The sequence below is a fragment of the Bombina bombina genome, chromosome 3 (assembly GCF_027579735.1).
Source record: "Bombina bombina isolate aBomBom1 chromosome 3, aBomBom1.pri, whole genome shotgun sequence".
Lineage (NCBI taxonomy): Eukaryota > Metazoa > Chordata > Amphibia > Anura > Bombinatoridae > Bombina > Bombina bombina.
This window is the reverse complement of record NC_069501.1, coordinates 24,406,827-24,551,005: the sequence shown is the minus strand read 5'-3', so window position 1 is coordinate 24,551,005 and position 144,179 is coordinate 24,406,827. Positions and strand designations below refer to the sequence as shown.

Sequence of the window (144,179 nt, the reverse complement as noted above, 5' to 3'; positions counted from 1 at the left end):
ATTTCAGATTCAGGGAACATTTCTCAACAAGCAGAACCTGATATTGTAACTTTTAAATTTAAATTTCAACATCTCCACGCACTACTTAAGGAGGTATTATCTACTCTGGATGATTGTGACAATTTGGTCATTCCAGAGAAATTAGGTAAGATGGACAAGTTCCTAGAGGTTCCGGTGCCCCCCGATGTTTTTCCTATACCCAAGCGGGTGGCGGACATAGTAAATAAGGAGTGGGAAAGGCCCGGCATACCCTTTGTCCTCCCCCTATATTTAAGAAATTAGTTCCTATAGTCGACCCCAGAAAGGACTTATAGCATACAGTCCCCAAGGTCGAGGGGGCGGTTTCTACTCTAAACAAACGCACTTCTATTCCTATAGAAGATAGTTGTGCTTTCAAGATCCTATGGATTAAAGGTTAGAGGGTTTGCTTAAAAAGATGTTTGTTCAGCAAGGTTACCTTCTACAACCAATTTCATGCATTGTTCCTGTCACTACAGCTGCGTGTTTCTGGTTCGAAGAACTAGAAAAGTCGCTTAATAAAGAATCTTCGTACGAGGAGGTTTTGGACAGAGTTCAAGCTCTTAAATTGGCTAACTCTTTTTTATTTTAGATGCCGCTTTGAAATTAGCTAGATTAGCGGCGAATAATTCAGGGTTTGCTATCGTGGCGCGCAGAGCGCTTTTGCTTAACATCCCTTTCAAGGGTAAAACACTGTTTGGCCCTGACTTGAAAGAGATTATTTCAGGCATCACTGGGGGAAAGGGCCACGCCCTTCCTCTGGATAGGTCTTTTAAGGCTAAAAAGAAGCCAAATTTTCGTCCCTTTCGCAGAAACGGACCAGCCTCAAATTCTACACCCTCTAAGCAAGAGGGTAATACTTCTCAAACCAAGCCAGCCTGGAGGCCGATGCAAGGCTGGAACAAGGGTAAGCAGGCCAAGTCACCTGCCACTGCTACCAAAACAGCATGAAGTGTTGGCCCCCGATCTGGGAAGGATCTGGTGGGGGGCAGACTTTCTCTCTTTGCTCAGGCTGGGGCAAGAGATGTTCAGGATCCTTGGGCGCTAGAAATAGTTTCTCAAGGTTATCTCCTGGAATTCAGGGAACTACTCCCAAGGGGAAGGTTCCACGGGTCTCAATTATCTTCGAACAGGCATTCTTACACTGTGTAGAAGACCTGTTAAGCATGGGAGTGATTCATCCTGTTCCATTAGGAGAACAAGGGATGGGTTTTTACTCCAACTGTTCATAATTCCCAAAAAAGAGGGAACATTCAGACCTATTTTAGATCTCAAGATTCTAAACAAGTTTCTAAGGGTTTCATCATTCAAAATGGAAACCATTCGAACGATCCTTCCTACCATCCAGGAAGGTCAATTCATGACCACGGTGGACTTAAAGGATGCGTACCTACGTATTCCTATCTACAAGGAACATTTTCGGTTCCTAAGGTTCGCCTTTCTGGACAAGCATTACCTGTGGCACTTCCATTCGGATTAGCCACTGCTCCAAGGATTTTCACAAGGGTACTAGGGTCCCTTCTAGCGGTGCTAAGACCAAGGGGCATTGCAGTAGTACCTTACTTGGACGACATCCTGATTCAAGTGTCGTCTCTGTCAAAAGCAAGGGCTCATACGGACATTGTCCTAGCCTTTCTCAGATCTCACAGGTGGAAAGTGAACATAGAAAAAAGTTCTCTGTCCCCGTCAACAAGAGTTCCCTTCTTGGGAACAATAATAGTTTCCTTAGAAATGAAGGTTTTTCTGACAGAGGCCAGAAAATCAAAACTTCTAAGCTCTTGTCAGGTACTTCATTCTGTTCTTCTTCCTTCCATAGCGCAGTCCATGGAAGTAATAGGGTTGATGGTTGCGGCAATGGACATAGTTCCTTTTGCACGAATTCATCTAAGACCATTGCACCTGGGCATGCTCAGACTGTGGAATGGGGATTATACAGACTTGTCTCCGACGATACAAGTAGATCAAATAACCAGAGATTCACTCCGTTGGTGGCTGACCCTGGACAACCTGTCACAGGGAATGAGCTTCCGCAGACCAGAATAGGTCATTGTCACAACCGACGCCAGTCTGGTGGGCTGGGGCGCGGTCTGGGAACCCCTGAAAACTCAGGGTCTATGGTTTCGGGAAGACTCTCTTCTCCCGATAAACATAATGGAACTGAGAGCGATATTCAATGCTCTCAAGGCTTGGCCTCGACTAGCAAAGGCCAAATTCATAAGGTTTCAATCAGTCATCATGACGACTGTTACATATATCAACCATCAGGGGGTAACAAGGAGTTCCCTGGCGATGGAGGAGCATCCGGGGGAGTGGGAACTCCATCTGGAAATCTTTGCCCAAATAACTCAATTATGGGGCATTCCAGACTTGGTTCTGATGGCCTCTCGTCAGAACTTCATGGTCCCTTGTTACGGGTCCAAATCCAGGGATCCCAAGGCGACTCTATTGGATACAATAGTAGCACCTTGGATCTTCAACCTAGCTTATGTATTCCCACCGTTTCCTCTCATTCCCAGGCTGGTAGCCAGGATCAATCTGGAGAGGGCTTCGGTGACCTTGATAGTTCCTGTGTGGCCACGCAGGACTTGGTATGCAGACCTGGTGAATGTGTCATCGGCTCCACCATGGAAGCTACCTTTGAGACAGGACCTTCTTATTCAGGGTCCATTCGAACATCCGAATCTGGTTTTCCTCCAACTGACTGCTTGGAGTTTGAACGCTTGATTTTATCAAAGCGTGGGTTTTCAGATTCTGTAATAGATACTCTTATTCAGGCTAGAAAGCCTGTAACTAGAAAAATTTACCATAATATATGGAAAAAATATATCTGTTGGTGTGAATCTAAAGGATTCCCATGGAACAAGATAAAAATTCCTAAGATTCTTTCTTTTCTACAAGAAGGTTTGGAGAAAGGATTTTCTGCGAGTTCTCTGAAGGGACAGATCTCTGCTTTATCTGTTTTACTTCACAAAAGGCTGGCAGCTGTGCCAGACGTTTAAGCGTTTGTTCAGGCTCTGGTTAGAATCAAGCCTGTTTACAGACCTTTGACTCTTCCCTGGAGTCTTAATCTAGTTCTTTCAGTTCTTCAAGGGGTTCCGTTTGAACCCTTACATTCCATAGATATTAAGTTATTATCTTGGAAAGTTTTGTTTTAGGTTGCAATTTCTTCTGCTAGAAGAGTTTCTGAGTTATCTGCTCTGCAGTGTTCTCCGCCCTATCTGGTCCATGCAGATAAGGTGGTTTTTGCGTACTGAGCCTGGTTTTCTTCCGAAGGTTGTTTCCAACAAAAATATTAACCAGGAGATAGTTGTACCTTCTTTGTGTCCGAATCCAGTTTCATAGAAGGAACGTTTGTTACACAATTTGGACGTTGTCCGTGCTCTAAAATTCTATTTAGATGCTACAAAGGATTTCAGACAAACATCTTCCTTGTTTGTTGTTTATTCTGGTAAAAGGAGAGGTCAAAAAGCAACTTCTACCTCTCTATCTTTTTGGCTTAAAAGCATCATCAGATTGGCTTATGAGACTGCCGGACGGCAGCCTCCTGAAAGAATCACAGCTCATTCCACTAGGGCCGTGGCTTCCACATGGGCCTTTAAGAACGAGGCTTCTGTTGATCAGATATGTAAGGCAGCGACTTGGTCTTCACTGCACACTTTTACCAAATTTTACAAATTTGATACTTTTGCTTCTTCTGAGGCTATTTTTGGGAGAAAGGTTTTGCAAACCGTGGTGCCTTCCATCTAGGTGACCTGATTTGCTCCCTCCCATCATCCGTGTCCTAAAGCTTTGGTATTGGTTCCCACAAGTAAGGATGACGCCGTGGACCGGACACACCTATGTTGGAGAAAACAGAATTTATGTTTACCTGATAAATTACTTTCTCCAACGGTGTGTCCGGTCCACGGCCCGCCCTGGTTTTTTAATCAGGTCTGATGATTTATTTTCTTTAACTACAGTCACCACGGTATCATATGATTTCTCCTATGCAAATATTCCTCCTTTACGTCGGTCGAATGACTGGGGAAGGCGGAGCCTAGGAGGGATCATGTGACCAGCTTTGCTGGGCTCTTTGCCATTTCCTGTTGGGGAAGAGAATATCCCACAAGTAAGGATGACGCCGTGGACCGGACACACCGTTGGAGAAAGTAATTTATCAGGTAAACATAAATTCTGTTTTTGGCCTCCCAGGCAAACTCGTAATACCGGCGTTATGAGAGTCCCATTGAAAAAGGACATTTTTTAAAGTGTGGTACTGACGTTGCATGACTGGCTAAATTTTGTGCGGTACACCTATACCGACAAGACTCGTAATAGCCATAACACTGCTTTTTCACTCATGACACCAAACTCATAATCTAGGTGTCTGTTATTTTTAAATGTTACCTTAAGCTATCCAAAGGACAAATTTATTGCATAATTTAACATAAATTGATTTAATTATATTTTGTGCCAGGTAATCGGTAAAATCAGCCAGGTATTGTGCCCAATAACTTGGTCCTGGGACCAACGATATCACTAGACATGTGCACGGCGGTATTTTTCGTTTTGTTTTGTTATTCATCCATTCATTGTGTTGTTTTTTTCGTTTCCTTTTTCCGCAAATTGTTTTCGGATCCAATCGTTATTTAAGGATCATTCGTTTTTCAGATTTATTCGTTATATGGATCCATTCGTTATTTGGATAATAATTTACAAAAAAAAAAGTTTTTACAGAAAGTAATTCCAATTTATTATTGCTATTGTACATACATTTGCATAATTTTTTCTTATATATGTATGCAGTCTAATTATTCTTATATTGTACATGAAAACATAATAAACATATACCTACAAACAAAACTGACAAATAATTATTCAAACATAAGAATTGCTTTAGACAGGGAAATGACTGTAATAAGAATTACATAATTTATCTCATACAGTTATTCACTGTATTAGTGCCGCTGAAGCCATCCAATCGTTATGTTGCCGATTTGGAAATTCGGATTGATCCGAATCAGCCAAAATTTGGACAAAACAAATTGCACGTCTAAATATCACAGTGCTAAGTATAACCATGTGATGGTTCATATGGTTTCATTCTGTGTAAATATTGAGAATATATTTTATGATATATTGGCTTAGTAACTGATATGTATTGATATGACACCACAGCATTAAGCACAATATGTTTCTCAGTATATTCTTGGTTTTTATTTATGAAACAGCAGCTGGTTATATTGTACAGTTTTCATCTGACACATAACCTTTTGATACTGGTAAACTCACATTTCCTATTGCAATGTTTTTTACCTCAGAAAAATGTATTTTATCAATTGTTTTCTAGAGCAGGTAAAGTGCATCTTGCATATATAAATATGCTGCAGTTTGTTTAGCCTGGTGACTGGTTATAGCAGTGCACAAGGCTGCTCTGAAATAACAAATGGAGCTAGTAATGCCAGTTTTAATTGTTTAAAAAAACATAACATTTTATGCAGTACTTAATTGCTGATAAATACTATAAAATGATAAAGATAGAATGTGCCTGATGAAACGGTGCTGGGACACCGAGAAACGCGTTGCTATCTGTTTTAATAAATGGTTTTCTTTCATGTAATTAACAAGAGTCCATGAGCTAGTGACGTATGGGATATACATTCCTACCAGGAGGGGCAAAGTTTCCCAAACCTTAAAATGCCTATAAATACACCCCTCACCACACCCACAAATCAGTTTTACAAACTTTGCCTCCAAGGGAGGTGGTGAAGTAAGTTTGTGCTAGATTCTACGTTGATATGCGCTCCGCAGCAAGTTGGAGCCCGGTTTTCCTCTCAGCGTGCAGTGAATGTCAGAGGGATGTGAAGAGAGTATTGCCTATTGAATGCAGTGATCTCCTTCTACGGGGTCTATTTCATAAGGTTCTCTGTTATCGGTCGTAGAGATTCATCTCTTACCTCCCTTTTCAGATCGACGATATACTCTTATATTTACCATTTCCTCTACTGATTCTCGTTTCAGTACTGGTTTGGCTTTCTACAAACATGTAGATGAGTGTCCTGGGGTAAGTAAGTCTTATTTTCTGTGACACTCTAAGCTATGGTTGGGCACTTTATTTATAAAGTTCTAAATATATGTATTCAAACATTTATTTGCCTTGACTCAGAATGTTCAACTTTCCTTATTTCCAGACAGTCAGTTTCATATTTGGGATTATGCATTGAATTATCATATTTTTTCTTACCTCAAAAATTTGACTTTTTTCCCTGTGGGCTGTTAGGCTCGCGGGGGCTGAAAATGCTTCATTTTATTGCGTCATTCTTGGCGCGGACTTTTTTGGCGCAAAAATTCTTTTCCGTTTCCGGCGTCATACGTGTCGCCGGAAGTTGCGTCATTTTTTGACGTTATTTTGCGCCAAAAATGTCGGCGTTCCGGATGTGGCGTCATTTTTGGCGCCAAAAGCATTTAGGCGCCAAATAATGTGGGCGTCTTATTTGGCGCTAAAAAATATGGGCGTCGCTTTTGTCTCCACATTATTTCAGTCTCATTTTTCATTTGCTTCTGGTTGCTAGAAGCTTGATGTTTGGCATTTTTTCCCATTCCTGAAACTGTCTTATAAGGAATTTGATCTATTTTGCTTTATATGTTGTTTTTTCTCTTACATATTGCAAGATGTCTCACGTTGCATCTGAGCCAGAAGATACTACAGGAAAACCACTGCCTGCTGGATCTACCAAAGCTAAGTGTATCTGCTGTAAACTTTTGGTAGCTATTCCTCCAGCTGTTGTTTGTAATAATTGTCATGACAAACTTGTTAAAGCAGATAATATTTCCTTTAGTGATGTACCATTGCCTGTTGCAGTTCCCTCAACATCTAAGGTGCAGAATGTTCCTGATAACATAAGAGATTTTGTTTCTGAATCCATAAAGAAGGCTTTGTCTGTTATTTCTCCTTCTAGTAAACGTAAAAAGTCTTTTAAATCTTCTCTCTCTACAGATGAATTTTTAAATGAACACCATCATTCTGATTCTTTGGACTCTTCTGGTTCAGAGGATTCTATCTCAGAGATTGATGCTGATAAATCTTCATATTTATTTAAGATGGAATTTATTCGCTCTTTACTTAAAGAAGTTCTAATTGCTTTAGAAATAGAGGATTCTAGTCCTCTTGATACTAATTCTATACGTTTGGATAAGGTTTTTAAAGCTCCTGCGGTTATTCCAGAAGTCTTTCCTGTTCCTAATGCTATTTCTGCTGTAATTTCCAAGGAATGGGATAAATTGGGTAATTCATTTACTCCTTCTAAACGTTTTAAGCAATTATATCCTGTTCCGCCTGACAGGTTAGAATTTTGGGACAAAATCCCTAAAGTTGATGGGGCTATTTCTACCCTTGCTAAACGTACTACCATTCCTACGTCAGATGGTACCTCGTTTAAGGATCCTTTAGATAGAAAAATTGAATCTTTTCTAAGAAAAGCTTATCTATGTTCAGGTAATCTTCTTAGACCTGCTATATCATTGGCTGATGTTGCTGCAGCTTCAACTTTTTGGTTGGAAACTCTAGCGCAACAAGTAACAAATCGTGATTCTCATGATATTATTATTCTTCTCCAGCATGCTAATAATTTCATCTGTGATGCCATTTTTGATATTATTAGAGTTGATGTTAGGTTTATGTCTCTGGCTATCTTAGCCAGAAGAGCTTTATGGCTTAAGACCTGGAATGCTGATATGGCTTCTAAATCAACTCTACTTTCCATTTCTTTCCAGGGAAACAAATTATTTGGTTCTCAGTTGGATTCTATTATTTCAACTGTTACTGGTGGGAAAGGAACTTTTTTACCACAGGATAAAAAGTCTAAAGGTAAAAACAGGGCTAACAATCGTTTTCGTTCCTTTCGTTTCAACAAAGAACAAAAGCCTGATCCTTCATCCTCAGGAGCAGTTTCAGTTTGGAAACCATCTCCAGTCTGGAATAAATCCAAGCCTGCTAGAAAGGCAAAGCCTGCTTCTAAGTTCACATGAAGGTACGGCCCTCATTCCAGTTCAGCTGGTAGGGGGCAGGTTACGTTTTTTCAAAGAAATTTGGATCAATTCTGTTCACAATCTTTGGATTCAGAACATTGTTTCAGAAGGGTACAGAATTGGTTTCAAGATGAGACCTCCTGCAAAGAGATTTTTTCTTTCCCATGTCCCAGTAAATCCAGTGAAAGCTCAAGCATTTCTGAATTGTGTTTCAGATCTAGAGTTGGCTGGAGTAATTATGCCAGTTCCAGTTCCGGAACAGGGGATGGGGTTTTATTCAAATCTCTTCATTGTACCAAAGAAGGAGAATTCCTTCAGACCAGTTCTGGATCTAAAATTATTGAATCGTTATGTAAGGATACCAACGTTCAAGATGGTAACTGTAAGGACTATATTGCCTTTTGTTCAGCAAGGGAATTATATGTCCACAATAGATTTACAGGATGCATATCTGCATATTCCGATTCATCCAGATCATTATCAGTTCCTGAGATTCTCTTTTCTAGACAAGCATTACCAATTTGTGGCTCTACCGTTTGGCCTTGCTACAGCTCCAAGAATTTTCACAAAGATTCTCGGTGCCCTTCTGTCTGTAATCAGAGAACAGGGTATTGTGGTATTTCCTTATTTGGACGATATCTTGGTACTTGCTCAGTCTTTACATTTAGCAGAGTCTCATACGAATCGACTTGTGTTGTTTCTTCAAGATCATGGTTGGAGGATCAATTTACCAAAAAGTTCTTTGATTCCTCAAACAAGGGTAACCTTTCTGGGTTTTCAGATAGATTCAGTGTCCATGACTCTGTCTTTAACAGACAAGAGACGTCTAAAATTGATTACAGCTTGTCGAAACCTTCAGTCTCAATCATTCCCTTCGGTAGCCTTATGCATGGAAATTCTAGGTCTTATGACTGCTGCATCGGACGCGATCCCCTTTGCTCGTTTTCACATGCGACCTCTTCAGCTCTGTATGCTGAACCAATGGTGCAGGGATTACACGAAGATATATCAATTAATATCTTTAAAACCGATTGTTCGACACTCTCTAACGTGGTGGACAGATCACCTTCGTTTAATTCAGGGGGCTTCTTTTGTTCTTCCGACCTGGACTGTAATTTCAACAGATGCAAGTCTCACAGGTTGGGGAGCTGTGTGGGGATCTCTGACGGCACAAGGAGTTTGGGAATCTCAGGAGGTGAGATTACCGATCAATATCTTGGAACTCCGTGCAGTTTTCAGAGCTCTTCAGTTTTGGCCTCTTCTGAAGAGAGAATCGTTCATTTGTTTTCAGACAGACAATGTCACAACTGTGGCATACATCAATCATCAAGGAGGGACTCACAGTCCTCTGGCTATGAAAGAAGTATCTCGAATTTTGGTTTGGGCGGAATCCAGCTCCTGTCTAATCTCTGCGGTTCATATCCCAGGTGTAGACAATTGGGAAGCGGATTATCTCAGTCGCCAAACGTTGCATCCGGGCGAATGGTCTCTTCACCCAGAGGTATTTCTTCAGATTGTTCAAATGTGGGGGCTCCCAGAGATAGATCTGATGGCCTCTCATCTAAACAAGAAACTTCCCAGGTATCTGTCCAGATCCCGGGATCCTCAGGCGGAGGCAGTGGATGCATTATCACTTCCTTGGAAGTATCATCCTGCCTATATCTTTCCGCCTCTAGTTCTTCTTCCAAGAGTAATCTCCAAGATTCTGAGGGAATGCTCGTTTGTTCTGCTAATAGCTCCGGCATGGCCTCACAGGTTTTGGTATGCGGATCTTGTCCGGATGGCATCTTGCCAACCATGGACTCTTCCGTTAAGACCAGACCTTCTGTCACAAGGTCCTTTTTTCCATCCGGATCTGAAATCCTTAAATTTAAAGGTATGGAGATTGAACGCTTGATTCTTGGTCAAAGAGGTTTCTCTGACTCCGTGATTAATACTATGTTACAGGCTCGTAAATCTGTATCTCGAGAGATATATTATAGAGTCTGGAAGACTTATATTTCTTGGTGTCTTTCTCATCATTTTTCTTGGCATTCTTTTAGAATACCGAGAATTTTACAGTTTCTTCAGGATGGTTTAGATAAGGGTTTGTCCGCAAGTTCTTTGAAAGGACAAATCTCCGCTCTTTCTGTTCTTTTTCACAGAAAGATTGCTATTCTTCCTGATATTCATTGTTTTGTACAAGCTTTGGTTCGTATAAAACCTGTCATTAAGTCAATTTCTCCTCCTTGGAGTTTGAATTTGGTTCTGGGAGCTCTTCAAGCTCCTCCGTTTGAACCTATGCATTCATTGGACATTAAATTACTTTCTTGGAAAGTTTTGTTCCTTTTGGCCATCTCTTCTGCTAGAAGAGTTTCTGAATTATCTGCTCTTTCTTGTGAGTCTCCTTTTCTGATTTTTCATCAGGATAAGGCGGTGTTGCGAACTTCTTTTGAATTTTTACCTAAAGTTGTGAATTCCAACAACATTAGTAGAGAAATTGTGGTTCCTTCATTATGTCCTAATCCTAAGAATTCTAAGGAGAAATCGTTGCATTCTTTGGATGTTGTTAGAGCTTTGAAATATTATGTTGAAGCTACGAAATCTTTCCGTAAGACTTCTAGTCTATTTGTTATCTTTTCCGGTTCTAGGAAAGGCCAGAAAGCTTCTGCCATTTCTTTGGCATCTTGGTTGAAATCTTTAATTCATCTTGCCTATGTTGAGTCGGGTAAAATTCCGCCTCAGAGAATTACAGCTCATTCTACTAGGTCAGTATCTACTTCCTGGGCGTTTAGGAATGAAGCTTCGGTTGACCAGATCTGCAAAGCAGCAACTTGGTCCTCTTTGCATACTTTTACTAAATTCTACCATTTTGATGTATTTTCTTCTTCTGAAGCAGTTTTTGGTAGAAAAGTTCTTCAGGCAGCGGTTTCAGTTTGAATCTTCTGCTTATGTTTTTTGTTAAACTTTATTTTGGGTGTGGATTATTTTCAGCAGGAATTGGCTGTCTTTATTTTATCCCTCCCTCTCTAGTGACTCTTGTGTGGAAAGATCCACATCTTGGGTAGTCATTATCCCATACGTCACTAGCTCATGGACTCTTGTTAATTACATGAAAGAAAACATAATTTATGTAAGAACTTACCTGATAAATTCATTTCTTTCATATTAACAAGAGTCCATGAGGCCCACCCTTTTTTGTGGTGGTTATGATTTTTTTGTATAAAGCACAATTATTCCAATTCCTTATTTTATATGCTTCGCACTTTTTTTCTTATCACCCCACTTCTTGGCTATTCGTTAAACTGATTTGTGGGTGTGGTGAGGGGTGTATTTATAGGCATTTTAAGGTTTGGGAAACTTTGCCCCTCCTGGTAGGAATGTATATCCCATACGTCACTAGCTCATGGACTCTTGTTAATATGAAAGAAATGAATTTATCAGGTAAGTTCTTACATAAATTATGTTTTTATTAAAACTCCTGCTGCTCATCACCTTACTCTCATGCAAGTGGATAGTGCCCTGCCTGCGCATCTTGAATATTGCGGTTAGCGGGTCCGTCCCTACTGGTATCCGGAAGTATTACCGGCGGGGTGTCGCTCCCCAAGGTGTACTGCGTACCTGTGCTGGAAGTGAGTCTGCCTGGCAACGCCGAGGATCTGGCCTGCCTGTTGTGCACTGTGGGATGCATTCCTGCATGCGAGTAGGATCATCTTCTGTTGCTCTGTTCACCACCTGTGTTCCGCTTGTCTATCCTATGAGGCGCGTTCTATCGTTTTAGTGTATCTGAAGTGTCTGGCCGAACATCATAGAAGAGCTGCCTCAGTGAGAATCTCTCTTTGCTTTGAAGATTTTCTTCCCACATCTCACTGTATTGTGAGTGAACCAGTGACTCTGACAGATGTGTTTGCATATTTTATTGATTTTATTTTGATTTACTTAAAATCTACAGCAGTAAAGACATAAAACATTTGAAACAAAGTAAAAGCCCCTGAACCAATGGGGGCACAGCAACCATAATATATATATGTAAGTCAGTCCCTTCGTCTTTCTTTACTGCTCCAGCAGAAAGGTGATGTGATTTATTAGCTCTATTTCTAATTGCAGTTTATCTTATTTATTCTGTGTTTTTCCTTTTCCATTCACTCATTCAATGAGAGTGGACTTGCTTTCTATCAATCTTTTCTTTCTTTCTACCTAAAATAATATGTTTAACTATTCTATTTGTTAACTTTCAACTTTTCACTTTAAACGTTTTTTTCCTAAACAGCGGTTTATCTTCCATTATCTACTCTTTCATATATTTCCGTTTGCTTCATATACTATACGGATTGTCTATTTGCAATTGAATTATTACTGTTTTTCAATCTGTTTGTTACCTCCATAATTTACATTGTGTAATTCCATGAGTAGCCATCTTTCCTTCTTCTTCTTCTACTATACGGCCGCCAAATTGGACCACGTGACGCAGCGCAACGTTTTTGCACAACGTCACATGATCGCAACCATTTTGTTTTGCATTTTTCACTCAAATACACCCGTTTTGCAATCCGTTGTAATCCTTCTCTATTTTATTGATTTTCTTTCAAAATCTATCTTATATATGTACTCAAAGTATTTATATTGTTCACTATTTTTAAGGATTTTGTGATTTTGTGTTTACTGCAGGTGGCATTCTTGTACATTTATTTGTTATATACGGATCTGCCTTTATACAAGGAAAATAACCACTGAAAAACGTATCCTTTATTATTTTATGACATTATTTCTATAGTGTTGTTTACATTGCGGTACACAAACGAGCTCTGCTGCAGGCTAATACAAATATAAATACATATATATATATATATATATATATATATATATTCTTACTGTTGGTAATCCTTAGCATCCATTACAGATTTATCATGTCTGATACAGAGCAATCCAAGGATATAAAGTCCTTGATTTCGGACTCAGTTGCTAAAGCCATATCATCGGCTATGGGGGACTTACCAGCCCTGGTTAAAAAGAGTATTTTCAAGATCAATTAGATACTGATCAGCCCAAAAAAAAACACACAATCTGGGGAGCAACCCCTCCTCCAGTGATAATTTACCGGCTTTGAACCCCACCCCTAGGGTAATAATAAAGGAGAATGAAACCTCTTCTGAGGAATTGTCAAAAAATCCACCCCCTATAGATAGTGTATTACCCAGAGGACTATTTGCCCGATGACTCAGACCACTACCCCGCTAATGACGCTATACCTATACCTGAGAACTCATAGGTTATAGAAAATGCTATCATGAACTCCCTGAGCCAACCCATGTTTGATCCAGATAATTTGAGACACCCTAGATCCTCTGAATTGGTCCCCTGCCCCACATATTACAACATTTTTACAATACTGGTTATGTAAACCCCTGTCTAATTCAGCCAGGAACAAATTACGGGCAGAATGCCCCCGCCCTGACCTCCCGGACAAAGAGGCTCATACCCCGGAATTTGATCCTAATATAGTCACTTTCATGACTAGAAGTGGTAGAGACCCTACAAAGGGCATTGATAAGTCATTAAATTCCACTCAGGATAAACTCCTGGACCTAGTGGGACCACTGACACAGATCCTTCAGTTAGCGGACAATTCAATAATATCCTCTCAATCATTAGATCCTATACAAATCAGAGAGTGGGCGCAAAGGACAATGTCTTCTGGGAAATACAAACGTGTCTTTATCTATAGAATGCCGCAGAGCGGCCCTATCTCGCCTCAACCCTAAATTGGCAGAAATGGCCCGCTCAGAAGGAGGTTCTGCAGCTTAAAGGGTTACTATTTGGCAAATCTTTTATTAAGGAACTGTGCATCGGCTTTCACGACTCTTGATAGGGCCCAATCCAACATCAGAAGGGTCCTAAATGCCCCACAAGGTGTTTTTGCAGGGCTGGCAGGTTCAGGAATCGCCTGTCCAGCCGCTCTAACTTCAGAGGTTCCTTCAGGCAAACCTACACAGTACCTCTCTTCCCCACCAGGTTTAGAAATTTTAAGAGTAGAGGTGCCACTTGAAAGCTACAAATGCCCCCAACAGGACCCGAACCAGGTAAGCACCTATAAAATTAAAAAAAAAGAATTTTTATTGTTTTAAAAGATAGATAATCCCTTTATTACCTATTCCCCAGTTTTGCATAACCAACACAGTTATATTTATATACTTTTTACCTCTGTGATTATCTTGTATCTAAGCCTCTGCAAACTGCCCCCTTATTTCAGTTCTTTTGACAGACTTGCAGTTTAGCCAGTCGGTTCTCCCAGATAACTTCACGTGCATGAGCACAGTGTTATCTATATGAAAAACATGAACTAACACCCTCTAGTGGTGAAAAGCTGTTAAAATGCATTCTGAAAAGAAGTGGCCTTCAAGGTCTAAGAAATTAGCATATGAACCTCCTAGGTTAAGCTTTCAACTAAGAACACCAAGAGAACAAAGCAAAATTGGTGATAAAAGTAAATTGGAAAATTGTTTAAAATTACATGCCCTATCTGAATCATGAAGGTTTATTTTGGACTAGACTGTCCCTTTAAGGTGTTAATTGTATTCCCTTTTCTTTATGAGGATGGCTAGAGAGTGGGACAACTATGTTAATTTTAACATTATTTGTTTACCAGTTATGGGTATTATGTTTTAGGGCTAAATACACCCTACGGATATTTCTTTTTAGTTATTCACTGGCCGGGAGCGCAGTGTAACTCATGCACTTTTCTTTATGTCGCATTTGGTTTTTTTGCTTGATGCAGTCACATGACCGATTTTCCTATTTGGCTATTTTCCTTCCAATCTGAGAGCAGAGGTCTTCTTGTCAGTCGACGGAGCAGTTAAATGTTTCTGAGGAGCATTTCTGACTTTTTTACTTTACGGCCATATCGTGTCTACAACTTCTTAGCCTACAGTGGGAATCACTCTGGTTTTTTGATGCGGTAATCCCTCATTGAAAGCTGAGGTTATAGCGGTGCAGTAGCTTAGTAAAAAGTTATTTTCCTTCTTAATACATTCATTACTTGTGGGAAATACAGAAACTGTCCACCAGGAGGAGGCAAAGACACCCCAGCCAAAGGCTTAAATACTCCTCCCACTTCCCTCATATCCCAGTCATTCTTTGCCTTTTGTTACAGGAGGTTGGCAGAGAAGTGTCAGAAGATTTGGAGTAGTTCCTTATGAAGGGTAAACTATCTACCCTTCGGAATGGGACTGGAGTTTTAAGTAGTCTTGTCAGTCTCTCAGTTAGAGCATTGATGAAAGTTGGGGTCTGGAGATGCAGGGAAAGTCTTTCTGCAAATCCATCCAGACTCAGATTAACAGCTCCTAAGCAATCAGTGTTGACGAGTTTCAGTGCCCGGTTCCATCACTCAAGTCCATGTCAGGAGCGATGCTACAAAACTGTCACACTTGAGAGGCCATGTTTCTGTTGCATGGTATAGATTCCGGTAAGATAGTTTAATTTTTTATACATATGATATCGCTAGAAGACAGGGTCACAGGGTGGCTCCTTTTCTCCTACATTGGTGTGTCCGGTCTACGGCTTCATCCTTACTTGTGGGATATTCTCATTCCCTACAGGAAGTGGCAAAGAGAACACACAGCAGAGCTGTCCATATAGCTCCCCCTCTGGCTCCGCCCCCCAGTCATTCTCTTTGCCGCTCTGAACAAGTAGCATCTCCACGGGGGTGGTAAAGAGTATGTGGTGTTAGTTGTAGTTTTTTATTTCTTCTATCAAGAGTTTGTTATTTTAAAATAGTGCCGGTTTGTACTATTTACTCTACAGCAGAAAGTGATGAAGATTTCTGTTGAGAGGAGTATGATTTTAGCACCAGTAACTAAAATCCATTGCTGTTCCCACGCAGGACTGTTGAAACCAGAGAACATCAGTTGGGGGGAACAGTTTGCAGGCTTAACTGCTTTCAGGTATGATCAGTCATTTTTCTAACAAGACCATGTAATGCTAGAAGACTGTCAGAAATTCCCTCTGGGATAGGTAAGCCATTTTTTCTTAGACTCTGTATAATATGATGGCTTATATTTAGGGCTCTATGCTGGTTGACACTATTGTGGGCTTTAAAATCGATTGCTTTTTAGCATGTTTTTCACTATAAATAAGGTGTTTTTGCAGACTTTAAAACACTTTTGGGGTTTAATTTCGGCCTGGCACTTATTTGGACACCTAAATCTAGTCAGAAAGGCCCCTCCACTCTGGAATGAAGAGGGAGGAGGCCTCATTTTCAGGCCTCAATTGCGCAGTTGTTTTTGCCTAGGCAGTCCATGCAGCTTCATGTGGGGCATCAGAAAGGACTCCAGAGAGGCTTATTTCCTACTAAAATAATCCCTAAGAAAGGTAAAGGCTACAGGGGAAGCTGGGGCTAGTACTGTAGTGTGTTAACCGGTTAATAACTGTTATTAGCTCCGGTTTGGGCATTAAGGGGTTAATTGGTCTGAAAATGTGTGTGCAATCTTTTCAAAGCATTAAGGCTCTGTGGTGAAAATTTCATTAAAATCGGATGTTTATTTCATGGTTTTTTGATGTTTCAGTAATAATGTGTGCTCTTTTATTATTTAAAGAGACAGTAACGTTTTTGTCAAAAATAATTTTTATTGCATTGTAGTTCTGTTTAAGCCTGTCAAACATGTCTGAATCTTCAGATAGACTATGTTCTGTATGTCCAAAGGCCAAGGTGGTTCCCCCATTAAATTTATGTGTGCAGTGTGCCATAGCGTCCAACCAGCTTAAGGACAGTACAATCACACTTAAAAATATAGCCCAAGATGATTCTTTAGCTGAAGGTAGTGAAGATAGCTTGCTTTCCTCTCCTTCTGTGTCAACACCAGCTATGCCCGCGCAGGCGATGCCCAGTACATCTAGCGCACCAATTGCGATTACTATGCAACGATTAGCATTTTTTATCCAAACTGCCAGCCTTTCCTAGGAAGCGTGATTGCTCAGTTGTAAACACAGACAATGAGCAAGCAGACGCAGAGGATAATTTATCTGTAGTGCCCTCACATCAAGCTGACTTGGCGGTGAGGGAGGGCCTGTCTGAGGGAGAAATTTCTGACAGGAAAAGTTTCTCAGCAGGCAGAGCCTGATACCATAACATTTAAATTTAAGCTAGAACACCTCCGCGCCCTACTTAAGGAGGTCCTAGCTGCACTTGATGATTGTGATCCTTTGGTGATCCCAGAAAAAATGTGTAAAATGGACAATTTCCTAGAGGTCCCAGTACACACTGATGCGTTTGCGATACCTAAGATGGCGGATATAGTGACTAAGGAGTGAGAGAAGCCAGGTGTTCCTTTTGTTCCCCCTCCTATATTTAAGAAAATGTTCCCCATTGTTGACCCCAGAAGGGACGCATGGCAGACGGTCCCTAAGGTAGAGGGGGCAGTTTCAACGTTAGCTAAGCGCACAACTATTCCAATAGAGGACAGTTGCGCTTTCAAAGATCCTATGGATAAAAAATTAGAAGGATTGCTTAATAAAATTTTTGTTCAGCAAGGTTTCCTTCTTCAACAAATTTCATGCATTATTCCTGTCACCACAGCGGCGTCTTTTTGGTTCGTTGAACTAGAAAATTCGCTCCAGAAGGAGACTCCATATGATGAAGTCATGGACAGAATTCACGCACTGAAGTTGGCTAATTACTTTATTTTAGATGCCGCTTTTCAATTAGCTAAATTAGCGGCGAAAAATTCAGGTTTTGCAATAGTGGCGCGCAGGGCGCTTTGGCTAAAATCTTGGTCGGCGGATGTGTCGTCCAAAACAAAATTGCTTACTATTCCTTTCAAGGGTAAGACCCTATTCGGGCCAGAATTGAAAGAGATTATTTCAGACATCACTGGGGGAAAGGGCCATGCCCTTCCACAAGATAGACCTTTCAAAGCAAAAAATAAGTCTAATTTTCGTTCCTTTCGCAATTTCAGGAACGGACCGGCTCCTAGCTCTACAGCCTCTAGACAAGAGGGTAACACTTCCCAGCCCAAACCAGCATGGAAACCATTGCAAGGCTGGAACAAGGGTAAACAGGCCAAAAAGCCTGCTGCTGCTACCAAATCAGCATGAAAGGATAGCCCCCGATCCGGGACCGGATCTGGTAGGGGGCAGACTCTCTCTCTTTGCTCAGGCTTGGGCAAGAGATGTCCTAGACCCCTGGGCTTTATAGATTGTCTCTCAGGGGTATCTCCTAGAATTCAAGGACCTTCCTCCAAAGGGAAGGTTTCACATGTCTCACTTGTCTTTAGACCAGACAAAGAGACGGGCATTCTTACATTGCGTAGAAGACCTTTTAAAAATGGGAGTGATACACCCAGTTCCAAAAGCAGAACAAGGACTGGGTTTTTACTCAAATCTGTTTGTAGTTCCCAAAAAGGAGGGAACGTTCAAGCCAATTCTGGACTTAAAGATCCTAAACAAATTCCTCAGAGTTCCATCATTCAAAATGGAAACAATTCGAACAATTTTACCAATGATCCAGGAGGGTCAATACATGACTACCGTGGACCTAAAGGATGCATACCTGCATATTCCGATCCACAAAGTTCACCATCAGTTCCTAAGGTTCGCCTTCCTGGACAAGCATTATCAGTTTGTGGCTCTTCCCTTCGGATTGGCCACTGCTCCAAGAATTTTTACAAAGGTGTTAGGATCCCTTCTAGCAGTGCTAAGGCCAAGGGGCATTGCGGTAGCACCTTACCTAGACGACATCTTAATTTAGGCGTTGTCCTTCCACAAAGCGAAGGCTCATACGGATATTGTTCTAGCCTTTCTAAGGTCTAACGGGTGGAAGGTGAACGTAGAAAAAAGTTCTCTGTCCCCGGTCACAAGGGTTCCCTTCCTGGGAACAATAATAGACTGGGTAGAAATGAAAATCTTTCTGACGGAGGTCAGGAAGTCAAAACTTTCAAATGCTTGTCGAGTTCTTCATGCCATTCCTCAGCCTTCTGTGGCTCAGTGCATGGAGGTAATCGGTCTAATGGTTGCGGCAATGGACATAGTCCCTTTTGCCAGAATTCATCTAAGACCATTGCAACTGTGCATGCTCAAGCAGTGGAATGGGGATTATGCAGATTTGTCTCCCCAGATACAAATGGACCAGAAAACCAGAGACTCGCTCCTCTGGTGGTTGTCTCAGGATCACCTGTCTCAGGGAATGAGTTTCCGCAGACCAGAGTGGATCATTGTCACGACCGACGCCAGTCTCTTAGGATGGGGCGCGGTCTGGGACTCCCTGAAAGCTCAGGGTCTATGGTCTCGGGAACAATCTCTTCTCCCGATAAACATTTTGGAACTGAGAGCGATATTCAATGCGCTCCTGGCTTGGCCTCAACCAGCGGAGGCCAAATTCATAAGATTTCAGTCTGACATCATGACGACTGTAGCCTACATCAATCATCAGGGAGGAACAAAGAGTTCCCTGGCGATGAGAGAAGTATCCAAGATCATCAAATGGGCGGAGGATCACTCCTGCCATCTATCTGCAATTCACATCCCAGGAGTAGACAACTGGGAGGCGGATTATCTGAGTCGTCAGACTTTCCATCCGGGGGAGTGGGAACTTCACCCGGAGGTTTTTGCCCAGTTAACTCATCTATGGGGCATTCCAGATCTGGATCTGATGGCGTCACGTCAGAACTCCAAGGTTCCACGCTACGGGTCCAGGTCCAGGGATCCCAAGGTGACATTGGTAGATGCCTTAGTGGCGCCTTGGTCGTTCAATCTATTCTCCTCCCCAGGCTAGTAGCCAGGATCAAACAGGAGAAGGCTTCGGTAATTCTAATAGCTCCTGCATGACCACGCAGGACTTGGTATGCAGACCTGGTGAATATGTCATCGGCTCCACCATGGAAGCTACCTTTGAGACAGGACCTTCTAGTACAAGGTCCATTCAAACATCCAAACCTGGTTTCTCTGCAACTGACTGCTTGGAGATTGAACGCTTGATTCTATCTAAGCGTGGGTTTTTGGAATCAGTTATAGATACTCTAGTTCAGGCTAGAAAGCCTGTAACCAGGAGAATTTACCATAAGATATGGCAGAAATATCTCTATTGGTGCGAATCCAAGGGTTACTCATGGAGTAAAATTAGGATTCCAAGGATTCTTTCCTTTCTCCAAGAGGGATTGGAGAACGGTCTGTTAGCTAGTTCTTTAAAAGGACAGATATCTGCTCTGTCTGTCTTGTTGCACAAACGTCTGGCAGCCGTGCCAGATGTTCAGGCGTTCGTACAGGCGTTAGTCAGAATCAAGCCTGTCTACAGACCTGTGACTCCTCCATGGAGTCTAATTTTAGTTCTTTCAGTTCTTCATGGGGTTCCGTTTGAACCTTTACTTTCCATAGATATTAAGTTACTATCTTGGAAAGTTTTGTTTTTGGTTGTTATTTCTTCTGCTAGAAGAGTTTCTGAATTGTCTGCTTTGCAGTGTAATTCACCCTATCTGGTGTTTCATACAGATAAGGTAGTTTTACGTAACAAGCCTGGTTTTCTTCCAATAGGAATATTAACCAGGAAATAGTTGTTCCTTCTCTGTGTCCTAATCCAGTTTCTAAAAAGGAACGTTTGTTACACAATCTAGATGTGGTTCGTGCTTTAAAATTCTATCTAGAAGCAACAAAGGATTTCAGACAGACATCTTCTTTGTTTGTCGTCTATTCTGGTAAGAGAAGAGGTCAGAAAGCTACTGCTACCTCCTCTTTCCTTCTGGCTAAAAAGCATCATCCGATTGGCTTATGAGACTGCTGGACGGCAGCCTCCTGAACGAATGGGCTTTCAAGAACGAGGCTTCTGTTGAACAGATCTGTAAGGCAGCGACTTGGTCTTCACTGCATACATTTGCAAAATTTTACAAATTCAATATTTTTGCTTCTTCGGAGGCTATTTTTGGGAGAAAGGTTTTCCAAGCAGTGGTGCCTTCCATTTAGGTTACCTGACTTGTTCCCTCCCTTCATCCGTGTCCTAAAGCTTTGGTATTGGTTCCCACAAGTAAGGATGAAGCCGTGGACCGGACACACCAATGTAGGAGAAAACAGAATTTCTTTCTCTTACGGTGTGTCCGGTCCACGGCCCGCCCTGGCATTTAGTCAGGTTTAAATATTTTTTTTTGTACACTACAGTCACCACTGCACCCTATGGTTCTCCTTTTTCTCCTAACCGTCGGTCGAATGACTGGGGGGCGGAGCTATATGGACAGCTCTGCTGTGTGTTCTCTTTGCCACTTCCTGTAGGGAATGAGAATATCCCACAAGTAAGGATGAAGCCGTGGACCGGACACACCGTAGGAGAAAGAAATGTATCAGGTAAACATAAATTCTGTTTTATCTGTTTGGAATCAAGGTTTAATATCTCCCGAGGGAGACTATTGAACAGTGGGAATTAAACTCAGATATGTATTTGATTTATGCTGCGTTATGTGTGGGATGTTTTTTGAGCTTATAGGCTGATGTTGGAACATACTGGTTTTGCTTTCACTTTTAAGAGCTGCGCAGCTTATTAGCTTGGCGCGCTTTTCCTCTGAGCAGAGGTGGTCCTTTATTGCACACCATGTGATGGGGTGTGGTCACGGTTTTATTTCCTATTCTGACCGAGCTGGTAAACGGAGAGGATCAATCTCACTGTTTTTGCCTGGATTATAGGAGGTGGTGAGTGCCCCAGCCATTGAGGGTATACAGATGCCTTTTTTTATTATATAATTAAAGACAGTTATTGCTCATAGTCCGCTGACATAGCGCAAGCTATGGAGGATTCTTATGTATTAGAGGGTAATACCTAAATCTAATGCCTGTTTATATTGTGAGGAGGCCGAGGTATTCCCGCCCTCTCAATTATGTTCCACATGCCTTGAAAAGGTAATTTTATCAAAGAAACTTAATATGTTTGATACCTCTGAGGAGTCTCTGTCCGGCGAGGTGCGTACCCTACATTCATCTCCTAATGCACATGCAGCTTCCCGTAGCACTCCTAACCCTCCATCTGGAGGGGGCCTTTTACCTCCAGACTTCACTGCGCAATTATAAATGACAGTGTCTGCGGCCATTAGTGCTTTGCCTTGCCATGCTAAGCGCAAGCAAAAGGCTAAATATTGCTATCCTTCCCAGCGGACATCATCCAGTTTATTAGCTTTGACTGATAAGAGGTTATCCGATGATGAAGTTCGATCTGATACTTCAGAGTATGAACTTTCTGGGTCGGAATCGGCTGCCTCTAAGCCTCCGGTTGCAGAGGAGGCAGACTTTAGATTTAGGATGGAGCATTGGCGCTTTATTTTAAAGGAAGTTTTGACTACATTATAGGTTCCAGAGGCTAAGCTACCTGACGAACCTTTAATTCCTAAATTAGACAAAGTTTATGAAGACAGGGTAGTACCACAAACGTTCCCTTTTCCTGTAAAGATGGCGAATATTATTAAGAACAAATGGGAAAGGATTGGAACTTCCTTTGCCCCCTCGTCCTCTTAAGAAATTGTTCCCAGTCCCGGACACTCAATTGGAGCTGTGGGGTTCCGTCCCCAAGGTGGATGAAGCTATCTCTGCGCTCACTAAATGCATTACTATCCTGCTTGAGGATAGCTCGTCGTTCAAAAAGCCCATGGATAAGAAGTTGGAAACTCTGTTAAGAAAGATGTTTCAACATTTGGGATATTTATTTCTACCGGCGGCTGTCACAGCGGTTGCCGGAGCGGCAACCTATTGGTGTGACTTATTATCGGAATTAATAGAGGTGGAGGGTCCCCTCAATGTTATTTAGTAGAGAATTAAGGTCCTGAGGGTCATTAATTCTTTTATTTGTGACTCGAATATGCAAATTATTTGCTTAAATGCTAAAACTGCTGGTTTTTCTGTACAGGCCCGTGGGACGCTCTCTGGCTGAAGTCTTGGTCTGCGGATATGACTTCTTTCCCTCCCATTCAAGGGAAAGATTTTATTTGGTCCAGGCCTGGATTCCATTATCTCCACAGTTACTTTGGGCAAGGGTGCCTTCCTACTGCAAGATTAAAAGAACAGATCTAAGGGACAAACTTCTCGTTTTCCCAGCGTCAGCAATCCTCCGCTAAGACAGAGCAACCCAAAAGTACTTGGAAGCCGTGTCAGTCTTGGAATAAGTCCAAGCAGAGCAAGAAGCCTGCTGAGACCAAATCGTCATGAAGGGGTCGCCCCCGGTCCTTCTCAGGATCATGTAGGGGGCAGACTTTTGCTCTTTTCAAATGCTTGGTTCAGGGATGTGCAGGATCCATGGGTCCTGTAGGCCATTGCTCAGGGTTACAAGATAGGTTTCAAGTCTCTTCCACCCAGGAGCAGATTCCTCATCTCAAGACCAGAAAAGAGGGAAACCTATCTGGGGTGTGTATGGGATATGTCCTCCTTAGGAGTCATTGTCCCGGTTCCTCTAGCAGAGAGGCTTGGGATACTACTCAAACCTTTTCGTGGTCCTAAAGAAGGAGGGAACTTTTCGCCCGATTCTGGACCTAAAGTGCTTAAACAAATTTCTGCATGTACCCTTGTTCAAGATGGAGACGTTAGGGTCCATCCTTCCCTTAGTTCAGGAGGGACAGTACATGACCACTACAGACCTGAAGGTTGCTTATCTTCATGTTCCAATCCAGAGGGAACACTTCCAGTTGCTAAGGTTTGCCTTTCTGGACCAGCACTTCCAGTTTATTGCTCTTCCGTTTGGCCTAGCTACTGCCCCGAGAATTTTCACAAAGGTCCTGGGAGCTCTTCTTGCCATGGCCAGAACTCAGGGTATAGCAGTAGCTCCTTATTTGGATGATATTCTGGTACAAGCACCATCTTTTCGTCTAGCGGAGGACCATTCAGAATCTGTCTTCTTTCTTCGATCCCATGGATGGAAGATAAATTTAGAGAAGATTTCTCTTATTCCAAGCACCAGGGTAGAATTCCTGGGCACTATAATAGACTCAATAGACATGAAGTTATTTCTAACAGACCAGAGACACTGCAAGCTGGCTTTGGCATGTCTTGCCCTCCGGACCTCCTTAAGGCCCTCTGTCGCGCAGTGCATGGACATAATCCCCTTTGCCAGGTTTCACCTCAGAACGTTACAACTGTGCATGCTAAGGCAGTGGAACGGTAATCATTCAGATCTGTTTCAACAGATTTCTCTGGACAACCGGTCGAGAGAATTGCTCTCTTGGTGGCTCTGTCCAGATATCCTGTCCAGAGGGACATCCTTTCTAAGACCATCCTGGGAGATTGTGACTACAGATGTGAGTCTCTCAGGATGAGGAGCTGTTTGGGGGTGTCAAGAATGCACATTGTTTTTGGTCTCAGGAAGAGAGCTCCCTCCCAATCAATATTCTGGATCTTCAGGCAATCTTAAATGCTCTGAAGGCTTGGCCCCATCTAGGTTCGTCCCAATTGATCAGATTCCAATCAGACAATATCACCTCGGTGGCCTACATCAACCACCAGGGGGGAACGAGAAGCTCCCTAGCCATGAGGGAACTATCTCAGATTCTATAGTGGGCGGAGGCCCACAGCTGTTCGCTGTCAGCGATCCACATTCCGGGTGTGGACAACTGAGAAGCGGATTTTCTCAGCAGACAATCCTTTCATCCGGGAGAATGGTCTCTTGACTCTGAGGTGTTTGCGGAGATATGCAACAGGTGGGGGACGCCGGAGATAGATCTCATGGCATCCCATATCAACTCCAAGCTACCCAGGTATGTGTCGAGATCCAGGGATCCTCAGGCGCATTAGCAGTGCCTTGGAGGTTCAGTCTTTATATACCTTTTTCCGCCGTTACCTCTCCTTCCTCGAGTAGTGGCTCGCATCAAGCAGGAGCAGGCGTCTGTGATACTGATTGCTCCATTGTGGCCGCGAAGGATGTGGTTCACGGATCTGGTGGGGATGTCTTCATCTCCTTCGTGGAAGTTACCTTGTCGCAGGGATCTGCTGGAACAGGGGCCCTTTGTTCATTAAAATCTAAATTCTCTGAGGCTGACTGCGTGGAGATTGAAGCTTAGTCTTAGCCAAGAGAGGGTTTTATGAGAGGTTTATTGATACTCTCATTCAAGCTCGTAAGCCAGTTACTCGTCGCATCTATCATAAGGTGTGGAGGACCTACTTATTCTGGTGTGAAGAGCGTGGTTTATCCTGGCACAAGGTCAAGGTTGCCAGGATCCTGTTTTTTCTCCAGGATGGACTGGAGAAGTGCCTTTCTGCTAGTTCCCTTAAGGGACAGATTTCGGCCCTATCTGTTTTACTACACAAGAAGCTCGCTGAGCCTCCAGATGTTCAGTCTTTTGTTCAGGCTCTGACTAGAATCAGACCTGTGTTTAGATCTGGCGATCCTCCTTGGAGTTTGAATCTTGTTCTTAAAGTTTTGCAAAAGGCTCCGTTTTAGCCTATGCATGAGGTTGACATTAAGTTGCTGTCTTGGAAAGTTATTTTCCTACTGGCTATTGCCTCTGCACGCAGATTGTCTGAGATTGCTGCCTTGCACTGTGAGCCTCCTTACCTTGTGTTCCATGCCGATAAGGCTGTCCTATGTACCAGGATTGGTTTTCTTCCTAAGACCGCAACATTATTCAGGAGATTGTGGTTCCTTCCTTATGTCCAAATCCTTCTTCCTCGAAGGAATGGTTACTTCATAATTTGGATGTGGTTTGTGCCTTGAAGTTCTATCTTCAGGCTACAAAGGAATTTAGACAGACATCTTCTTTGTTTGTTGTCTATTCTGGGAAGCATAAGGGCCAGAAGGCCTTTTCAGCTTCCTTATCTTTTTGGTTGAGGAGCATTATTCATTTAGCATATGAGACAGTGGGACATAAGCCTCCTCAGAGGATTATGGCTCATTCAACTAGAGCAGTGGCTTCCTCTTGGGCCTTCAAGAATAAGGCCTCTATGGATCAGATTTGTAATGCGGCTACCTGGTCCTCCTCCTTACATACTTATTCTATGTTTTACAAGTTTGACGTTTTTGCTTTGGCTGAAGCAGTTTTTTGGAGAAAGGTCTTACAGGCTGTGGTGCCCTCAGATTAGGGTCCTCCTCTCGTTTAGCCTCCCGTTATCATTCAGTTTCCTATAAAGCTTGGGTTTCGCACAAGTAATGAATGAAGCCTTGGACTCTCCTTATATTAGGAAGAAAAACTTAAATTATGCTTACCAGATAATTTCCTTTTCCATGTTCTCCGATGGGCGGACCTACTGTCGCTGTGACTCCTAAGAACCTTCTTCTGCAAAGGTATTCCCTGTTCCAGACCGTATGTCGGAAATTATAACACAGGAATGGGAAAAGCTGGGATTCCCTTTTCCCCATCTCCTGTTTTCAAAAAAATGTTTCCTGTGGCTGACTCTGTACGTGACTCGTAGTGCACTATACCTAAGGTAGAGGGCACTATCTTTACTCTATCTAAAATAACTACTATCCCTCTTGAGGATAGCTCTTCTTTCTTCTGTTATGTGTGATCAGTCCACGGGTCATCATTACTTCTGGGATATAACTCCTCCCCAACAGGAAATGCAAGAGGATTCACCCAGCAGAGCTGCATATAGCTCCTCCCCTCTACGTCAGTCCCAGTCATTCTCTTGCACCCAACGACTAGATAGGATGTGTGAGAGGACTATGGTGATTATACTTAGTTTTTATGACTTCAATCAAAAGTTTGTTATTTTAAAATAGCACCGGAGCGTGTTATTACTTCTCTGGCAGAGTTTGAGGAAGAATCTGACAGAGATTTTTTACTATGATTTTAACCGGAGTCGTTAAGATCATATTGCTGTTCTCGACCATCTGAGGGAGGTAAAGGCTTCAGATCAGGGGACAGCGGGCAGATGAATCTGCATTGAGGTATGTGGCAGTTTTTATTTTCTGAATGGAATTGATGAGAAAAGCCTGCCATACCGTTAAGATGACATGTATGTATACACTTCAGTATTCTGGGGATGGTATTTCACCGGAACTACTGTGTTAAGGTCACTAATCCTTTTAATAACTATTCTCATGTTAAACGTTTTTGCTGGAATGTAGAATCGTTTACATTGCTGAGGTACTGTGTGAATAAATGTTTGGGCATTATTTTCCACTTGGCAGTTTTTTGCTTTAATTGTGACAGTTTCGTTTCTCTTCACTGCTGTGTGGGAGAGGGAGGGGCCGTTTTTGGCGCTCTTTGCTACGCATCAAAAAATTCCAGTCAGCTACTTTTATATGTCCTGCATGATCCGGTTCATTTCTGACAGATCTCAGGGGTCTTCAAACTTCTTTAAAGGGAGGTAAATTCTCTCAGCAGAGCTGTGAGAATTCTTATAGTGACTGTGTATAAAAAACGTTGTTTTGTTTTCTTATGTACAAATTTAATTAGTGTTGTTTTTTTACTAATGGGAACAAACCTTTGCTAAAAGTTGTGTTGTTTTAAAATTTGATGCAATAACTGTTTTTCAGTTCATTATTTCAACTGTCATTTAATCGTTAGTACCTCTTTGAGGCACAGTACGTTTTTTGCTAAAAAAGATTATAACCAAGTTGTAAGTTTTTTGCTAGTGTGTTAAACATGTCTGACTCAGAGGAAGATATCTGTGTCATTTGTTCCAATGCCAAGGTGGAGCCCAATAGAAATTTATGTACTAACTGTATTGATGCTACTTTAAATAAAAGTCAATCTGTACAATGTGAACAAATTTCACCAAACAGCGAGGGGAGAGTTATGCCGACTAACTCGCCTCACGCGACAGTACCTGCATCTCCCGCCCGGGAGGTGCGTGATATTTTGGCGCCTAGTACATCTGGGCGGCCATTACAGATAACATTACAAGATATGGCTACTGTTATGACTGAAGTTTTGTCTAAATTACCTGAACTAAGAGGCAAGCGTGATCACTCTGGGGTGAGAACAGAGTGCGCTGACAATGCTAGGGCCATGTCTGATACTGCGTCACAGCTCGCAGAGCATGAGGACGGAGAGCTTCATTCTGTGGGTGACGGTTCTGATCCAAACAGATTGGACTCAGATATTTCAAATTTTAAATTTAAATTGGAGAACCTCCGTGTACTACTAGGGGAGGTCTTAGCAGCTCTCAACGATTGTAACACTGTTGCAATACCAGAGAAACTGTGTAGGTTGGATAAATACTTTGCGGTACCGGCGAGTACTGACGTTTTTCCTATACCTAAGAGACTAACTGAAATTGTTACTAAGGAGTGGGATAGACCCGGTGTGCCGTTCTCACCCCCTCCAATATTTAGAAAGATGTTTCCAATAGACGCCACCACTCGGGACTTATGGCAAACGGTCCCCAAGGTGGAGGGAGCAGTTTCTACTTTAGCTAAGCGTACCACTATCCCGGTGGAGGATAGCTGTGCTTTCTCAGATCCAATGGATAAAAAATTAGAGGGTTACCTTAAGAAAATGTTTGTTCAACAAGGTTTTATATTACAACCCCTTGCATGTATCGCGCCGATTACGGCTGCGGCAGCATTTTGGATTGAGTCGCTGGAAGAGAACCTTAGTTCCTCTACGCTAGACGACATTACGGACAGGCTTAGAGTCCTTAAACTAGCTAATTCTTTCATTTCGGAGGCCGTAGTACATTTAACCAAACTTACGGCTAAGAACTCAGGATTCGCCATACAGGCACGCAGGGCACTGTGGCTAAAATCCTGGTCAGCTGATGTTACTTCTAAGTCCAAATTACTTAATATACCTTTCAAGGGGCAGTCCTTATTCGGGCCCGGTTTGAAAGAAATTATCGCTGACATTACGGGAGGTAAGGGCCACGCCCTACCTCAAGACAAGGCCAAAGCTAAGGCTAGACAGTCTAATTTTCGTCCCTTTCGGAATTTCAAAACAGGAGCAGCATCAACCTCCACTGCACCAAAACAGGAAGGAGCTGTTGCTCGTTACAGGCAAGGCTGGAAGCCTAACCAGTCCTGGAACAAAAGCAAGCAGGCCAGGAAACCTGCTGCTGCCCCAAAGACAGCATGAACCGAGAGCCCCCGATCCGGGACCGGATCTAGTAGGGGGCAGACTCTCTCTCTTCGCCCAGGCCTGGGCAAGAGATGTTCAGGATCCCTGGGCACTAGAGATCATATCTCAGGGATACCTTCTAGACTTCAAATTATCTCCCCCAAGAGGGAGATTTCATCTGTCAAGGTTGTCAACAAACCAGATAAAGAAAGAAGCGTTTCTACGCTGCGTACAAGATCTGTTAACAATGGGAGTGATCCATCCGGTTCCGTGGTCGGAACAAGGACAAGGGTTCTACTCAAACCTGTTTGTGGTTCCCAAAAAAGAGGGAACTTTCAGGCCAATCTTATATTTAAAGACTCTAAACAAATTCCTAAGAGTTCCATCGTTCAAAATGGAAACTATTCGGACTATTTTACCCATGATCCAAGAGGGTCAGTTCATGACCACAGTGGATTTAAAGGATGCTTACCTTCACATACCGATCCACAAAGATCATCACCGGTATCTAAGGTTTGCCTTCTTAGACAGGCACTACCAGTTTGTAGCTCTTCCATTCGGATTGGCTACGGCTCCAAGAATCTTCACAAAGGTTCTGGGTGCCCTTCTAGCGGTACTAAGACCGCGAGGGATTTCGGTAGCTCCGTACCTAGACGACATTCTAATACAAGCTTCAAGCTTTCAAACTGCCAAGTCTCATACAGAGTTAGTTCTGGCATTTCTAAGGTCGCATGGATGGAAAGTGAACGAAAAGAAGAGTTCTCTCTTTCCTCTCACAAGAGTTCCATTCTTGGGGACTCTTATAGATTCTGTAGAAATGAAGATTTACCTGACAGAAGACAGGTTAACAAAACTTCAAAATGCATGCCGCGTCCTTCATTCCATTCAACACCCGTCAGTAGCTCAATGCATGGAGGTGATCGGCTTAATGGTAGCGGCAATGGACATAGTACCTTTTGCACGCCTACACCTCAGACCGCTGCAACTATGCATGCTAAGTCAGTGGAATGGGGATTACTCAGATTTGTCCCCTACTCTGAATCTGAATCAAGAGACCAGAAATTCTCTTCTATGGTGGCTTCATCGGCCACACCTGTCCAGGGGAATGCCATTCAGCAGGCCAGACTGGACAATTGTAACAACAGACGCCAGCCTACTAGGTTGGGGCGCTGTCTGGAATTCTCTGAAGGCTCAGGGACTATGGAATCAGGAGGAGAGTCTCCTTCCAATAAACATTCTGGAATTGAGAGCAGTTCTCAATGCCCTTCTGGCTTGGCCCCAGTTAATAACTCGGGGGTTCATCAGGTTTCAGTCGGACAACATCACGACTGTAGCTTACATCAACCATCAGGGAGGGACAAGAAGCTCCCTAGCAATGATGGAAGTATCAAAGATAATTCGCTGGGCAGAGTCTCACTCTTGCCACCTGTCAGCAATCCACATCCCGGGAGTGGAGAACTGGGAGGCGGATTTCTTGAGTCGCCAGACTCTTCATCCGGGGGAGTGGGAACTTCATCCGGAGGTCTTTGCCCAAATACTTCGACGTTGGGGCAAACCAGAGATAGATCTCATGGCGTCTCGCCAGAACGCCAAACTTCCTCGCTACGGGTCCAGATCCAGGGATCCGGGAGCAGTTCTGATAGATGCTTTGACAGCACCTTGGAACTTCAGGATGGCTTATGTGTTTCCACCCTTCCCGCTGCTTCCTCGATTGATTGCCAAAATCAAACAGGAGAGAGCATCAGTAATTCTAATAGCACCTGCTTGGCCACGCAGGACTTGGTATGCAGATCTAGTGGACATGTCATCCTGTCCGCCTTGGTCTCTACCTCTGAGACAGGACCTTCTGATACAGGGTCCATTCAAACATCAAAATCTAACTTCTCTGAAGCTGACTGCTTGGAAATTGAACGCTTGATTTTATCAAAACGTGGTTTTTCTGAGTCGGTTATTGATACCCTGATTCAGGCTAGGAAGCCTGTTACCAGAAGGATTTACCATAAAATATGGCGGAAATACCTATACTGGTGCGAATCCAAAGGTTACTCCTGGAGTAAGGTTAGGATCGCTAGGATATTGTCTTTTCTACAAGAAGGTTTAGAAAAGGGTTTATCAGCTAGTTCATTAAAGGGACAGATTTCAGCTCTGTCCATCTTGTTACACAGACGTCTGTCAGAAAATCCAGACGTCCAGTCCTTTTGTCAGGCTTTAGCTAGGATCAAGCCTGTGTTTAAAGCTGTTGCTCCACCATGGAGTTTAAACTTAGTTCTTAACGTTTTACAGGGTGTTCCGTTTGAACCCCTTCATTCCATTGATATAAAAATGTTATCTTGGAAAGTTCTGTTTTTAATGGCTATTTCCTCGGCTCGAAGAGTCTCTGAGTTATCAGCCTTACATTGTGATTCCCCTTATCTGATTTTTCACTCAGACAAGGTAGTTCTGCGTACTAAACCTGGGTTCTTACCTAAGGTAGTCACTAACAGGAACATCAATCAAGAGATTGTTGTCCCATCCTTGTGTCCAAATCCTTCTTCAAAGAAGGAACGTCTTTTACACAATCTGGATGTAGTTCGTGCCCTCAAGTTCTACTTGCAGGCAACTAAAGATTTTCGCCAAACTTCTTCCTTGTTTGTCGTTTACTCTGGACAGAGGAGAGGTCAAAAAGCTTCTGCTACCTCTCTCTCTTTTTGGCTTCGTAGCATAATACGTTTAGCCTATGAGACTGCTGGACAGCAGCCTCCTGAAAGAATTACAGCTCACTCCACTAGAGCTGTGGCTTCCACTTGGGCCTTTAAGAATGAGGCCTCTGTTGAACAGATTTGCAAGGCTGCAACTTGGTCTTCGCTTCATACTTTTTCCAAATTTTACAAATTTGACACTTTTGCTTCTTCGGAGGCTATTTTTGGGAGAAAGGTTCTTCAGGCAGTGGTTCCTTCTGTATAATGAGCCTGCCTATCCCTCCCGTCATCCGTGTACTTTTGCTTTGGTATTGGTATCCCAGAAGTAATGATGACCCGTGGACTGATCACACATAACAGAAGAAAACATAATTTATGCTTACCTGATAAATTCCTTTCTTCTGTTGTGTGATCAGTCCACGGCCCGCCCTGTTTTAAGGCAGGTATATATCTTTTAAATTATACTCCAGTCACCACTTCACCCTTGGTTACTCCTTTCTCGTTGTTTCTTGGTCGAATGACTGGGACTGACGTAGAGGGGAGGAGCTATATGCAGCTCTGCTGGGTGAATCCTCTTGCATTTCCTGTTGGGGAGGAGTTATATCCCAGAAGTAATGATGACCCGTGGACTGATCACACAACAGAAGAAAGGAATTTATCAGGTAAGCATAAATTATGTTTTTAAGGATCCCATGGATAAGAAGCCGGAAGCTTTCTTAAAGGGACACTAAACCCAAATTTTTTCTTTTGTGATTTAGATAGAGCATGAAATTTTAAGCAATTTTCTAATTTACTCCTATTATTAAAGTTTCTTTATTCTCTTCGTATCTTTATTTGAAATGCAATAATGTAAGTTTAGATGCCGGCCCATTTTTGGTGAACACACTGTGTTGTTCTTGCTGATTGGTGGATAAATTCACCCACCAATAAACAAGTGCTTTCCATGGTCCTGAACCAAAAATAGCTTAGATGCCTTCTTTTTCAAATTAAGAAATGAAGAGAACGAAGAAAAATTGATAATAGGAGTAAATTAGAAAGTTGCTTAAATTTGTATGCTCTATCTGAATCATGAAAGAAAAAAAATTGGGTTCAGTGTCCCTTTAAGAAAGATGTACATTGATCAGGGTTTACAATGGCAACCAGTTGCAAGTTTTGCTACGGTTGCCGGTGCAGCATCTTATTGGTGCGATTCCTTGTCCGACCTCATTTCTGAGGAGACTACTATAGAGGAGATCCAGGATAGGATCAAGGCTCTAAAGCTGGCTAATACTTTTATCTGTGATGCCAGTATGCAAGTTATTAGACTGGAAGCCAAGATTTCTAGCCTTGCATTTCTAGCTCGTAGAGCTCTGTGGTTAAAATCTTGGTCTGCAGATGTAACTTCCAAATCCAAACTTCTGTCTTTACCCTTTAAGGGCAAGACTTTATTTGGTCCCAGTCTGGCTGAGATAATTTCCAAAATTATTGGTGGAAAGGGATCTTTTCTACCTCAGGATAAGAAGGCTAGACCTAAGGGCCGCCAGAGTTCTAATTTTCGTTTTTTTCGTAACTTCAAGGGACAAAGGTCTTCCTCTTCCAAGCCAGAGCAATCCAGAACTTCATGGAGGTCCAGTCAGCCTTGGAATTAGGGGAAACAAACCAAGAAACCTTCCTCTGATTCTAAGTCAGCATGAAGGGGCCAGTGGGCAGGATTTCCTTTTTTTCGGCAGGCTTGGATCCGCAATGTCCCAGATCCTTGGGCAGTGGAAGTAGTATCCCAGGGATACAGTATAGGATTCAAGTCTTGCCCTCCCAGGGGCAGATTTATCCTGTCAAGGTTATCTGCAAACAAGTTGAAGAGAGAGGCCTTCTTAAACTGCTTAAAGGATTTATCTTCTCTAGGAGTGATTGTTCCAGTTCCCAGGGTCAAGGATTCTATTCAAACCTTTTTGTGGTTCCCAAGAAAGAAGGAACTTTCCGACCCATATTGGACATCAAGTGTCTCGACAAATTCTTCAAGGTTCCATCCTTCAAAATGGAGACTATACGTTCAATTCTTCCCTTGGTTCAGGACTTGGAGGGTCAGTACATGACTACCATAGACCTGAAGGACACATATCTTCATGTTCCCATTCACAGGGAACATCACCAATTCCTACGGTTTGTCTTTCTGGACAGACACTTCCAATTTGTTGCCCTTCCCTTTGGCCTTGCTACGGCTCCTCAAATCTTTACAAAGATTATAGGGGCCCTTTTAGCGGTGGTCAGATCTCAGGGAACAGCAGTGGCACCATACCTGGATGACAACTTGGTTCAGGCGCCATCTTTTCAGTTAGCATGCTCTCTTACAGAGATGTTGTTGTCTATTCTACGTTCCCACGGGTGGAAAGTGAATCTGGAGAAGAGTTCCCTAGTGCCAGACACCAGGGTGGGTTTCTTAGGAATTATTATAGATTCTCTGTCCATGAAGATTTTTCTGATGGATGTCAGAAAATACAAACTTCTTGCTTCTTACCTTTCACTTCAATCCTCTACCCGTCCATCTGTGGCTCAGTGTATGGAAGTAATTGGTCTGATGGTTGCTTCCATGGACATCATTCCTTTTGTTCAATTCCATCTGAGACCCCTACAGTTATGCAAGCTCAGACAATGGAACGGAGACCACTCTGACCTATCGCAGAAGATAGCTCTGGATCCCCTAAAAAGTGACTCTCTATCTTGGTGGATTTTGCAGGACCATCTGTCTCAGGGTACATTTTTCCTGAGACCATCCTCTGTGATTGTGACCATGGATGCCAGCCTTTCATGCTGGGGAGCAGTTTGGGATTCCTTAAAGGCTCAGGGTCTTTGGACTCGAGAGGAGTCTTCTCTTCTCATAAACATCCTAGAGTTGAGAGCAATTTACAATGCCTTAACAGCCTGGCCATAACTAGCTTTGGTCCAGTTTATCAGATTTCAATCAGACAACATCACCTCTGTGTCATACATCAACCACCAGGGAGGAACTCGCAGTTCATTAACCATGAAGGATGTGACTGGCATTCTCCAGTGGGCGGAGTCTCACGATTGTATCCTCTCTGCCATACACATCCCAAGGGTGGACAACTGGGAAGTGGATTTTCTGCACTGGCAGACTTTTCATCCCAGGGAGTAGGCTCTCCACCCAGAGATTTTCACAATGAAAAATGATTCTGGAGTTGGATCTGATGGCGTCACATCTAAATGCCAAACTTCCAAAGTACAGTTCAAGATCAAGAGATCCAAAAGCCGCTCTGATTGACGCTCTGGCGGTGCCTTGGAACTTCAGTCTGGCGTACCTGTTCCCACCGTTTGCCATCCTTCCGAGTCATTGCTCGTATCAAGCAGGAGAGGGCGTCTGTGATTCTGATAGCTCCTGTCTGGCCTCGCAGGATCTGGTTCGTGGATCTGGTGAAGATGTCATCTCTTCCCCCTTGGAGGTTGCCTCTGAGGAAGGACCTTCTACATAAGGGTCCCTACCTTCACCCAAATCTAGATTCTCTGAAGCTGACTGCTTGGAGATTGAACGCCTAGTCTTGGCTAGGCGTGGTTTTTCTGACAAGGTCGATCTTTTGTTCAGGCCTTGGTCAGAATCAGACCTGTGTTTAAACCTGTTTCTTCTCGCTGGAGCCTTAACCTTGTTCTTAAAGTTTTGCAGCAGGCTCCGATTCAGCCTATGCATTCGGTTGATATTAAGTTGTTAACGTGGAAAGCTTTGTTTCTACTTGCTATTTTGTCTTCTCGCAGAGTTTCATAGCTTTCTGCACTGTAATTCCCCTTACCTTATTTCTTTCATATAGGTGGCAAGAGTCCATGAGCTAGTGATGTATGGTATATACTTTCCTACCTGGAGGGCAAAGTTTCCCAAACCTCAAAATGCCTATAAATACACCTCCCACCTCACTCATACTTCAGTTTTACAAACTTTGCCTTCATTGGAGAATGGTGAAGCAAGTCATGCTTGATTTCTTCTGTGAAAGGCGCTTTAAAGCATTTTGAAGCCCAGTTCCTCTCAAAGTACAGTGTTTGTCTGAGGGATGTGAAGGGAGTATTTGCCTAATGATGCCATGTTTTCACCTATGGGAAATCTATTCTAAGGCTCTCTGTAAATTCGGTCATGGGGAATCATCTGCCACCTCCCTTTACAGATCGACATTATACTCCTCTACCATTACCTCTGCTTATATGTTTCAGTACTGCTTTGGCTGTCTGCTATATCTGGATGGGTGTCTACAAGTAAGTATATATCTTTTTAACGCACTCTCAGCTATGTTGGGCACTTAATATTTTTAATAAAGTTTTTTTTTATTATATATAGCATATATTTGCCATGAGTCAGGTCTATGTTTATTTCCCTTTGCAGTCTAACAGTTTCAGCATGGAAAATTATGTTTGGGAGAAATTTAGTAAATGTTTTTCTTACCCGAGGTTCCAGCAAGTTGTTTTTTCGGTTTTGTTTTTTTCACATTTTCACGGGCAAATTAGGCTCGCGATGGCACAAAATGTTTCTATTTATTGCGTCATTCTTTGTGCGAATATTTTTGGCGCAAAGGTTTGGTTTGTTGTGACGCGAATCATGTCATTTCTTGTTAACCTTGGCGCCAAAAGTTTGTTTCTCAGCATTTGCGTCATCTTTGTTGGCATCATTTCTGGCGCCAAAAATTTTGTTATATTAAGTCTCTCCCTCTTTTGCTCTCTTTCATTTGTTACAGAAGGTTATGATATTTGCTTTTATTTTTCATATAAGCATTTTTTCCCATTCCTGAAACTACTATTTTGAGGAAATTTAATATTTTGTTTAAATGGTATTTTTTTTCTTTTTTTGTTACATTTTGCAAGATGTCTCAAACTGATCCTGCCTCTAATGTTACTGTAGAAACTATGCTGCCTGTACACAATTTCTACCAAAGCTAAGTGTGTATTTTGTTTAATTAGCTGATTTTATTTCTTCAGCTCAAATATGTAGCACTTGTTATGTTTTATTATTCATACTGATAATGTTTCTACATATACATCTACTGTTTTACCTTAACAGTCTAAGGTTCATGATATTACTGTTGATATAAAGAATTATATTGCAAAAGATATAGAGAAGGCTATGACTGCTATTCTGCCTTCAAATTAACGTAAACAATCTTTCCTAACTTCTCATAAACCTATGAAGTTTTTATTGATCGACAGCATACTGTAGTATTTCTGCTGATGTGGTTTTCTCTGACTCAGCGGATCCTATTTCAGAGACTGATTTTGCTAAATCAAACTTTCAATTGAATTTATTCTTTCTTTATTAAGGAAATATTGTTTTCTTTGTGTATTGAGGAATCTAGTCCTCTTGATAACAAGAATAGCAAATGTTTGAATTCTGTTTTTTTTAAGCTTCTGAGGTAACTCTTCAAGGTTTTCTTATTCCAGATGCTATCTATCATATGTTTAGTTAGAAATCTAAACTTAGTGCTTCTTTTTACCTTTCTTCTAGGTTTAAAAAGCTACATCCTTTACCTATGGCAAATTTTGTGTTTTTAGGTAAAAGTCCCTTAAGGTGGGGCTATTTCTTCTCTTGCTGAACGTACTTCTTTCCTATGGAAAATATTTCTTCTTTTAGAGATCCTTTAGATAGAAAGTTTGTTTCCTATCTTAAGAAAAGCATATTTACATATTGACCATATTTTTTGACCTGCCATTTCTATGGCTAAGGTTGCTGCTGCTTCAACTTTTTGGTTGGACAGTTTAGTTATCAGACCTTGGCTTGTCTAAGCATTGTTCTTTTAATTCAACATGCTAATCATTTCATTTATGATGCTTTATTTTATGTAATTTTAACTGATATTAAATCTTTGTTTTTAGCCATTTTTACTATAAAAGTTTTATGGCTTAAATCTCTGATATGGTTTTTAAATTTAGATTACTATCTTATTATTTTAGAATAGTAATTGTTAAAGGTTTTCTATTGGATTTTATTATCTCTTCTATTACTGAGGGAAAGTGAGTCTTTTCTGCCCCAAGTTAAGAAATCTAAGGGTAATTTTTAATATTCTAATTGCTTTTTCATTCCCTTAAGGCCTCTGGCTCTGATTTTAGATTTTTTTTCTGAATTTGAATAATTCCAAGCTTTATAATAAACTAATGTCAGCCCTTAAGACTGCATGAAGGTGCAGTCTTTTATCCAGTTCTACTGGGGGGGGGGGGGGGGGGCAGATTGAATTTCTTTAAACACATTTGGATAGTTTCTGTTCAAATCAGTGGATTCAGAATATTGTTTTCTCAGGGGTAAAGAATAGGTTTCAGAATAAAAACCTCCCATGGGAAGATCATTTTCCATGTTATAACAAAGCCGTGAACGATCAGATTTAGAGTTTTCAGGGGTGATGGCTCCAGTTTCTCTGCAGGAACGAAGTTTGAGTTTCTATTCAAATCTATTCATTGTCCTAAAGAAAAAATTTGTTCAGACCAATTTTGGATCTGACATTTTTATATCATTTTGTAAGAGTCCCAACTTTCAAGATTGTGACTATAGGGACTATTCTGCCTTTCTGTTTAACAAGGTTACTTCATGTCCACAATAGACTTACAGTACGCTTACTTTCTATTCTTTCAGACCACTATTGTTTTCTGAGATTTACTTCTCTAGAAAAGCATTACCAATTTGTCGCTTGTCCTTTTGGGCTTGCGGCAGCTCAGTGATTCTTTTCAAGACTCTTGGTGCCCTTCTATTTGTATTGAGCGAGCAGGGTATTGCAGTTTCCTTATTTGGATGATATTTGGTTCTAGCTCTAATCTTTTCATTCATCAGCATCTCACTTGAAACAACTAGTGTGGTTTCTTCAAGACATGGTTGGAGGATCAATTTACAATAGTGTTTCTTGATTTCTTAGACAAGGGTCACCTTTTTAGGTTTCAAGGTGAATTTTAGTATCTATGGTTCTTTCTCTGATAAACTAGAGACGAATTAAGTTATTTTTAGTTTGTCTAAACCTTCAGTCTTTATTTTTTCCTTCAGTGGTTATATGCATGGAAGTTTTAGGTCTCATGACTTCAGCATCGGGTGCGATCCTCTTTGCTCGTTTTCGTTTGAGGCCTCTATCGTTTTGCATGTTGCACCAACGTTTTAGGTCTCATGACTGTTATTTCTCTTGCAAGGTGTATCCAGTCCACGGATTCATCCTTTACTTGTGGGATATTCTCATTCCCTACAGGAAGTAGCAAAGAGAGCACACAGCAAAGCTGTCCATATAGCTCCCCCTCTAGCTCCACTCCCCAGTCATTCTCTTTGCTGGCTCTAAGCACTAGGGTCTCTCTTGGGAGTGTAAAGTGAATGTGGTGTTAGAATTATAGTTTTATTATCTTCAATCAAAAGTTTGTTATTTTAAATGGTACCGGTTTGTACTATTTACTCTCTAGCAGAAAAGTGATGAAGATGTCTGCTGAGAGGAAAATGATTTTAGCATGTTGTAACTAAAATCCACTGCTGTTCCCACACAGGACTGAGGAGTACCAGAAAACTTCAGTTGGGGGGGAACAGTTTGCAGGGTGATCTGCAATAAGGTATGTTCAGTCATTTATTTCTAGACAAGACTGAGATAATGCTAGAAGAGACTGCCAATATCCCCATGAGGGGAGGGTAAGCTATGTTCACAGACTTAGTAAGGAATTGAATGCTTACATAATAGGGCTAATATACTGGTTGACACTTATTCAGGGCAATCGATTGTTTGGCTAAGGAAAAATCGTTTAGCAAGACACTTTGCAAGCCCTTTTGGGGTTTTTTTCTGGGGTTATTACCACATGGCTGTTTTTTAGTCACTTAGGAGTGATTTACTAGGCCTCACAGCTCCGGAGTAGAGTGGGAGGGGCCTAATTGCCTCAGATGCACAGTTAGAATTGCAGAGAAGTTCATGCTGTTTCACATGGAGGGTCCTGCTGATGTTTGAGGGCCTAAAAGAAGCTATATTCCCCCAAATCTGATCCCTAAGGGAAGGTAGGGCCACAGCAAGGCTGTGGCAAGGTGCTGTAGTGATTTAACCAGGTGTTGGCTTTACGCTGCTCCGGTTTGGGCATTAAGGGGTTAATCGTTTTGAAACTTGGGGTGCAATCTTATTAAGACTTTAGCTACATACTGTGAAAATTTCAGAAAGATTGCTGCATTTTTCACCGTTTTGTAAAATTGTGTGCTCTTTTTATCTCTTAAAGGCACAGTAACGTTTTTTTCAAATTGTGTTTTTTTTTTATTAAAGTGATTCCAAGCCTGTTTGTGTACTCTACTAGTCTGTTAAACATGTCTGACACTAAGGAAAATCCTTGTTCAATGTGTTTAGAAGCCATGGTGGAACCTCCTCTCAGAGTGTGTCCCACTTGTACTGATATGTCTATACATATCTATAAAGATCATATTGTTGCACTAAGAATGTGGCCCAAGATGATTCTCAGACTGAAGGTAACGAGGGTAGCCTGTCGGCCTCTCCCCAAGTGTCACAACCAGTTACGCCCGCGCAAGCGACGCCTAGTACCTCTAGTGCGTCTAACCCTTTTACATTACAAGACTTAGCGGCAGTCATGGATAATTCTCTTACAGCCTTCTTATCTAAACTGCCCGTGTTACCTGCAAAGCGTGATAGCTCCGTTTTAAGAACAGATTATGAGCATTCTGGTGCTTTGGTAGCCGTATCCGATATACCCTCACAACGCTCTGAAGTGGGAGCGAGGGATTTGATGTCTGAGGGAGAAGTCTCTGATTCAGGAAGGGTTCCTCCCCAGACAGATTCAGATACATTGGCTTTCAAATTTAAACTAGAACACCTCCGTGTTTTACTTAGGGAGGTATTAGCTACTCTGGATGACTGTGACCCTTTAGTGATCCCAAAGAAATTGTGTAAAATGGACAAGTACCTAGAGGTCCCTGTTTACACAAATGCGTTTCCGGTCCCTAAGAGGATTTCGGATATCGTTACTAGGGAGTGGGATAGGCCAGGTGTCCCTTTTGTCCCCCCTCCTGTTTTTAAGAAAATGTTCCCCATATCTGACCCCATGCGGGACTCGTGGCAGATGGTCCCTAAGGTGGAGGGGGCTGTTTCTACACTAGCTAAACGCACAACCATACCAATTGAAGACAGTTGTGCTTTTAAAGACCCTATGGATAAAAAATTAGAGGGTTTACTTAAGAAAATTTTTGTTCAACAAGGTTTTCTTCTCCAACCTATTGCCTGCATTATTCCTGTAACTACAGCTGCTTTCTAGTTTGAGGCGCTAGAAGACGCGCTCCAGACGGAGACCTCATATGAGGAAATTATGGATAGAATTAAGGCTCTAAAGCTAGCTAATTCTTTTATCACTGATGCCGCTTTCCAAATAGCTAAGTTAGCGTTGAAAAATTTTTTCAGGTTTCGCCATTTTGGCGTGCAGGGCGATATGGCTAGTCCTGGTCGGCCGATGTGTCCTCTAAATCCAAGCTTTTGAACATTCCTTTCAAAGGGAAGACCCTATTTGGGGCTGAATTGAAAGAGATTATTTCAGATATCACCGGGGGAAAAGGCCATGCTCTCCCTCAGGACAAAGCCTTTAAAACAAAGAACAAAGCTAATTTTCATTCCTTTCGCAATTTCAGGAACGGCCCCGCTTCATCCTCTCCGGCTGCAAAGCAAGAGGGTAACGCTTCACAGCCTAAGGCAAACTGGAAACCTTACCAGGGCTGGAATAAGGATAAACAGGCCAAAAAGCCTGCAGCTGCCACCAAGACAGCATGAAGGGGTAGCCCCCAATCCGGACTGGATCTAGTAGGGGGCAGACTCTCTCTCTTCGCTCAGGCCTGGGCAAGAGATGTACACGATCCTTGGGCATTAGAGATTGTAGCCCAGGGATACCTTCTAGAATTCAAGGACTCTCCTCCAAGGGGAAGGTTCCACATTTCTCGTCTGTCTACAGATCAGACAAAGAAAGAGGCGTTTTTACGCTGTGTAGAAGATCTACATACAATGGGAGTGATCCACCCAGTTCCAATTGCAGAACAAGGACTGGGGTTTTACTCAAACCTGTTTGTGGTTCCCAAAAAAAGAAGGAACTTTCAGACCAATCCTGGATCTCAAAATTCTAAACAAATTCCTCAGAGTCCCATCATTCAAGATGGAGACCATTCGGACAATCTTACCAATGATCCAGGAGGGTCAATATATGACTACCGTGGATCTAAAGGATGCGTACCTGCACATTCCTATCCACAAAGATCATCACCAGTTTCTCAGGTTCGCCTTTCTGGACAAGCATTTTCAGTTTGTGGCTCTTCCTTTCGGGTTGGCCACTGCTTCCAGAATTTTCACAAAGGTGCTAGGGTCCCTCCTGGCGGTTCTAAGACCGCGTGGCATAGCAGTGGCGCCTTACCTAGACGACATCTTAATTCAGGCGTCAACTTTCCAAAGAACCAAGTCTCACACGGAGATTGTATTGGCCTTTCTGAGGTCTCACGGGTGGAAGGCGAACATCAAAAAGAGTTCTCTCTCCCCCCTCACAAGAGTTCCATTCCTAGGAACCCTGATAGACTCGGTAGAAATGAAAATATTTCTGACGGAGGTCAAAAAGCTAAAACTCTTAACCACTTGACGAGCTCTTTATTCCATTCCTCGGCCATCTGTGGCTCAGTGCATGGAGACAATCGGACTAATGGTTGCGGCAATGGACATAGTCCCTTTTGCTCGGATACACCTCAGACCACTGCAACTATGCATGCTCAAACAGTGGAATGGGGATTATGCAGATTTGTCTCCTCAAATTCAGTTGGACCAGGAGACCAGAGATTCTCTTCTCTGGTGGTTGTCTCAGGATCACCTGTCTCAAGGAATATGTTTCCGCAGGCCAGAGTGGATCACCGTAACGACCGACGCCAGTCTGTTAGGCTGGGGTGCGGTCTGGGACTCCCTGAAAGCTCAGGGCTTATGGTCTTGGGAAGAAACTCTTCTCCCGATAAACATTCTGGAACTGAGGGCGATATTCAACGCTCTTCAGGCATGGCCTCAACTAGCGGCGGCTAAATTCATCAGATTTCAGTTGGACAACATCACGACTGTAGCTTACGTCAATCATCAGGGGGGAACAAAGAGTTCCCTAGCGATGACGGAAGTAACCAAAATAATCAGGTGGGCGGAGGATTACTCCTGCCATCTCTCAGCAATTCACATCCCAGGAGTAGACAACTGGGAGGAGGATTTTCTAAGTCGTCAGACTTTTCACCCGGGGGTATTTGCCCAGCTGACTCAGCTATGGGGCACCCCAGAGTTGGATCTGATGGCGTCCCGTCAGAACACCAAACTTCCTCTCTACGGGTCCAGGTCCCGGGATCCCAAGGCGGTATTGATAGATGCTCTAGCAGCGCATTGGTCCTTCAATCTGGCTTATGTTTTTCCACCGTTTCCTCTCCTCCCGCGTCTGGTTGCCAGAATCAAGCAGGAGAAGGCTTCTGTGATTCTGATAGCGCCTGCGTGGCCACGCAGGACTTGGTATGCAGACCTAGTGGACATGTCATCTGTCCCACCATGGACACTGCCAATGAGGCAGGATCTTCTAATACAGGGTCCGTTCAAGCATCCAAATTTAGTTTCTCTACGTCTGACTGCTTGGAGATTGAACGCTTAATTCTATCAAAGCGTGGGTTCTCTGACTCAGTTATAGATACTCTGATTCAGGCTAGAAAGCCTGTCACCAGGAAAATCTACCATAAGATATGGCGGAAATATCTTTGTTGGTGTGAATCCAAGGGTTACTCATGGAGTAAGATTAGGATTCCCAGGATATTGTCCTTTCTCCAAGAAGGACTGGAGAAAGGATTGTCAGCTAGTTCCTTAAAAGGACAAATATCTGCTTTGTCTATCCTGTTACACAAGCGTCTGGCAGAGGTACCAGACGTTCAAGCGTTTGCTCAGGCTTTAGTCAGAATCAAGCCTGTCTATAAACCTGTGGCTCCGCCATAGAGGTTGAATCTAGTTCTTTCAGTTCTTCAAGGGGTTCCGTTTGAACCTTTACATTCCATAGACATTAAGTTATCTTGGAAAGTTTTGTTTTTGATAGCTATCTCTTCTGCTCGAAGAGTTTCAGAATTATCTGCCTTACAGTGTGATTCACCTTACCTGGTTTTCCACGCAGATAAGGTGGTTTTTGTAGAACAGATTTGTAAGGTAGCGACTTGGTCTTCACTGCATACTTTTGCCAAATTTTACAAATTCGATACTTTTGCTTGCGGTGTATCCAGTCCACGGCCCGCCCTGGCATTTAAGTCAGGTAATAACATTTTTGTTTAAACTACAGTCACCACTGCACCCTATGGTTTTTCCTTTTTCTTCCTAACCTTTGGTCAAATGGCTGGGGGGTGGAGCTAGAGGGGGAGCTATATGGACAGCTTTGCTGTGTGCTCTCTTTGCTACTTCCTGTAGGGAATGAGAATATCCCACAAGTAAAGGATGAATCCGTGGACTGGATACACCGCAAGAGAAAGTAATTTATGAGGTAAGCATAAATTCTGTTTTTCAGTTATCACAACTGATATACTTAAATCCCAACACTTTTTTCTCTCTGTATTGGTGGTTGGACTATCACCTTATTTTTAGGGGGCCTCATTTGTTCGTCTTACCTGGACTCTATTCTCAACAGATGCTAGTTTTTCATGTGGGGGAGCTGTCTGAGAGTCTCTTACAGCACTTGGGGCTTGGAAAACCCAGAATGCAAGGTTACCAATCAATATTTTAGAACTGTGCTATTTTTAGAGCTCTTCAGGCTTGGACTCTATTGAAGAGAGAACTTTATATTCAATTCCAGACAGACAATATCACTACAGTGGCATATGTCAGTCATCAAGGGGTGATTCACAGTCATTCAGCAATGAAAGATGTATCTCTGGTACTTTCTTGGGCGGAATCCTACTCTTGTCAAATTTCTGTAATTCATATCCCAGGAGTAGACATTTGGGAAGCAGATTATCTTTTTTCAACAGACTTTACATCCGGGAGAGTGGTATCTCCATCCAGATTTGTTTTTTCAATTAGTTTAGTTGTGTGGTACTCCAGAAATAGATCTGATGGCCTCACATCTGAACAAAAAGCTTCCAAGATACCTTTCCAGGTCCAAGGATCATCAGGCACAGATGGTGGATGCTTCCTTGGTTTTACCAATCTGCTTACATTTTTCCGCCTCTGGTTCTTCTTCCAAAGGTGATCTCCAAGATCATAATGGAACATTCTTATGTGTTTCTGATAGCTCCAGCTTGGTCTCTAAGGTTTTGGAATGTGGACCTTGTCAGGATGTCCAGTTGCCAACCTTGGCCACTTCCTTTTAGGCCAGACCTTCTGTCTCAAGGGCTGTTTTTCCATCAGGATCTCAAATCTCTAAATTTGATGGTATGGAAATTGAACTCTTAGTGCTTAGTCATAGAGGTTTTTCTGACTCAGTGATTAGCACTATGATACAGGCTTGTAAGTCTGTTTCAAGGAAAACTATATTTCATGGTGTTCCACTCATAATAATTTTTTGGAATTCTTTCAGAATTCCTACGATTTTACAGTTTCTTCAGGATGGTTTGGATGCAGGTTTTGTCTGCAAATACTTTGTAAGGAAAAATTTCTGCACTTTGTCTTATTTCATAGAAAGATTGCTTAACTTCCTGATATTCACTGTTTTGTTCTGGCTTTGATTCATATTAAATCTGTTTTTTTAATTCTATTTCTCCTCCTTGTATGTATGTATGTTATTGGGTACTTGTAAAGCGCGGCTAGTCACCCGTAAGGGTCTCATGGCGCTGCTCATTTTATCGACCTCGGAAGGATGAAAGGCTGAGTGGACCTCATCGGGGATCGAACCTGCAACCCTTGGGTTGCTACAGAGCTCAGCCACAGTGCCTTAGCATGCTGAGCTATCTGTCCGGTGTCTCCTTAGAGTTTCAATTAAGATTTTTCAGGCTTCTCTTTTTGAGTCTATGTATTCTCTGGATATTAAACTACTTTCTTGGAAAGTGTTATTTCTTCTGGCTATCTCTTCTGCTAGAAGAGTTTCCAAATTGTCTGCTCTCTCTTGTGAGTCTCTTTATCTGATTTTCCATCAAGATAAGCTGTATTGCGGACTTAATTTAAATTTTTGCCTTAAGTTGTGAATTCTAACAACTTCAATAGGGAAATTGTTGTTCTTTCTTTATGTCCTAATCCTAAGAATACTCTTGAAAGGTCTTTATATTCTTTGGAAATATTATGTTGAGGCTACTAAAGATTTCAGAAAGACTTCTTGTCTATTTGTTAATTTTTTTTCTGGCTCCAGGAAAGGTCAGAAAGCCTCTGCCATTTCTTTGGCATCGTGGTTGAAACTTTTGATTCACAAAGTTTATTTGTAGGTGGGGCAGTCTCCGCCTCAGAGAATTACAACTCATTCTACTTGATCAGTTGCTGCTTCTTGGGTTTCTAAGAATGAAGCTTCAGTTGATCAAATTTGCAAAGCAGCAACTTGTTCTTTGCATTCTTTTTCTAAATTTTACCATTTTGATGTGTTTGCTTCTTCGGAAGCAGCCTTTGGTAGAAAGGTTCTTCAGGCAGTTGTCTCAGTTTGATTCTAATGCCTTTTGACACTAGCTCATGGACTCTTGCCACTTACATGAAAGAAAACATAATTTATGTAAAAACTTACCTGATAAATTAATTTCTTTCATAGTGGCAAGAGTCCATGAGACCCAACCTATTTTTTTTGGTTATGTTTTTTTTGTATAAAGTACATTATTTTTTCCAGTTCCACTTTTTTGTATGCTTTTTACTCCTTTTTTTACACCTCACTTCTTACGTTAAACTGAAGTATGCGTGAGGTGGGAGGTGTATTTATAGGCATTTTGAGGTTTGGGAAACTTTGCCCCCTCCAGGTAGGAATGTATATCCCATACGTCACTAGCTCATGGACTCTTGCCACTATGAAAGAAATTAATTTATCAGGTAAGTTTTTACATAAATTATGTTTTTTCATGAGGATAAGGCGGTCCTTCATACTAAATTGGGATTTCTTCCCAAAGTAGTATCGGATCGCAATATCAATCAAGAAATTGTTGTTCCTTCCTTTTGTCCAAATCTTCCTTCTCAGAAGGAACGTCTGTTACACCTGGATGTTGTGCGTACTCTAAAATTTTATCTACAAGCAACTAAAGATTTTCGGCAATCTACTGCCCTAATTGTTGTTTTCGTTGGTAAGGGTCAGAAGGCCACTTCTACTGCTCTTTCTCTCCGGTTGAGAAGATTTATCAGATGAGCATATGAGGCAGCTGGACAACAGCCTCCTGAAAGAATGATGGCTCATTCCACTAGGGCTGTCTCTTCTTCCTGGGCTTTCAAAAATGAAGGATCTGTGGAGCGAATCTGCAAGGCGGCCACTTGGTCCTCATTGTGTACTTTTTCCAAATTCTACAAATTTGATACCTTTTCCTCGGCTGGGGCTTCTTTTGGGAGAAAAGTTCTTCAAGCAGTGGTGCCTTCTGTTTAGGACCGTCTGTTTTCTCCCTCACTTCCATTTTGTGTCCTCTAGCTTGGGTATTGGTTCCCACTAGTAATTAGAATGGATTTGTGGACTCTCCATGCCATTGGAAAGAAAACAAAATTTATGCTTACCTGATAAATTTCTTCCTTTCCTGGCATGGAGTCCACAACCCACCCTTAATTTGTTTTAAGACAGCATTTTTTTTGTATAAACTTCAAGCACCTCTATACCTTTGTGTCATCTTCTATTTCCATTTTCCTTTGCCCAAATGAATGGGGATTATGGGTAAGGGGAGTGACCGTTAACAGCTCTGCTGGGGTGTTCTTTGCATCCTCCTGCTGGTCAGGAGTTGAATTCCCACTAGTAATTAGAATGGATTAACCCCTTAGTGACCAGACCACTTTTCAATTTGTTGACCATCTGGGACCAAGGCTATTTTTGCATTTCTACGATGTTTGTGTTTAACTGTAATTTTCCTCTTACTCATTTACTGTACCCACACATATTATATACTGTTTTTCTCGCCATTAAATGGACTTTCTAAAGATATGATTATTTTCATCATATCTTATAATTTACTATAAAAAAAATAGAAAATATGAGGAAAAAATGAAACAAAATGCACTTTTTCTAACTTTGAGCCCCAAAATCTCTTACACATCTACAACCACCATAAAATACCAATGCTAAACAGTTTCTAAATTTTGTCCTGAGTTTATAAATACCCAATGTTTACATGTTCTTTGCTTTTTTTTGCAAGTTATAGGGCAATAAGTACAAGTAGCACTTTGCTATTTCAAAACCATGTTTTTTCAAAATTGGCGATAGTTACATTGTAACACCAATATCTGTCAGGAATCCCTGAATAACCCTTCAAATGTATATATTTTTTAAAAGAAGACAACCTAAGGTATTAAACTTGGGGTATTTTGACTTTTTTCATGCAACCATTTTACCACCAATCTATGCCAAAGTTTGGGGGGAAAAAAAAAATAATTGGATTTTTTGACAAAATAGCAATTTAGAATACATTTACTGATAATATTAAGGGTTACTGCCAAATAACACCCTAATATGTCTTCAGCAGCATCTCCTGGGTACAGTGATACCACCCATGTATAGGTGTGTCGGGTTCTCGGGGGGCTAAAAGCTCTTATTTTTAGAGAGCGCATTCCAGTTTTTCAACTTGGAATTTTCACATCGGTCATCATGCACCCATGTCCTATTTGGGACATTTCTGAAGCTGGCCAATGGAATTTACCCCCATAAAACCATATATTTTTGAAAAGTAGACACCCTAGGGTATTTCAAATGCTGGTATTTTAACACTTTCCATGCACTAATTCAACCACCAGTCTTTGTCAAACTTTTGGGTAGTTATTTTTTTGTGTTATTTTTCACACACATTGTACTTTAGGCATGGATTCTCAGTTCCTGTTATGTGTTACTGCCAAAAAAACACCTCAATATGTGTTCAACAACATCTCCTGAGTACAGTGATACCACCCATGTATAGGTGTGTCGGGTTCTCTGGGGGCTAAAAGGCCTTAATTTTAGGAAGCGCATTCCAGTTTTTCAACTTGGAATTTTCACATCGGTCATCATGCACCCATGTCCTATTTGGGACATTTCTGAAGCTGGCCAATGGAATGTACCCCCATCAAACCATATATTTTTGAAAAGTAGACACCCTAGGGTATTTCAAATGCTGGTATTTTAACACTTTCCATGCACTAATTCAACCACCAGTCTTTGTCAAACTTTTGGGTAGTCATTTTCTCCTGTTAAGTGTAGTCAGTCCACGGGTCATCCATTTCTTATGGAATATTTCTCTTCCTAACAGGAAACTGCAAGAGAATTACCCAGCAGAGCTTGCTATATAGCTCCTCCCCTCACCTGTCATACTCAGTCATTCTCTTGCAGCCTAACTAGATAGGAAGCTGTGAGAGATCTGTGGTGTTTTTTTAACTTAGTTTATTTCTACAATCAAAAGTTTGTTATTTTTAAATGGCACCGGAGTGTGCTGTTTATTCTCAGGCAGCTTTAGAAGAAGAATCTGCCTGGGTTTTTTTCTATGGTCTTAGCAGACGTAACTAAGACCCACTGGCTGTTCTCATCTGAGGAAAAGTGAGGTAACTTCAGAGAAGGGGAATAGCATGCAGGGTCCCCCTGCAACAAAGAGGTATGTGCAGTAAATTATTTTCTGAGGAATGGAATTGACTGAGAAAATACTGCTGATACCATTGTAAAGTAAGTTCAGCCTTAAATGCAGCGATAGCGACTGGTATCAGGCTGATGTGTGTGTGTGTGTGTGTGCACTGAATGTATTTTCTAAGGAATGGAATTGACTCTGAAAATACTGTAAATACTGAAATAATGTATGAGCCTTAACTGCAGTAAAAGCGACTGGTAGCAGGCTTGTAAATAATAATACATAACTTTTAAATGTATGTTTAAAACGTTTACTGGCATCTTAATCGTTTTTTGTGAGGTACTTGGTGATAAAACTTATTGGGGCTTGATTTTTACCACATGGCCATTTTTGTTTTCTGCATAGAAACAGTTTTCTGAGCTTCCCCACTGTTGTAATATGAGTGAGAGGGGCCTATTTTAGCGCTTTTTTGCGCAGTAAAAATTCAATCACAATCTGTCTACTTCATCCTCCATGATCCAGATCGTCTCTAGAGAGCTCAGGGGTCTTCAAAATCCATTTTGAGGGAGGTAATCAGTCACAGTAGTCCTGTGACAGTGTATTTGACTGTGAGAAAAACGTTAATTATATAATTGTTATCCGTTTTTGGGTACTAAGGGGTTAATCATCCATTTGCTGGTGGGTGCAATCCTTTGCTAACTTAATACATTTACTGTGAAAATTTGGTTGCTATAACTATTTTTGTTCATTGTTATTTCAACTGTGTCAGTTTTTCTGTGCTTCTTAAAGGCACAGTAACGTTTTTTATATTGCTTGTAAATTAATTTTGAAAAGTATTTCCAAGTTTGCTAGTCTCATTGCTAGTTTGTTTAAACATGTCTGACTCAGATGAATCTCTTTGTTCACTATGTTTAAAGGCCAATGTGGAGCCCAATAGAAATTTATGTACTAATTGCATTGATGCTAATTTAAATAAAAGTCAATCTTTACATGTAAAGAAATTATCACCAGACGACGAGGGGGAAGTTATGCCGACTAACTCTCCTCACGTGTCAGTACCTGCGCCTCCCGCTCAGGAGGTGCGTGATTTTGTGGCGCCAAGTACATCAGGGAGGCCCTTACAAATCACTTTGCAAGACATGGCTACTGTTATGACAGAAGTATTATCTAAGTTGCCAGATTTAAGAGGCAAGCGCGATAGCTCTGGGTTAAGGATAGAGCGTGTGGATGAGATGAGAGCCATGTCAGATACTGCGTCACAGTTTGCAGAACGTGAGGACGGAGAGCTTCATTCTGTGGGTGACGGATCTGATCCAGGGAGACTGGATTCAGAGATTTCCAATTTTAAATTTAAGCTAGAGAACCTCCGCACATTGCTAGGGGAGGTATTAGCGGCTCTGAATGATTGTAACACGGTTGCAATTCCAGAGAAATTATGTAGGTTGGATAAATACTATGCGGTACCGGTGTATTCTGACGTATTTCCTATACCAAAAAGGCTTACAGAGATTATTAGCAAGGAGTGGGATAGACCTGGTGTGCCTTTTACCCCTCCTCCCATATTTAGGAAAATGTTTCCTATTGACGCCACCACACGAGACTTATGGCAGACGGTCCCTAAGGTGGAGGGAGCAGTTTCTACTTTAGCTAAGCGTACCACTATCCCGGTGGAGGATAGTTGTGCCTTTTCAGATCCAATGGATAAAAAATTAGAGGGTTACCTTAAGAAAATGTTTGTTCAACAAGGTTTTATTTTACAGCCCCTTGCATGCATTGCGCCTGTCACTGCTGCGGCAGCATTCTGGTTTGAGTCTCTGGAAGAGGCCATTCGCTCAGCTCCATTGGATGAAATAATGAACAAGCTTAAAACACTTAAGCTAGCTAACGCATTTGTTTCTGATGCCGTTGTGCATTTAACCAAACTTACGGCTAAGAACTCCGGATTCGCCATCCAAGCGCGCAGAGCGCTATGGCTTAAATCCTGGTCAGCTGACGTGACTTCTAAATCTAAATTGCTTAATATTCCTTTCAAAGGGCAGACCTTATTCGGGCCCGGCTTGAAAGAAATTATTGCTGACATTACGGGAGGTAAGGGTCATGCTCTACCTCAGGACAGGGCCAAATCAAAGGCCAAACAGTCTAATTTTCGTGCCTTTCGTAACTTCAAGGCAGGAGCAGCATCAACTTCCTCCGCTCCAAAACAGGAAGGAGCTGTTGCTCGTTACAGGCAGGGCTGGAAAGTTAACCAGTCCTGGAACAGGGGCAAGCAGGCCAAGAAACCTGCTGCTGCCCCCAAGACAGCATGAAGAGAGGGCCCCCTATCCGGAAACGGATCTAGTGGGGGGCAGACTTTCTCTCTTCGCCCAGGCTTGGGCAAGAGATGTCCAGGATCCCTGGGCGTTGGAGATCATATCCCAGGGATACCTCCTGGACTTCAAGACTTCTCCTCCACGGGGGAGATTTCATCTTTCAAGGTTATCAGCAAACCAAACAAAGAAAGAGGCGTTTCTACGCTGTGTACAAGACCTCTTACTAATGGGGGTAATCCACCCAGTTCCGCGGACGGAACACGGGCAGGGATTCTATTCAAATCTATTTGTGGTTCCCAAAAAAGAGGGAACCTTCAGACCAATCTTGGACTTAAAAATCCTAAACAAATTTCTAAGAGTTCCATCATTCAAAATGGAGACTATTCAAACCATCCTTGCCATGATCCAAGAGGGTCAGTACATGACCACGGTGGACTTAAAGGATGCCTACCTTCACATACCGATTCACAAGGACCATTACCGGTATTTGAGATTTGCCTTCCTAGACAGGCATTACCAGTTTGTAGCTCTTCCCTTCGGATTAGCTACGGCTCCAAGAATCTTTACAAAAATTCTAGGATCACTTCTGGCGGTACTAAGACCGCAAGGCATAGCGGTGACTCCGTACCTAGACGACATTCTGATACAAGCGTCAAGTTTTCAAACTGCCAAGTCTCATACAGAGATAGTTCTGGCATTTCTGAGGTCGCATGGGTGGAAGGTGAACGTGGAAAAGAGTTCTCTATTACCACTTACAAGAGTTCCCTTTCTAGGGACTCTTATAGATTCTGTAGAGATGAAAATTTACCTGACAGAGGCCAGGTTATTAAAACTTCTAAATGCTTGCCGTGTCCTTCACTCCATTCCACACCCGTCAGTAGCTCAGTGCATGGAAGTAATCGGCTTAATGGTAGCGGCAATGGACATAGTACCATTTGCGCGCCTGCATCTCAGACCGCTGCAATTGTGCATGCTAAGTCAGTGGAACGGGGATTACTCAGATTTGTCCCCCCTACTAACTCTGGATCAAGAGACCAGAGATTCTCTTCTATGGTGGCTCTCTCGGCCACATCTGTCCAAGAGGATGACCTTTCGCAGGCCAGATTGGACGATTGTAACAACAGACGCCAGCCTTCTAGGCTGGGGAGCAGTCTGGAATTCCCTGAAAGCTCAGGGATTATGGACTCAGGAGGAGAAACTCCTCCCAATAAATATTCTGGAGTTAAGAGCAATATTCAATGCTCTCCTAGCTTGGCCTCAGTTAGCAACTCTGAGGTTCATCAGATTTCAGTCGGACAACATCACGACTGTGGCTTATATCAACCATCAAGGGGGAACCAGAAGTTCCCTAGCGATGTTGGAAGTCTCAAAGATAATTCGCTGGGCAGAGTCTCATTCTTGCCACCTGTCAGCGATCTACATCCCAGGCGTGGAGAACTGGGAGGCGGATTTTCTAAGTCGCCAGACTTTTCATCCGGGAGAGTGGGAACTTCATCCGGAGGTCTTTGCTCAACTGGTTCGTCGTTGGGGCAAACCAGATCTGGATCTCATGGCGTCTCGTCAGAACGCCAAGCTTCCTTGTTACGGATCCAGGTCCAGGGACCCGGGAGCGGTGCTGATAGATGCTCTGACAGCCCCTTGGGTCTTCAACATGGCTTATGTGTTTCCACCATTCCCAATGCTTCCTCGTTTGATTGCCAAGATCAAACAGGAGAGAGCTTCGGTGATTCTGATAGCGCCTGCGTGGCCACGCAGGACCTGGTATGCAGACCTAGTGGACATGTCGTCCTGTCCACCGTGGTCTCTGCCTCTGAGACAGGACCTTCTAATTCAGGGTCCTTTCAAACATCCAAATCTAATTTCTCTGAGGCTGACTGCATGGAGATTGAACGCTTGATTCTATCAAAGCGTGGTTTCTCGGAGTCGGTTATTGATACCTTAATACAGGCTAGGAAGCCTGTTACCAGAAAAATTTACCATAAAATATGGCGTAAATATTTACATTGGTGCGAATCCAAGTGTTACTCATGGAGTAAGGTTAGGATTCCTAGGATATTGTCCTTTCTACAAGAGGGTTTAGAAAAGGGCTTATCTACTAGTTCGTTAAAGGGACAGATATCTGCTCTGTCTATTCTTCTACACAAACGTCTGGCTGAAGTTCCAGACGTTCAGGTTTTCTGTCAGGCTTTAACTAGGATTAAGCCTGTGTTTAAGTCTGTTGCTCCGCCGTGGAGCTTAAACTTAGTTCTTAATGTTCTTCAAGGCGTTCCATTTGAACCCCTTCATTCCATTGATATCAAGTTGTTATCTTGGAAAGTTCTGTTTTTGATGGCTATTTCCTCGGCTCGGAGAGTCTTTGAGTTATCTGCCTTACATTGTGATTCTCCTTATCTGATTTTCCATTCAGACAAGGTAGTTCTGCGTACTAAACCTGGGTTCTTACCTAAGGTAGTTACTAACAAGAATATCAATCAAGAGATTGTTGTTCCATCTCTGTGTCCTAACCCTTCTTCAAAGAAGGAACGACTTTTGCATAATCTGGACGTAGTCCGTGCCCTGAAATTCTATTTGCAGGCAACTAAGGATTTTCGTCAAACTTCTTCCCTGTTTGTCGTTTACTCTGGACAGAGGAGAGGTCAAAAGGCTTCGGCTACCTCTCTCTCTTTTTGGCTTCGTAGCATAATACGATTAGCCTATGAGACTGCTGGACAGCAGCCCCCTGAATGGATTACAGCTCATTCTACTAGAGCTGTGGCTTCCACCTGGGCCTTTAAAAATGAGGCCTCTGTTGAACAGATTTGCAAGGCTGCAACTTGGTCTTCGCTTCACACTTTTTCAAAATTTTACAAATTTGACACTTTTGCTTCCTCGGAGGCTGTGTTTGGGAGAAAGGTACTTCAGGCAGTGGTTCCTTCTGTTTAATGTTCCTGCCTTGTCCCTCCCTTCATCCGTGTACTTTAGCTTTGGTATTGGTATTCCATAAGTAATGGATGACCCGTGGACTGACTACACTTAACAGGAGAAAACATAATTTATGCTTACCTGATAAATTCCTTTCTCCTGTAGTGTAGTCAGTCCACGGCCCGCCCTGTTTTTACGGCAGGTCTAAATTTTAATTAAACTCCAGTCACCACTGTACCCTATGGTTCCTCCTTTCTCGTATGCTTGGTCGAATGACTGAGTATGACAGGTGAGGGGAGGAGCTATATAGCAAGCTCTGCTGGGTAATTCTCTTGCAGTTTCCTGTTAGGAAGAGAAATATTCCATAAGAAATGGATGACCCGTGGACTGACTACACTACAGGAGAAAGGAATTTATCAGGTAAGCATAAATTATGTTTTTTTGTTATTTTTCACACACATTGTACTTTAGGCATGGATTCTCAGTTCCTGTTATGTGTTACTGCCAAAAAACACCTCAATATGTGTTCAACAACATCTCCTGAGTACAGTGATACCACCCATGTATAGGTGTGTTGGGTTCTCTGGGGGCTAGAAGGCCTTATTTTTAGGAAGCGCATTCCAGTTTTTCAACTTGGAATTTTCACATCGGTCATCATGCACCCATGTCCTATTTGGGACATTTCTGAAGCCGGCCAATGAAATTTACCCCCATAAAACCATATATTTTTGAGAAGTAGACCCCCTAGGGTATTTGAAATGCTGGTATTTTCACACTTTCCATGAACTTATTTAACCACCAGTCTTTGTCAAACTTTTGGGTAGTCATTTTTTTGTGTTATTTTTCACACGCATTGTACTTTAGGCATGGATTCTCAGTTCCTGTTATGTGTTACTGCCAAAAAACACCTCAATATGTGTTCAACAACATCTTCTGAGTACAGTGATACCACCCATGTATAGGTGTGTTGGGTTCTCTGGGGGCTCGAAGGCCTTATTTTTAGGAAGCGCATTCCAGTTTTTCAACTTGGAATTTTCACATCGGTCATCATGCACCCATGTCCTATTTGGGACATTTCTGAAGCCGGCCAATGAAATTTACCCCCATAAAACCATATATTTTTGAGAAGTAGACCCCCTAGGGTATTTGAAATGCTGGTATTTTTACACTTTCCATGAACTTATTTAACCACCAGTCTTTGTCAAACTTTTGGGTAGTCATTTTTTTGTGTTATTTTTCACACACATTGTACTTTAGGCATGGATTCTCAGTTCCTGTTATGTGTTACTTCCAAATAAGACACCAATATGTGGTCACCAACATCTCCTGAGTTCAGTGATACCACCTATGCATAGGTTTGGTGGCTTGTTTGGGCGGTGCAATGCCAAATGTCTGACATGTGTTTGTGATTTTTTTTCACATTTAACATATTTTCTTTGCCTATCGTCTTTTTTGGGGGTCTTTTAACATACCCCAATTTATTTGTTTTCCATAAATGTGATTATATTTAAAAAGTTGACACCCCAACGTATTATACATGGAGTGGTTTGATGACTTTGATGCAACCGTTTTAGCCCAAAAAATTGGAGAAAGTATATGGTGGTAATTTTTCAATTTTCATTGTTACAGACACATTGCTTTTTTACTATGATTTAGGAGAGACTGTTGTAAGTTATTGCAAAAGAATACTTCAGGTTGTTTTCTGCAAGGCACCCTGAGTACACCTATGCCCCCCATGCATAGGTTTGCCAGGATTTTGGGAAGGTTATGTTACATGATTTTAGTTATTAAAAATGAGAGTATTTCTTCTGATAGGCCTATCTTTAGTTTGGGGCCTATCGCATACCCCACTTTTATTTATTGCATTCAAAGTGTATATTTTTTAAATGTTGACACCCCAAGGTATTGTATATGGTGTGCTTTGATGCCTTTGAAGCAACCGTTTTAGCCCAAAAAATTGGAGAAAGTGTATGGTGGTAATTTTTCAATTTTCATTTTTACAGACACATTGCTTTTTGACTATGATTTAGGAGAGATTGTTGTAAGTTATTGCAAAAGAATACTTCAGGTTGTTTTCTGCAAGGCACCCTGAGTACACCTATGCCCCCCATGCATAGGTTTGTCAGGATTTTGGGAAGGCTATGTTACAATTTTATGACTTGTGATTTTAGTTATTAAAAATGAGAGTATTTCTTCTGATAGGCCTATCTTTAGTTTGGGGCCTATCGCATACCCCACTTTTATTTATTGCATTCAAAGTGTATATTTTTTAAATGTTGACACCCCAAGGTATTGTATATGGTGTGCTTTGATGCCTTTGAAGCAACCGTTTTAGCCCAAAAAATTGGAGAAAGTGTATGGTGGTAATTTTTCAATTTTCATTTTTACAGACACATTGCTTTTTGACTATGATTTAGGAGAGATTGTTGTAAGTTATTGCAAAAGAATACTTCAGGTTGTTTTCTGCAAGGCACCCTGAGTACACCTATGCCCCCCATGCATAGGTTTGTCAGGATTTTGGGAAGGTTATGTTACAATTTTATGACTTGTGATTTTAGTTATTAAAAATGAGAGTATTTCTTCTGATAGGCCTATCTTTAGTTTGGGGCCTATCGCATACCCCACTTTTATTTATTGCATTCAAAGTGTATATTTTTTAAATGTTGACACCCCAAGGTATTGTATATGGTGTGCTTTGATGCCTTTGAAGCAACCGTTTTAGCCCAAAAAATTGGAGAAAGTGTATGGTGGTAATTTTTCAATTTTCATTTTTATGTGAAGTAAAAGGGAGAGATAGGTGCGCTAGGCCAAATAGATAACCAAACACCCCCTTAAAAAGACAAATATCCCTACAATTGTCTAAAATAAAAGAGAATAATACAGGTACTATGGGAGGCGCTAAAAAAGCCAAAGGTATCAAGCACTTATAAAATTTAATAAAAACACATATACATACAATGTCATATATAAAAGGGGACTTCTACTACTATTTAATTACTTAAAATACTAAAAAATACAATTGATATAAATTCCCACAGATAAAAAACATACAGTCTGTATAGAGCAATCCCAATCAGTTCGTTATAATAAGGTCAGAGAGAAATGTCTTTTCTCCATATAAAAAGTAACTGAGTATACGGCCAGCGTTTCACTAGTCAAATACCACCAAGCTGCCAAATTGATAGACCAATTGCTGCCAAACAGTGTAAGTAGATAATTATATACTTGCAATTCCAAAGTCCTCTTACTGTGTAAGATATCACTTTAGCAAAACATTCAGCCGTGTACTTTACCAGATCCTTATACGTGAGGTGGATGTCTTTTCCCCTCGCCCGGTATTCACCTCGAGCGGGGCCGACTGAAACTTTCTGGCGTCTGACGTCACTGAAAGATGTTCCGGTTTAGGAGAAGAAGCCGATTCCTGCGCTTACTTCTATAACCTGTAGTCACGGTCCTCTCAGATGAGCCCTGCACTTAGTGCTTATAGCACGCAAGGGATTGGATACTGGGCAATGTGAATGATATCCCAGAATTGCTGCCAAACAAGATGATTTATTATTATTTAGGAGAAAATAGTTCCAAAATGTATAACCCGGGTTATTAAGTAGGATATGTAAATTGTTGTCACAGAAATAAAAACAACACTGCCAACACACACGACGCGTTTCGCCCTCCTATGGGCTTTATCAAGATAGTTGATAGTTGTATCTTGATAAAGCCCATAGGAGGGCGAAACGCGTCGTGTGTTGGCAGTGTTATTGTTTTTATTTCTGTGACAACAATTTACATATCCTACTTAATAACCCGGGTTATAAATTTTGGAACTATTTTCTCCTAAATAGGAGTAAATCATCTTGTTTGGCAGCAATTCTGGGATATCATTCACATTGTACAGTATCCAATCCCTCTCATCTGAGAGGACCGTGACTACAGGTCATAGAAGTAAGCGCAGGAATCGGCTTCTTCTCCTAAACCGGAACATCTTTCAGTGACGTCAGACGCCAGAAAGTTTCAGTCGGCCCCGCTCGAGGTGAATACCGGGCGAGGGGAAAAGACATCCACCTCACGTATAAGGATCTGGTAAAGTACACGGCTGAATGTTTTGCTAAAGTGATATCTTACACAGTAAGAGGACTTTGGAATTGCAAGTATATAATTATCTACTTACACTGTTTGGCAGCAATTGGTCTATCAATTTGGCAGCTTGGTGGTATTTGACTAGTGAAACGCTGGCCGTATACTCAGTTACTTTTTATATGGAGAAAAGACATTTCTCTCTGACCTTATTATAACGAACTGATTGGGATTGCTCTATACAGACTGTATGTTTTTTATCTGTGGGAATGTATATCAATTGTATTTTTTAGTATTTTAAGTAATTAAATAGTAGTATTCGTTTTGGGGAGACGTCCCCTTTTATATATGACATTGTATGTATATGTGTTTTTATTAAATTTTATAAGTGCTTGATACCTTTGGCTTTTTTAGCGCCTCCCTTAGTACCTGTATTATAATTTTCATTTTTACACACACATTGCTTTTTGACTATGATTTAGGAGAGACTGTTTTAAGTTATTACAAAAACATACTTCAGGTTGTTTTCTGCAAGGCACCCTGAGAACACCTATGTCCCCCATGCATAGGTTTGACAGGGGTTTTGGTTAAAAAAAAAAAAACAGGCCCAATTTTAGAAAAAAATAGAGTAGTGAAATGTAAAAATCTGGCACAGTAAAAGTAAAAAAAACAAAAAAACATCTAACTGTAAACATAACCAAAAAAAAAAATATATATATATATATATAACAGCAAATGTATTTATTTTTTAAAAAATTGACCATTGTATGGTACCGCTTGAAGCAGTCCCCAATGCAGAGTGCAGGCTGTCCAGGGCAATCAGGACAGTGATATATGGTGTCCCTTCTCTTCCCCCTCTTGGTACAGACTCTGCATTTTTTTTGTGGTTTCTGCTCTCTCCCATCACCGCCCGGGGAGCAGGTGCATCATGGTACAAAATCCCCGTAATAACCTGGAGCTGAAACTGTAAAAAAGTCTTTTTAACTCTGGGGTTTGCTTTTTTGAACAACAAAAAAGCGTTGTGGGTTGCAATCTGCATTAGGTAAATTGCAACCTTTTTGTACCAGGCCCTTGTCTTCCGCATAATTAGGTAGGGCTGCAGCAGCTGATCAGCCAGATCAACCCCACCCATATGCCGGTTATAAGACTTGATGCACACTGGCTTCCTTATGATCTCAGCTCTGCCACGTACAGAAACCGCCACCGTCCTCTCTGTGTGGATGGTGGTAAGAAGTATACATCCTTCTTGTCTCTGTACTTCAGTGCCAACAGCTCCTCTTGGCGCAGAGCTGAGGTCTCCCCCCTTCGTAGCTGGGTGCGTACAAGCTGTCCTGGGAAACCTGCGCGGTTCTTTTTAATTGTACCGCAAGCTACTGTATCAAAGCAATACAGTAGCTTGAACAAAAGGACACTTGTATAAAAATTGTCTAAGTACAAGTGATACCCTTTGTTCATTAGGGGTAATATCAGGTCCCAGACAATCTTGCCAGTGGTTGCCAGTGGTTCCCATATGTTCTGGGCAACCTGGAGGGTCAAGTTGGCTATCCTTTCCCTCATACACCCGGAAGGCCTGAGTATACCCATTCTCGCTGTCACAGAGCTTATACACCTTTACCCCATATCTGGAGCGCTTGGAAGGAATAAACTGCTTGAATCCCAGCCTTCCCTTATACTTCATTAGGGATTCATCAACGCACATATTCCTTCCAGGTGTATAAGCCTCTGCAAACCTGGCAGAAAAGTGGGTTATCAGGGGGCGGATTTTATACAGCCTGTCAAATTGGGGATGCTCCCTAGGGGGGCACAGGCTGTTGTTGCTGAAGTGCATGAAATGCAGAATCATTTCATACCTCTTCCTCGACATAATCTGGGAGAAAATGGGGGTAGAGCAGATGGGGCTAGTACTCCAGTAGGAGCGAATGGAGGGTTTCTTTATGATGCCCATCAGCATGGTCAATGCCCAGAATTTTTTGAATTCTGGCACATTGATGGGGGCCCATTGCTGCTTTGCCAAATATGTTCCAGGCTTTGCAGCACGGAACTGATGGGCATATAAATTAGTTTGGGAGACAATGTTCCCCAATACATCATCGCCCAGAAACACTTCCAGAAACTGCTGGGGGCTAAAACCTGCCACATCTATATTTATGCCAGCATTTGCTGTGAAGGGTGGGATATCTGGCCTCTGGAGATGAGGTGTTACCCACTCTTCAGCAGCAATGGCAGCAACACACCTCCTTCTAGCAGGGGGGCTGGCAGGGGGGCTGGTAGGGGGTCTAGCAGCCACAGATACATCACTATCAGTTGAGACTGCATCTAATGATGTATCTGAGCACATGGCAGGGTCAAAATTGGGGTCTGAGTCAGACATAGAGGCATCTGACTCTGACGCAAGGATGGCATACGCCTCCTCAGCACTATATATTTTCTGTGACATTTTTGTATCTGTCACAGAAAAAATGTACTAAATTTTTTTAAATTAAATTAATTAACTAAATTAATTAACTAAATAAACTAGCAAAAAAGTACTGCTATGCTACTGCCAGTGATTTATAGCGATCACTGGCAAGCTAGGGGTTAATGGCTCTGAAAATTAAATTAACTAAATGGTTCTGAAAAGAGCCTCTGGATTTTTAAAAAATTACAACAACAAAATTAACCCCTAAAAAAATGCACAGACAGCAAAAAAGTACAGCTATGCTACTGCCACTGATTTATAGCGATCACTGGCAAGCTAGGGGTTAATGGCTCTGAAAATTAAATTAACTAAATGGTTCTGAAAAGAGCCTCTGGATTTTTAAAAAATTACAACAACAAAATTAACCCCTAAAAAAATGCACAGACAGCAAAAAAGTACAGCTATGCTACTGACAGTGATTTATAGCGATCACTGGCAAGCTAGGGGTTAATGGCTCTGAAAATTAAATTAACTAAATGGTTCTGAAAAGAGCCTCTGGATTTTTAAAAAATTACAACAAAAAAAATTAACCCCTAAAAAAATGCACAGACAGCAAAAAAAAGTGCAGCTATGCTAATGCCAGTGATTTATAGTGATCACTGGCAAGCTAGGGGTTAATGGCTCTGAAAAGAGCCTTTGGTTCTATATTTTTTTAACAAATAAAAGAATTAAATCTCTCTCTGCAAAAAAACAGGTCTCTCTCTCTCTCCAGCAAAATCGCAAGTGAGGAGAGGGAGGGAGATCCACACTGATCAGTGTCAATATTTACAAATATTGACATGATCAGACAAATGGGGTATTTTATTATTATTATTTTTTTTTTTTGTGACCCTAGCTTGCCCCTATGATGAGGCAGGCTAGGGACACCCCCAGAGGCCCCATGATGCACTGGGCATCGCCATCTTGGATGCCTAGTGAAGGGGGAGGGCTATTTAGGGCTTTTTTTTTTATATATACGTTTTTATTTATTTTTTACTTTTATTTATAACTAACTAAGTGCCTCGACCCACCGAGGCACTTAGCACACAAGCAGAGCATCGGAAGCGTGTCCGATCGCTTCCGATGCTCTGAAACACTGCCGGGCTCCACGTGGAGCGAAACCGGAAGTGATCACTCGTGGGGGGAGTGATCAATCCGGTCCCGGCACTCGGGAACAGTATTGCAGGATGCCTAGACCTCAAGGCAAGCCTGCAATACTGTTAGAGCAGCTGGAAGCGATTTCGATCGTTCCAGTGCTCTGTTAAACCGACGACGTATGCCATACGTCCTCGGTCGTTAAGTGCTTTTTTTTTTGAGGACGTATGGCATACGTCGTCGGTCGTTAAGGGGTTAATGGACTCTCCATACCAGGAAAGAAAGAAATTTATCAGGTTAGCATACATTTTGTTGTTTACATAGTTTTCTTTTGTAACCATTATTTACATACAGAAATATTCACTATGTGAAGATACAACAGGTAAAAACAGCTATTTCAAATGAGAAAATAAAGGTAAATGGGCTATTTGTAAATGATTTATTACACTCCAGCAGGTAAAAAGGATCATTGGGAAAAAATTACAGTACACTGTCCCTTTAATGTCCCTTTGACCACTCTGCATCTACAGTGCTTTACAGCTCCGCAGCATACACATGTAGCTGCCAGTCCCAGGTCTTATCTGGAGCAGATATGTGCTGGTTTTAGTGAGCAGGATGTTAGCTATGTGTTTAAACATGTAGTTAGCATTGTCCCCTTAACACTTGTAAAATGTGTTATGGGTAACGCACCCAACAAGGTGCCAACTTGTTCTGTTCCATATACAGTAGCACCTGTCTCTGAGATCTGACAATGACAATCTCTGCTTTAGCCTTGAAGAACAGTCACCATAACGACTTGTTTTATGTTAATGTTCATTAGTAAATCGTCTTGCAGGAAGTCTCTGCTCGGTATAGGTCTGTTTTAAACTCCTTTTAGCTGTTTGTCTACAACTGTGCATGCTTGGAACTTTCACAAATATCCTGAGGTAGTGACTGGGGGCCACAGAACCCCAAACGAATCCCCATCACAATGCTACTGTCCTGAGCAGGCTCCGTGGAGGCGTGTCCTTAACACCCCTACACTCTGATTTCTCAACAGTGCAACCACAGCATGACCAGTGGGAGCGGCCTGGGTGCCCCTTGTGGCCATGACCACAGCCCTTGTACCCACCTAAAGAGAAAGGAGATACATATGAATTAACCATCATATGTGCATATTAGGAAGCAGCAGAGAGGTACACGTACTGAGCTGTGTGTGTATTAGTAGCAGTAGGTACACATACTGAGCTGTGTGTGTATTAGTAGCAGTAGGTACACATACTAAGCTGTGTGTGTTAGTAACAGTAGGTACATGTACTGACCTGTGTGTGTATTAGTAACAGCAGGTACACGTACTGAGCTGTGTGTGTATTAATAGCAGTAGGTACACGTACTGAGCTGTGTGTATTAGTAGCAGTAGGTACACGTACTGAGCTGTGTGAGTATTAGTAGCAGTAGGTACACGTACTGAGCTGTGTGTGTATTAGTAGCAGTAGGTACACGTACTGAGCTGTGTGTGTATTAGTAGCAGTAGGTACACGTACTGAGCTGTGTGTGTGTATTAATAGCAGTAGGTACACGTACTGAGCTGTGTGTATTAGTAGCAGTAGGTACACGTACTGAGCTGTGTGTGTATTAGTAGCAGTAGGTACACGTACTGAGCTGTGTGTGTATTAGTAGCAGTAGGTACACGTACTGAGCTGTGTGTGTAATTAGTAGCAGTAGGTACACGTACTGAGCTGTGTGAGTATTAGTAGCAGTAGGTACACGTACTGAGCTGTGTGTGTATTAGTAGCAGTAGTTACGCGTACTGAGCTGTGTGTGTATTAATAGCAGTAGGTACACGTACTGAGCTGTGTGTGTATTAGTAGCAGTAGTTACACGTACTGAGCTGTGTGTGTATTAATAGCAGTAGGTACACGTACTGAGCTGTGTGTGTATTAGTAGCAGTAGGTACACGTACTGAGCTGTGTGTGTATTAGTAGCAGTAGGTACACGTACTGAGCTGTGTGTGTATTAGTAGCAGTAGGTACACGTACTGAGCTGTGTGTGTATTAGTATCAGTAGGTACACGTACTGAGCTGTGTGTGTATTAGTATCAGTAGGTACACGTACTGAGCTGTGTGTGTATTAGTAGCAGTAGGTACACGTACTGAGCTGTGTGTGTATTAGTAGCAGTAGGTACACGTACTGAGCTGTGTGTGTATTAGTAGCAGTAGGTACACGTACTGAGCTGTGTGTGTATTAGTAGCAGTAGGTACACGTACTGAGCTGTGTGTGTATTAGTAGCAGTAGGTACACGTACTGAGCTGTGTGTGTATTAGTAGCAGTAGGTACACGTACTGAGCTGTGTGTGTATTAGTAGCAGTAGGTACACGTACTGAGCTGTGTGTGTATTAGTAGCAGTAGGTACATATACTGAGCTGTGTGTATTAATAGCAGTAGGTACTTGTACTGAGCCGTGTGTATTAGTAGCAGCAGAGAGGTTTGATTTATGCTACATATTCTTATGTCTGTGCATTAGTAGGAGATAAGTACATGCCCAGAAAATGGTGTGTAAGGACTAGCTGAGATGCTCTCGCCTTGGGCTCTGTATGTCACAAGGGGAGGAGCATAACCTTGTTTGTGTGTGATAGGAGTAACTGTGATGCTTATCTCCTCGGCTCTGTGTGTGTCAAGGGGAGGAGCGTAACCTTGTTTGTGTGTGATAGGAGGAGCTGTAATGCTTACCTCCTGGGCTCTGTGTGTCACAAGGAGAGGAGCGTAACCTTGTTTGTGTGCGATAGGAGGAGCTGTGAAGCTTACCTCCTGGGCTCTGTGTGTCACAAGGAGAGGAGCATAACCTTGTTTGTGGGTGATAGGAGGAGCTGTGAAGCTTAAATCCTGGGCTCTGTGTTTCACAAGGGGAGGAGCGTAACCTTGTTTGTGTGTGATAGGAGGAGCTGTGAAGCTGACCTCCTGTGATCTGTGTGTCACAAGGTAGGGAGCATAACCTTGTTTGTGTGTGATAGGAGGAGCTGTGAATCTTACCTCCTGGGCTCTGTCTGTCACAAGGGGAGGAGCATAACCTTGTTTGTGTATGAGAAGAAGAGTTAAGAAGCTGACTTCCTGGGTTCTGTGTCTCACAAGGGGAGGAGCAAAACCTTGTTTGTGTGTGAGAAGAAGAGTTAAGAAGCTGACTTCCTGGGTTCTGTGTCTCACAAGGGGAGGAGCATAACCTTGTTTGTGTGTGAGAAGAAGAGTTAAGAAGCTGACTTCCTGGGTTCTGTGTCTCACAAGGGGAGGAGCAAAACCTTGTTTGTGTGTGAGAAGAAGAGTTAAGAAGCTGACCTCCTGGGCTCTGTCTGTCACAAGGTGGGGAGCATAACCTTGTTTGTGTGTGAGAAGAAGAGTTAAGAAGCTGACCTCCTGGGCTCTGTGTCTCACAAGGTGGATGAGCCGAGAAGCTTGCACTCTAGCCGTTAGGTGCTATGGGACATGCCCTATGGCTATATTAGGAAGTATTGTGTATTTACATAAATAAAGGTGTTTATGAATCGGTTTCTGGTGGGAGGATAATGAAGGTGCTGTTAGCTTTATTATAGATGAGTAAGAGCTATGTTTCCTAACAAGAGCAGGAGAAAGGTATTTGTTTGGTATTTCCCTTTCATACCAGGCATAGTGCCCCCACAGCCGCAGCGTGCATCTTTTTGCCCTTCACTGGAACAGAAGGTGCAGCAATGGAAGATCCCCGGGTGCTGGCGAGACCGGCCCTGCACTGTCACTGTGAATGGTGAGCCCTGCACAGATATGGGGAGGGGTCATTATACAGAGTTACATGATCAGCAGGATAAGTAATAAATGTGTATGCTGTGCTGGTCACTTGCCTGTATATGCCGGCCTCTCACACGCACACCGACAGAAAGCTCTCCTGGATTTGTGGGGGTGTATGACACATGGTATGTCCCATCGTGGTTGTCCAGGACTGAGGGTTTTATGGATCTGTGTTATAAAAAGAGACTTGACACACATACGGGAAATAAATATACATGCAGACCTGACACACATGACCCATAAATACACGCGCAGGCCTGACGCACATGACCCAAAAATACATGCGCAGGCCTGACGCACATGACCCAAAAATACATGCGCAGGCCTGACGCACATGACCCAAAAATACACGCGCAGGACTGACGCACATGACCCAAAAATACACGCGCAGACCTGACACACATGACCCATAAATACACACACAGACCTGACGCACATGACCCATAAATACAGCCGCAGACCTGACACATCACCCATAAATACACGCGCAGACCTGACGCACATGACCCATAAATACACGCGCAGGCCTGACACACATGACCCATAAATACACGCGCAGACCTGACGCACATCACCCATAAATACACGCGCAGACCTGACGCACATCACCCATAAATACACGCGCAGACCTGACGCACATGACCCATAAATACACGCGCAGGCCTGACACACATGACCCATAAATACACGCGCAGACCTGACGCACATCACCCATAAATACACGCGCAGACCTGACGCACATGACCCATAAATACACGCGCAGGCCTGACGCACATGACCCATAAATACACGCGCAGACCTGACGCACATCACCCATAAATACACGCGCAGACCTGACACACATCACCCATAAATACACGCGCAGACCTGACACACATGACCCATAAATACACGCACAGACCTGACGCACATGACCCATAAATACACGCGCAGGCCTGACACACATGACCCATAAATACACGCACAGACCTGACGCACATCACCCATAAATACACGCGCAGACCTGACGCACATGGCCCATAAATACACGCGCAGACCTGACGCACATGGCCCATAAATACACGCGCAGACCTGACGCACATCACCCATAAATACACGCGCAGACCTGACGCACATCACCCATAAATACACGCGCAGACCTGACACACATCACCCATAAATACACGCGCAGACCTGACACACATCACCCATAAATAAACGCGCAGGCCTGACGCACATCACCCATAAATACACGCACAGACCTGACGCACATCACCCATAAATACACGCGCAGGCCTGACGCACATGACCCATAAATACACGCACAGACCAGACGCACATGACCCATAAATACACGCACAGACCTGACACACATCACCCATAAATACAGGCGCAGACCTGACGCACATGACCCATAAATACAGGCGCAGACCTGACACACATCACCCATAAATACAGGCGCAGACCTGACACACATGACCCATAAATACAGGCGCAGACCTGACACACATGACCCATAAATACACGCACAGACCTGACACACATCACCCATAAATACACGCGCAGACCTGACGCACATGACCCATAAATACAGGCGCAGACCTGACACACATCACCCATAAATACAGGCGCAGACCTGACACACATGACCCATAAATTCACGCACAGACCTGACACACATCACCCATAAATTCACGCACAGACCTGACACACATCACCCATAAATTCACGCGCAGACCTGACGCACATCACCCATAAATACACGCGCAGACCTGACGCACATCACCCATAAATACAGGTGCAGACCTGACACACATCACCCATAAATACAGGTGCAGACCTGACACACATCACCCATAAATACAGGTGCAGACCTGACGCACATCACCCATAAATACAGGTGCAGACCTGACACACATCACCCATAAATACACGTGCAGACCTGACACACATGAGCCATAAATACATGCGCAGACCTGACGCACATGGCCCATAAATACAACTGCATACCTAGCACACTAACCAATAAATACAGACCTGACACACATGACCCACATGAGTGTAGTCCTGACACATAGTCCAAAAAGAATCAGAGAGAAGAAAATAGACACTGCAAGGCTCAGCTGTAGTTTAAAAATACTGTATTGTTCCAAGTATAGGTCGTACTTTTTTCCCCTGATTTAAATCTTTAAATTAGGGGTGCGGCCTATAATCGGTAAGTTATCTATGCTATCTATTTACACCGGAACCTCTGCATGCCATACCAAGTGTTTTTAATTTATTTTAAACTGCATTATTGCCTCTTTAGTTCCCGCACTAAAATGCAGAATGCGGGAACTGGAGGCAGGGGCGGAACCACAGGGGGTGCAGAGCTCTCAACTGCAACCGGGCCCCCGAGGGGGAGGGTCCAGCTTAAAAAAAAAAATTAAATAAAAAACGTTGACATGCCACTGCCTGCACTGATATCATGCGAGTATGATGTGATGCTTCACTAGTGTCTCTGACTACAGGGGTTAGTGTTTCTGTTTTGCCCATTGGTGTTTATGTGTGTGTGTGTCTGTGTGTTTATTTATGCATGTATATGTGTGTATGTATGTATGTGACTGTGTGTTTATTTATGCATGTATGTGTGTGTATGTATGTAAGTGACTGTGTGTTTATTTATGCATGTATGTGTGTGTATGTATGTATGTGAATGTGTGTATGTATGTATGTGAATGTGTGTGTATATATGTATGTGTGTGTGTATGTATGTGACTGAGTGTATGTATGTGAATGTGTGTGTATATATGTGTGTGTGTGTGTGTGTATGTATGTATGTGTATGTATGTGACTGTGTGTGTATTTATGTATATATGTGTGTGTGTGTATGTATGTGACTGTGTGTGTATGTTTGTGGAACCAGCAAATTACAGACCTTGTTACTACAGCATGGGGGGCGGGGGGTAAAGAGTGTCAGTCTATACAGTACCACTTATATACAGTACGGGGGGGGCTGGACCATGTCACAGACTACTGTGGTCCCTTTATAAAGTACTGGGGCAGGTAGGGTCAGGCCAGCCATCTCACCGGCAGATTACAGACTGTGTCACTAACTGACTATATACAGTACTGGTTGGTTAAACAGTGTCACTATATACAGTAATAGGGGGTCAGACCATCTCACAGACTGTGGGCACAGGGTACCTCCTTTTGCAGACGTAATCTGATTCACATTTTAAACGTTAAAAAAAAAGATATGTATCAAATTTACCTTTTTTGGAGGGGGAAGGGGTGAGGGTGGGCCCTTCTTAGATTCTTGCACCTGGGCCCGGTGGTTTCTAGTTACGCCTCTGACTGTTGGTGTAGTAGCTCAGTACTTTTAGAGTGTGGGACGCCAAATAGGAGCACAGGAGGGTGGAAGCAGTTAGCATGCAAGTGCAACAATCTGACATGGTGAGTGTTCTGTTGCCTGTGTGATTGAGTCAGCGCTTCTAATTGGTAAGTTAGAGGAAAGTGGATACTAACTTGCTGATAATACCGGTATTTCTTTTGAATGACACGGTGAGTCCGCAGATCATCGTAATTACTATTGGGAATATCACTCCTGGCCTGCAGGAGGAGGCAAAGAGCACCACAGCAAAAGCTGGTAAATACCACTCCCCTTACCCACAACCCCCAGTCATTCTCTTTGCTTGTAGTTGCAAGGAGGTGGTAAAGTAGGTGTCTGAATCTTCTATCAAGAGTTTATTTTTAAAGCAGGGCAAGCTGCTCTGACTTTTTTCTGGGATATAGCTGCAGTCCATGTTAGTCTCTTCAGTAGAGCAATGGTGGCTTTTGAGCATTTGGGAACTTGGGGGGTATAATCCCCTCTGCGTCTCCCATGTAGTTTATGCTGCCCTTCTTTTAAAAAGTCTGAGTAAGTTTATTCAGCCTTTTTTTTGAGGTAAGTGCTGTTCTTAGATAGACATGGCACTTAGGGGGTTCATTTTCTGACTGTTCAGTTTTTATTTAACTCTTGGCAGTGTTGTGGGGCACCACTGTGTATTTTGCAGCTGAGGCTGTTTTGTGGCTCTTTTTACTAGGCATTGTATTTGGCTAGTGTGTGTGTTTAAAACGCTAGTAGCGTTTTACTGACAGGCAGCTTCAGTAAACATTTTGAGTCCTCTGTATTTTCCTCCCGGCAGTGTTTTACTTTGATACTGTCATGCCGACCGGGAGGTTGTGTAAACGCCCACGATGGGCGGAGTTTGGTTTGTTTGGCACGAGGGTTGCACGCTCTTCCTTTCAGTATTGTTTTGGCTTCGTCAGTGAGAGGTTGTTCAGCTGCTGCTGCGATACCGGATATCTTCGTGGGAGCGGTTTGAGAGTGAGATTGTTTTAGAGTTTCTTTAGGAGGCTGGCTAAGCACCTTAGTTGGGGTTGATAGATGTAGAGGTGCTTGTAAGGGCTCAGGGCTGTTTGTTTTTTGGAACGTTTTTTAAAGAAACAGTAACGTTTTATTTTTATTATAATTTTTTCAAACAAATTTAGGTTTTTTGTTTAATCTGTGTGTAAAATGGACCAAGAGGACTTGCAAGCTGTTACCTGCAATTTATGTCTAGACGCTAATGTAGAGCCACCTATCCCTTTCTGTTCCTCATGTATAGAGAGAACCTTACAGTATAGGGATATGCTTTTTTGATACAGAGCCTTTATTTTCTCAAGAGAATGTTGTTCAGGAACCTCCTGTTCAAGCTGTAACACAGCTTTCTCAACATTCATCCCAATCTTCACATGCAGTGCCCTGCGTTTCGTCTCAGGTTGTTTTTTCTTTACAGGATATGGCTACTCATATATCCTCTGCTGTATCTGAGGCTTTGTCCGCTTTTCCTGTATTGCAGGGTAAGCGTAAAATGAGTCCTGATTCCGTTGCAGATATTTCTAATGTTTCTTCCCATAGGACTGAGGAAGAGGATATTTCAGTAGCGTCTGAAGGTGAAATTTCAGATTCTGATAGTGTGACTCCTTTGGCTGATTCTGAGGTTGTTTCTTTCAGATTTAAGCTGGAGCACCTCCGTTGGTTACTCGGGAAGGTTTTGGCTACTTTGGATGACTCTGATTTGACGATTATAGTTACTCCCAAGAAGGCTACTAAACTTAACAAATTCTTTGCGGTTCCTTCTGTGGCGGAAGTTTTTCCTGTTCCAGATCGTGTTTCAGAAATTATTGCATGGGAATGGGAGAAGCCTGGAATTCCTTTTTCTCCTTCTCCTATTTTTAGGAAGACGTTTCCTATTGCGGACTCTTTTAAGGAATCTTGGCAGATGGTTCCTAAAGTAGAGGGAGCTATTTCCACTTTAGCTAAGAGGACCACTATTCCTATTGAGGATAGTTGTTCTTTTAAGCATCACATGGATAAGTTAGAAGCTTTACTTAAAAGGATGTATGTTCACCAGAGGTCCCAATGGCAACCTGCTGCGTGTATTCCGACATTTACCAGAGCGGCTGCATATTGGTTTGATGCATTCTCTGATTCTATTCAACAGGAATCTCCTCTGGAGGAAATTCAGGATAGAATTAAGGCTTTAAAATTGGCTAATTCTTTTATTGCGGATGCTTCTTTACAGGTCATCAAGTTGGGAGCAAAAATTTCCGGCTTTGCTGTTCTGGCGCGCAGGGCTTTATAATTAAAGTCTTGGTCTGCGGATGTATCATCTAAATCTAAGCTTTTATCCATTCCTTACAAGGGGAAGACCTTGTTTTGGCCTGGTTTGGCTAAGATTATTTCTTATATCACTGGAGGAAAGGGTCAATCTCTTCCTCAGAATAGGAGAAATAAACAGAAGGGTCGTCAGAGTAATTTTCGTTCCTTTCGTAACTTCTTTGGTAAGTCTTCCTCCTCCAAGCAGGATCAGTCCCAGATCCAGATCCCTGGGTGGTAGATATTGTGTCCCAGGGATACATGCTGGAGTTCAAAACTTTTCCTCCCAGGGGCAGGTTTCATCTGTCAAGGTTATCTGTAAATCAGATAAAAAAAGAGGCATTCTTAAGTTGTGTTCAGGAATTTTCCGACATGGGAGTGACCGTTCTTGTTCCAGTTCAGGAGTAGGGACTAGGGTTATATTCCAATCTGTTTATCATTCCCAGAAAGGAGGGAACCTTCAGACCCATCCTGGATCTCAAGTGTGTAAACAAGTTTCTCAGAGTTCCGGTCCTTCAAGATGGAAACTATTCAGTCAATTCTTCCTCTGGTCCAAGAAGGTCAGTTCATGACTACAGTTGATCTAAAGGATGCATATCTGCATATTCCCATTCACAAGGATCATCACAAGTTTCTGAGACTTGCTTTCCTAGACAAATATTTTCAGCTTGTGGCTCTTCCTTTTGGTATTGCAACAGCTCCCATGGAGTTTTCAAAGGTTCTGGGTGTGTTGCTGGCAGTTCTCAGATTGCAGGGGGTTGCGGTAGCTCCTTATCTGGACAACATTCTAGTTCAGGCACCATCTTTTCAACCAGCAAACTCCCACACGGAGTTGTTGTTGTCTTTTCTGCACTCCCACGGTTGGAAGGTGAATTTAGGAAAAAGTTCCTTGATTCTGGCTACAAGAGTGGTATTCTTGGGAACCATTATAGATTCTCTGGAAATTAATATCTTTTTGACAGAAGCAAGGAAGTAAAAAATGTTCAATTTATGTCTGGCTCTTCAGTCATCCCCTCTGCGGCCCATTGTATGGAGGTTATTGGCCTGATGGTTTCAGTCATGGACATCATTCCGTTTGCCCGGTTTCATCTCAGACCTCTGCAGTTATGCATACTGAGACAGTGGAATGGGGATTATACGGATCTGTCTCCAAGGATTGTTTTAGATCAGGCGGCAAGAGATTCTCTTCCGTGGTGGTTGTCTCAGGAGGATCTTCTTTCCCAGGGAACCTGTTTTCGCAGGCCTTACTGGGTGATTGTGACCACGGATGCCAGTCTGCTGGGTTGGGGTGCTCTCTGAGGTTCTCTGAAGGTTCAGGGTCTGTGGACTCGGGAGGAATCAGTTCTTCCTATAAATGTCTTAGAGCTGAGGGCAATCTTCAATGCTCTTCTGGCCTCGCCTCAGTTGGCTTCAACCCAGTTTATCAGACAATATAACGTCCGTGGCTTAGATCAATCATCAAGGAGGAACTCTGAGTTCCTTGGCGATGAAGGAGGTAGCCAGGATTATTCAGTGAGCGGAGGCTCACAATTGTTGTCTGTCTGTGATCCACATTCCAGCGGTGGACAATTGGGAAGCGGATTTTCTGAGCAGACAGTCTTTTCATCCGGGGGAGTGGTAACTTCATCCGGAGGTGTTTTCCAGTTTGATTCTCAAGTGGGGTCAACCAGAGTTGGATCTTATGGCATCTCGTCACAATGCCAAGCTTCCGAAGTACGGTTCGAGGTCAAGAGATCCTCAAGCGGTTTTACTAGTTGCTCTAGCAGTTCCTTGGAAGTTCAGTCTGGCATAGTGTTTCCTCCATTTGCCCTTCTTCCTCGGATCAGGCAAGAGAGGGTGTCAGTGATTCTCATTGCGTTAGCTTGGCCTCGCAGGATCTGGTATGCAGTTCTGGTGGAAATGTCATCATCTCCACCGTGGAGTCTTCCGTTGAGGAAGGACCTTCTACTTCAGGGTTCCTTCATCCAAATCTCATTTCTCTGAAGCTGACTGCTTGGAGATTGAACGCTTGATTCTATCTAAGCATGGTTTTTCGGAGTCGGTTATTGAGACTATGATTCAGGCGCGTAAGCCTGTGACTAGAAAGATTTATTACAAGATATAGCATAAATATCTGTATTGGTTTGAATCTAAGGGCTACCTCTTGGAGTAAAGTTAGTATTCCTAAGATTTTGTCTTTTCTTCAGGAGGGTCTGGTGAAAGGTTTGTCTGCTAGGCCCCGGAAGGGTCAAATTTCTGCTTTATCTATTTTGCTGCATAAACGCCTGGTGGATGTGCCAGATGTTCAGTCTTTTTGTCAGGCTTTGGTTAGAATTCTCCCCAGGCCTCACTCATCTCATGCTCAGTGCTCCCCAGCCCTCACTCATCTCATGCTCAGTTCTCCCCAGCCCTCACTCATCTCATGCTCAGTTCTCCCTAGCCCTCACTCATCTCATTCTCAGTTCTCCCCAGGCCTCACTCATCTCATGCTCAATTCTCCCCAGGCCTCACTCATCTCATGCTCAGTGCTCCCCAGCCCTCACTCATCTCATACTCAGCTCTCCCCAGGCCTCACTCATCTCATGCTCAGTTCTCCCCAGCCCTCACTCATCTCATGCTCAGTTCTTCCCAGGCCTCACTCATCTCATGCTCAGTTCTCCCTAGGCCTCACTCATCTCATGCTCAGTTCTCCCCAGCCCTCACTCATCTCATGCTCAGTTCTCCCCAGCCCTCACTCATCTCATGCTCATTTCTCCCCAGGCCTCACTCATCTCATGCTCAGTTCTTCCCAGGCCTCACTCATCTCATGCTCAGTTCTCCCCAGGCCTCACTCATCTCATGCTCAGTTCTCCCCAGGCCTCACTCATCTCATGCTCAGTGCTCCCCAGCCCTCACTCATCTCATGCTCAGTTCTCCCCAGCCCTCACTCATCTCATTCTCAGTTCTCCCCAGGCCTCACTCATCTCATGCTCAATTCTCCCTAGGCCTCACTCATCTCATGCTCAGTTCTCCCCAGGCCTCACTCATCTCATGCTCAGTTCTCCCCAGGCCTCACTCATCTCATGCTCAGTTCTCCCCAGGCCTCACTCATCTCATGCTCAGTTCTCCCCAGGCCTCACTCATATCATGCTCAGTTCTCCCCAGGTCTCACTCATCTCATGCTCAGTTCTCCCCAGGCCTGTATGTCACCTGTCTGATTGCTTATGTATCACACTGATGTCAGGCTGGTCCCCCCCGTGCCCCAGGAGCTCCCCGGATGCATCTTTACAGATCAGTGTGAATCTGCAGCTTTGTCCCTGAAGCACTGGTGAGAGACCTGCGGAAACAGCAGAAAACAGAGGACTAATGTGTCACCCAGTGTATAATCACAGCCATTGTACAGACTAGTAAGTGTCATATAAACCATAATGCTGCCTGTATAGATTCAGTAATGAATTGTTTTATTCTGTTGCATTTCTATTTGCACCCAGTTTTAGTGTTTGTTTATTACATATGTTTGTAGAGGATAAAGCCTATGGTTGTACAAGGTACAGTTTGGTTCCAGCTTATTCCTACATATCGCATTATCGTGATCCGGCTATATTGCATAATGTCTAAGCTTGGGGCTCTACAAATCATGATGGTTATCTTTATCAGTAGGTATACAGCCATACAAACTGGTTTGGATACCTAAATATCCACCCAGGGTGAATGCCTAGAATAACCTTATGCACTCCTCACCCTTCCCAATACACTCACTCGCTTGTCCTACCTGGCAAACAGATCTTGTGGGAGGAACTGGGAATCATGGTTTAGCGAGAGTGTAGCTATGCTTCCCGTGATAAGAGACTGCCACATCCTAAAGTGCTGCTACTCGTTACTAAATGGGCACTTGGGTAACTTATGGATTGGGAGAAGATGCGGAGAGAGGAATCTGTTTTACTGCCATTTTGTGTTGCCCTTTCTACCGTTTTGTGGTAAAGCCTCTTCATCTTGTCAGTGTGTGTTTGCCTCTTCATCTTGTCAGTGTGTGTTTGCCTCTTCATCTTGTCAGTGTGTGTTTGCCTCTTCATCTTGTCAGTGTTTCTTTGCCTCTTCATTTTGTCAGTGTGTGTTTGCCTCTTCATCTTGTCAGTGTGTGTTTGCCTCTTCATCTTGTCAGTGTGTGTTTGCCTCTTCATCTTGTCAGTGTGTGTTTGCCTCTTCATCTTGTCAGTGTGTGTTTGCCTCTTCATCTTGTCAGTGTTTGTTTGCCTCTTCATCTTGTCAGTGTGTGTTTGCCTCTTCATCTTGTCAGTGTGTGTTTGCCTCTTCATCTTGTCAGTGTGTGTTTGCCTCTTCATCTTGTCAGTGTGTGTTTGCCTCTTCATCTTGTCAGTGTGTGTTTGCCTCTTCATCTTGTCAGTGTTTCTTTGCCTCTTCATCTTGTCAGTGTTTCTTTGCCTCTTCATCTTGTCAGTGTGTGTTTGCCTCTTCATCTTGTCAGTGTGTGTTTGCCTCTTCATCTTGTCAGTGTGTGTTTGCCTCTTCATCTTGTCAGTGTGTGTTTGCCTCTTCATCTTGTCAGTGTGTGTTTGCCTCTTCATCTTGTCAGTGTGTGTTTGCCTCTTCATCTTGTCAGTGTGTGTTTGCCTCTTCATCTTGTCAGTGTGTGTTTCCTCTTCATCTTGTCAGTGTGTGTTTGCCTCTTCATCTTGTCAGTGTTTGTTTGCCTCTTCATCTTGTCAGTGTGTGTTTGCCTATTCATCTTGTCAGTGTGTGTTTGCCTCTTCATCTTGTCAGTGTTTGTTTGCCTCTTCATCTTGTCAGTGTTTGTTTGCCTCTTCATCTTGTCAGTGTTTGTTTGCCTCTTCATCTTGTCAGTGTGTGTTTGCCTCTTCATCTTGTCAGTGTTTGTTTGCCTCTTCATCTTGTCAGTGTGTGTTTGCCTCTTCATCTTGTCAGTGTTTCTTTGCCTCTTCATCTTGTCAGTGTTTCTTTGCCTCTTCATCTTGTCAGTGTGTGTTTGCCTCTTCATCTTGTCAGTGTGTGTTTGCCTCTTCATCTTGTCAGTGTGTGTTTGCTTCTTCAGCTTGTCAGTGTGTGTTTGCCTCTTCATCTTGTCAGTGTTTCTTTGCCTCTTCATCTTGTCAGTGTTTGTTTGCCTCTTCATCTTGTCAGTGTGTGTTTGCCTCTTCATCTTGTCAGTGTGTGTTTGCTTCTTCAGCTTGTCAGTGTGTGTTTGCCTCTTCATCTTGTCAGTGTGTGTTTGCCTCTTCATCTTGTCAGTCTGTGTTTGCCTCTTCATCTTGTCAGTGTGTGTTTGCTTCTTCAGCTTGTCAGTGTGTGTTTGCCTCTTCATCTTGTCAGTGTGTGTTTGCTTCTTCATCTTGTCAGTGTGTGTTTGCTTCTTCATCTTGTCAGTGTGTGTTTGCTTCTTCATCTTGTCAGTGTGTGTTTGCCTCTTCATCTTGTCAGTGTGTGTTTGCCTCTTCATCTTGTCAGTGTTTGTTTGCCTCTTCATCTTGTCAGTGTGTGTTTGCCTCTTCATCTTGTCAGTGTTTGTTTGCCTCTTCATCTTGTCAGTGTGTGTTTGCCTCTTCATCTTGTCAGTGTTTGTTTGCCTCTTCATCTTGTCAGTGTTTGTTTGCCTCTTCATCTTGTCAGTGTGTGTTTGCCTATTCATCTTGTCAGTGTTTGTTTGCCTCTTCACCTTGTCAGTGTTTGTTTGCCTGTTCAATGATTGTTCTTTATTGCTGTGCATTGATTAACATCCTTCTGCACCTCTTGCTGCAAATACTTGTACTGTTCCTGGCTGCCAAGACTTGCACTGTTCCTGGCTGCCAAGACTTGTACTGTTCCTGGCTGCCAAGACTTGTAGCTGAACTTGTTCCTGGCTGCCAAGACTTGTAGCTGAACTTGTTCCTGGCTGACAACACTTGTAGCTGAACTTGTTCTGTTCCTGGCTGCCAATACTTGTACTGTTCCTGGCTGACAATATTTGTAGCTGAACTTGTACTGTTCTTGGCTGCCAATACTTGTAGCTGAACTTGTACTGTTCCTGGCTGACAATATTTGTAGCTGAACTTGTACTGTTACTGGCTGACAATATTTGTAGCTGAACTTGTACTGTTACTGGCTGACAATATTTGTAGCTGAACTTGTACTGTTCCTGGCTGCCAACACTTGTATCTAAACTTGTACTGTTCCTAGCTGCCAATACTTGTAGCTAAACTTGTACTGTTCCTGGCTGACAATACTTGTAGCTGAACTTGTACTGTTCCTGATTTGTCTAACCCTTTTGGTGCCTTGCTCAATCTGGACTGAACCATGGCCTTTATCTGATATTGATTATTTGTCCTGGGACTGTTCTTGCTCTGTTTTTGACTCTTGGCCTTTATATTATGTTCTACACTCTAGGATGTTACCTCTCTTCTGTGCACCTTCCTCTGGTTACTCAAGTAGTCTCTTTTCCTTGTTATACTTATTGCTTTACAGCAGTCAATGTCTGAACATCTTCCAAAGCCATAGATTGGTCTTCTACTCATCCTACCTCAGCCTTGTAAGCTCATTAAGGCCCCGATTCTGAAAAGATCTCTGGGCTGGTGAGATTCTATAGAAACCTCGGTAGTCCTTCTATTTCCCTGGTGGAATTATAAAAAGCAGAGTGCCACACTAAGGGGCATATACTGAATTTTCATATGGTAAGGGGATAAATACACACACACATTACAAAAGTGCCTAAGAAAATTCAAAATTTAAAAATCTTACAAAATGAATAATTGAACCATTTACACAAAAATACACAAGGAATAAATGGTTTGTTGAGGTGCATCAAAAATGTATTTTATCAAACACGTAAAATGTATTGGTAAATTATGCAGGAATAAACCATATTAATTATTCACACAGTAATCATAATTAAAGGGACACTGAACCCAAATTTTTTTTTTCTTTCATGATTCAGATAGAGCATGACATTTTAAGCAACTTTCTAATTTACTCCTATTATCAAAGTTTCTTCATTCTCTTGGTATCTTTATTTGAAATGCAATAATGTAAGTTTAGATGCCGGCCCATTTTTGGTAAACAACCTGGGTTGTCCTTGCTGATTGGCAGATAAAATCATCCACCAATTAAAAAGTGCTGTCCAGAGTTCTGAAGCTTAGATGCCTTCTTTTTCAAATAAAGGTAGCAAGAGAACAAAGAAAAATTAATAATAGGAGTAAATTAGAAAGTTGAATAAAATTGCATGCTCTATCTGAATCACAAAAGAAAAAATGTGGGCTCAGTGTCCCTTTAAGTATACTGGATGTGCAAAAAACACAAAGAAATTCTAACATAAAAGTACAAAATACAAAGTGTAATTGTTGTTTTTTTCTTAAAAAGGGCAGAACATGAGTGTCCCATGGGCGTATATGAAATTGTCTCACAAATCCCAGCATAATTCTATAAACACTTTTGCACTAAAGTTCTCACTGTTTTTTTTTCTCACCAGTTAATACTAAGGGGCATATTTATTAGGCTCTGTATGGAGCTTGATGCCTCTTAATGCCCCTGAAGGCTCGCCGGAAACAGAAGTTATGAAGTTATGTCCACCTGCTCTGTGGCCAGGGACAGAAATCAACCTGATCCAATACGATCGGATTGATTGACACCCTCTGCTAGAGGCCAATTGGCCACAAATCTGCAGGGGGCGGTATTGCACGAGCAGTTCAATAAATGCAGAGAGCACATGCTGTCGGCATTTATCGATGTGCGGCGAATTTTGTCCGCTCGCACGTTAATAAATAGGCCCCTAAAATACTAATTTTCTTTCATGTAATTAGCAAGAGTCCATGAGCTAGTGACGTATGGGATATACATTCCTACCAGGAGGGGCAAAGTTTCCCAAACCTCAAAATGCCTACAAATACACCCCTCACCACACCCACAAATCAGTTTTACAAACTTTGCCTCCTATGGAGGTGGTGAAGTAAGTTTGTGCTAGATTCTACGTTGATATGCGCTCCGCAGCAGGTTAGAGCCCGGTTTTCCTCTCAGCGTGCAGTGAATGTCAGAGGGATGTAAGGAGAGTATTGCCTATTTTGAATGCAGTGATCTCCTTCTACGGGGTCTATTTCATAGGTTCTCTGTTATCGGTCGTAGAGATTCATCTCTTACCTCCCTTTTCAGATCGACGATATACTCTTATATATATATACCATTACCTCTGCTGATTTTCGTTTCAGTACTGGTTTGGCTTTCTACAAACATGTAGATGAGTGTCCTGGGGTAAGTAAGTCTTATTTTCTGTGACACTCTAAGCTATGGTTGGGCACTTTTTTAATAAAGTTCTAAATATATGTATTCAAACATTTATTTGCCTTGACTCAGGATGTTCAACATTCCTTATTTTCAGACAGTCAGTTTCATATTTGGGATAATGCACTTGAATCAATTATTTTTCTTACCTTAAAAATTTGACTTTTTTCCCTGTGGGCTGTTAGGCTCGCGGGGGCTGAAAATGCTTCATTTTATTGCGTCATTCTTGGCGCGGACTTTTTTGGCGCAAAAAATCTTTTCTGTTTCCGGCGTCATACGTGTCGCCGGAAGTTGCGTCATTTTTGACGTTCTTTTGCGCCAAAAAATGTCGGCCTTCCGGAAGTGGCGTCATTTTTTGGCGCCAAAAGCATTTAGGCGCCAAATAATGTGGGCGTCTTATTTGGCGCTAAAAAAATATGGGCGTCGCTTTTGTCTCCACATTATTTAAGTCTCATTTCTCCAACATAGGTGTGTCCGGTCCACGGCGTCATCCTTACTTGTGGGATATTCTCTTCCCCAACAGGAAATGGCAAAGAGCCCAGCAAAGCTGGTCACATGATCCCTCCTAGGCTCCGCCTACCCCAGTCATTCTCTTTGCCGTTGTACAGGCAACATCTCCACGGAGATGGCTTAGAGTTTTTTAGTGTTTAACTGTAGTTTTTATTATTCAATCAAGAGTTTGTTATTTTAAAATAGTGCTGGTATGTACTATTTACTCAGAAACAGAAAAGAGATGAAGATTTCTGTTTGTATGAGGAAAATGATTTTAGCACCGTAACTAAAATCCATGGCTGTTCCACACAGGACTGTTGAGAGCAATTAACTTCAGTTGGGGGAACAGTGTGCAGTCTCTTACTGCTTGAGGTATGACACATTCTAACAAGACGATGTAATGCTGGAAGCTGTCATTTTCCCTATGGGATCCGGTAAGCCATGTTTATTAAGATAGTAAATAAGGGCTTCACAAGGGCTTATTAAGACTGTAGACTTTTTCTGGGCTAAATCGATTCATTATTAACACATATTTAGCCTTGAGGAATCATTTATTCTGGGTATTTTGATATGATTATATCGGCAGGCACTGTTTTTGACACCTTATTCTTTAGGGGCTTTCCCTAATCATAGTCAGAGCCTCATTTTCGCGCCGGTATGGCGCACTTGTTTTTGAGGACAGCATGGCATGCAGCTGCATGTGTGTGGAGCTCTGATACATAGAAAAGTCTTTCTGAAGGCATCATTTGGTATCGTATTCCCCTTTGGGCTTGGTTGGGTCTCAGCAAAGCAGATTCCAGGGACTGTAAAGGGGTTAAATATAAAAACGGCTCCGGTTCCGTTATTTTAAGGGTTAAAGCTTCCAAATTTGGTGTGCAATACTTTTAAGGCTTTAAGACACTGTGGTGAAATTTTGGTGAATTTTGAACAATTCCTTCATACTTTTTCGCAATTGCAGTAATAAAGTGTGTTTAGTTTAAAATTTAAAGTGACAGTAACGGTTTTATTTTAAAACGTTTTTTGTGCTTTGTTATCAAGTTTATGCCTGTTTAACATGTCTGAACTACCAGATAGATTGTGTTCTGACTGTGGGGAAACCAAGGTTCCTTCTCATTTAACTATATGTATTTTATGTCATAAAAAAATTTAGTAAAAATGATGCCCAAGATGATTCCTCAAGTGAGGGGAGTAAGCATGGTACTGCATCATCCCCTCCTTCGTCTACACCAGTCTTGCCCATACAGGAGGCCCCTAGTACATCTAGTGCGCCAATACTCCTTACTATGCAACATTTAACGGCTGTAATGGATAATTCTATCAAAAACATTTTAGCCAATATGCCCACTTATCAGCGAAAGCGCGACTGCTCTGTTTTAGAAAATTCTGTAGAGCATGAGAACGCTGATGATATGGTTTCTGAAGGGCCCCTACACCAGTCTGAGGGGGCCAGGGAGGTTTTGTCTGAGGGAGAAATTTCAGATTCAGGAAACATTTCTCAACAAGCTGAACCTGATGTGATTACTTTTAAATTTAAGTTGGAACATCTCCGCGCTCTGCTTAAGGAGGTGTTATCCAATTTGGATGATTGTGATTATCTGGTCATTCCAGAACCACTATGTAAAATGGAAAAGTTCTTAGAGGCCCCGGGGCCCCCCGAAGCTTTTCCTATATCCAAGCGGGTGGCATACATTGTTAGTAAAGAATGGGACAGGCCCGGTATACCTTTAGTACCTCCCCCCATATTTATAAAATTGTTTTCCTATAGTCGACCCCAGAAAGGACTGATGGCAGACAGTCCCCAAGGTCGAGGGGGCGGTTTCTACTCTACACAAGCGCGCCACTATACCCATAGAAGATAGTTGTGCTTTCCAAGATCCTATGGATAAAAAATTAGAAGGTCTGCTAAAGATGTTTGTTCAGCAAGGTTCCCTTCTACAACCAATTGCATGCATTGTCCCTGTCACTGCATGGCTAGGTTAGCGGCGAAAAAATTCTGGGTTTGCTATTGTGGCGCAGAGCGCTTTGGTTAAAATCTTGGGCAGCGGATGCGTCTTCCAAGAACAAATTGCTTGACATTCCTTTCAAGGGGAAAACACTCTTTGGCCCTGACTTAAAAGAGATTATCTCTGATATCACTGGGGGCAAGGGCCACGCCCTTCCTCAGGATAGGTCTTTTCAAGACCAAAAATAAACCTAAGTTTCGTCCCTTTCGCAGAAACGGATCAGCCCCAAGGGCTACGTCCTCTAAGCAGGAAGGTAATACTTCTCAAGCCAATCCAGCCTGGAGACCTATGCAAGGCTGGAACAAAGGAAAGCAGGCCAGGAAACCTGCCACTGCTACCAAGACAGCATGAAATGCGGGCCCCCGATCCGGGACCGGATCTGGTGGGGGGCAGACTCTCTCTCTTCGCTCAGGCTGGGGCAAGAGATGTTCTAGATCCTTGGGCGCTAGAAATAGTCTCCCAAGGTTATTCTCTGGAGTTCAAGGGGCTTCCTCCAAGGGGGAGGTTCCACAGGTCTCAGTTGTCTTCAGACCACATAAGAAGACAGGCATTCTTACATTGGGTAGAAGACCTGCTAAAAATGGGAGTGATTCATCCTGTTCCATTAGGAGAACAAGGGATGGGGTTCTACTCCAATCTGTTCATAGTTCCCAAAAAAGAGGGAACGTTCAGACCAATCTTAGATCTCCAGATCTTGAACAAGTTTCTCAAGGTTCCATCGTTCAAGATGGAAACCATTCGAACACTTCTTCCTTCCATCCAGGAAGGTCAATTCATGACCAAGGTGGATTTCAAGGATGCGTATCTACATATTCCTATCCACAAGGAACATCATCGGTTCCTAAGGTTTGCATTCCTGGACAAGCATTTCCAGTTCGTGGCGTTTTCTTTCGGATTAGCCACTGCTCCTAGGATTTTCTCATAGGTACTAGGGTCCCTTCTGGCGGTGCTAAGACCAAGGGGCATTGCTGTAGTACCTTACTTGGACGACATTCTGATTCGAGCGTCGTCCCTTCCTCAAGTAAAGGCTCACACGGACATTGTCCTGGCCTTTCTCAGATCTCACGGATGGAAAGTGAACGTGGAAAAGAGTTCTCTATCTCCGTCAACGAGGGTTCCCTTCTTGGGAACTATAATAGACTCCTTAGAAATGAGGATTTTTCTGACAGAAGCCAGAAAAACAAAACTTCTAGACTCTTGTCGGATACTTCATTCCGTTCCTCTTCCTTCCATAGCGCAGTGCATGGAAGTGATAGGTTTGATGGTAGCGGCAATGGACATAGTTCCTTTTGTGCGCATTCATCTAAGACCATTACAACTGTTCATGCTCAGTCAGTGGAATGGGGACTATTCAGACTTGTCTCCGAAGATACAAGTAAATCAGAGGACCAGAGACTCATTCCGTTGGTGGCTGTCCCTGGACAACCTGTCACAAGGGATGACCTTCCGCAGACCAGAGTGGGTCATTGTCACGACCGACGCCAGTCTGATGGGCTGGGGCGCGGTCTGGGGATCCCTGAAAGCTCAGGGTCTTTGGTCTCGGGTAGAATCTCTTCTACCGATAAATATTCTGGAACTGAGAGCGATATTCAATGCTCTCAAAGCTTGGCCTCAGCTAGCGAGGGCCAAGTTCATACATCAACCATCAGGGGGGAACAAGGAGTTCCCTAGCGATGGAAGAAGTGACCAAAATCATTCTATGGGCGGAGTCTCACTCCTGCCACCTGTCTGCTATCCACATCCCAGGAGTGGAAAATTGGGAAGCGGATTTTCTGAGTCGTCAGACATTGCATCCGGGGGAGTGGGAACTCCATCCGGAAATCTTTGCCCAAGTCACTCAACCGTGGGGCATTCCAGACATGGATCTGATGGCCTCTCGTCAGAACTTCAGAGTTCCTTACTACGGGTACAGATCCAGGGATCCCAAGGCGGCTCTAGTGGATGCACTAGTAGCACCTTGGACCTTCAAACTAGCTTATGTGTTCCCGCCGTTTCCTCTCATCCCCAGGCTGGTAGCCAGGATCAATCAGGAGAGGGCGTCGGTGATTTTGATAGCTCCTGCGTGGCCACGCAGGACTTGGTATGCAGATCTGGTGAATATGTCATCGGCTCCACCATGGAAGCTACCTTTGAGACGAGACCTTCTTGTTCTAGGTCCGTTCGACCCACTCCAGCTGACTGCTTGGAGATTGAACGCTTGATCTTATCAAAGCGAGGGTTCTCAGATTCTGTTATTAATACTCTTGTTCAGGCCTGAAAGCCTGTAACCAGAAAAATTACCACATAATTTGGTATATCTGTTGGTGTGAATCTGCAGGATTCCCTTGGGACAAGGTTAAGATTCCTAAGAGTCTATCCTTCCTTCGAGAAGGATTGGAAAAAGGATTATCTGCAAGTTCCTTGATGGGACAGATTTCTGCCTTGTCTGTGTTACTTCACAAAAAGCTGGCAGCTGTGCCAGATGTTCTAGCCTTTGTTCAGGCTCTGGTTAGAATCAAGCCTGTTTACAAAATTTTGACTCCTCCTTGGAGTCTCAACCTAGTTCTTTCAGTTCTTCAGGGGGTTCCGTTTGAACCCTTACATTCCGTTGATATTAAGTTATTATCTTGGAAAGTTTTGTTTTTGGTTGCAATTTCTTCTGCTAGAAGAGTTTCAGAATTATCTGCTCTGCAGTGTTCTTCTCCTTATCTGGTGTTCCATGCAGATAAGGTGGTTTTGCGTACTAAACCTGGTTTTCTTCCAAAAGTTGTTTCTAACAAAAACATTAACCAGGAGATAGTTGTGCCTTCTTTGTGTCCTAATCCAGTTTCAAAGAAGGAACGTTTGTTGCACAACTTGGATGTAGTTCGTGCTCTCAAATTTTACTTAGCAGCTACTAAGGATTTCAGACAAACTTTGTCTTTGTTTGTTGTTTATTCTGGTAAACGGAGAGGTCAAAAAGCAACTTCTACCTCTCTCTCCTTCTGGATTAAAAGCATTATCCGATTGGCTTATGAGACTGCCGGACGGCAGCCTCCTGAAAGAATCACAGCTCACTCCACTAGGGCTGTGGCTTCCACATGGGCCTTCAAGAACGAGGCTTCTGTTGATCAGTGTCTTCACTGCACACTTTTTCTAAATTTTACAAATTTGATACTTTTGCTTCTTCTGAGGCTATTTTTGGGAGAAAGGTTTTGCAAGCCGTGGTGCCTTCCATTTAGGTGACCTGATTTGCTCCCTCCCTTCATCCGTGTCCTAAAGCTTTGGTATTGGTTCCCACAAGTAAGGATGACGCCGTGGACCGGACACACCTATGTTGGAGAAAACAGAATTTATGTTTACCTGATAAATTACTTTCTCCAACGGTGTGTCCGGTCCACGGCCCGCCCTGGTTTTTTTAATCAGGTCTGATAATTTATTTTCTTTAACTACAGTCACCACGGTAACATATGGTTTCTCCTATGCAAATATTCCTCCTTAACGTCGGTCGAATGACTGGGGTAGGCGGAGCCTAGGAGGGATCATGTGACCAGCTTTGCTGGGCTCTTTGCCATTTCCTGTTGGGGAAGAGAATATCCCACAAGTAAGGATGACGCCGTGGACCGGACACACCGTTGGAGAAAGTAATTTATCAGGTAAACATAAATTCTGTTTTTTCTTTGCTTCTGGTTGCTAGAAGCTTGTTCCTTGGCATTTTTTCCCATTCCTGAAACTGTCATTTAAGGAATTTGATCAATTTTGCTTTATATGTTGTTTTTTCTCTTACATATTGCAAGATGTCTCACGTTGCATCTGAGTCAGAAGATACTTCAGGAAAATCGCTGTCTGGTGCTGGAACTACCAAAGCTAAGTGTATCTGCTGTAAACTTTTGGTAGCTGTTCCTCCAGCTGTTGTTTGTATTAATTGTCATGACAAACTTGTTAATGCAGATAATATTTCCTTTAGTAATGTACCATTACCTGTTGCAGTTCCATCAACATCTAATGTTCAGAATGTTCCTGATAACATAAGAGATTTTGTTTCTGAATCCATCAAGAAGGCTATGTCTGTTATTCCTCCTTCTAGTAAACATAAAAAATATTTTAAAACTTCTCTTTATACAGATGAATTTTTAAATGAACATCATCATTCTGATTCTAATGACTCTTCTGGTTCAGGGGATTCTGTCTCAGAGGTTGATGCTGATAAATCTTCATATTTATTTAAAATGGAATTTATTCGTTCTTTACTTAAAGAAGTACTAATTGCTTTAGAAATTGAGGATTCTGGTCCTCTTGATACTAAATCTAAACGTTTAGATAAGGTCTTTAAATCTCCTGTGGTTATTCCAGAAGTTTTTCCTGTTCCTGGTGCTATTTCTGAAGTAATTTCCAGAGAATGGAATAATTTGGGTAATTCATTTACTCCTTCTAAACGTTTTAAGCAATTATATCCTGTGCCGTCTGACAGATTAGAATTTTGGGACAAAATCCCTAAAGTTGATGGGGCTATTTCTACCCTTGCTAAACGTACTACTATTCCTACGTCAGATGGTAATTCCTTTAAGGATCCTTTAGATAGGAAAATTGAATCCTTTCTAAGAAAAGCTTATCTGTGTTCAGGTAATCTTCTTAGACCTGCTATATCATTGGCTGATGTTGCCGCAGCTTCAACTTTTTGGTTGGAAACTTTAGCGCAACAAGTAACAGATCATGATTCTCATAATATTATTCTTCTTCTTCAACATGCTAATAATTTTATCTGTGATGCCATTTTTGATATTATCAGAGTTGATGTCAGGTTTATGTCTCTAGCTATTTTAGCTAGAAGAGCTTTATGGCTTAAAACTTGGAATGCTGATATGTCTTCTAAATCGACTCTACTTTCCATTTCTTTCCAGGGTAACAAATTATTTGGTTCTCAGTTGGATTCTATTATCTCAACTGTTACTGGTGGGAAAGGAACTTTTTTACCACAGGATAAAAAATCTAAGGGTAAAAACAGGGCTAATAATCATTTTCGTTCCTTTCGTTTCAACAAAGAACAAAAGCCTGATCCTTCATCCTCAGGAGCAGTTTCAGTTTGGAAACCATCTCCAGTCTGGAATAAATCCAAGCCTTCTAGAAAAGCAAAGCCAGCTTCTAAGTCCACATGAAAGTGCGGCCCTCATTCCAGCTCAGCTGGTAGGGGGCAGGTTACGTTTTTTCAAAGAAATTTGGATCAATTCTGTTCACAATCTTTGGATTCAGAACATTGTTTCAGAAGGGTACAGAATTGGTTTCAAGATAAGACCTCCTGCAAAGAGATTTTTTCTTTCCCGTGTCCCAGTAAATCCAGTGAAAGCTCAAGCATTTCTGAAATGTGTTTCAGATCTAGAGTTGGCTGGAGTAATTATGCCAGTTCCAGTTCTGGAACAGGGGCTGGGGTTTTATTCGAATCTCTTCATTGTACCAAAGAAGGAGAATTCCTTCAGACCAGTTCTGGATCTAAAAATATTGAATCGTTATGTAAGGATACCAACGTTCAAAATGGTAACTGTAAGGACTATCTTGCCTTTTGTTCAACAAGGGCATTATATGTCCACAATAGATTTACAGGATGCATATCTGCATATTTCGATTCATCCAGATCATTATCAGTTCCTGAGATTCTCTTTTTTGGACAAGCATTACCAGTTTGTGGCTCTGCCGTTTGGCCTAGCTACAGCTCCAAGAATTTTTACAAAGGTTCTCGGTGCCCTTCTGTCTGTAATCAGAGAACAGGGTATTGTGGTATTTCCTTATTTGGACGATATCTTGGTACTTGCTCAGTCTTTACATTTAGCAGAATCTCATACGAATCGACTTGTGTTGTTTCTTCAAGATTATGGTTGGAGGATCAATTCACTAAACAGTTCATTGACTCCTCAGACAAGGGTAACCTTTTTGGGTTTCCAGATAGATTCAGTGTCCATGACTCTGTCTTTGACAGACTAGAGACGTCTAAAATTGATTTCAGCTTGTCGAAACCTTCAGTCACAATCATTCCCTTCGGTAGCCTTATGCATGGAAATTCTAGGTCTTATGACTGCTGCATCGGACGCGATCCCCTTTGCTCGTTTTCACATGCGACCTCTTCAGCTCTGTATGCTGAATCAATGGTGCAGGGATTACACAAAGATATCTCAATTAATATCTTTAAAACCGATTGTACGACACTATCTAACGTGGTGGACAGATCACCATCGTTTAATTCAGGGGGCTTCTTTTGTTCTTCCGACCTGGACTGTAATTTCAACAGATGCAAGTCTTACAGGTTGGGGTGCTGTGTGGGGATCTCTGACGGCACAAGGAGTTTGGGAATCTCAGGAGGTGAGATTACCGATCAATATTTTGGAACTCCGTGCAATTTTAAGAGCTCTTCAGTCTTGGCCTCTTCTGAAGAGAGAATCGTTCATTTGTTTTCAGACAGACAATGTCACAACTGTGGCATACATCAATCATCAAGGAGGAACTCACAGTCCTTTGGCTATGAAAGAAGTATCTCGAATTCTGGTTTGGGCGGAATCCAGCTCCTGTCTAATCTCTGCGGTTCATATCCCAGGTATAGACAATTGGGAAGCGGATTATCTCAGTCGCCAAACGTTGCATCCGGGCGAATGGTCTCTTCACCCAGAGGTATTTCTTCAGATTGTTCAAATGTGGGAGCTTCCAGAAATAGATCTGGTGGCGTCTCATCTAAACAAGAAACTTCCCAGGTATCTGTCCAGATCCCGGGATCCTCAGGCGGAAGCAGTGGATGCATTATCACTTCCTTGGAAGTATCATCCTGCCTATATCTTTCCGCCTCTAGTTCTTCTTCCAAGAGTAATCTCCAAGATTCTGAAGGAATGCTCGTTTGTTCTGCTGGTAGCTCCGGCATGGCCTCACAGGTTTTGGTATGCGGATCTTGTCCGGATGGCCTCTTGCCATCCGTGGACTCTTCCGCTAAGACCAGACCTTCTGTCGCAAGGTCCTTTTTTCCATCAGGATCTCAAATCCTTAAATTTAAAGGTATGGAGATTGAACGCTTGATTCTTGGTCAAAGAGGTTTCTCTGACTCTGTGATTAATACTATGTTACAGGCTCGTAAATCTGTATCTAGAGAGATATATTATAGAGTCTGGAAGACTTATATTTCTTGGTGTCTTTCTCATCATTTTTCTTGGCATTCTTTTAGAATTCCGAGAATTTTACAGTTTCTTCAGGATGGTTTAGATAAAGGTTTATCCGCAAGTTCTTTGAAAGGACAAATCTCTGCTCTTTCTGTTCTTTTTCACAGAAAGATTGCTAATCTTCCTGATATTCATTGTTTTGTACAAGCTTTGTTTCATATAAAACCTGTCATTAAGTCAATTTCTCCTCCTTGGAGTTTGAATTTGGTTCTGGGGGCTCTTCAAGCTCCTCCTTTTGAACCCATGCATTCATTGGACATTAAATTACTTTCTTGGAAAGTTTTGTTCCTTTTGGCGATCTCTTCTGCCAGAAGAGTCTCTGAATTATCTGCTCTTTCTTGTGAGTCTCCTTTTCTGATTTTTCATCAGGATAAGGCGGTGTTGCGAACTTCTTTTGAATTTTTACCTAAGGTTGTGAATTCCAACAACATTGGTAGAGAAATTGTGGTTCCCTCATTATGTCCTAATCCTAAGAATTCTAAGGAGAAATCGTTGCATTCTTTGGATGTTGTTAGGGCTTTGAAATATTATGTTGAAGCTACTAAGTCTTTCCGAAAGACTTCTAGTCTATTTGTTATCTTTTCCGGTTCTAGAAAAGGCCAGAAAGCTTCTGCCGTTTCTTTGGCATCTTGGTTGAAATCTTTAATTCATCATGCCTATGTCGAGTCGGGTAAAACTCCGCCTCAAAGGATTACAGCTCATTCTACTAGGTCAGTTTCTACTTCCTGGGCGTTTAAGAATGAAGCTTCGGTTGATCAGATTTGCAAAGCAGCAACTTGGTCCTCTTTGCATACTTTTACTAAATTCTACCATTTTGATGTATTTTCTTCTTCTGAAGCAGTTTTTGGTAGAAAAGTACTTCAGGCAGCGGTTTCAGTTTGAATCTTCTGTTTATGTTTTTCATTAAACTTTATTTTGGGTGTGGATTATTTTCAGCAGGAATTGGCTGTCTTTATTTTATCCCTCCCTCTCTAGTGACTCTTGCGTGGAAAGATCCACATCTTGGGTAGTCATTATCCCATACGTCACTAGCTCATGGACTCTTGCTAATTACATGAAAGAAAACATAATTTATGTAAGAACTTACCTGATAAATTCATTTCTTTCATATTAGCAAGAGTCCATGAGGCCCGCCCTTTTTTTGTGGTGGTTATGATTTTTTTGTATAAAGCACAATTATTCCAATTCCTTATTTTATATGCTTTCGCACTTTTTTCTTGTCACCCCACTTCTTGGCTATTCGTTAAACTGATTTGTGGGTGTGGTGAGGGGTGTATTTGTAGGCATTTTGAGGTTTGGGAAACTTTGCCCCTCCTGGTAGGAATGTATATCCCATACGTCACTAGCTCATGGACTCGTGCTAATATGAAAGAAATGAATTTATCAGGTAAGTTCTTACATAAATTATGTTATTCTGAAAGGAAAACCTATGCATACACAAATTACAGAAAATGTAAGGTACAGTGCACTGAAAACAGCGTAATTTGATTTGTTATAAGCGTAATATTCAAGTTGTAAAACGCTGGTTCCCCCTCTGTAATTCACTCTTCATTGTGAATTTTTACCCTGCAGAGAGTTTTCATTATTTGTAACGGAAACATCTCGCTACTTGCAGAGGGAGACAATTTTTTTTAAAGTTTTTTTATAGGATTCCATGAGGGCTGCCCCTGCGAGTGTTAGACTGGAAATTCACGTTTTGACAGGCACATTTTTTTAAATTGGGCCTAAGTTTGCATTGCACAACCATGTTTATATCGTATTTTATCATTCTCTCTAGATGGCACCTAGATACATAAGATCTCTTCAGCTCACTGTTGGAGACAATGTGGTGAGGTAGGCATGGACATCTGTGGTGAGGTAGGCACGGACATCTGTGGTGAGGTAGGCACGGACATCTGTGGTGAGGTAGGCACGGACATCTGTGGTGAGGTAGGCACGGACATCTGTGGTGAGGTAGGCACGGACATCTGTGGTGAGGTAGGCACGGACATCTGTGGTGAGGTAGGCACGGACATCTGTGGTGAGGTAGGCATGGACATCTGTGGTGAGGTAGGCATGGATATCTGTGTTGAGGTAGGCATGGATATCTGTGGTGAGGTAGGCATGGACATCTGTGGTGAGGTAGGCATGGACATCTGTGGTGAGGTAGGCATGGACATCTGTGGTGAGGTAGGCATGGACATCTGGTGCAGTTGACTAAAAACTGAGAATTTGTGGAGATATGCATTTCTGCTCTGCTCTGACCAGGGTGTAGTAATACAAATGACTTCTGCAACAGGCTTCCTTCACTTAGGTCTAAATGTACCTTTTCTCCTACGAGCAGGTTGCTCTCTTTCTATATTACATTGAGAAGTATGTTTATACTGTTGGTGACAGACTTGTCTTTTAGATGGAGATTTAGGAGAAGTGGATAAAGAGATAATTGTAAAACACCCAAGGCTATCAGAAGACAGCACATTTTGAAGACACCCCCCTTTCCACACTATTTTTATGGTTTAAACTAAAACTGGTGTCTGAGGATTATTCTGATTTAAATCTCTAGCATCATGAATTGGAAGGATCATGTATTTGTTTGTGCAAAATCTTACAAATACAAGGTGTACCTATCTATCTATAAATACACACACTATACCTGTAGCATGTTACTATATACCAAGTCCTTACCTTCACGCAAGATTTCGCTTCTTTGTGGATCAGCACCTACGCGTTTCACTGCACCATACATCTGATATCCCTGAAATAGACCAGCGGCTTCTTGGGGCCTGAATGTGATCTCTTTGACTTCCTCTAAGTTTGCAGTCCTGGTCTCCCCTCTTCTTAGCTCCCTCAGACGACTCAATACAAGGCCTTGAACTCTGAGCAGATGCAGGTCTGGGCCACCACCTAGCAAGCTCTGGGTAAAGCTTGTAGCAGTCCTTAGGTCTGAGAGCTTCTGCTGTAGACGTGCTCCTTGTAGGCTCAAGGCTTGTGTCCTCTGTCTTACTTCTTCATCTATGTCCTTCAGAAGTCGGGTCTTGTGCTCCTGCACTGCTTGAACATACCCCTCTGTAAAAGCCTCAACCTCCTCCCGCAGTATATCAGCTCTTTGTCTCAAGGACTCCTTAGCTTTGCTTACTTTACCAAGTGTGACCTCCAGCTCTCCCAACTGTGGATCAGTTTCCCTAAGGGCCTTATCCATCTGCTCTCGGTGCTTCCCTATGGCCTCAGATATAGGTTGGAGAACATGTCCTTGATGCTGGATGAGAGCACAGTCACGGCAGGAAGGCAGAGCACAGGACTTACAGTACAAGCGCAGCACCTCAGAGGGGTGATCAGAGCAGCAAGGTGTAGGGGCAAGCGAGGAACCTGGAGGTAAGTCTCGTAAAGGTAGGAGCTTGTGTCCAGCTGTGCGCTTTTGACGCCTAGGAGAATGAGAAGATATTTAGGAAACACTAAATATGGCTATACTTACTCTGCTAGTATGTACTAGTAATACATTTACGAGCTTGCAGTTGCGATAACCAGCCACTTGTAATGACTAGTTATTTAACGTGCGCCTCCAAACAGGCGAATTGGCCCGTTTACGGGCGCACAATAAATGAGTGCTCCACTTGTAATCTAGCCCTAAATAGATTAATAAGTGTTTAAATAGAAAACCCATCAAAACAAAATTATAAAAATTATGCACAATTGAAAAAAGAAAGAGATAATTTTTACCAAAAACAAATGGAACTAGAAATATGTAAATGTACAGCTAAAGTGCACAAATTTGGGAACAGAGCAGGAAATTTATTAGCCTCTTTAACAAAAAATTTTTTAAAAAAGAGCCTTATCCCAGCAATTTGAAATAAAGAGGTTATAGTGAATAATGAACAGATTAAAGACTTGTTTAGAAAACATTTGCACAAATTGTATAAATCTCAAGATAGTGATAAAAGAGAATACCAGGAAGATATAAAATGACCCCAACTTACTGAGGATCAGGTTTACAATATTAATAAAGAAATAATGAGGTAATTATTAAATGTCAATGGGTAAAGCATTAGAACATAAGTTTGTCGACCCTTTGGTGAAACTATGTAATTCATTTATGGGGACTAAATTAAATATATCAGAAAGTTTTAAACTTGTATTCTACTAACCCTGAACTCAATCTAAATGACAAGTTTGTATTTTGCAATAATCATTCTCTGATTGTTACAACTAAATCTTACTCTGAACATTACAACTAATCACTGCTACAAGTTGTCAAATATCCTCCTGCAAATATATATATTCAGAACTATAGAAAACGTGCCTTCTCCCTTTTCTATAGATCTGTTTTGAAGTGGACGGCCATTACCCTGAGGAGAGCAGTCTGTTAAACTCTGTGGGGCATATGTAACAAGCTCCGTATGGAGCTTGATGCCCCGTGTTTCTGGCGAGCCTGCAGGCTCACCAGAAACAGCAGTTATGAAGCAGCGGTCACAAAGACCGTTGCTCCATAACCTGTCTGCCTGCTCTGAGCAGACGGACAGACATCGCCGGAAATCAACCCGATTGGTTGATTGACACCCCCCTGCTGGCGGCCCATTGGCCGAGAGTCTGTAGGGGGCTGTGTTGCACCATCAGCTCTTGTGAGCTGCTGGTGCAATGCTGAATACGGCGAGCGTATTGCTCGCCGTATTCAGTGATGTCTGTCGGACCTGATCCGCACTGTCGGATCAGGTCCGACAGACATTGTTAACTAGGGGCCTGTGTGTGTTTCCAAAAAACACACATTTTAATTGGACTTTTATTTACAAATATATATTCCTTTTTTCTATTTTTTGTACCTTGAAGTATATCTATATAGGTTATATTTTCTATATGCATTGTTGTAATTTGTATTTACACATTACATATCTACATATCACTTATTGCAATTCTGAGTAACAATTTATACCAGATACTTGTTTCCCCCAGTTATTGCAGATTGGTCAATCTTATAGTGATAGTGCCCCTGTTTACACTTTATTGTGTTTAATAGACACTTTGAGTATCTATTCACACCAAGCATCTGAGTCTTTACTTGTGCAGAGTTGCACAATTTTAAATTGATAGCGCCCCTATTTACACTGTTTTGTGTTAACCTGTTTTCCATATATATTCAGAACTCTGCATATATGTGTTCGGTTAAACAAACTGATTTTCTTCTTCATACAGGGAGCGTCCACAACTGCATTCCTTACTTGTGGGAAATACTGAACCTGGCCACTAGAAGGAGGCAAAGACACCCAATCCAAAGGCTTAAATACCTCCCCCACTTTCCCCATCCCCCAGTCATTCTTTGCCTTTCGTCACAGGAGGTTGGCAGAGAAGTGTCAGAAGATTTCGGAGTAGTTCCTAGGAAGGGTATCTGTCCTTCGATATGGGACTGGAGTTTTAAGTAGTCTTGTCAGCCTCTCAGTGAGAGCAATGATGAAAGTTAGAGTCTGGAGATGCAGGAAGAGTCTATTCTGCGAACCCATCCAGACTCAGATTAAAAGCTCCTTAGCAATCAGTGTTGACGAGTTTCACTGCCTGCTTTTTCTCACTCAAGTTAATGTCAGGAGCGATGCTACAAGACTGTTACACTTGAGAGGCTGTGTTTCTGTTCAACAGCGTGGATTCCGGTAAGATCTTTTCAATTTTTACACATATTGCAAACGTTACAAGACAGGGTCACACGTCACAGTGTGGCTCCTTTAATCTATATCGAATCAAGGGTTAATATCTCCTGAGGTGGATTATAAACAGTTGGGTTTAATCATATATGCTTTATTTGATTTTATGCTGCTTTATGTGTAAGATGTTTTTGGGCTCATAGGCTGAGATGGAACATACAGGTTTCACTTTCACTTTGACAGTTGCACAGCTTAAAAGCTTAGCGCTTTTTCTCATAGCAGGGGCGGTCCTGCATTGTGCACCATGTGACCGGAATGGTTGAGGCTTCCATTTCCTTTCTCTTGAACGAGTTACTACCGGAGAGGAGTTTTATCTCTGTTCTGTCTGGCTCATAGGTGGTGGTGAGTGCCCCAGCCATTGGGGGTATATAGGTGCTGTTTTTTTATTTAAAATAAAGTTCATTTTTTTCTGTAGTCCTCCACATATCATACTTTAGCTATGGAGGATTCTGATTTATTAGAGGGTTCTCCCTCTATTTCAAAGAGTAATGCTTGTTTATATTGTGAGGAAGTTTGGGGATAACCGCCCTCTCAATTATGTTCCATATGTCTTGATAAGGGGATTTTATCAAATAAGGTTGACATGTTTGATACCACTGAGCTGCCCACCTCTGAGGAGTCCTCGTCCATTGAGGTGCACACCCTACATGCATCTTTTTATACACATGCAGCTTCCCATTGCACTGCTAAGCCTCCATCTAGAGGGGGGCTTTTTTCACCAGACGTTACTGCGCAGTTTCATACGGCGGTGTCTGCGGCCATTAGTGCTTTCCCTTGCACTGCTAAGCGCAAGCAAAAGGTTAAATCTTGCACTCCTGCCAAGGGGGCATCATGTAATTTGTCAAATATATTTGATCAGTTATCCGAGGATGAGGTTCTCTCTGAAACTTCAGAGTATGAACTTTCAGGGTTGGAGTCTGCTTCCTATAATCCTCCGCCTGTGCAGGATCCAGTTTTTAGATTTAGGACAGAACATTTACGCTTTCTACAAAAGGAGGTTTTGACTACTTTAGAGGTTCCAAAGGCCGAGCTGCCAGACAAACCTCTGGGTCTTAAATTTGATGGAAATCATTATTAAGGACGAGTCGGACAGGATTAGATTCCTCTTCCCTGTTGTCTGCCTTTTAGGCTCTCTATGAGGGTGGATTTTCTCTTTCCCATCCCTACTTGGTTGGCGCTATTTTTATGCTTGCCACACGTAATACTAGCCCGTGTGAGGATAGTATGTCATTGAGAGAGCCGCCGGATATAAGGATGGAAACTCTGTTAAAGAGGATGTTTCAACCTATGGGATATTTTCTTTTACTGACTGCGTTTGTTGCCGCAGTTGCTGGAGCGGCTACCTTTTGGTGCACCTCCTTCTTGAAATTGAGCGAGGTGGAGGGTTCCCTCAACATTTTTCAGGAAAGAATTACGGCCTTCTGGGTTACTAATGCTTTTATCTGTGCTGTTATTATGCAGATTAATTAGCCTAAGACTTCAGTTTTTCTTTTCAGGCCCTAAGGTGAAGACTTCAGGTTTTCTGTTCAGGCCTTTAAGGTGCTCTGACAGATGTAACTTCTAAGTCTAGTCTCACACCCTTTTCCTTTAAGGGAAAGAGTTTGTATAATTATCTCCATGGTTTCAGGGGCCAAGGGTGCCTTCATACCGTAAGATAAGGTGAACAAATCTAAGGGACAAAGTTTGTATTTTCATTCATTTAGTTCTGATAAAAGCCCAGCGTCAGAGGCCTCCGCTAAGCCAGAGCAAACCAAGAGTTCTTGGAAGCCGGCTAAGTCCTGGAATAAATCCAAGCAGGGCAAGAAGCCCGCCGAGACTAAGTCCGCATGAAGGGGTGGCCCCCGGTCCTAGTTTGGATTGTGTAGGGGGCAAACTGTCGCTCTTTCAGAGGCTTGGTTCAGGGACGTGCAGGATCCTTGGGTCCTGGAGGTCATAGCTCAGGGTTACAAGATAGGTTTCAAATGTCATCCACCCAGGGGCAGATTCATCCTCTCAACCTGTCTTCAAGACCAAGAAAGAAGGAGGCCTTTCTGGGGTGTGTAAGGGATCTGTCCTTCTTTGGATTCATTGTCCCAGTGCCTATCGCAGAGAGAGGTTTGGGATACTATTCAAACATTTTTGTGATCCCAAAGAAGGAGGAAACTTTCCGTCCAGTTCTGGACCTAAAGTACTTAAACAAAATTTCGAAATCCCCTCGTCAAGATGGAGACAATAAGGTCCATCCTTCCCTTTATTCAGGAAGGATAGTTTATGACCACTATAGATCTGAAAGAGGCATTCCTTCACCTTCTAATCCACAGTGAACACTTCCAGTTCCTCAGGTTTGCATTCCTGGACCAGCACTTCCAGTTCATTGCACTTTCCGTTTGGTCCAGGTACTGCTTCAAGAATTTTTAAGAAGGTTGTAGGGGCTCTTCTAGCAGTCGCCAGAACCCGGGGTGTAGCAGTAGCTCCCTACTTGGACGATATTCTGGTACAAGCACCATCGTTTCATCTGGTGGACTATTCGGAATCTCTCCTCTGTCTTTTTCTATCCCACGGAGGGAAGATAAATAGAGAAATGAGTTCTCTTATTCCAAGCACCAGGGTGGAATTCCTGGGCATGATAATAGACTCCATAGACATGAAAATCTTTCTAACAGACCAGAGAAGTTGCAAGCTAGCTTCAACACGTCTTGCCCTCCAGACCTCCTTAAGGCCATCTGTGGCTTGGTGTATGGAGGTGATTTGGTCTCATGATGTGTCCAGCATTGACATCATTCTCTTTGCCAGGTTCCGCTGAGGCAGTGGAATGGAGATCATTTGAATCTGTCTCAACAGATTTCTCAGGACAACCGGTCGAGAGAATCGCTCTCTTGGTGGCTCTGTTTCGGATCACCTGTCCCAAGGGACATCTTTTTTAAGTCCTTCCTGGGTGACTGTGAACGCAAGTCTGTCAGGATGGGGAGCTGTTTGGGGGGCCAAGAAGGCACAGGGCCTATGGACGCAGGAGGAGAGCCCCCTCCCATTCTACATTATAGACCTTCAGGCAATATTCAATGCTCTGAAGGCTTGGCCCCTACTGGGTTTGTCCCAATTTATCTGATTCCAATCAGACAATATAACATTGGTGGCTTACATCAACCATCAGGAGGGAACGAGAAGCTCCCTAGCAATGAGGGAAGTATCTCGGATTCTGGAGTGGGCGAAGACCCACAACTGTTCGCTGTCAGTGATCCACATTCCGGGTGTGGACATCTGGGAAGCGGATTTTCTCAGCAGACAATCCTTTCATCCGGGTGAATGGTCCCTCCATCCCGAAGTGTTTGCGGAGATATGCAATAGGTGGGGAGCGCAGGAGATAGATCTCATGGCATCCGTCTCAATACCAAGCTACCCAGATATGGGTCGAGATCCAGGGATCCTCAGGCGGAGCTAATAGATGCATTAGCAGTGCCTTGAAAGTTCAATCTAATTTCTCTTTTCCTGCCATTACTACTCCTTCCCCGAGTGGTGGCTCGAACAATACAGGAGCAGGCATCAGTGATACTGATTGCTTCATCGTGGCCTCGAAGGATATGGTTCGCAAATATTGTGGGGATGTCATCATCTCCTCCTTGGAGGTTACCTTTTCGCAGGGATCTGCTGGAACAAGGCCCCTTTCTTCATCAAAATCTAGATTGTCTGAGGCTGACTGCATGGATATTGAACGCTTAGTCTTAGCCAAGAGAGTGTTTTCTGAGTGTGTTATTGATACTCTCATTCAAGCTCGTAAGCCGGTTATTAGTTGCATCTATCATAAGGTGTGGAGGACCTACTTATTCTGGTGTGAAGAGCGTGGTTTGTCCTGGCACAAAGTAAAGGTTGCCAGGATTCTTTCTTTTCTCCAGGATGCACTGGAGAAGGGCCTCTCAGCTAGTTCCTTGAAGGGACAGATTTTGGCCCTGTCTGTTTTACTGCACAAGAGGCTCGCTGAGCTTCTGGATGTACAGTCTTTTGTTAAGGTTCTGACTAGGATCAGGCCGGTGTTTAGATCTAATGCTCCTCCTTGGAATTTAAATCTTGTTCTTAAAGTTTTGCAATGGGCTCCTATGCATGAGGTTGACATTAAGTTGTTTGTCTTGGAAGGTTCTTTTTCTACTAGCAAATTGCTGAGATTGCTACCTTGCAATGTGACCCTCCTTATCTGATATTCCATGCTGATAAGGCTGTTCTATGAAGTAAGTTAGGATTTCTTCCTAAGGTTGTGTCAAATCGCAACATCAATCAAGAAATTGTGATTCCTTTCTTATGTCCTAATCCTTCATCGAAGGAACATTTACTGCATAATCTGTATGTGGTTCGTGCCTTGAAGTTCTATCTTCAGGCTACGAAGGAATTTAGGCAAACGTCTTCTCTGTTTGTTATCTATTCTGGGAAGCGTAGGGGTCAGAGGGCCTCTTCGACTTCCTTATATTTTTGGTTGAGGAGTATCATCCGCTTAGCATTTGAGTCAGCGGGTCTTAAGCCTCCTTAAAGGATTATGGCTCATTCTATGGCTCATTCCTCTTGGGCCTTCAAAAATGAGGCCTCTATGGATCAGATTTGTAAGGCGGCTACCTGGTCTTTGTTACATACTTTTTCCAAATTTTACAAGTTTGATGTTTTTGCTTCTGCTGAAGTAGCCTTCAGAAGAAAGGTTTTGCAGGCTGTGGCGCCCTCAGATTAGGGGCCCCCTCTCTTTTTTTACCCTCCCTTTAGCATTCAGTGTCCTCTGAAACTTGGGTATAATTTCCTACAAGTAAGGAATGCAGCTGTGGACTCTTCCTGTACAGAAGGAAAGGAAATTATCTGTTAAGCATAATTTATGTTTTCCTGTGATTCTCCAATATTTTCCACAACAGTATGTAAAGCTTTAACTTGCAACTTGCCTATCACCTGTGCTGCACACAGCTCTAACTAATATTATGTACTGAATCATGCAGCAACTCCTTGTATCGATGAATCACAATCTCTTATCTGTTTCCTTTGAAGCCTGAATATCTTGCATTGTTATGCCTTACACTTCATTAATCCTGCAGCGACTCATAGTAACTATAAGTTACTACGAGAAAATATTGCATACATTTTTTTAAAACTTCATGAACCCTGCAATAACTCCTTGCAACTATGAATATAAATTATCCACGTCCAGGATACTCTTCCTCGGGTCAGGGGTCGGTGTCTCCAATTCCCTATCACTGCCTGGAGGGTCTGAGTGGCTGTACACCAGAACATGAAACGCTGTCAGTAGATCGCACCTAGCGCTTTCAGTAAATAGTACCTAGCGCTTTCAGTAAATAGTACCTAGCGCTGTCAGTAAATGGTACCTAACGTTGTCAGTAAGTAATAACAGTCAGCTAGATTACGAGTTTTGAGCGCTATAGGGAAATTAAAGACCGCCACAAAAGCGGTGTTATTTCACCTCCCTATAGCGCTGCTATTACAGGTTTACAAAAACCCGGCTTGCACGGGCGATATGGTGGCATTGAACTCCATACCCCACCCAAATACAAGCGGTGTTTGACGTGCTTGTGCACGATTTCCCCATAGACATAAATGGAGAGAGCCCGCAAAAAAAAGCCTAACTCCTGCGATCACGGAATGAAAAGCTCTGTAAAGCAGCCCCATTGATTTCTATGGGGAAATAAAAAAAAGTATGTTTAAACCTAACATAAAAACCACATCTAAACACCCCTAATCTCCCGCCCCGACATCTCCGCCACCTACATTAGTTATTAACCCCTAATCTGCCGCCCCCGACATCTCCGCAACCTATTAACCCCTAGTCTGCTGCCCCTAACATCGCCATCACCTACATTAGTTATTAACCCCTAATCTGCTGGCCCTAACATCGCCGCAACCTACCTACACTTATTAGCCCCTAATCTGCCTCCCCCAATGTCGCCGCCACTATACTAAAGTTATTAACCCCTAAACTTCTAGCCTCCAACATCACTAACACTAAATAAATATATTAACCCCCTAAACCTAACCCTAACGTAACCCTAACCCCCCTAACTTAAATATAATTAAAATAAAACTTACAATTATTACCTAATTCCTATTTAAAACTAAATACAGGTGGCTTTCGTTTTACAACTGTTCAATTTACACCGTTTCAGAATAACAACCTTTTTCTCCAGTCATGTGACTGCTATTGAAAAGCATTGAGAAGCAGTGCATTTATTAAAATAGCCAGTAGGTGGAGCTGTCCGCTTGTTTTGCAGCAAAGCCAAGCAAGCTGAAATTAATCAGTTTAACCAGACCTGAGCTATCGAGCAGATTTCAAAGGAACAAGATCTTCCTGTCTATAAATCAGTCCAGATTGGAATGCATAGAAAGAACTGTTTGCTAAAAAAATGCAAGTGAAGTCTGTGTTGTGTGATTATTTTATTAGGTTTATAATGCTGTTAAGCAAATGTTTTTGTTAATTTAACTAAATTTAATTATATATTCTGTGTTGTGTGATTATTTTATTAGGTTTATAATGCTGTTTAGCATTTAAAGTCTTCATTTCAAAGCTTTAAAAATAATGTATTAGGTGTTACTTATGACAAATTTGAGAGGAGCCTGGAACCTATCTCCCTCACTTCCCATTGACTTACATTATAAACTGGGTTTCAATTTACAACGGTTTCAATTTACAACTATTCCTTCTGGAACCTAACCCCGGCGTAAACTGAGGGCTACCTGTACCTATAAAATAAAACCTAAGCTAGATACAATATAACTAATAGTTACATTGTAGCTAGTTTAGGATTTATTTTTATTTCACAGGTGAGTTTGTATTTATTTTAACTAGGTAGACTAGTTAGTAAATAGTTATTAACTATTTAATAACTACCTAGTTAAAATGAATACCTGTGAAATAAAACCTAACCTGCCTTACACTAAAACCTAACATTACAATAAAATAACATAAATTAAATTAATAAAATACAATTATCTAAATTACAACCCCCCCCCCCACTAAATTACACAAAATAAAAAATGAAATTATCAAACATAAAAACGAATTACCCCTAATCTAATAGCCCCCCCCCCCCACAATAAAAAAACCCTAGCCTACACTAAACTGCCAATAGCCCTTAAAGGGGCTTTTTGCGGGGCATTGCCCCAAAGAAATCAGCTCTTTTACCTGTAAAAAAAAATGCAAACAACCGCCCCCAACAATAAAACCCACCACCTACACAACCAAACCCCCAAATAAAATTCTAAATAAACCTAAGCTAACCATTGCCCTGAAAAGGGCATTTGGATGGGCATTGCCCTTAAAAGAGCATTTAGCTCTTTTACGGTGCCCAAACCCTAAACTAAAAATAAAACCCACCCAATAAACCCTTAAAAAAAACCTAAAACCAGACATCCATCCTCATCAAGCCGGGAGAAGTCTTCATCCAAGCGGGCAGAAGTACTCATCGAAGCCAGCAGAAGTCCTCATCAAAGCCGGCATCTTCTATCTTCATCCATCCGTCGTGGAGCAGGTCCATCTTCAAGACATCCGGTGCGGAGCATCCTCTTCTTACGATCGCAGCTGGAAAATAAAGGTTCCCTTTAAGTGATATCATCCAAGATGGCGTCCCTTATATTCCAATTCACTAATAGAATTCTATCAGCCATTAGGAATTAAAGGGGAAAAAATCATATTGGCTGTTGCAATCATCCAATAGGATTGAGCTTTCATACTATTGGCTGATCCAATCAGCCAATAGGATTGAGCTGGCATTCTATTCAATCCTGGTTGGATCAGCCAATAGGATGAAAGCTCAATCCTATTGGCTGAATGCAACAGCCAATACGATTTTTTTCTGCCGGCTTCGATGAGAATTTCTGGGTGGGTTTTATTTTTAGCTTAGGGTTTGGGCATTGTAAAAGAGCTAAATGCCCATTTAAGGGCAATGCCCATCCAAATGCCCTTTTCAGCGCAATGGTTAGCTTAGGTTTATTTAGATAGAATTTTATTTGGGGGGTTTGGTTGTGTGGGTGGTGGGTTTTACTGTTGGGGGGTTGTTTGTATATTTTTTTACAGGTAAAAAAGCTGATTTCTTTGGGGCAATGCCCCACAAAAGGCCCTTTTAAGGGCTATAGGCAGTTTAGTGTAGGCTAAGGGGTTTTTTATTTTGGGGGAGGCGGGAGCTTTTTTATTTTGATAGGGCTATTAGATTAGGAGTAATTTGTTTTTATTTTTGATGATTTAATTTTTTATTTTGTGTAAGTTAGTGTTTTTTTTTTTTTTGTAATTTAGATAATTGTATTTTATTTATTTAATTTATTTTATTGTAATGTTAGTTTTTAGTGTAAGGCAGGTGTTCTGTCAAGAACTCCAATCTGTCGAAAACTCCAATCTGACGTAACTTCTGGTATTTTCATACATCTGATTGGTCCGTGTCCAGTGAGTGACAGGATTCACAACCAATCAGATAGGTCCTGTAATCGCCTATCTTCACTATCTATTTTGCCTCCGCCTGGGGGGTTCAAAGGGGGCGACTGGAGTTCTCGACAGAACACAAGTTAGGTTTTATTTAACCAGTCAACACAGTAGATGTGCATAATCAACAAATGCAAGATAACAAGACAATGCAATAGCACTTAGTCTGAACTTCAAATGAGTAGTAGATTTTGCTAACTACAATTTTAAAAGTTATGTCTTTTTCCACTCCCCCTGTACCATGTGACAGCCATCAGCCAATCACAAATGCATACACGTACCATGTGACTGCTATCAGCCATTCACAAATGCATACACACTTATTCTTGCACATGCTCAGTAGGAGCTGGTGACTCAAAAACTTTAAATATAAAAAGACTGCACATTTAGTTAATGGAAGTAAATTGGAAAGTTGTTTAAAATGGCATACTCTATCTGAATCATGAAAGTTTAATTTTGATTGAGTATCCCTTTAACTAGGTAGCTAGTAAATAGTTAATAACTATTTACTAACTAGTCTACCTAGTTAAAATAAATACAAACTTAGCTGTGAAATAAAAAAATATATTATATCTAGCTTAGGTTTTATTTTATAGGTAAGTATTTAGTTTTAAATAGGAATTATTTAGGTAATAATTGTAAGTTTTATTTAGATTTATTTTAATTATATTTAAATTAGGGAGTGTTAGGATTAGATTTAGGGTTATGTTAGGGTTAGGTTTAGGGGTTAATATATTTATGTAGTGATGTGGGAGGCCAGAGGTTTAGGGGTTAATAGTTTAATTTAGTATATTTAGTATATTTAGTGGTTAATAGGTTTATTATAGCACCCGTGTGGGTGGACGGCAGATTAGGGGTTAATAATCTTTACATAGTGTTTGCGATGCGGGAGGGTGTCGGTTTAGGGGTTAATAGGATTATTATAGTGGTGACGATGTCGGGGAGCGTCGGAATAGGGGTTAATACATTTTTTAAGTGGCGGCAATGTTCGGAATGGCAGATTAGCGGAAAATTTTATTTTAGTGTTTGTGATGTGGGAGGGCCTCGGTTTAGGGGTTAATTGGTAGTTTTAGGGGTGTTAGTGTACTTTGTGACAGTTTAGTTATGAGTTTTATGTTACAGATTTGTAACGTAAAACTCATAACTTCTGACTTTAGATGGATCTTGTCATTTTAGGCTGTACCGCTCACTTTTTGGCCTCACCGCAAAACTCGTAATACCGTCGCTATGGAAGTCCCATTGAAAGAGGACTTTTTTTTAAAGTGCGGTACTGACGTTGCGTGACGGCCAAAAAGGTGTGCGGTACACCTATTCTGACAAGACTTGTAATAGTGGCGTTAGGGGAAAAAGCAGCGTTATGGGCCATAACGATGCTTTTTCACTCATAACGCAAAACTCGTAATCTAGCTGAGTGTGAGCATGATCAGGAGTCACTATGAGAAATTGGCACCATTATAGGGAGCTGCACAGGCTTTCAGCTAATGCAGGTCTAACAGATACACACAATATCATATCCCTGCAAGCTGCTATGTAGTAATCTAGGCTGTGTCCTGTGCTCTCTGTACACACAGACCACAGGCGCAGTAGTGAGGAAGGCTCCGACATGTGCATAGTCACTGATAAGGAACAGGAAGAGCTACAGACAGCCACCGCCTATACTGAGCTAACAGCTTTTTATAGGATAACTTATATCTGACCTGCTGTTTATAGTTCATAAATACACTAAACTCCCCTCTGCTGAAGGAGATATTATTATTATTATAGGGTCAGTACAGTCAAAATTAAACTTTCATGAGTCAGATGAACAGTAATTTTATTCACTTCCAATTTACTATTATCAAAATGTGCACAATCTTTTTATATGCAGAATTTCATAGGCACCAACTCCTACTGAGCATATAGAATAATTCACAGTATATATATATAGATATTTATATATACACAAAATAGAATATTGCCGCACATCCACTTCTATATTATCAAAACATTTTAAATATTGCAAAAAATCACCTAAGCTCATATTTTAAAAGTGGGATCTTAGTCACACAATATGGCCATATTTTGCTTAAGTCAGTATTTATATATATATATATATATATATATATATATATATATATATATATATATATATATATATATATATACACACACAGTATATATAGGCGTTGTGATTGGCTGATGGCTGTCACATGGCAGAGGGGTCAGAGAAAATAGGCACAACTGAAATCTGTCGGAAAAAAAAAACTACTACTAGTTTGAAATTCAGACAAAGTCAGGGCTTTGTATTTCACAGCTTCAAGGTTTAGAAAGGATCCAGCTGCACCAAGCTAAATTTTAAGTGCCACTAGTGGGGGCACCCATGGATGTCTTTGGACTGTAATCTAATGCGTCAGAGCCTAATCTTAAAGGGACAGTAAAGTAAAAAAAAATATTTCATGATTTAAATAGGGCATGTAATTTTAAACAACTTTCCAATTTTCTTTTATTACCAATTTTGCTTTGTTCTCTTGGTATTCTTTATTGAAAGCTAAATCTAGGAGGTTCATATGCTAATTTCTTAACACCTTGAAGACTGCCTCTAATCTGAAAGCATTTTGACAGTTTTTCACTACTAGAGGGCGTTAGTTCATGTGTTTCATATACATAACATTGAGCTCAGGCACGTGACGCTCATAGGAGTCAGCACTGATTGGCTAAAAATGCAAGTCTGTCAAAAGAACTGAAATAAGGGGGCAGTTTGCAGAGGCTTAGATACAAGGTAATCATACAGGTAAAAAGTATATTATTATAACTGTGTTGGTTATGCAAAATTGGGGAATGGGTAATAAAGGGATTATCTTTCTTTTTAAACAACTAAAATTCTGGGGTGTACTGTCCCTTTAAGGTGCTAGTGGTTCCCTGGTGCCTGGGTTTGTCAAGCCCTGGACTAAGTGTTATTGCATTGTATTTTTAATATGCATTTGATTATAATTCTACAGTTTTTTTTAAAGTCCTTTAACCCCTTGGCTGCTGAGTCATTTCATACCCCTGAGCTGTTTGCCACTCGTTACATTTACACAAAAAAGGTACCCACCCAAATCATATCTTGATTTTTGTTTTTTTCCAACAGATCAAGCATTTTTATAAAACAACTTTAGTTTACAGAAATACCCTAACATGAGAAAACACCAACATAGGAAATAAAAATACATCTTTGTGTCATTTCCTAAGGCATAAATAGTATAGAAGCATGCAAGGATGTTTTACATGTCCCTACCCCCATATAAACTGATTTAGTGTGTCACATATGCATTTATATACATAAAATAGTTGTACCAAATAACACCATATATAGTAACATTTACTCAGGTCTCCCATTTATTTTGTATAACTTGAGAGAAGCTCTATGAGCCCTAACAACAAAATGCCAAGTGATCATTATTATTAGAACAGTCATGTGACAGCGGTAAGGACATGAAACCCTAGTTGGAACTGTGGGACATGAGTGTTAGTGACTTAAATGATATATTTCTATTGTGAAGGAGTAATAAAGTCCTCCTAAAATCACCAGAACCATTGCTGAGAGGGCCACTCATTAGAACGAGCAGACTTGCTGCTACCAAACAGGGATCCAGATACTCTCCCTCCCGTCCCCTTAGCTCTGCTAATGACCTCCTACTCTCCTCCTCTCTTGTTACCTTCTCACCCTCCCGTTTACAGGACTTCTCCAGACTTGCTCCCATCTTGTGGAACTCTCTGCCTCTCTCTTGTTACCTCCTCACACTCTCACTTACAGGACTTCTCCCATATTGTGGAACTCTCCGCTTCTCTCTTGTTACCTCCTCACCCTCCCGTTTACAGGACTTCTCCAGACTGGCTCCCATCTTGTGGAACTCTCTGCCTCTCTCTTGTTACCTCCTCACACTCTCGCTTACAGGACTTCTCCAGACTGGCTCCCATCTTGTGGAACTCTCTGCCTCTCTCTTGTTACCTCCTCACACTCCCGCTTACAGGACTTCTCCCATCTTGTGGAACTCTCCGCCTCTCTCTTGTTACCTCCTCACACTCTCGCTTACAGGACTTCTCCAGACTGGCTCCCATCTTGTGGAACTCTCCGCCTCTCTCTTGTTACCTCATCACACTCCCACTTACAGGACTTCTCCAGACTGGCTCCCATCTTGTGGAACTCTCCGCCTCGCTCCACAAGACTCTCCCCTAATTTTGAAAGCTTCAAGCACTCCCTAAAGTCTCTACTGTTCAGGGACGCATTCAACCTATGCTAACCTTTTTTTATACCAGTTCCTCTCCTCCATTGCTATCCCCTGAACCCCCTTAGCATGTAAGCCTAAGAGTCCAGCTGTTTGTAGATCACCTACTTAAGAGCTGACTATACAACAGTGCGACTCTCGGGAAGGGCCCTCTACCCGTTTGATCCCTATAAATGTTTCCTTGTATTCCGCCTATGTTAATAGCGCTACGGAATCTGTTGGCGCTCTACAAATAATCGATAATAATAATAATAATAATCTCAAGTTTATCTACTTATTGTAGGGGACACCTCATCCGCCTGATGTTGTTCTGTCAAGTGATTACTGTTGTCATGGTGATCTGCTGATAGCCATCTAGGCATGTGACTCCACCTTTCAAAGATGGACTTTTTTCAACAGAGGGGCTACGTGCCCCATTGTAGTGCTTATTTGGGGGGCTAGTGTCCCTTTTATAGGCCAGAGCACTGTAAAGGCACCCAGTATACAGGCAATTGCAGTGAAGGAAGAAGGGGGCACTGACGTAGCCATGAGCCAAATAGATCCCTCCCTAACAACTGAATGAACCCAAGCGATCAATGAGACGACAGATGTTGCAGCCTCATTGCACCAATGGACAGGATATCGCTTCATTTGGAGCCATATGCAGCTGCATCAGGCAACAGTAATCAGATTAAGAAGAGTAGTACTGGCAATTGTTAAAGGGATATTCCAGCCAAAATTGGAAACCACATGGATGCATTTCAGTATTGAACAGAAGCAATTGTGTAATATAGATGTATTAGCAAAAATGCTTCTAATAAAAGCTATAGCTGTTTTAAAAGAGTATTTAGATATGCAACGTGCACCAGCATTTTATACACAGCACTTGCTCAGAGAGCCTAAGGTGTTTGTACCATCTGGTAATGACTCAATCTGTTAATTGCTGACATGATACAGCCCCACTGATGATCTGAGCAGCGGCAGTACTTAAAATGCTGGTGCATTGACAATATCTAGCTATGCTTCACGTGCACGTGCAGAGAAAAATGTTAACACTAAAACAATGATAACTTTTACTAGAAGCATTTTTGCCAATACATGTATATTGTAAGTTTCTATTCAAATATGTAATTCATCTCTGTGCATTTAAATTTTGACTGGAATGTCCCTTTAAGCTCAGCCATGAAGCCCCTTGTCTTGTTATGCAACACTTATATGTGACCATAAGCCAAAATGTGTTGGTAGGTAGATACTAGTAACCCTGGGACAGTGAGGAGGGGACACTGTGTAGTGGTAGCCCTGGGACAGTGAGGAGGGGACACTGTGTAGTGGTAGCCCTGGGACAGTGAGGAGGGGACACTGTGTAGTGGTAGCCCTGGGACAGTGAGGGGGGGGACACTGTGTAGTGGTAGCCCTGGGACAGTGAGGGGGGGGGACACTGTGTAGTGGTAGCCCTGGGACAGTGAGGAGGGGACACTGTGTAGTGGTAGCCCTGGGACAGTGAGGAGGGGACACTGTGTAGTGGTAGCCCTGGGACAGTGAGGGGGGGGACACTGTGTAGTGGTAGCCCTGGGACAGTGATGGGGGGACACTGTGTAGTGGTAGCCCTGGGACAGTGAGGTGGGGGACACTGTGTAGTGGTAGCCCTGGGACAGTGAGGTGGGGGACACTGTGTAGTGGTAGCCCTGGGACAGTGAGGTGGGGGACACTGTGTAGTGGTAGCCCTGGGACAGTGAGGTGGGGGACACTGTGTAGTGGTAGCCCTGGGACAGTGAGGTGGGGGACACTGTGTAGTGGTAGCCCTGGGACAGTGAGAGGGGGACACTGTGTAGTGGTAGCCCTGGGACAGTGAGGGGGGGGCACTGTGTAGTGGTAGCCCTGGGACAGTGAGGTGGGGGACACTGTATACTGGTAGCCCTGGGACAGTGAGGAGGGGACACTGTGTAGTGGTAGCCCTGGGACATTGAGGAGGGACACTGTGTAGTGGTAGCCCTGGGACAGTGAGGGGGGGGGGCACTGTGTAGTGGTAGCCCTGGGACAGTGAGGAGGGGACACTGTGTAGTGGTAGCCCTGGGACAGTGAGGAGGGGACACTGTGTAGTGGTAGCCCTGGGACATTGAGGAGGGGACACTGTGTAGTGGTAGCCCTGGGACAGTGAAGAGGGGACACTGTGTAGGGGTAGCCCTGGGACAGTAAGAAGGAGACACTGTGTAGTGGTAGCCCTGGGACTGTGAGGAGGAGACACTGTGTAGGGGTAGCCCTGGTACAGTGAGGAGGGGACACTGTGTAGTGGTAGCCCTGGGACATTGAGGAGGGACACTGTGTAGTGGTAGCCCTGGGACAGTGAGGAGGGGACACTGTGTAGTGGTAGCCCTGGGACAGTGAGGAGGGGACACTGTGTAGTGGTAGCCCTGGGACATTGAGGAGGGGACACTGTGTAGTGGTAGCCCTGGGACAGTGAAGAGGGGACACTGTGTAGGGGTAGCCCTGGGACAGTAAGAAGGAGACACTGTGTAGTGGTAGCCCTGGGACTGTGAGGAGGAGACACTGTGTAGGGGTAGCCCTGGGACAGTGAGGAGGGGGGGGACACTGTGTAGGGGTAGCCCTGGGACTGTGAGGAGGGGGGGACACTGTGTAGTGGTAGCCCTGGGACAGTGAGGAGGGGACACTGTGTAGTGGTATCCCTGGGACAGTGAGGAGGGGACACTGTGTAGTGGTAGCCCTGGGACAGTACAATTAGAAAGGAGAACAAGTAGAATTTCCGTTAAATGTTGGGAGAGGAGACATTGAGAATTAGGACTAGATTATGAGTGGAGCGCCCACTTCGTCTATAAAGTTAATGCGTGAGCAGGATCACAAAATAGTGCTCCACTCGTAATCCAGCCCTAAGTATTTTACGTTAATTTATTCTCTCCTAGATTTCAATGGAGCGTGCAAACCGGGAAAAAACGCCCATACAGAAATGATAAATATTTCAGATTCCACTGTTTTTCACATACAGAACTATAAACTTTTTATTGTAATTTACGTATTTAAATCAATATCTGTATATACCGATTCCTGTACATCTATTCTGATATATATATTTTACATTAACAGTGTCAGATAAATATATATTTAATTATAAAAAGTACATTATTTTATTATGTGTAAAATATGCGTAATGTAAATCAGGGTTCGCAATTTAGGATTAATGTGGTCGGGTTAGCGCACATGAAGAATTGTTAGCTTATTTATTATTATTTATTTATACAATATTTTACCAGGAAGGATACATTGAGATTTCTCTTGTTTTTAAGTATGTCCTGCTTCAATACTTGTCATTAAAATATTATAATTTTTTTTTAATAAAAACTATTTAAAATGATTAAACATACTGTAAAATATTTTAAATAATCCATAAGGAAAATAATAATAATAAAATATATATATATTAATATACCTAGGTATGCTTTTCAATAAAGGATATAAAAGAAAATGAAGCAGATTTGATAAAAGAAGTATATTAGAAAGTTGCTGAAAATTGTACACTTTATCTGAACCATAAAAGAAAAAATGTTTTTAGGTTCCTTTAATTCCCTAAAAAGTCCCATTCACATTGCAGCTCCTGAGCCAGACACAGCCTTTCAGCCAATTAGGAAAGCCAGACTCACAAAGCAGCCAATCACCAGCCATGTCTTGTTCATGACCCACAAACAGGGGGATTGGAGGGTAAATAAAATAATTTTCCCCTCTTACCTGTGAGCCTGGCAGCAGAACTCGCACACGTTGACACTGCAGTCCTGGCACCTTTTCTCTGCCCGCCCATCACCACACAGGTCACATGCCATCTGGTGCCCTCCAATCCTTAGCTGTTCCAGTAGCACCTCTCCCTCTGCCAGCAAGTCAGGGATCAGCTCCCCCACCCCACCTGCGGGCAGCAACACCTCTGTGTCACACACAGGGCAAAGAAAGCTCTGCTGGGTCACCCAGTCCTCCCTACTCCCCAGGGTACTGAGGGGCTCCAGCTTGTGTAGGCAGGGGGCACACACTGTATGCAGACAAGGCAGGATCCGAGGCCCTGAAAACAGCTGCTGGCACTTAGGGCAACGAGCATGCAACTCACACTGGGCATAGTCTCCCATATCTGTTTGTCTGAATAACTGAACCTGCAGAGTAAAGAGTAATATGTGAGTATGGGGCCCCCTCCCCCTCCTCTCCCAGTAAGGAATGTCTGTAAACTCCGCCCGGCCTGCAGCTCAAGCAGAGCTCACTAAACTAGGGACAAACACAAGACACTTGTGCCAGGCCGCCCCTTTATACACTACAACTGGCCACTGTCTGCATTTCCCTCATGTGCAGGGACAGGAAAACTTTCATGATGTAGACAGCATGTCATTTTAAACAACTTTGCCATTTTCTTTGTTCTCTTGGTATCTTTTATTAAAAAGTAAAACTATGTAAACTCCAAAGAGCTCAGGAGTGTGCACGTGTCTAGTACTCTATGGCAGTGATTTGCAACCTTTTTTTTGCCGTGGCACACTTTTTTACATTAAAAAATCCTGTTGCACACCACCATCCCAAAATTTTACAAAATCACACATTGTAGCCTAATACAGGATATATATATATATAAAATATATATATATAGATAGATAGATAGATAGATAGAGATATAGATAGATAGATATACATACACATATATACACTGTACTGTGCTGTCATGCCATGCCTCCTACAAACTGAGAGATCCTCAGGTGTGCCGCACTGTTGTCAGTCTGACGCGGCACACCTGAGGATCTCTCACGGCACACTAGTGTGCCACGGCACACTGGTTGAAAAACACTGCTCTATGGCAGCAGTGTTTTGTAACATTATTTGTAGCTTTATTTAACAATGTGGCAAAACACTGCTTCCATAGAGGACTAAAGACACGTGCACACTCCTAAGCTCTTAGAAGCCTACATATTTTTACTCTTTAATAAAAGAATCCATTAGAATGAAGCAAATGTGATAACAGAAGGAAATTGGAAAGTTGTTTAAAATTACTTGCTCAATCTGACTCATTTCATTTTTACTTTACTGTCCCTTTAATACTGTAAGCATACCTTCCTGAGTCTTCAAGCACAAGGGGTTAAATTAGCATACCTTCCTGAGTCTTCAAGCACAAGGGGTTAAATTAGCATACCTTCCTGAGACTTCAAGCACAAGGGGTTAAATTAGCATACCTTCCTGAATCTTCAAGCACAAGGGGTTAAATTAGCATACCTTCCTGAGTCTTCAAGCACAAGGGGTTAAATTAGCATACCTTCCTGAGTCTTCAAGCACAAGGGGTTAAATTAGCATACCTTCCTGAGTCTTCAAGCACAAGGGGTTAAATTAGCGTACCTTCCTGAGTCTTCAAGCACAAGGGATTAAATTAGCGTACCTTCCTGAGTCTTCAAGCACAAGGGGTTAAATTAGCATACCTTCCTGAGTCTTCAAGCACAAGGGGTTAAATTAGCATACCTTCCTGAGTCTTCAAGCACAAGGGGTTAAATTAGCATACCTTCCTGAGTCTTCAAGCACAAGGGGTTAAATTAGCATACCTTCCTGAGTCTTCAAGCACAAGGGGTTAAATTAGCATACCTTCCTGAGTCTTCAAGCACAAGGGGTTAAATTAGCATACCTTCCTGAGTCTTCAAGCACAAGGGGTTACATTAGCATACCTTCCTGAGTCTTCAAGCACAAGGGGTTACATTAGCATACCTTCCTGAGTCTTCAAGCACAAGGGGTTAAATTCAAAATTCTCACCCTGACCCTACAAAGCTCTCACCAATGCTGCCCACCTTACCTGTCCTCACTCATCAACAATTATACCCCAGCCCGTCCCCTAAGATCCAATAATGACCTGCTCCTTGTGTCCTCTACCATCCTCTCCTCTCATTCTAGACTACAGGACTTCTCTCGTGCGGCTCCAACCCTCTGGAACGCACTTCCTTGTGCTGTCAGACTCTCCCCTAACCTCTCCTCCTTTAAATGTTCAGGGAAGTCTATCACCCGACTTATTAACAAATGAACTTCACTTACCCAACAGCTGCCCTCATCTATCTCCTCACTAACACCATTCTCACCTTTGCAACCCCCACCTCCTGTTTCCCATCCTCCTACCCATCTAGATCGTAAGTTCGCACGGGAATAGGGGCTCCATTCCCCTGTATTTGTCTTTTATTGTATTGTTTCACCGTTGTATTTTTTTCTACCCACTGACAGTGCTGCAGAACCTGTTGGCGCTTTATAAAATAATAATAATAATAATAATAATAATAATAATATTGCAAGCAGCCCCTTCCTGAGTCTTCAAGCACAAGGGGTTAATACTGCAAGCAGCCACCTCCTGTGTATTCAAGCACAAGGGGTTAACACTAAAAACAGACCCTTCCTGAGTCTTCAAGCACAAGGGGTTAATACTGCAAGCAGCCACCTCCTGTGTATTCAAGCACAAGGGGTTAACACTAAAAACAGACCCTTCCTGAGTCTTCAAACACAAAGGGTTAATACTGCAAACAGCCCCTTCCTGAGTCTTCAAGCACAAGGGGTTAATACTGCAAACAGCCTTTTCCTAAATCTTCAAGTACATGGGGTTAATACTGTAAGCAGCAAGCAGCCCTTTCCTGAATCTTCAAGCACAAGGGGTTAATACTGCATGCAGCCCTTTTTGAGTTTTCAAGCACAAGGGGTTAACACTGAAAACAGCCCCTTCCTGGGTCTTTAAGCACAAGGGGGTTAATACTGCAAGCTTCCTCTTCCTGAGTCTTCAAACACAAGGGGTTAATACTGCAAGCAGCCCCTTCCTGAGTCTTCAAACACAAGGGGTTAATACTGCAAACAGCCCCTTCCTGGGTTTTCAAGCACAAAGGGTTAATACTGCAAACAGTACTTTCCTAAATCTTCAAGCACAAGGGGTTAATACTGCAAGCAGCCCTTTCCTGAGTCTTCAAGCACAAGGGGTTAATACTGCATGCAGCCCTTTTTGAGTTTTCAAGCACAAGGGGTTAACACTGAAAACAGCCCCTTCCTGAGTCTTTAAGCACAAGGGGTTAATACTGCAAGCTGCCTCTTCCTGAGTCTTCAAGCACAAGGGGTTAATACTGCAAGCAGCAATCTCCTGTGTCTTCAAGTACAAGGGGTTAATACTGCAAACAGCCCTTTCCTAAATCTTCAAGCACAAGGGGTTAATACTGCAAACAGCCCTTTCCTGAGTCTTCAAGCACAAGGGGTTAATACTGCATGCAGCCCTTTTTGAGTTTTCAAGCACAAGGGGTTAACACTGAAAACAGCCCCTTCCTGAGTCTTCAAGCACAAGGGGTTAATACTGCAAGCAGCAATCTCCTGTGTCTTCAAGTACAAGGGGTTAATACAGCAAGCAGCCCCTACCTGAGTCTTCAAACACACGGGGTTAATACTGCAAACAGCCCCTTCCTGAGTCTTCAATCACAAAGGGTTAATATTGCAAGCAGCCCCTTCCTGAGTCTTCAAGCACAAAGGGTTAATATTGCAAGCAGCCCCTACCTGAGTCTTCAAACACACGGGGTTAATACTGCAAACAGCCCCTTCCTGAGTCTTCAAGCACAAGGAGTTAATACTGCAAGCAACCCCTTTCTCAGTCTTCAAACACAAGGGGTTCATACTGCAAACAGCCCCTTCCTGAGTCTTAAAGCACAAGGGGTTAATACTGCAAGCAGTCACCTCCTTTGTCTTCAAGCAGAAGGGGTTAATACTGCAAGCAGCCCCTTCTTGAGTCTTCAAACACAAGTGGTTAATACTGCAAGCAGCCCCTTCCTGAGTCTTCAAGCACAAATGGTTAATACTGCAAACAGCCCTTTCCTAAATCTTCAAGCACAAGGGGTTAATACTGCAAGCAGCCCTTTCCTGAGTCTTCAAGGCCAAGGGGTTAATACTGCATGCAGCCCTTTTTGAGTTTTCAAGCACAAGGGGTTAACACTAAAAGCAGTCCCTTCCTGAGTCTTTAAGCACAAGGGGTTAATACTGCAAGCTGCCTCTTCCTGAGTCTTCAAGCACAAGGGGTTAATACTGCAAACAGCCCCTTCCTGAGTCTTCAAGCACAAAGGGTTAATATTGCAAGCAGCCCCTTCCTGAGTCTTCAAGCACAGGGAGATAATACTGCAAGCAGCCCCTTCCTCAGTCTTCAAGGACAAGGGGTTCATACTGCAAACAGCCCCTTCCTGAGTCTTAAAACACAAGGGGTTAATACTGCAAGCAGTCACCTCCTTTGTCTTCAAGCACAAGGGGTTAACACTGCAAGCAGCCCCTTCCTGAGTCTTCAAGTACAAGGGGTTAATTCTGCAAGCTGCCTCTTCCTGTGTCTTCAAGCACAGGGAGTTAATACTGCAAGCAGCCCCTTCCTCAGTCTTCAAGGACAAGGGGTTCATACTGCAAACAGCCCCTTCCTGAGTCTTAAAACACAAGGGGTTAATAATGCAAACAGCCCCTTCCTGAGTCTTCAAACACAAGGGGTTAATACTGCAAACAGCCCCTTCCTGAGTCTTAAAACACAAGGGGTTAATAATGCAAACAGCCCCTTCCTGAGTCTTCAAACACAAGGGGTTAATACTGCAAACAGCCCCTTTCCGAGTCTTCAAGCACAAGGGGTTAATACTGCAAGCAGCCACCTCCTGTTTCTTCAATTACAAGGGGTTAATACTGCAAGCAGTCCCTTCCTGAATCTTCAAGTACAAGGGGTTAAGATAGCCTTAAAGGTACAGTGAACCCAAAATTTTTCTTTTGTGATTTAGATAGACTTTCTAATTTACTCCTATTATCAAATTTCCTTCATTCTCTTGGTATCTTTATTTGAAATGCAAGAATGTAAGTTTAGATGCCGGCCCATTTTTGGTCAACAACCTGGGTTGTCCTTGCTGCTTGGTGGATATATTCATCCATCAATAAAAAAGTGCTGTCGAGAGTTCTGAATTAAAAAAAAAAGCTTAGATGCCTTCTTTTTCAAATAAAGATAGCAAGAGAACGAAGAAAAATTGATAATAGGAGTAAATTAGAAGGTTGCTTAAAATTGTATGCTCTTTCTGAATTACAAAAGAAAAAATTTGGGTTCAGTGTCCCTTTGAGCTGCTCCCAGGCATTATTTAGTACACAAACAAAAAGGTATTGGTGCACATCCATTTTCAAAAGCACAACATATTTTTTTTAACTGCTGCAAAAATATTGCCTGCAAACATCAAGAGATAACTATTCTTTTAAAATAAAATTGGGATCTTAGTCACACATTATGGCCATATTTTGCTTAGCCAGTCACCACTTACAAGGTGCCCCAATATAGACTGGTCCTAACACTATAATCCTTTGCCTCAGAGGGCTGAATCGTTCCTGCTTTTACTCTTCATAATAGAATGAGACTCCCTGGCTTAGGGCTAAATTTTCCAACGCTGAGGCGGACAGGGGCGCGTATACGTGCCCCTTTACACCTCAGCTCGCCTGTGGTGGGGTGAAATTACCCTCAGCTAATCACCATTGCACACGAGCGCAATTTTGCGCTCGCGTGCAATCCCCCCCCTGCCCGTGCACAGCCAATCACGCACGGGCAGGAGCTGTCAATCTCCTTGGTCGGACTCGACCATGGAGATTGAATTTCGTCACCTTAGAGGTGACGAAGAGGTTAGGGAAGCGGCCGCTGCTTGTGACCGCTGCTTGTTAAATTACGGCAAGCAAGTTCTTGTGAGAACTTGCAGCCGTAGGGCTTTTATAAATCGAGCCCTATTACACTGTCATGAGCACACCTGAGCTTGGGTGGGGTGCTTTAACCAATGGGAGATGGTCAGTCTCCCTGATTATGTTTCAATACAAATACAAAATTTGATTTAGCACACGTTACAAAAAGTTTATATACACATCCACCATATTGGCCATATTGTGCGACTAAGATCCCAATTTTATTTTAAAAGAATAGTTGTCTCTAAATGTTTGCAGGCAATTTTTTTGCAGCAGTTCAAAAAATATGTTGTGCTTTTGAAAATAGATGTGCGCCAATACCTTTTTATTTGTGTAATTACTGGGTCATATTGGCAGCACTCCCAAGATGTGTATATAAACTTTTTGTAAGGTGTGCTAAACCAAATTTTGTATTTGTATTAAAGGGACAGTCTACACCAGAATTGTTATTGTTTTAAAAGATAGATAATCCCTTTTTTACCCATTCCCTAGTTTTGCCTAACGAACACAGTTATATTTATATATTTTTTACCTCTGTGATTATCTTGTATCTAAGCCTCTGCAGACTGCCCCTTTATTTCAGTTGTTTTGACAGACTTGCAGTTTAGCCAATCAGTGATGGCTCCCAGCACAGTGTTATCTATATGAAAAACATGAACTAACACCCTCTAGTGGTGAAAAACCTGTTAAAATGCATTCTTAAGAGGCGGCCTTCAAGGTCTAAGAAATTAGCATATGAACCTCCTAGGTTAAGCTTTCAACTAAGAATACAAAGAGAACAAAGAAAGATTGGTGATAAAAGTAAATTGGATAATTGTTTAAAATTACATGCTGTGTCTGAATCATGAAAGTTTATTTTGGCCTAGACTGTCCCTTTAAGGCATTATTTAGTACTTAGGATAGCCTTAAGCTTATCCCAGGCATTATTTAGTATGTAGGATAGCCTTATGCTTATCCCAGGCATTATTTAGTACGTAGGATAGCCTTATGCTTATCCTAGGCATTATTTAGTATCTAGGATAGTCTTATTGTCACAGACATTAATTAGTGTATGAGATAGTCTTATGTTTATCCAAGGCATTAATTAGTACGTAGGACATACCTCCCAACCAGGGGCGTATTAAGGCATAGGCCAACGAGGCCGGTGCCTAGGGCAGCAGATTTTTAAGGGGCAGCAGAATTTTGAGTCCCTAGGGCCACTCTACTGACTCAGGGCCGGGTGGCTAAATCAACCAATTACAAATGACTTAAATGGCTGGCCCAGCTATTGCTATCCTATGGGATTGCATGTGGGTGCGCATGACGTGGTGACAGTGGAGGCGGAGCTCACTTGCGCAGCCTGGCCTGGACTGAGAGGGAATGCGGTATTCTTCCTGGCTCCACCGCATGATTGAGACTCACACAGACTACACAGTGCAGCGTGCACTACACCGTGACCACTGTGAAACAGCATATGCCTTTCTCCCTTCAATGCATCTTCATTAGGCATTAAAATACGGATTAGTCACTAAATACTTGTACATTTACTGTTTGTCTATCTGTCATACATGCAAAGAATATGTATTTATTGCTGAATCTATACAACTATGTGACTTAAAACACAACTGAAAATATGTTGTATGCATTTAATACATTCAGAAACAATACAAGTATATACTTTATTATGATTGTATCATGTGACTTTATCCCCTAGGATACAATTCCTAAACCTATCATAACCACTGTTGTATTTTTTAAGTACTTTTAAAGGCCAGTTTGTATATTCATTACATATTTATCCAAGCAGATATTTTGCTTAAATAACTGTCACCAAAGAAGATGACAAACTATCATACAGTGAAGGATATTTTTTTCTGATATAAACACTTTAATCATCTGACTTGCAAAATAATGTCTTAATATATATATATATATATGTGTGTGTGTGTGTGTGACCACAGTGAATGCAAGCCCTGGTGAAAATTTACTTAAAAAGACATTTATTTTTTATTTTTTACACCCTGCCATAAAAATATTATATATAAGAGGGACACCCCCCCCCCGCAAAAAAAATTGAAATGTGTTGGGCGGGGCTTAAAAAAAATCATAAGACCAAAGTAATATAAATAAAATTCTAAATAAAGTCATATATTTTAATACACTTAGGCAGAAAATCAAACACAAGCTCAAACCACTGGTATAGCTATGTGAGCTATGTATTTAATTAGCCTTTGCAAAGACATTGCTAAATATTTTTATCTTAATTGGACATTTAATAATAAATTCTTTAAAACTGCTCTCTGCATTCCCCATTAATATTCTAGATTCTGGCCTTTAAAGTCAGCAAAAATGCACAGTAGCACGCTACATAGCATACACTTACACATGCAGATACACACACATACTACATAGCATACACTTATACATGCAGATACACACACACTACATAGCATACACTTATACATGCAGATACACACACACTACATAGCATACACTTATACATGCAGATACACACACACACTACATAGCATACACTTATACATGCAGATACACACACACTACATAGCATACACTTATACATGCAGATACCCACACATACTACATAGCATACACTTACACATGCAGATACACACACATACTACATAGCATACACTTACACATGCAGATACACACACACTACATAGCATACACTTATACATGCAGATACACACACACACTACATAGCATACACTTATACATGCAGATACACACACACTACATAGCATACACTTATACATGCAGATACACACACACACTACATAGCATACACTTATACATGCAGATACACACACACACTACATAGCATACACTTATACATGCAGATACACACACACTACATAGCATACACTTATACATGCAGATACACACACACACACTACATAGCATACACTTATACATGCAGATACACACACACACACTACATAGCATACACTTATACATGCAGATACACACACACACTACATAGCATACACTTATACATGCAGATACACACACACTATATAGCATACACTTATACATGCAGATACACACACACACTACATAGCATACACTTATACATGCAGATACACACACACACTACATAGCATACACTTATACATGCAGATACACACACACTACATAGCATACACTTATACATGCAGATACACACACACACACTACATAGCATACACTTACACATGCAGATACACACACACACTACATAGCATACACTTATACATGCAGATACACACACACTACATAGCATACACTTATACATGCAGATACCCACACATACTACATAGCATACACTTACACATGCAGATACACACACACACTACATAGCATACACTTATACATGCAGATACACACACACTACATAGCATACACTTATACATGCAGATACACACACACTACATAGCATGCACTTACACATGCAGATACACACACACACTACATAGCATACACTTACACATGCAGATACACACACACTATATAGCATACACTTATACATGCAGATACACACACACTACATAGCATATACTTACACATGCAGATACACACACACACTACATAGCATACACTTATACAGGCATATACACACACACTACATAGCATACACTTACATATGCGGATACACACACACACTACATAGCATACACTTATACATGCAGATACACACACACACTACATAGCATACACTTACACATGCAGATACACACACACTACATAGCATACACTTACACATGCAGCTACACACACACACTACACAGCATACACTTACACATGCAGATACACACACACTATATAGCATACACTTATACAGGCAGATACACACACACTACATAGCATATACTTACTCATGCAGATACACACACACACTACATAGCATACACTTATACAGGCATATACACACACACTACATAGCATACACTTATACATGCAGCTACACACACACACTACATAGCATACACTTATACATGCAGATACACACACACACTACATAGCATACACTTATACATGCAGATACAAACACACTACATAGCATACACTTACACATGCAGATACACGCACACTACATAGCAAACACTTATACAGGCAGATACACAGACACTACATAGCATACACTTATACATGCAGATACACACACACATTACATAGCATACACTTATACATGCAGATACACAGACACTACATAGTATACAATTATACATGCAGACACACACACTACATAGCATACACTTATACATGCAGACACACACACTACATAGCATACACTTATACAGGCAGATACACACACACTACATAGCATACACTTATACAGGCAGATACACACACACTACATAGCATACACTTATACATGCAGATACACACACACTACATAGCATACACTTATACATGCAGATACACACACACTACATAGCATACACTTATACATGCAGATATACACACACTACATAGCATACACTTACACATGCAGATACACACACACTACATAGTATACACTTATACATGCAGATATACACTTATACATGCAGCATACACTTATACATGCAGATACACACACACTACATAGCATACACCTATACATGCAGATACACACTTATACATGCAGATTCATACTTATACATGCAGATACACACACACTACATAGCTTACATTTATACATGCAGACACACGCACACTACATAGCATAAAGTTATACATACAGATACACACACACAGTTATGGATCCAGATAGTAACACACTACATCATATATGAGTATCTGTAATTCATTGTATGGGGTCCAGGGGTTGGCAAGCACATTAGCTGGCAGTCTGCGGCTGCCACTGTTCGTTACCCTGGTATTAGCACTGCTCATTGTATAAAACTGAAGGCATGCTAGTATTATCACCAGGGGTTAGACATCATCACTACTAGAGGTAGGTTAGAGAGGTCACCATTACCCGTGGTCAGAGTGTATACAGCCTCCTTACTCCTACACACCATTCCTTATCCACAGGGAATCTAACAAGTATCTAACCCTGTGAGAGCAAAGCCAGCTGCTTCTGAGTATGGGCCCAATAGAATAAAAAATTTTTTTGCCTGGGCCAAATCGGGACAGATGACTAGCAACCCGGGACAGGGGGACAGACCCCTAAAATCGGGACTGTCCCACGAAATTATTTAGTACGTAGGATAGCCTTATGCTTATCCCAGGCATTATTTAGTACGTAGGATAGCCTTATGCTTATATGCTTATCCCAGGCATTATTTAGTACGTAGGATAGCCTTATGCTTATATGCTTATCCCAGGCATTATTTAGTACGTAGGATAGCCTTATGCTTATATGCTTATCCCAGGCATTATTTAGTACGTAGGATAGCCTTATGCTTATATGCTTATCCCAGGCATTATTTAGTACGTAGGATAGCCTTATGCTTATATGCTTATCCCAGGCATTATTTAGTACGTAGGATAGCCTTATGCTTATATGCTTATCCCAGGCATTATTTAGTACCTAGGATAGCCTTATGCTTATCCCAGGCATTATTTAGTACGTAGGATAGCCTTATGCTTATATGCTTATCCCAGGCATTATTTAGTACGTAGGATAGCCTTATGCTTATATGCTTATCCCAGGCATTATTTAGTACCTAGGATAGCCTTATGCTTATCCCAGGCATTATTTAGTACGTACGATAGCCTTATGCTTATCCCAGTCATTATTTAGTACATAGGATAGCCTTATGCTTCTCCCAGTCATTATTTAGTACATAGGATAGCCTTATGCTTATCTCAGGCATTAGTATCTAGGATAGTCTTATTGTCACAGACAATTAGTGTATAAGATAGTCTTATGTTTATCCAAGGCAATAATTAGTATGCAGGATAGCATTATGCTTAAAGGGCCATAATAAAAACACCTAGTTCTGTTGGCTAAATATTCCTTATTTCCCTCTGTTTCACTCCAAAACGCCCAGCATTTACTTTCTGCCTGCACCTATTATCCAATCAGGAGCTTGTCTGGGAGGGCGCTCTGATAATGGACTGTGTCAGTGTGAACGGAGCTTTTCTTGTTCAGGCTGACGCTGCACGTTTCCTACAGTGTACTCGCTTATCACAGCCTTGTAGGTACTGCTTTTAACACTCTTTCTATTCCGGTTAGCGATCCCCAGGAGCAGCTTTAGAAGAGTGAGCAGTGATTATCTGCCTGCTTATGTTGCTAAAGTGTTAAGTCCCCCTCCGGATGTTATGGCAGACAGGAGGCTTCATATTTTATGCATAAATCTTTACTGACTTCCAAAACAGCAGCAAAGAACCAGTAACATAGGAACAAAAACAGCCAATCAGCAATGAGTAGATAATATAACCAACAAGGAACAGGAAATAGCTTCCTCTTTTCTTTGCTGCCTTCCTGACAGTAGGTGATGTATCTCGTACTGGTGTAAAAGTTTTTATTTTATCTGAGTATTCGGATGTAATATTCAGGTTCTTTATTGTTTACCATGAGTTTCATTTAACTTCTTTTTTTTCCCAATATTTCTAACTCTAACTATCTGTACTTTCTTTCAACTGTACTTGTGTAATATATTCACTATCTATTCTATATAGTTTTCTTTTGGTTTAAGAGATATATAATTTTCTATAGTCATTTGATCGTTGGTGTATAGTGTGTGCAGCGGCAGCCTGTCTCCTGCTTCCTCCGCTCCAGCTGTAGAGAGGTGGAGCAGCCTAACCTTTTCGGTCTGACAACAAAGCTCACGGTTCCTACCGTTTGCGGCCTTGCCCTGCTGATGATCTTGGTTGCATCCCGTGACCTCTCTCCTTGATTTCCATTATCGGCAGATGCACATCAGGCTGTGTAAAACACATAGCAGCATGATGCGCGCGCTGGGTTGTTAATGTTCAATAAGCGAAGCATATGCACAGTGGGCTATGAGGTTCACATAAAGATATTTTTAATCAGCTATCGCTTTTAGCTCATTGGTGCTCTGAGTTACATTAATGTAAAAACAGAACAGCAGCTAAGGATTTTCTATCTCGGGTTTGATTTCTAGACATACAGCATTATTAGAATAATTTGTGTATCATGAAGCAATATCAGATATACAATGAAAATAAACAACAAAATGGAATAATGAAATCTACACATGAGGTAATACAATTTTCATGTGGACAGTATAGGAGGAAAATGCCAACTAGAGACCTCCCAGATGACGCAAGAGGCCACTCTTGGACTTCGAAGAATAGGACATTTTAAAGCTACAGGTGGTCATTTGAAAATAAAAAGACCACTTTTGGGTCTCAGATACCAAACCTCTTTTTCAAAGAATACTGAGAACATTAGATATAAAGTCTCAGAATCAAACTGAAGCCACTCATGGACTTCTGGACAGCAGACATAATATTTAACTCGTACAGACCTATTGGGCCTCAGTAAATATTATATACATTATACAGCTGTTAAATATATTGCTATAGTAGATAAAACATTCACCAACCTTTTAACCTTAGTTTTATATTACGTGTTATATCCCTTTATATATTAAATCTGATTAAATAGTGGTTTTCCCTTACTGAAATATACTGGCCACATAAGGGCTGCTAGCTGCTGAATATAATTAGACAGGATTGTGAGGGGCCAAGAACAGAAGGGCCGCTTGTGGGTCTATTTTAAAAAATGAACAGGTAATTGTGAAGAGACTATGGAGTGAAAGAGTTAGACACAATATATATATTTTACTAGTGTGACATTGCCAGCTTATATTAAAGTTCTGTCTTCAGTATATGCTATTGAGTATAGGACTGAATTAAAGTAGTCAATATATGTTGATATGGCATAGTTTAATATTATTGTTCCCTCAGGGCTGCATTGATCTATCAAAAGTTGGCAACCAGATAGGGTTTAAGCATTGACTAGACTGCGTCTATTGTGAATGAACAATACTATATCTGACTACATGTTGCCTTACTCATATAAAGGGGACTTTCAGTCAAAGGGGCATGGCAAGCAGCTAGTTATACGGGTAAACAGTAACACATTAAACTACATCAGTTAAAATGGATATACTGAGTTTTCCAGATGTCTACTGCCCATAACAGGTTTAGCTTCGTTTGAATAGGTAACACTGCTATTGTCAATAAATGAGAAGCATCTTAGTTAAATCAAAAAACACAAAAAAACCATATGTGCGTTATAAGTCTCTTCACTCTGCTAGGACTGATAACATAAGGTATACACTGGGACAAAGTGCAATGGAGTGTAGGCAAGAACGGTCCATAACTATTAATAAAGTCTCAGGCTGAGAGTCTTCACGGACCCTGTGCAGGTAACAGTGCTCAACTGAATCTCAGACAAAGTATCCTCATATATGTAATGACTAATTTACCAACTGTAAGTCTTACACTGGAGGCGACATTCCTGAGCAGGATACACAGATCATGAAAATTTCTGATGAGCTTAGGAAAACTGCTCAAGTGTCCCAGGGTCCTGATTCCTATGTCTCACTTATCCAATTCCACATGGTTAGAATACCCACTTTTAGAGTAAGGAGCTCTGAAGATAGACGGTCTCGGCCCACAGATCCCTTTAAGCGTTCTGTTGTCATCCAACCTACTCCTGGTTTAACTCGTGTCTGTTCTGTGTGCTGGTACATAGTGCTGGGCACTAAAGATAGAATCCCTCTCATCTCCTCTTCTGCCCTGAGCTTGCCCACATGAGAAGTGGATGTGTACTTGTCCTAGCCCCCTTGGTGTAACACAGGCTCGGTTATAGTAAATGCCTGTCTCTGGCTAAAGCCCTTCTCTTCCCTTGTTTTGGACAGCCCATCTGTCTCCTTACAAGTTGGATTGATATCATCCTCAAGTAGGGTCTGTACGGAATATCTGGATGGGGTTATAGTTAACTCTGTGTTATTCCATAGGGATCGGAGGTTCTCGGGAGCTCCTGAGTCACCATGTTCGACAAGTCTTTTTTCTACTTGTTTAGATGGCAAGTGATTAATGGGTTGACCAGCCTCTGTCGGGTTCGTTTCACACTTGGGAGTTTCTCCATTATAGATCCATGCGTCGGCTATCTGCTGTTTGAGTCACAAGAAGTGGTTGTTCAGGATAGTACAGATCTGCTCCAACGGGATAGCAGAACTAGGCTCCATTCAGTTGATATATGTGGTATTTATTCAGAAATTGTCAGTGACTATGCACTATATACCCAGCGTACAAGATACCAGGGGGGTGTTGAGTGCCTCTCACTGAAGAGTCTGCCTTAGGCCTCAACGCTCCAGATTGGCAAGCAGGAGTAGAAGTCTCTATAAAGGCATATTGCTGGAATCAGCAATATAGATTCAGGTTATTCAAAAATTATAGGTTGATGATTTTATAATTCACTGATAATAGGCAAATTATCCGTGATCTACCCAGAGCAGCCAATATTGTGACCATTCAAGGTGCTGCCCAGAGACACGCCCTTGTGAAAAAAGTTTTAACAAGTCCACTGTATCATAAACCCTAATAAAGTTATTTTTTGTAACATTTATTTATGTTGAAATATTTTTTATTTAGTTTTTCACAAATGGGTTAAACAAAAATCAAACATTCCATCGTTACACAGTCAATTACTTATCTTCAAGTTCTCTTCAGCAATACGTATCACATCAGTGTATAACTTATCATAGATAATCTGCGTTTCTCTCAACACTGTATTCTATTAAATTTCCACTAATATGTAAACTCAAGGGACCCAGCTCTCCCCCCTGCAATCTTAGGGTATGGCTTAGTTAGCCATCAAACCCCTTCTCAAAGAGGCCTCATGGTGCATAATGTATGGCTCCCATTATAGTAGGAAAATTTCTGTTTTTCAGGAATTCTGCTGCTGCACTCGCCATGTTGTAGTGGTGTGAGATCTTTTGTTGTAATAGTTCAAAACTGGGAGGTGTTCCTTTCCAGAATTGGGCGATACCTAGTCTAACTATCGTACAAATCATCATAGCTAATTTGTTATTTTGTTTAGTGAGCCCCGGGATCGGGAAATGTAACAACGCTTGTTCCATTGTCAATGTAACTCTCTTTCAGAATATTGCACTCAGTAAGTTAGATGTGTGTTCCCAGGTCTCCCTAACTTTTCTACACTCCCACACATGTGTGGGTGTGTCCCGTTCTCACCACATCCTCTGTAGCAGTATCTGGCCAATGGCACTCCCCACCACCTGATCTCGTTGGGAATAAATACCATCTAAAAGCTACCTTAATTAAATTTTCCTTAAGTGTTGCATTTTGTGAGAAGGTTAAACCATTAGCAAGATTCTCTGTCCAATTCTCAATTGACCATACTTTACCAGTGTCGTGCTCCCATTTTGTCATAAGTTGAGATTTGTTTTCTATTGGGGATCGATTGAAAATAGTTTATAGAATAGATATCACTCCCCGTTTATCGCGATCAGAGAGGCATAGCGTTTCTAGTGTGTTGTACCATTTCTGCTGTATTCTTTTATCAATAGAGGAGGTGTGGGTTATCAAAGGAGTTATCCTAGATCTCTTTTGAATTAGGGAGAATTTAGAGTTTAGCCTTTTCCATAGATGTAGAGTATGTTGGATTGCAATGTAGTCGCATTTCCGAGGGGTTGTGGAAGTGTCTGGGGACCAAAGTAAGTTAGATAATGGTGTAGAGTCCATGACACTGGATTCAATATGAACCCATTGCGATGTGCTGTTAACTTTAAACCACTTGAGGGTTTGTGCTATTCGAGCAGAGTAATAATATGGAATCAAATTCGGAAGACCAACTCCCCCATCCCATATACTAGTACACATGAGTTTTTTGTTGATTCTGGCTCTTTTGCCCTGCCATATAAATTTTAGAATATCTCTTTGGAGTTTGTGTAACTCAGAATGTGGAATTGATATAGGTAAGGATCTGAAGAGATACAGCAGTTTGGGGAGCAAGGACATTTTTGTGGATATAATTCTCCCATAGAGATATATTTTAAGTTGTATCCATTTCGCTATTAAACCTCTAATAAGCTTGAACATAGGTACATAGTTTGTCTGATACAAATAATGGATATTGTTAGGAAGGTTGATCCCTAGGTATTTAATATATATTTTTTGGCCATTTAAACGAAAAATTTAGCTCCAATAATTTTTTAGTGTGGTGTGGCAATTTGACGCTTAAAGCCTCACATTTATCATCGTTGATTTTATACCCCGATAGGGTTCCAAAATGCTGTATCAGGGAGTAGAGTGGGGGAAGGGAAAGCAATGGCTTGGTTAATGTCAGAATTATATCGTCTGCGAATAAAGATATTTTATGTTCCAATTGTCCTACTCTAATTCCCGATATGTCTTGGTTATCTCTGATCCTAATTGCAAGTGGCTCTATGATTAGCGCAAACAGTAACGGAGAAAGCGGACATCCCTGTATGTATTTGTCTGGACTGATAGCCGGATAATTTAACATGGGCTGTTGGAGAAAAATAAATAGATCTGAGAGCATCATAGAAGGTTCCCGTAATGCCCACTCCCCTCAACACCGCAAACATGAAGTCCCAATTCTATCAAACGCCTTCTCCGCATCCAGGGAGAGGAACAGAGAAGGCGTTCCTCCCACTGAGGCGATATTAATTAAATCTATAACTTTACGTGTATTATCCGGGGCTTCTCTATTCTTTATAAACCCTACCTGATCTGAGTGTATTCATTTGATGAGAAGGGGGTTAAGACGATTTGCCAATATTTTGGTGAATAGTTTGATATCTTGATTGATTAAGGAAATAGGTCTGTAGTTTTGACAGTGCTGTTTGTTATTTCCAGGTTTTGGAATCACAGCAATTCTCGCCATCAGCATTTCTTTGGGTACGTCTTTGCCTTGCAGCATAGAATTAAATACTTGGGCTAGTTACGGTACCAATAGGTGCTGCAATAATTTATAAAAGATGCCAGAGTAACCGTCCGGACCCGGAGCTTTGGATCCTTTGAGGTTTTTTATGCATAGGATTATTTCATCATGATTTATGGGTCTATTTAGTGAGTCAAGTTCTTCTGCTGTTAGGGTTGGCAGTGCGCTATCACCTAGGAAAGCTAGCAGCTCAGTAGTTTTGTCCATGCCTCTATTAGCTGATGACAAATTCTATAATTTATCGTAGTAATCCGCAAATAAATTTGCAATAGCTAGAGGGTCGTTAGTAGTCTTGGGGTCTGTAACTGTGGTACTGTCGTGATTTTTGTTATCTCTTAATTTATTGGCAAGCATCCTATCTGGCTTGTTACCGTAAATGTAATATTGTGTGTCTATTGCTCGTATCGATCTAATCGCTTCTTTAGTTAAGAGTTTGTCTAATTCCTAATTTTTTACTTTTAGCAGCTTAATTATTACGCGTGTCGGATTTTGAATGGACTGTAGCCGTAGCAGATTTACCTCCGATTTTAATTCGATCAATTTGGCTTCCCGGAGTTTGCGTTGTTTGCTTGATTCCGCCATCAAAAGACCCCTTGCATAAGCCTTCAGGACCCCCCATTCATGAATCGGATTGGGAGTGGAATATTTGTTAATAGTGATAAATTCTGCAATTTTTTGTTTTAAGTTATCTAAAATGTCATTATCTTGAAGTATACTTGTGTTTAATATCCAGGATTTAGATTTCTGTGGGTTGATCAGACCCGCTAGGGTAATTTCTACTATGGAATGGTCTGACCAGGAACAGTTCAGAATTGCGGCCTTGGCCAATAGAAGTATAAGGATTTGACTCAGAAATATATAGTCGATCCTGGAGTGTGTTTTATGCACACTAACACCTTTGTTAAGCAAGCGCCAACTATCTGTTAGGTTATAGTCTAGAGAGAAGTCGTGGAGTATTTTGCTTGGCTTTTTAGTTGTATTACGGCTAGTTTACGAGTTTTGCGTTAGGCTTAAAAAGCAGCGTTAGCCGGTCCTAACACTGCTTTTTAACGCCCGCTGGTATTACGAGTCTTGAAAGTACAGGCTCACCGCTCACTTTTTTTGCCAGACTTGAAAATACCGCAAATCCACTTACGTAAATTGCGTATCCTCTTTTTTCAATGGGACTTGCATAGCGCTGGTATTACGAGTCTGCCAAAAAGTGAGCGGTAGACCCTCTCCTGTCAAGACTGGTACTGCATTTTAAAGTCAGTAGTTAAGAGTTTTACACTACAACACCATAACATAAAACTCTTAACTAAAGTGCTAAAAAGTACACTTACACCCATAAACTACCTATTAACCCATAAACCGAGGCCCTCCCGCATCGCAAACACTCAAAACCGGACATCACCGCCACTATAATAAATATATTAACCCCTAAACCGCCGCACTCCCGCCTCGCAAACATTAGTTAAATATTATTAACCCCTAATCTGCCGTCCCTAACATCGCCGACACCTACCTACATTTATTAACCCCTAATCTGCTGCCCCAACGTCGCCGCCACTATACTAAAGTTATTAACCCCTAAATCTAAGTCTAACCCTAACCCTTACCCCCCTAACTTAAATATAATTAAAAGAAATCTAAATAAAAATTACTATCATTAACTAAATTATTCCTAGTTAAAACTAAATACTTACCTATAAAATAAACCCTAAGCTAGCTACAATATAACTAATAGTTACATTGTATCTATCTTAGGGTTTATTTTTATTTTACAGGCAAGTTTGTATTTATTTTAACTAGGTAGAATAGTTATTAAATAGTTATTAACTATTTAATAACTACCTAGCTAAAATAAATACAAATTGACCTATAAAATAAAACCTAACCTAAGTTACACTAACACCTAACACTGCAGTATAATTAAATTAATTGCCTAAATTAAATACAATTAAATAAGGGGTGGAGCCAACTGCCGATGTAGACAGAAGTGTATGTGTGGAGCTCCTGGCTCATACTCTGAAAAAATGGAAAATAACTTAATATTATAAAATCCCAGATATATGCCTAATATCTTACATGTACCCAGCTATACATTTTGTGTGGAAGACAGGAGAAAAAAAAAAAAAAAAGCCTTATACAGAGGAGATATGCAACATTATGGCTTCTTAACCCTGCCACGCGGTACGCTCTACTATATTTCCCACTAGGCCCTCTAACCCGGGTCATCACTAGTATCAGAGGAAAAAGATATCCACAATATACTCCCTCCTGGATCTCTGGACTGTTCTAATTTATATTGTTTTTACAACTCAGTGCGGTGGAGCCTATACTTGGGAGGAACCGGTTTGTTCTGATGGTGTAATATCAGCATGGAGGCGGTGCAAGCCTGGGAAATTCGTACCCAGGGGCTTCTTGATGTTCACTACCAGACCCTCAGGAAGAGCCTTACTTTACTGCTGATTTCCCTAACGCAGCGGTCATTGCCGGTAGCAGATCCCTTGCACCCTCAGTGCCACGATGCTACGAGAATCAGACCTATGAATACGCCTCAGGGGGACCGGGTGACTCCTTTAAAGGGCCCACGACTACTTCCCCTATACTCGGTTCCGATGCAGGAGGAGGCTGCGGTCCGTACCTCACTGGTGAGCCTGAGGACAACTAAGTTCGGAGGGCTGTCGGGGAGCCGCAGGTTTTCATCCCAAGTCACGTTGACATCTGTTCTATTCGGAGGCTTCCGACATACTCTCCCGCATAGTACCGGATGGCCAGAAAACCATACACGTAAGCACAGTTGGCCGCAGAGAGAGGTTGGTGCTGAGGGTGGCAGGCACCCTAGATCCATGGAGACACTTTGCTGCGATGGCCCCAGATGGCTCCGGACCTACACAGATGTATCCTCCTCGCTCACGAAGCTGACTCCTCTACCCATAGCCAAATCTGGAGTAAGGTAAGGCGGTATGCTGTTCCGCTGTTGATGGGTCACCCTAACACTCGTTGTTTTGAAGAACTCTCACAGCCAGACTTTATCCTTTGCCTTCCAAGCTGCCTGACTATAAATATTAGAGTCCGTTATGATGACAATACTGTCTCATGTCTCAGACTTTGCTTTCCCTGTCATTTGTGGCTTGACTTGTTACGTCCTGAAGAAAGTTAGTGCTTTAGGCATAATTTATCAATGTAGCTAGGTATCTTACATAAGGTGTATTGTGGGGAATGATCTGTGTCTGCAATGTTTGTCTATGTATATTAATATTACTGTAAGATTCTAAAATTGAGCCATGCTGGCTCAGTATACATTATGGTTCTCCCCCAAACTGGAGTGTAATCTGATATGTTCTATATATGCTCATTAACTTGGCCCTGAATTAATCTAAATTTTAAACAACTATTGCAACATGGCATACTTAGATTCTCACAACAGCATCATTATGTAATATTATCATGTAGAACTGCCTGTGTCTGCTGGCTTCACAACTTCAGAGACTGGTGTGGAAGCCAGTGGATATCTCGGTATCCATCAATGTTTTGCTTCATCAAGTTAATCTAATAGCATACCTGACCAGCCTCTTGTTGAGTATGCAATTTGGGGGTTTATATGCCCCTAGGCAAAATATTTAGACTCTCCTTACTGGTTATAATATGTGTTCACTGTTCACCGCTAAGCCCAAAGTTATTTCTGGTTCCCACATTATTCCCTACAACTGAGAATGTCAGCGGATTTGTTACATGTATAGATGACTGGCTCAAAACTAAGTTATTTATTTCATACTAAGCAAAAGCACTAGATTGTTATGTTCTCCTAATATGTTTATGCTCAATATTCATTTCCTTTGTCAAGCAAAATTGGGAGCTCCTTTTATTTATAGATAAGGGACCTGCCACATACTGCTCAGTCTTTTACCATTCACTCATGACAATGTGAGTATGCACACACGCAGCTCACTCTCTTGAAACTATGTAGTAACGGTATTGTTTTTGCTTTAGCCTTATGGCTAAGATAGTACAATTCAGATGATAGTAATAGATTACAAAAAATTCTGTAAAGACTAATAGAATCTCATCTACAGAACTCATGCTCTTTATATAGTACATTACAGTAGAACACCTAATGGCGCTCTATTCTTTCTAGTCTGCTTATTGCCCAATTATTCTAAAACAACAAATCAATATGATTTACGACAGCGAGCAGGCAAGCTATTGCAACTCTTTTGTGTTATGTGGCATAGGATGAAGAGGGGATGCAGCACTTCTTATGTATATATTCCCTAAGACGGTTGAAAAACTTTACATATCTTCTGTAGAGCTTTTGGTTACTTCCCTGCCCCACAGACATATGTTAATGATGACAAAATGTCTGATGAGTTGTCTGCTATGTGCAAGTTGAGTTTACTTAGTTATTATGTGGCTATCTTATTTTAGTACTAATAAGCATTTCCTAATCCAGTTTAGTTTGTTAGAGCCTTTTTGTTTTGGGAAGAAACGCATAAGCCTCTTACAGGGTATTCATGTAAGTGGGAATAATAACAGGCATGCAAGAAGATATCCATAGAAATATATCTTTAGTATGATCGAACCCAATATATTCCCCAAGCCTTCTGTTTTACTGTTTCTCATCCCTCTTATAAATTTATAGTTGAGTTATTTTAAGCCTTGATAAAAGCCTTCACTAACTACTATTTCACACACATTATGGATATAATAATATTATTAGAAGGGAAAATAAATTCTGACTAATCCTAATCTGTATTCTAATTCACAAGATTTAATTGCATCCTGGCAACCTTAGGTTCTATCTGTTTGCTAATAATGTGCCCATTTTTATTGGCATATTAGGATACTACAGATTACACTGTTATATAGCTAGAAGGTTATACACTTTACAATTATCGTGTTTAGAAAGCTTAAGAGTTGTGAATTGAACTAATTTCTACTGCTGTGCTTTGTCTTACTATTTGGTAAATTGTCATATCTTGCATGCTTGAGAAGAGCATAACAATTTAACAACCTAAATATATGATTACTGGGCTAACTAAAATGTACTCATGCCTAGTATAACTAAACATCTTAGGGTTTAACTTAAAGCAAATGTTGCACACTACTATTATCTACAATATTTAATGAACTACTATATCTCTCTATGAATGTTATGTATCATATTTATGATATCCCTGTCTATGGCTAACTTCATAATATTGTTATTACCCTTTGCTATATATTATTGCTGATACTATATTGAGGGTCTTTGACATTCAAGAGTTGTACAATCTAGACCTTGTGGTAACCCTAACTATCTCTTTATGTTGATTTTTATAGATGCCCCATACTTAATATGGCAAAACTTCCAATTTATACTTATTTCATATTAAGATAACCTGAGGAAAATACAACAAATCTATAATCTAATCATAGACATACCAGGCTAATCAAAATGTTTCTATACCCAATATGAGTAATTTCCTCATGGGCTAGGTTTAAGTAACCCTCACACACTTTTACTTGCCAGTGCTAGTTTATACTATTGACATAGTTATTTTTTAAGCCACTATGTCATGCAATAATTATACTTTATATGGCATAGATGTTATTGAACATCGAAAAAAATTCTTAAAATATATTATTACAATTATCTCTTGCCTATTCCCCACGCCATCCTGCTCCAGTCTTAAACAAATTATTCTAGCACAACTACCTATCTCCTCTTAGCCTAGAAACTAGCATAATACTTGCCTTACTCCATATGTTTAATGTTAAAATAAGCTCCGGATTTCCCTTAATATTTTACTATATGACCCCTCCAGTCATCAACCTATAGATACAATATTAATCCCCTGATGACACATTCTCTTTTTTGTGCCCATGCATCTCAAGCCGCCAAATGTCATATGGTCCACACTGACCTTTCGTCCTGCAACTATTTCACCAATAACAACTTTAGAGGTCCCGCCATATTCTTCAAGTTGCCCTTATATATGGCTCTGCCCCTCCACCCCCTTCACCCTTTCCCTCATTTAAATATCGGTGCTTACCCGCTGAATCCCCCCCCCCATATTATATATTCATTCCTTTTCTTCTTGAAGCTCATAAAGAGCTACCCATCCGACCATCAGTTATCTTTTAGATTTATAGACCTTTTGGCTTAAAGGTGTGTTTCCAACTGGTCAGTCACTTATGCTATTTTATTGCAAAATCGAGGTTTCATTAGCCTACCTACTGCATATTTTATAACTGTCAAAATATTTTGCTCAATTCCATTTGTATTTTTCTTTTTTTTGCTGTTGTTAAAAGGCGATCTATGTTTTATGTTTGTTACGCAAAACCTCAATAAAAAATAATAATAAAAAAAAAAAAATACAATTAAATAAAATTAGCTAAACTACAACCCCCCCCCCCACTACATTAAAGAAAATAATAAACAAATTACAAGATTTTTAAACTAATTACACCTAATCTAATCCCACTAACAAAATAAAAAAGCCCCCCAAAATAAAAAAAGCCCTAACCTACACTAAATTACAAATAGCCCTTAAAAGGGCCTTTTGCGGGGCATTGCCCCAAAGTAATCAGCTCTTTTACCTGTAAAACCCACCACCCACACAACCAACCCTACTCTAAAACCCACCCAACACCCCCTTAAAAAAACCTAACACTAACCCCTTGAAGATCATTTTACCGGGAGAAGTCTTCATCCAACCGGGCCGAAGTCCTCAACGAAGCCGGGATAAGTCTTCATCCAAGCCGGGGGCGAAGTGGTCCTCCAGACGGGCAGAAGTCTTCATCCAGACGGCATCTTCTATCTTCATCCATCCGGCGCAGAGCGGCTCCATCTTCAAGACATCCGACACAGAGCATCCTCTTCATCCGACGACTAACACTGAATGAAGGGTCCTTTAAATGACGTCATCCAAGATGGCGTCCCTTCAATTCCGATTGACTGATAGAATTCTATCAGCCAATCGGAATTAAGGTAGAAAAAATGCAATCAGCCAATAGGATTGAAGTTCAATCCTATTGGCTGATCCAATCAGCCAATAGGATTGAGCTGGCATTCTATTGGCTGTTCCAATCAGCCAATAGAATGCCAGCTCAATCCTATTGGCTGATTGCATCAGCCAATAGGATTTTTTCTACCTTAATTCTGATTGGCTGATAGAATTCTATCAGCCAATCGGAATTGAAGGGACGCCATCTTGGATGACGTCATTTAAAGGAACCTTCATTCAGTGTTAGCCGTCGGATGAAGAGGATGCTCCACGTCGGATGTCTTGAAGATGGAGCTGCTCTGCGCCGGATGGATGAAGATAGAAGATGCCACCTGGATGAAGACTTCCCGGCTTCATTGAGGACTTCGGCTCAGTTGGATGAAGACTTCTCCCGGTAAGGTGATCTTCAAGGGGTTAGTGTTAGTTTTTTTTTAAGGGGGTATTGGGTGGGTTTTAGAGTAGGGTTGGTTGTGTGGGTGGTGGGTTTTAATGTTGGGGGGGGGGTTGTAATTTTTTTTTTCCAAAACAAGCTTTATTGTTCTATAAAAACGAAACATTTACAAATAAAGAAGAAGCAGCTGGCAAGATATATAACAGAAATATGACATACTTTCAGCAAAGTCCAGTACTGCTCATTGCCAGCGTCTCTTCAAAGTGCTTGAAATTTTAACAATCATTTTATAATTAAATATACAGTAATACAGTGGTAGAGAAGAAAAAGGATCCCTGGTACCTCGATACTCCCATGCATCGTTATTGTAGATGATTTGTTTTGCAAGCGGATTCGGGAAAAGAAAGAAAGAGGAAAAAAAAAACAAACAAAAAAAAAAAACAGTATTTGTCTCTCAGGTCTCGTGATCAAATCTCCAAGCCTCCGAAGTGGACGTTGTGGGGCTTCTCGTTTAGATTGGGGAGCCCTTCCATTGTGCCTGCATTAGTTCATAACTCATCAATTGGTTTGTTTTAAGGAAATGCAGTCTTTCTAGCGCTAGCAGATCAGTTACTGAAGAATACCATTCAGACACCGTAGGGGAGTCGGATGATTTCCATTTTTTGGGTATTAGTCTTTTTGCTCCTGTGAGCATTATCGATAGGAGAGATCGGATGTGTGTGCTTTTGATTTTAGGGAGTTTCAGGAAGAGCAGAGACTCCGGGGACGCGGGAATCTCTATATGTATGATATCAGAAATTTGTTTGAATATTTCTGCCCAGAAGCCACCCAGACCCGGGCAGGACCATCATATATGCAGGAGTGTCCCGGTCTCACCACAGCCCCTCCAACACAAAGGGCTGGTCGCAGGGTATAGGCAATGAAGTTTTTTTGGGGTGAGGTACCATCTGCACTGGAGTTTCAATTGGATCTCCTGCACAGTAGCTGAGATGGAGAAGCGCTTGACTAATAAAAACGCCCTGGACCACTCTTCTTGGTCATAATCCCTGTTGAGTTCTTTGTGCCAGGCCGTCGTGTATGTAGGAAGGGGGGGGGGGTCTGGGGGAACCGTCAGCATCTTATAAGTAAGAGAGATTAGTCGCCTCTGTGGGACATTGACAATACATAGTCGCTCAAATGGGGTAGGGTCCCTTACTAGATGATCTTTGTGTTTGTGAAGTGATATGTATTGCAGAAGCTGATTGTACCTCATGCAGGAAGAGAATATATGTTCACTTATCTCAGTCATTTGGCGTTGTGACTTAAACCTCCCATTGTCTATCGCATTATAGAGGCATCCCTCTCTGAGGGGGGTATGGAGAGTGTTGTCTCCTCCCTAGCTTATAGTAAGGTAAGGCAGGATTTTCAATTATAGGCAGAAGGAGTGAAAGTTTAGATGTGATATGGACGTTGGTGGAGGCAATCTTATTCCACTCATTAAAGACATCTTTCATGATAGGATAGCTATTTAGTATTTTGGGGCGCTGCACCGCAGGTATCCATGCTAACGTACCCACATTATTGAGGCCAAGAATCTGGCCATCTATTCTTACCCACATTTTATGGTCTGCGTTTTGGGACCACTCCATGATGTGCTGCAGTGCAATAGCTCGGTTGTATGCTTTCAAGTCGGGGAAACCCAGTCCCCCTCTATCTCTAGGGAGATACATGGTTTTCCGTGGTATCCGGGTTTTACACCCGTCCACACAAATTGCTCCAGAGCTCTTTGCAGTTGGGCTAAGTAATCTCTCAGTAAGGAAGCCGGCATAGCCTGCATAATGTATAAAATTTGTGGTAAAATGTTCATTTTTATAATTCCTATTTTACCGAGCCACGACAATGGTTTATTTTTCCAAGACAACAGATCTCTAATTATTTCTTCTTTTAGTTTTAGGCATTTAACTTTGAACAGGTCTTGGTGTTTGTATGGAATATATATACCTAGGTTACGTAATTTTGTTGTTGAAATCGGGACTCCATAGTTCGTACGGAGCATTTCCACCTGCTCCAGAGGAGCGTTAATGTTCATCAATTCGGATTTCCCCAAATTGAGGTGGAAGTTTGAAACTACGCCGTAAGAGGCTATTTCTCTAAGGAGCTCTGGAACAGATATGTTAATATTTGTAAGAGTGTACAGAATATCATCTGCATAAAGTGCCTGCTTGTGCTCTGCATCAAACACTACTACCCCTGTGATCTTGGTGTTGTGTCGAATCTTATGTGCTAGGGCCTCAATGGAGAGGGCAAAAAGGAGTGGAGACAGGGGGCATCCCTGCCTTGTTCCATTTGTTATTTGGAATGAATTTGACAATGACCCGTTCACTCTAACACGGGCACATGGGGATGAATATAAGGCAAACACCATATTTAGGAAAGGATCCCCACATTTCATAGACTTCATCACTCGGCGCAGAAAAGGCCAGCCGACCCGGTCAAAGGCCTTCTCTGCGTCGGTAGAGAAGAGGGCCAAAGGCACTCCTTCGACTCTAGCAAAGTTGACTAGTTGTAATACTTTGGTGGTGTTATCGTGCGCTTCTCTACCCGGCACAAACCCCACTTGCTCTGGGGAGACTAAGTTTGGGAGAAATTTGTTTAAATGGTTTGCTAGAATCTTAGTAATTTAACATCAGTGTTTAACATTGATATGGGTCTAAAATTTTCAGGGGAGGTGGGTTCCTTACCCAGCTTAGGAATAATTGTGATGTGCGCTTCTAGCATGGTATTCAGCAGCGTAGGACTGTCTCTTAAGTTGTTGAATAGCTGTAGCATGTGTGGGGCCAGGACCGGGAGAAATTTTTTGTAATATCTGGGTGTGAGTCTGTCCGGACCCGGGCACTTCCCTTGGGGAGGTCTTTGATTGCACTAGTCAGTTCCTCTAATGTAATATGGGCGTCTAGTGTGTTTACTTCTGTGTCAATTAATTGGGGCAGACTTAAATCAGACAAGTAAGCGTCAATCTGTCTCTCCTTAGCGGTCAACTCTTCAGTATTGAGTGTAGTGTCAGCTACTTTTGTCAAGTTGTATAGTTTACTATAATATGCATGAAAGGTTTCCGCTATCTGCTTGGTACTTTTAATTTTAGTACCGTCTTTAGAATTCAGGTGATGAATATACATTTTCAGCTGTGACCTGCGGATTGACCTGGCTAGCAACTTGCCAGGTTTATTGCCCCCTTCATAGTATCTCTGTTTGGTCCTAAGCATATGTTTGTGGAAAGCTGTTAATAGGTGATTGTTAAGTTCCTTCCTGGTTTCAGAGAGAAGGTTTTTAGTTGTCTCATTAGTCAAGTCTTGTTTGTGTTTAGATTCTAGCTCTGCGACCTTTTGCAAAAGTTGTGTATGTTTCTCTCTGTATTGTCTGTTCAGTCAGGCCTTGTGCTTGAGAAACACCTCTCGAATAATACACTTATGTGCTTCCCATGTATTTGTTAGCGATGTGCCCGATGGATCGTTTATTGAGAAGTATTCTGTCAAGGATTTGCAAATATCCTCTGCTATAAAGGGCACTTCTAACAGGGAATTGACCAGCCTTCATATGTATGCAGTGGGTGGGATGTCAGGCCAATCTATTTTACAGATCACTGGCGCATGGTCAGACCAAGTAATAGAGCCCACCTCAGAGTTAACCACCATGTCCAGTCCTGTTGAGTCCATGAAGAAATAATCTATGCGTGAATATTTATTGTGCGGGGCAGAGTAATATGTGTAGTCATGTCTTCTCGGGTGTAGTGTTCTCCACACATCGTGGAGTTGCGTGTCAGCTAGGGAGGACTTTGTGATTTTGACAGTTCAATTAGGAACGCTAGACATCCCATTAGAGGTGTTGAGCTACGGGTCTAAAGGAAGATTCAGATCCCCAGCCATAAATATAGCCCCCTTTGAGTGGTTCAGTAGCGTTTTAAGCGCTCGTTTAATAAATTGGTGCTGAGCCACATTTGGAGCATATAGACATACAAGTGTAATTGGGTGGTCATAGAGTGTGCCTCGCACCAATAGGTACGGTCCTTCTGAGTCTTTTTCAATATGTACTAAGTGGAAAGGTATCGTTTTGTGTATCAGTATGCCCACGCCTCCCTTTTTTTCTGAACCTGATGAAAAATACGCAGAGGTGTATATACTGTCAGACCACTTCGGCTCTTTTCCCTTACGGAAATGAGTCTCCTGTAAAAATTATTTGGCTATTCAGTCGCTTTAGTTCTTTCAAGGCTATTGACCGCTTACCTGGGCTATTCAGTCCCTTCGCGTTTATAGAGGTCAGTGTAAGATAGTGAGACTGAAATCTACTTGCTTTGCAGGCCATTCTGTGAGGAGAGAGCTATACACTAACAAACAAACAAAAAAAAAAGAAAGAAAGAAAAGAAAAGAAAGAAAAGGATGAGTGAGAAATAAAGAACAAGAGGTAACCAAGGTGTCCCTTTATGTTTAGCTGCCCGACACTAAAGGCAGAAAGGTTTTAGAGGTGCGTATTGACAAACAGCCCCTGCTATAATGCAAAGGGGTATTTTTGTTTTTTTGCTTTTTCTTTCCAATATTACAGAAATAGTAGAACAATTCACACAGTAAAATAATCAGTGTCTGTTGGGGTAGTAACCCTAGGACAGATAACTTTCTTAACACAAGTTAGGTTTCTCTATGGAGGGGAGCCCCTCCATCAAGCTTATTAATAATCTACGGCAAATACAAATATTGCAAGTGGGAAAATGAAGGATGAACAATGTGTGAGACAAGAAGTAGGGGGCGACAGAAAAAACTGACACCCTCCACTTAGTGATATAATATAGTGGATGGGATGGGGGAGGTGGTGTATGGGTTTGAGGTAATTGGAGGAGCGAAGGAGGGGAAGGATAAAGGGGAAGGTGGGAAGAGGGGAAAATGGGGGGAAGTAATAGATGACAATTTGACACACTATAATCAGTTAGTTCCACCATATTATTTAAACTAAAAAGAGAAAAACCTTCAGTGAAAACAATTGACTCACAGATATAACATAAGTGAGTGTAACTTTAATATATATTAACTTAATTGTAAATAGAGCCGGGATCAACTGGACCCCAGCCCCACTAGTCCTGTTTTTAAGGATAGTTAATGAAAAGAGTGTAAAGGATACATCGCCACGTATATCTTCAAAGTACCAAAGGACTTTGTTCCATCCATATTTTTCCTGGCGTCCTTGTGTGACTTAGACTTGCCAGTATATTATCCTCAACCAGGAAGGAGTGCGTTTTCTATATTTCCCTGCGTAGCAAAGTTAGATTCTTCTCCTGCTAACGAGAGAGCTGAATAAAAGGCCTGCGGGTCTCCTCCAGGCCTATAGACTGCAGTTTTGTTGTTGTGTGTTGCTATTAGTGAGACCGAGAAGCCCCAGCGATACTGCACTTTATGATCCCTGAGGGCTTTAGTAATATGGCTCAGTTCTCTCCTTTTCTGTAATGTTGTTGGCGATATGTCTGAAAACAGTTGGATTTCCTCTCCTGCGTGTAGGATAGGTTGTTTAGATCTAGCGCATCTGAGGATTTCCTCCTTGTCCTTAAAGTTTAGGAACTTGAGGATTATATCCCTGGGCAGACCTTTTGGTGGTAGTTTGGGTCTCAAAGCCCTATGGGCACGTTCCATTATAACTTCAGGCGAGCTTGAGGTGCCCTTTATGGTGCGGAAAAGGCTCTGCAAGTAGCCATCTATAGCAGGGGGGTGTATGGACTCAGATACTCCTCTAAGCCTTATGTTGTTCCTGCGACAACGGTTTTCCAAGTCCTCGAGCTTATTAGAGAGGGCCTGCATGTTGACCTGCTGTTGTTGTATGTCCATACTATTATTCTGGACTGTAGTAGCCATTGCTGAATGGTCCTTTTCTGTTTAAGTAACTCTGTGCTCCAGGGCAACAATGTCTTTTTTGAGGTCTCCAAAGAGGCTGCGCATCTCTTGTAAAACTCCCTGTATGTCCTCTTTAGATGACAAATATTGGAGGTCTCCTTTGGTCAGGGTTTAGGAGTATTCATCAGTCTACGATACCTGCACCCTGGTGGGTTGGGGTTGTTGACCGCCATTCATGTTTTCTGTTTGTACTATAGGAGTAATGTCCAACTGCTTGAGATATTTGCTCAGGCGTCTTGCAGATGTGTTCTTCTCTGTTCTGAGGGCCTTTTTGTTAGGCATCCCCTCTAGGGAGGGTTTACTTTGGGTTATATAATATTAGCCTAGCCTAGCCTCATAGGTGTTGATTTCCTAATAGTGGGTGGATTGCGTTTGTCTTTGCTATTAGGTGCGGTTTACCAGTTTCTAGTGATGTGCATGAACCTAGACAGTAAAGAAAACAGATTCAACTTTCTGTAAAGTCCTTGCTGCTGTACTGTGCAAAGAGCATGTGCTGGTTCGTTTATGTTATGAGTCTTGCTTTCAGGTCAGGGAGAGAGTCACAGGGTGTGAGAACGTGTAGCACACCACAAGCCCAGAGGTTTAGGGAAAGACACTGTCATGCTACTGTCCCTTTAATTAGAGGCATGCACCTTTTTCTCACTCTGCCTATTTAACCACACCTCTGATAACTTGTAGTTGCTTGTTATTGTGGCATGTGTTCACTTCTCTGGAATACAGCCCCCAAAGCCTACTCATTTGTATTAACTGAAGTACAAGACTTGCCTGCTCATTTTCTGAGCATTCTGGATTTTCATTTACTCAGTAGCTGCAATCAGCTGTGTGCAGCTCTGCCTTTCTCTGACAAACCTTTCTCACAGCCTGGATCACAACCAGACCTGCAGACTGCATCAGCCGCCATAACAGCGTGTCTCCTCTGAGCAGAGCCTGCTGTATCTGGGATCCCAGCACCGGTAACTACACTATATGCAATATTGCGTGACAAATGTAAGTTATTTTGCTACAAGTCTAAAGTAACAACTTATAACGTGTAATTTGTATTATTCTAACAGCCTTAATAGTAATCCACATTCCTGTAGCCTGATTTCTATTCCTGTGGTTTCCTACCTGTATCCTTAACCAGTGTTGATAACAATTGTTGTTATTCTGTTAACCCTTTGTGGCACTTGGGGCTATGTGAATATATGGTCTGCTCTCACATGTTATCAAGGGTTAACATACTAACTGCCTATTTACTGACACTTATATAAAAGGTTGTATAAGGATCATAAGCAGGCTACAAATACATAAGAAATGAGATTAACCCCTAATTCCTTAACTCTGTAAAAATAGATTCAGTAAACAGCATTACAAAATAACAAGCCTAAAAAATGGATCCTACAGAGCTGTCCTCACATGTGCACAACCTAAACCAAAGGGTAGAACAATTAGCACAGGGACTAAGGGAATTACAAATTCAAAATGAAACATTAAGGGGTGTAATTAAAGACACAGCAACACAAAAATTTCAGTTAACTGAAGCTACTAATGAACCTAATGTTAGCCCTCCTGAGAAATGCTATGGGGATGGATCCCTTTTCAGAGATTTTTACAACTCATGTAATCTGATGTTTGACCTTAAGCCAAAA

At 41.9% G+C, this 144,179-nt stretch overlaps 1 protein-coding gene across 1 annotated transcript; it reads right to left on the bottom strand.

Moving 5' to 3' along the window:
* Positions 1–62,491: 62,491 nt before the first annotated feature.
* TRIM45 (tripartite motif containing 45) lies at positions 62,492–113,631 on the bottom strand. The gene is made up of 7 exons (XM_053705750.1): positions 113,573–113,631; positions 111,442–111,851; positions 92,051–92,787; positions 74,668–74,794; positions 65,912–66,026; positions 65,698–65,824; positions 62,492–63,177 (listed from the first exon to the last, which is right to left on the bottom strand). Exons 1-7 carry the CDS (start codon positions 113,606–113,608, stop codon positions 63,032–63,034), a joined length of 1,698 nt encoding a protein of 565 aa, XP_053561725.1. The 5' UTR covers positions 113,609–113,631; the 3' UTR covers positions 62,492–63,031.
* Between the last annotated feature and the right edge of the window lie 30,548 nt (positions 113,632–144,179).

Excerpts from the sequence above, each read along its gene's own strand:
- TRIM45 (XM_053705750.1), bottom strand. The coding sequence starts at position 113,608 with ATGAGAGGAGAGGATGGTAGAGGACACAAGGAGCAG. Across the intron at positions 92,788-111,441 it reads TTCTGCTGCCAGGCTCACAG|GCGTCAAAAGCGCACAGCTG; the intron begins GTAAGAGGGGAA and ends TCATTCTCCTAG. Across the intron at positions 65,825-65,911 it reads TGAGAGGCCGGCATATACAG|GGCTCACCATTCACAGTGAC; the intron begins GCAAGTGACCAG and ends ATATCTGTGCAG.